The sequence below is a fragment of the Colius striatus genome, chromosome 6 (assembly GCF_028858725.1).
Source record: "Colius striatus isolate bColStr4 chromosome 6, bColStr4.1.hap1, whole genome shotgun sequence".
NCBI lineage: Eukaryota > Metazoa > Chordata > Aves > Coliiformes > Coliidae > Colius > Colius striatus.
Window position 1 is genome coordinate 34,495,681 of NC_084764.1, and position 120,050 is coordinate 34,615,730.

A 120,050-nucleotide genomic window follows, 5' to 3' on the forward strand; every position below is an offset into this window, starting at 1 on the left:
TCCAATGCAAGAAATGCCCCCTGCCAACTCTGGTCTCTGCCCCTTTGAAGAAGCAACAGGCACATGTAATTTCAGGGATTATTTATAAAAACTGTTAGGGAGCTTCTGTGAAGGCCACGAGCAGCTGAGCTGCTGGTGGTCACAGTGCCTGGAAGCTGCAGGATTCAGCTGCCTGCCACGTGAGCCGGCACTTCAGTGAGCTGAAATGATATGTTTCACTCTGATGCTGTAAACACAGGGAAGAAGCCAACAGGAGGCAGTCCCCGAGTATTGGAGAAGGCACTTACAAATTAAGTATCAGCATATCAATGGAAGAGCGAAAACACATGGCTTTAGCATGGATGAGCTGCCTGGAACAGAAAATCAGTTCGCTTTGGAATGTTCTTCCTGCTTTCAAAAATAAAGAGTGAATCTTGCTGGTTCCTGTGCATTGAACAAAGCTGGATGGCCATCGATTTTCCCTGACCGCTGCAGTCCATGCTGCAGAAATGAGCAGCACTGTCCCAAAATCTCCTCTTGCACACAGAGTCTGGGACTCAGTTCCCTCATCCTTTCAGATTTTGGCCCTCTGGTGACTGCCATATTTCCAGCTTCTCAAGTGCCATTTGGCTTTTGGCTTCTCAAGTGCCATGCCATGCTTCTTTCAAGGTGCAGCACAGGGCTGTGACTTCAGACAGCAGCTTCTTGGCATCAAAAGTATGGATAAGCATTAGCGTGGCACACTGAGGATGCATGTGGTCTGCTGAGGGAAATGCCCGAGCTCTGTGACTCACATTGCAAAGGGCTTCAATGCTTTTCCTGGATTTGCACAATAAACACGGGCCTTGGAAGCTGCAGGATGGCAAAGAAAAAGAAATCAGAAGGGGATCCCTGCATCCCATCAGGAGGGATGTTTGGGCTGAGGTTGCAAGGCGCCCCTCAGGGCAGCCAGGGTCAGCATTGCTGCTCTCCTGCTGAAGTTCTGCACCTGGGTGTTCTCTCTTGACAAAGCACTGAATCAATCAAGAGGGTAATTGCTTGCTGGTAGAGGGAAATCTGGAGGGGAGGTGCATGTTATTGATAACACTGCAGATAATTTCCCCAGGGGTGCCCGAGCTCTGGTCCTTGAGCTGCATCTACAACATACAGTGTTTATCTCCTGCTGCCCATGGATGCTGCCAACACAGGCAGAATCGGGCATGCAGAAGCTGGCTGACCTTACCCCAGGGCAGGATCCCGCCAGTGATTTCTCAGCCTACATGTGCTTGCATGCTCACCACCTGCTCTGGGAAGTGTTTGAGTTCTCTGTGTGCATGAGCTGTGGTGCACGGCTCTGCTTTGGGGCCCTGTGTCTCACCTGGGTGCTCTTTGAGTATGAGTCGTCCCAGATAGGTTGGTGTTTTGTGTGTGAGTCCCATCCAGGAAGATATATGCGTGCATGAACCCCAAGCGCACCTCATGGTGGGCAGGCTGAGTGGAGAGCTGTGTGCCCAGTGCTTCCTCACACGTGGGGCCTGTTGGGGTGCCTAGTGCCCCAGGTGGGAATGCCTCCAGGGTGTGGGTGAGCTTGGTGCTCCCCAGGTGGAGATGCCCCTCATGTTGTTACCTCCATAAGCCCAGAGCCCTAGTAGGAATATCCGCACCCCGGCTGTGCCGGGTCTCCCAGGCATGCCCCCCCGTAGGCGTGCCTGTAGGGATGCCGGGTGCCCTGGATGTAGGGGGCACCCCTGGGGGCGGGTACATCGTGAAACGGGTGCCCCTGGATTTGCCCGTGCCTGACCCGCGGATATCAACGCCTGAAACCCCACGCATGGACGCCCGTGGGCGGGTGCGGCGTGGGCGGGTGTCCCCGGGGGCGGCGGGCCGCCGTGCCGTGCCACGCCGTAGCGGCGGGCGGGGATGCTGCTGCCGGCTCCTCCGCCCGCCCCGCGCCACCGCGGCAGCCGCGCCAGACGCAGCGCGGCTCGGAGCGCGCACGGAGCTTCTCCCGCAGCCGCCGCGGCCCGGGCAGCCCCCGCCGCCCCGCCATGGCCCGGAACCGCCGGGAGAGGAGCAGCTGGGGTAGGCGGCGGGGGGCGGCTGGCGAGGCGATCACGGGCGGGGCGGGCGCGGCCGCGAACAATGCCGGGCCTGCGGCGGCCCGCTCCCCAACGGGGCGGGGGGCGCGCCCGGCCCCGCCTGGGCCTGGGCCGGCGGGGCGGGGCGGTGGCGCTGCCGGCGGCCGCGGGGCCTGCGGGGGGCGGCCGCGGGGGGGCTCTGGCCGCCGCGGGAGGGGGCTGAGGGGCCTGTGGGGGGGCGGAGAGCCGTCATCTTCCCCCGAGGGGCCACACCGGCATCTTTTACTCCCGCCCCCTCCTTTCTGGGGTGTGGAGCCAGTGGCGCTGGGGCGTCCAGCGGCCCCTCCTCTCCGCGCTGGCTGCCCGCTTGCAGCATGGCCGGGGAGGTGGGTTCGGGCTGGTGGTGCTCCCGCCTCGGCAGTGTCCTCGGCCTGGCGTGCGCGGGGCTCTGCGCCCGTCACTGGGCCGCCTCCCCCGGACACCCACCTCTGTGCGGAGCCCCGGCTCTCCTCCGGCCTGCCCTGGCGTCCCTTGGGCCCGGAGCGGGTGGGGGCTGTCACCGGAGAGCACGAGTCCCGCGCACCCCACCTTCTACTTCAGACGAAGGTGCTCGCCTGCCCCGGAAAGTAGCTCGACAGAGGGATTTTCACGTTTCGGGAGGCTGTAGGGCTTTATCAGACCCTCCTTAGGGGCACCATTTAAAATCCTTCCCAAACCTCGCCTGAGCCCGGGGGAGCTGGTAGCAGCATCTGCGGGGTGTGGAGCGGGGTCACGGGGAGGAAGAAGTTCTGCGGCGTCTTCCTGCAAGGCTTCCGTTCTCCCTCGGAGCAGCCGCGGCTTCCCCAAGGGAGCCAGAGCTGGTCTCACAGGTGGGCTGCACTGAGCAGGCAAAGGGGCTCCAGGTGTCTTTTGCCCTTCGTATAGCCAGGGCTGCGGCCAAGCCTTCTGCATCCAGCTCTCAGCGATGTGTCACTGTACCAACTTACACTGACGTGTTGCTTGTTTTGTAGAAAATCATGTTTCATACAGCCATTTGCCATTATTTGAGGCCGACTAAGAGCATAATTTGTCATTTCCCCCAAGTCATAATCCATGTAAAATGGCTTATCGGTGCTTACTGTATCGTGTCTGGGCAGGCAGAGCAGGTGAGCTGAGCTGTGATGTTTAGATACACAAATTACATCCTAATTTGTGTAGATGAGTGGAGTATTTCCCATGGTAATGATTAACAGTTGAGGGACATGTTTGCGGAAGTGTTCGGATAACGGAGTGTGTGATGTGAGCAAACAGAGTGGGTGGCAGCCTGCGAGAGAGCGTGGAGGAAATGAGCAGTGCTCATTTGATCAGTGCCATTTTTAACTGTGACTCTTAACGAAGGTCGTTAGACCCTTGGGTAAACTGGAGGGAAATCTTCCCAGTGAACGTGCAGACGTTCTCAGCTTTGTCTCACAGAGCTGTCAGACCCATCTCTGCGTGTGTTGAGTATTGCACACACGTACACTCGACAGTGCTTTCCCGTCAGATCTTGTCAGCATAAGGAGAAAATGCAAATGATGCCGAAACAGATATAAACGGAGAAAACATCATCTTGGAAAGTGAAGCCTTGGTCCAGCAAGAGAATCATACAATTCTATTAGGCACATCCCTCAGTCTAAACATGCTGCTAAGCTGTGCTCCAGTGAAATGGGGTGTGTCTCCTATTTGCTGAACTCTTCTGTAGATACTCTGAGTTTTGCAAGAATCTGGAAACATCTGTGGGTCCAAGTAGATCTCTGTGGGATCAGCCACCTGCTGCTGCAAGCCACTCACAAGTCAAAGTCGCACCCCATCTTCCACAGAGGTTTACGTATTCCTTTGCCTGACTGGTTGACATTGCAGGTAATAAATTAGAGAGCAAAATGCCAGTAGTTTTTACCAGAAACAAAGAAAAATCCTCCTTTAATGAAAATGTCTGTTTGTACAAGAGAACCCCGTTGCCCTGAAAGGCGTGTTTACAGCCAGTGACTGCAGCATTGTCTGGTGACATCAGTCCGTGGGGTGACTCTTCCACTGCCACGTTTTTCAGCCTAGCTGGTGAAGGAGGAGTCTCAGGCTTTTGTTCAAACTGAGGCAGAAAGTCCTCGCTGCGTTCTAGAAATGGGCTTATGGGTCATTAAAAATATGATGCTATTTTGAAATGGATCAAACTTTGTCCTACTTACTGTCTAGTTAGTCAGGCCTGACGTGGGCAGCTGCTTAGTGCAACCCTTCTCCTTTGTTTCATGAATATAATTGGCTTTTTTAAAGATCACAGAGCAAATTAGGGTGAGTATATGGCACCCAGAAGAAATTGCTTCTGGCCAGCTATCAAAGCTGGGTCACTGTCACACACATACATCCTCAGGAGCGCGTGTGGCAGGGTGGAGAGCATCACGCGTAGGATTTAGCCCTGGGCAGAAGGTCAGCATAAGGCTAGGCATCAGTTGAGGCTCTCTCACTGAATGTGCTAAGTGGTGCATAGACCTCATGACTGCTGCTAGTTGCTGGGGGAATGACCGAGGGAGCTGCAGATGTCTCATTTTTCTGTGTAGTTTTTTGGTCAGAGTAAGGGACTCTGCTTTTTCCAAAGTAAGGATCGTTTGTCTAAATCCTGGTGGACACAGTGAAATCCAGCCAGCTCCATGAAGGCTTTGGAGTAGGTTACACTACTGTGTTCCTCAAATTCTTTCTGCTTGGCAGTTGCAGATGCTCATGTGCCTGCTCCCCCGTTACAGTAAAGCCATTAGAGATCTCTGCTCCCAGCTACTTGTTTAAACAGCACAGACTGGAACAAATTGTGTGAAATCTCTCATGTTTCCCATCGTGACCCATGTTGTAATTGGAATGACCCACTCGTCAAGAATTCAGTTTCAAAACCATAAAAGGGATTACAGAGGTTATATATACTTCTTGGTCAGGATTTTCAAACTGGATGTGAGATTTGTGAGAGGCCTTAAAGGGGCCCGATTGCCAGCAGGGGCTGAGCAACTCTTCTGGGGAGAAGGACTTCTCTCCAGCACAGGCCAGGTTGAAGTCATCAAGACCATGTTTTCAGACTGCACACCAATGGATTAAACTGGAAAGAAGAGGATGATTTTGGTAGCCCTTTGTTGTTGTTTTTTTTAACTGATAGCAGTAACATCCTTTCTGTTTGTCACTTGTTTTCTGACCTTTTATGGTGGGTTTTCACATTCCACTTACTGGCTTTTCTTTGTGACTCAGAATGCTGGGAACTTCCTGAAAAGTGAAAGCTGAGGTGTTTCAGACAGGCGGCCTTTTACACAGAAAGCCACCAGATATGAGAAGATTCACAACCAAATTACTACTTAGTAAGTGAGAAAAGAAACTGAAGCATGAGGACTTGACAGAAGAGAGAAGACACTGTTGCAGGCTAGACCTAAATCGCTAAACATGATCCTTGGTCTTTGTGCCTTTGGTTTTGAGGCAGCAGCGTTATGCAAAGAATTAGAATGGCATGGTCTCATCTGTTGGAAAATGAGCAGGAGCAGAGCCAGTCTGCCTTGCCCCTTTTGGGGGAAGAACTGAGTGCCCCGAACCTGCCTTGCATGGTGCCCGTGTGCCTCGTGTCGCTTCCATGCTGTGAGAGGCTTTGGCGTTGGCTGCCTGCCTGATTAATGGAAGGGGGAAGCAGCGCATGGAATTGGTTGTATCTTATTGTATTTTTTCTGCTAAGCCCATGGGTGAGAAACAGCATACATAAATGTTGTTTAGGGCTTAGGTGATGTTCCTAGGCAGCAGGCCTTATGTTAACTCCTCTGCTTCACTGTGTGGCACCTTCTCCATCAGGGGAGCGAGTCTGGTGCTGGGTGCTCTGGGAGGCTTGAGGTGTACTGTGGATCACCTCCAAAAGTCACTTCAGTCTAGAGACACCCCAGCTCCTTTGTTTCTGCCAAAAACGTTCATAGTTGCTGTGGGCTGAAGGAAGTTAAGTGTTATGACAGTAAAGTAACAGAACACAGATTTCCTAAATGGGGTAGAGGCTCCAGAGAAGTCGCTGAACTCTGCCAAGCCAATAAAACCTATTTAAAGAGCTCTATGTACGCAAACATTTTCTCCAGAGTGTAATTGCCTCTCATGCTAAATCATAGGATTTCATGGCACGTTTACCAAACTTATTTTTCAGGCAGTTGTAAGGACAAACGGGTAAAAATAATTTCATGTCAGAAATAACTAAATCAAGTACCAGTGTTGGAGGAAGGCTGGTTGCTGCCAGAGTGAATGAAGGACTGTGCAGAAGATGCATACTGGGGATGAAGTGAGAGCTTTGGAGAGGTCTTCTTGCAAGATAGATTTCAGACATCGTGTCACACCTGAGTTTGGCTGGGCTTAATTTGATTTAAGCAAGCAGGCCCAGGATTTGTACCTGACAAATAGGGAACAGCATTCTGGTAGCATTCTCTTACAACAGTCTTTCGACAGACAGCAGTGGCAGTAATGTTTCCTCAGAGTTGCCCACTTTGCCTTTGACTCAACCAGCCCTGGCATATGAACTGGCATGGATATAGCTGTCTAACATGACTTCAAACTTCCTGGAAAGCTTCTAGGAAAACCTCTATCTGATCTGCTTTTTTCCCAGGGTAGTTGTGTGCCTGTGTCTCCAAAGCTTGCTAATAAGGAACTCAGGCTGGGAGTTTCACAGCAGTAGACATTGCTGTTGTTCCAGAGCCAGCTGAGGCACTTCAGCTTTGTGTAAGTCCTAGTAGATGTTGTCATTAAAAAGTTTCACATTGGACTTTGAGATGTGTCTGTTGTGACAGGCAGGTTTGGTGGCCAGTAATCATCCAAGGTCTCATTTCTGTCAGCAGGAAGGTCCCAAACCACTTGTGTTATCAGCATCGTCATTCATCTCCTTGTTTTGTCTGCCAAAGGAAAGAGGGGCTGAATTGGCCAGGCTCTATCTGAAGCGGCTGTGCTGCCAGCTGGATGACTCAGGGCTGGCAGGAAGAAGGTGCACTCTGCATCTTACCACTGCTCCAAAAAAAGCAAAGGATGAGTAGCAAGCCTGGCAGCAGTAGCCACCCTACTCAGCTCCCTGCTGTGAGCATCCTAGGGTGCAGAGAAGCGGGGTGCTCGCCAGGAGCATGTGGGAGTGCAGATTGCCTTGGGCAGAGGTGTTGATGCTGCTGTGCAGCTGGCGTGGAAGGATTCACACCAACTTTGGGGAGGTTAGCTAGGATCTCAAAACAAGACCCCAAATAACTACCAAGAGTGGCCTTTTATTTGCCAGAGGACAGGGCTAATTTTTTGTATGATGGTTTTCTTCACCTCTTTCTAAGCAATGCCCTTCAGCTCTCTGGGTGAAGATCTTCATCATGGGCTGTTATTTACCCATCATTTGCATGGGGATCGAGAGCCTGCCTTGCACCTTAGCTCGTGGCAGAGTTATGATGACATCTGTACATCCAGACTGGGGAGGTGCAACTGATTCCCACTTGGACACAAGAAGGTCTGGCTCTGCCCTTCCCACTTGCTGCTGCATTTCCCAGACCACCAGCCCAAGTGTGAGGAGGCAGAGAGCCAGACTGGGGCCCAAGGTACATGTGTAGATGTGCAGCTTCAGGGGGGGCTCAGTGGCTCTGGTTAGGGTGTGCTACTGGTGAGTAGGGCCTGGTGATTCCCTTCCCTGGGTCCGGGAATCCTCTGATGCCATGAGGTGGCATCACAGCAGAGGTGTGAGCTGCTTGGCCATGTGGCCAGCCGTGCCCTGGACAGAGGAGATGCAGGTGAGATATAGAAAGGGGAGATGAATATCTGTGTGTATTGTTAAACCCAGCTCAGGAGGCTTTCTGACCTGCTGTCTAGGGATCCTGTGAGAGTGGCACAGGTGAGATTGCAGAGCAGTGTTGGGTGTAAGAGAGAGCCTTACGCAGCCAGGCTTCCCTGCTTCATCCTCTGAAAGACATGGTCTCCCAGGAGAACTTCAGTCTAGACACCTTATGGCAACCCCATGCTGAGGGAATTTGCTAGCTCATAGCTGCCCAGACCAGGCTCCTGCAGCAGCCTCAGGATGCAGCTGTGTCCTGCTGTGCATCCTTTGTGTGTAGGATCCATACAGGTTACTGCTCTACAACACCCCCTCTGCTTTGCTTCGATGCTTTGTCTCTCATTCTTCCCTCATTAGCTGGGTAAGATGCAGAGCTCTGTGCAAGCCTGTCTTAGAGAGAAGGAGGGGATATGTGATGCATGCTCAAAGCAATGCTGCCTTTCCCAGCTTCCTCAGAGCTTTGCTGATGATTGTTGGCTGGTTGTCGTGCGTCGGAGGTAGTTCAGCATGAATAGAGCGAGCAGAGCTCATGCCACAGTGGCAGCCTCACTGAATGTGATAAATACAAGGGAGACTGCAGCTCAGAGAGAGATGTCTTTCTTTTCCAGTGCCATTTGCAGAAAGCAGATAAGCTTTCTGGAAGCTGAAGCTCTCTGGAGAACGTGCAGAGGGATCAAGCCTGACTGCAAGGTCTGTTCAGTGCTTGGCTCATGGTATCATCGGGGGCACTGTGATATGTTTGTAATGTAAACAGCTGGGGTGAACACGGCTTCAAAAAGGGTCTGCACAGTGATCACTGCTGATCAAATTAATCCCTGGAGGGCTGTTGGTAAGCATCTTAGCCCCTTCCATTCCAGGGAAAAGGGAAAGCTTTCCATCAAACTTCTATTTTCCCTCCTTGTTAGTTTGTTTTTCCATGCAGTAAAGTAACCGGGTTCAAATACACTCAGGTCAGCAGCGCTGCATGCCACCTGTGTATTTCAGAGGGCGTGTCAGGGGCACAGGCTGCAGCCTCTGCTTTTCATGGCCAGTGCTTGGATAGGTAAGGCTTCTAGGATCCACGAGAGCACAAGAGCAGGGCTGGCAAATTGGCTTTCTCAGGATCTGGTTAGGCAGCCCGTGTTTGCACAGACAGGGGGTCACGGCTGCATTTCATTCTCTGGAGTGAAATGTTACTTATTGTGCAAACTCCTTTAAGGAAGGAGCTGGCTTTATTAGTTGGAAAGCAGTCAGCGCTTCTGTGACCTGTTCTTCTGTAGCTAAGGAAGAACAGGTTTAAGCAAGCACTCACCAAAGGTATGTTGCATAATTAGTGGTATGTAATTTATCTAAATTGTTCTTCCATAGGAGCTTAAATACGTTAGACAGTGGCTGTCAGTCTGTACACAAGCACAATGTGAAGATGTTGATTGAATTTACTTAACTTTAACAAAAAAAAAAAGCCCTAGAGCAGTTGAAGAATGCTTTATTTTTAACTTAGACCCTAATAAAGTGATCAGTATGTGCTGTGTTACGGGGCTGTCTGTGTGAGCTGGGCCATTTCCTTGCTGCTGTCTGACAGCCTGGTGTGTATGAATGCAAATTCCCATCTCCTTCACCTTTCCTCTTTGAATCACCGTGTAGAAGAGAGACTGTGGATTCCTCCCTGCTTTAGAGTCATGGAAATGAGCTGTTATGAAATGGGGAAAAGGCACCGTATCCTGGCGGTTTCTGAATGAGCAGCTTGAGAATTGACGTAATTGCAAGGCGCCGGGAGAGAGCAGACAGAAAGGAGGAGTCAAGTTAGAAAATGAGTGAAAACAATAGTGTGTTTAGGAAACCTGAGCTCTCCTTCCTTTCTTTTTTTTTTGCCAAATGATATTTTGCCATTACCAGGTACAGCTTCCTTCAAAGCAGGTAATTTATGCTGGAAAGAGCAGTTGAAATGATTATTTGCCAGTAATGCTCAGCCATTTTATCAAATAATCTCTGGCTCTGTGACACAGCAAATAACATAATAAACAGAACATGGAAGTTTCGTCACACAGAAACAAATATAAAGGATAGTTTTGTCTGCAGATGGCATATATGAAAAGAAGCAGAGATAACAGGGCTGCAGTTAATTCAAAGACCTGCTTAATGTAATGTTTTTTCTCTTGATACCTCCATTGAACTGGGAGGTGAAGATATCCTGCTTGTTATACTTTGTATTTTATCCCTGTATGCTGCAAACAGCCTGGCTTTCCTGGTGTTTAGGGAATGGAAGCAAGAATGTCTCCTAGGAGACCACGGCTGCTTTGGACTGTTACCAGAATTCTCCCCAGTCTGTCAATACCTGCTAAACAAAGTGTGCTCCTTACAGCTTCTGATGTCACCAAGGGACAGCACATTCTCTTCCCCTCTGCACTGGTTGTTGCTCTTTTCAGCAGCTGCACCGAAGGGAGAGGAATATTGGGAGATCCTGTCCAGGCACCAGCAGCAGCAGGAGGAGGGTCTGGCACCACCTGTCCCTCTGGTAGCAGGATGAGAGGGACTCTCCTCAATCCCTCTCAAGGTGCTTGGATCCTTGACTAGAACTGTCAGTCCATTCAGCTGTCTGAGCTGGAGCCATCCATGCTGCCTTTCCCAGTGCTTGAAGCCTGCAGACAGCAGCGTCTGTACTCATCTTGGTACCCAGCTGGGCTCTCTGGCCCTTAGTGCTAGTATGGGGTGACTAAAATGCTGATACTTCTCACCCTCTGTCTTTGTGCCCAGAGGTGGGATTTGTCTGCTCTGGGGAGGTGGCACAGCTATTTCACCCACACCCTTGGTGGCTTGTCTAGAGTCAGAAATGTTTAGATTTGCTTCAGCTTACAGATTTTTTCCTACCTCTGCCACGAGTCACATCCTATACAAGGATCTCTCCACTGTCCTTTCTGGGCAGCCATAAAAAGGAAAAAGAATTGGTCTGAGTTGACTGAGCAGGGCGTTGGGAAACACCACAGGAGAGGAGGCATTTCCACTCATAGCCTTTATATGGCACTTGCAACATGGCAGGGCTTAAAAAAAGAGCCTGTGTGAGCTCACAGGTGAGCCTGTGGCCCTCTGGCACCTGTCCATATTTTGGTGTTGGGAAGATCTTAATGCTGGAAACAGTGTTTGGTGTGTGCAGCAAGAGGACTGACTGCTGTCAGAGCCTTCATTTCTCAAGCCATGGGGCTATATGTGCCGGGGTCCTGGGTCTGTGGATTTGGAATGGGAAGGACGTCGGGTTGGGTTTTTTTTCCTGGAGGCCCCTGAGCTGGTGTTTGAAGGGAATTTGGTGTTACTAGTCCCTGGCTGCTGCAGTCTGGTGGAGAATCTAGCCTTGCAGAGGGTTTGGGACTTTGTTTTGCTAAAAAACCTCCAAGCATTGGGAAGAAAAGATCTTTGTCTTTCAACTGTGAGCAAAGAAAGCTCATAGTATATGTCTGAGAGTCACCAGAAATCCCCTAGCAACCAGGCTTAATGATCCTGATATTTTGTGGCAGGATCATAGGAAATCAGAAACTCGTACAAAAGTGCTGCTGTTACTTAAAATATGAAGCTGCTGCTGGAAGCTTCTTTATAAAGAGGCCCAGAATGGGCAAACCCTGTTCCTCTTGGTATTTATAGCTTGGCTTCTAGCATATGCACGCATAGTCCTTGTGCTTTGAAACAGCTAGGATTGGCTGAAAACTGGCTCCCCGAGATCAGGGTCTGAAACAGAGACCAAGGAGGTTGAACTTGAGGCTACTGTGTTTGGAAAGTTGTGGCCTGAACCAACGAATCAGGAAGTTCTTGTCAAAATACGGGGGAACTTTCCATCACACACTTCCCTCCCCTCTGGCGAGGCGATTTCACATGACTGTAGGTGAGCTGCCTGGCATCATTAATCTCCTTCAGCATCCCTTTCCTGTGCTTGGAAGTTTGGAGCCAACAAAGGGAAAAATTCCTGAAGCTGCACTGCTCATTGCAAACCCCAAGGCTGCAGTGTCTGTGGATGGCAGGTCTGAAAATGCATCTGCCTCCCATCTTGAGACAGGTACACAAAGCAGCCTGCATGGATCATGAGGACCTTCAATGCTGTCACCTCAGTCACCTCAGCTGCTTGAATCCGTGGAGGAGCACGAGTCTGCCTGGCATACTGCCATTGCTGAGTGACCCAACACTGGGGTCCTGCCTATCCACTCCAAAGGCTCCTGCTATAGTGTTGTGTGGGACCCTCTTGTAAACCAGAGCAGCACTGGCCTCCTGCTGGGGAGCATCTCTGTGGGGAGCATTGCCATTTTGGAATGGGAAAGTGAGCAGTGCCCGTGCCTTGCTTTTGTTTTCCACTTGGGAGAAGTGGTTTTTATCAGGATGGGCATGTGTCTTTGTGGCCTGGCTCCTGCTGGGGCTGTCTTGGGGGAGGCTGGCGATGAGGTTGATGGCAGAAGCAGCAGGTTACACTCTGAGCATTAATGCAGACTGCAGATGGAGTAGGACTCTGCTGTTGCTACAGAAACAGCAGTTGCACAGGATGCATCAAGGCAATGTCCTTTGGTAGAGACATGTGGTACTTAGACACCTCAGCTTCAGTGCTGCATCCATATTTGTGATAGCCTTCAGGAGGGACCTGATGGGGAGTGTCCAGAAGAGAGCAGTCAAATGCCTAGACAATGGGGTAGCAAGGGATGATTAAGGGGCTTGGGTTTCTATTTTCCAGCAGACAAAAAGATAAAGGAGATGCTATAGAATCATAGAATCACAGAATGGTTTGGGTTGCAAGGGACCTCATCTTGTTCCAGCCCCCTGCCAAGGGCAGGGACACCTTCCACCAGACCAGGTTGCTGCAAGCCCCATCCAACCAGCCCTTGAACACTTCCAGGGATGGGGCAGCCACAGCCTCTGTGGGCAACCTGTGCCAGGGCCTCACCACCCCCACAGGGAAGAACATCCTCCTTACATCTCATCTCAATCTCCTCTCAGTTTGAAACCATTATCCCTCGTCCTGTCACTCCATGCCCATGTAAAAAGTCCCTCTCCAGCTCTCTTGTCAGCCCCTTTAGGGACTGGAAGGCTGCTGGAAGGTTTCCCCAGAGCCTTCTCCAGGCTAAACAACCTCAGTTCTCTCAGCCTGTCTTCACGTTAAGGCACTCTTAGTTGTTGCAGATGAGAAGAGAGTGATCTGTTCTCCATGTCAGCTCTTGTAGAACAAAAAATAATGGGTGTGTTTTGTCAAGGGAGATTCCATCAGGGACCATACAGACAGATGGCCCCAAAGCAGTGTGGGGTCTTTGCTGAGGTGTCTGAGGGCAGTTTTGACAGACATCTGCTCTGAGTGATGCTGTTTTGGGTTGGATAGTCGGGCTAGCTGGCCTCTTACCACCCTGTCCAGCCCTGCTGCCTGTGACCCTGTAGTTTGCAGAAGGAGGAACCTAACAGCTCTCGTTTTACTTGTATATGCAGGTAGTTTTGCAGAGAAGACTTATGAGTGGAGCTCAGAGGAGGAGGAGTCTGTGAGGAAGGCAGGACCAGTGCAAGTCCTCATTGTTAAAGATGACCATTCCTTTGAACTGGATGAAGCTGCCCTGAACCGCATCCTCCTCTCAGAGGCTGTGAGAGATAAAGAGGTTGTGGCCGTGTCTGTTGCTGGAGCTTTTAGAAAAGGAAAGTCCTTCCTGATGGACTTCATGCTGCGGTACATGTACAATAAGGTATGGCTGCAGCTCATGTGGCTCTTCCCAGGTGTATGGTGCTCATCCCTCCCGCGTCCTGCCTATGGATGAGCTGGATGGAACACTGGCTTGGAGCTCTAGGAATGCTCAAGCCTCTCATGGGCTCAAGCCCATAGCATGGGCTTCACAAAATAAAAAATACAGCCCTTTGCACCAGAGGGTCTCTAAGTGGATGCTTGACTTTGGAGCAGAGACATTCACATTAGCTGCTCTGTGGAGAATCAGGGGCTGCCACCCTCCAGCACTGGGTGGAGGCAGCACAAATGATGGGAACTTCAGCAACTTCTTCTGTTCCTGGCTGCAGGAAGCAGTGGACTGGGTTGGAGATTACAACGAGCCTCTGACTGGTTTCTCCTGGAGGGGAGGGTCTGAGCGAGAGACGACCGGCATTCAGATCTGGAGCGAGGTTTTCCTGGTGGACAAGCCCGATGGTAAAAAGGTGTGTGCTTCTTTCTTGCATAGCTGTCTGTTGCTGGTCAGCTCAGTTTCCTCTTCCAGCTTTTGGAAGACTCCCCTGTCTTAAGTGACTCCAGTGCCTGTGCAAGTTTAGAGGTCTTCAGTGCCATGTCTCTAGTTTAGCGTGAGTGGGTTTAATGCAATGGGTAGGTATGATGTCTGGGTTTCCCTGTGATGCTCACTGGGTGTCCTTCTAGCTCTGAGCATCCCAGAGTTTGTTTCTCTGCTATTCCTAAAGATCCTGAATCTGACGTTCTTGCAAACTACTCCCCATTCCTAGAGCACTAGCTGTAAAATGGAGTGTCTTCATTCAGGATAGTCAAATACAACACAAGCTGGATTTTGGGACATCCTTCAAATTCAGCTTCAAGCCAGGAACATTTGTATTGTTCTACTCTATGACAAAGAGCCCAGCACCAAAGTAACACTGGTGTGATTTCTGATCCTGGCTGAATGTGGTCTGGGTTAAGAAGGTGTGATACACTGCCCTGTTTGGCTTGTATGACATGAAGCTAATGCAGATTTGGGGAAAGACCTATCTCTCCTGACAGCAGGAATTTGGGGAGCAAAGCACTTCCCCCCTTTGTGCTGCATTCATTTTGCTGCTGACTGGAGTCATTGCACTGTCAGGAGTTACTGGGGCTGCTCGTTTCCTTTGTCCCCCAGCAGTGCTAAGTCTGAGGCAGAAGCAGTGAGATTCCCAGCACAGTAATGTACTTATGAGTACTTATGAAAGCACTTATGAGTGCTTTCTCTTGGGTGCAGATGCTGGGTGGGTGCATCCGAGCTGACGGGGATCTCTTTGCCTCTCAGGTTGCAGTGCTGCTGATGGACACACAGGGGACCTTTGACAGCCAGTCCACCCTGCGGGATTCAGCGACCGTCTTTGCCCTTAGCACAATGATCAGCTCCATACAGGTAAGAAAAGGGATGTCTCCAGGAACCGTTTCCTAAAAGGTAATGACACAAACCCAGGAGCCTAACACAGCAGCTGGCCAGGGCCTTTGGTGGGAGAGAGAAAGGCCAGCAGGCTGGCTGCACTGACTGCAGGATTAATACTGAACTCCATCATCACAGGAAACAGTCTCGTCTTGTCATCTGCCCCCAAGGGCAGGGCCAGCAGCAGATGCACCCCTGTGCTTCCAGCTACCAAAGAGGAAAACACCTTGGTCTGAGGAACTGAGAATGCAGTCATCTCAGTGCTGCTGGAGAAACCTCTGGGCTGGAGACATTCACACACCAGTAACCACTTAGCCTGTTAAGGCTTCCCTTCCTACCATTGCCCTTTGCTCTTGGAGCACAGCATGAATGGTATGGAATCTGTGTCTTGGTACAGTGCCAAGCACATCATAAAAATGGAGGAGAAGGAACAGTATTTGCAACTGACAGGCTTCCAGGCTGGGGCATGGCAGCCTCTGGTGTGCCCATGCTGCAGCGTTTTGCTGCACAGGGAGCAGCAATATCTGTCTGTGGGAGTCTATCCAGCAATACAGCTCTGTTTGGTTTGGGTTTAAAATGTTTTTAAATGTTTTTAAATGCAGGTTTACAACTTGTCTCAGAACGTGCAGGAGGATGATTTGCAGCACCTGCAGGTAAGACCCACATCCCTGCTGCTTCACATCCCTGGGGGCCTGGATCATGCTCTGCACTTGCAAGCCATGTTCTCTGGAAAGCTGCTTTCACACTGGTAGCCACAAAATGTTTTCCAGCTTCCCAGCTCTTATTTTGGTCCATGGGCAGGGAGGAACAGTTGCTTAGATTGAAACCTGTCTTCCTTACGCTCTGATAGTGTGTCTCCTTGGGGGCCTGGGCAGTCAGTGGGATACTTCCCAGGAGGGACTGTTCCTGTCTCTGGGCCACACGTCTTCCTGGAGGCTGATGGCCTGTGGAGCTGGAAAGGGCCTGGGCTGTTCTTTCTGCTGCAGTGGATGGCTAGAGGGCACAGAGAGGCTGAAAGAACTAAGACTCTTGAGTCAGAGACAAAAGTGACTGAGGAGAGAAGGCGGTGATGTTCTTCAGCTGTGTTTGAGGCCATTGCAAAGGGAAGGACATTATCTTTTCCTGTGTCCACAGTGCACAGCACCAGTTGTCCTTGTGCAGCAGCCAGAAAGGGTTAAGTTGACTTTCTAATGGCAGGGTCAGAGGAGCATCAAGCGGACTGTGTATAGGGCAGGTGAAGAGTACTCATCATGGTGTGGAGCACCCATCACACATCTGCCAGGAACAGACACAGCTCACTCTGGCTTGTGTTTCCTTACATGGGATTATGGTGGGGTTCTGAGAGAGCAGAGACCCATCAGAGGTCAGGACTGACCCATGAGGCTGGAAACATGCAGTGACTTGCAGTAAAGGGCTAAAGTGACTGGTAACAGGGAGGGATGCAGGGTAGTTAACCATGTCCTGGCTGTTCTCCAGCCAGGAGTAAAAGTGCTGGTTTTACCAAGGTGATGGGGAAGCTGGAGGTGGAAGTTGCACTGTTTACACTGTAGGACATGATCTGTGCATTGTTAGGAGAAGCCCAAAGAAACTGGGAACTGGTTTCTAAGCCTGGATATCGACATCTGGTACTGGCTCAAGACAGATGACCCTTAAAGGTAATTTCTGTTGGAGACAAGCAGCTAATGGGATTTTTGTGGCACAGGTGTCCTGCTCATTTCCTGGTATTACCTCTGGCTTTCTCTTCTGTTTAGATGATTAGTTGGTTAGGTAGGTTTTTCCAGGAGCTTAAGAAAAAAGAAAGAAAAGCAAAAGTCCAGCAGGAAAAATCAGCATTTGAAGGCTTCTGCATCATTTCAGTCATTAAATCTTTTTAACAATAATGCCTTTTTAACAGTGACCTTACCCAATGCAACTCTGATCTTTTGCTCTGGATTTTAAGCTGGTTGTGGTTTAACACGTTGACCCATTTCTAGGCATCTGTGAAATATGTTATTGTGCTTTCAGTTAGAAATTGCAGTCCAGGGAGACTGGAGAGCCCTCAAATCTTGCTGGTAGGCTGATCTTACAGTCTTTGCACGGTGGGGGTTTGCAGAGAAAGCTCTTATTTCTGAATTCATTTCCGCTTCTTCTTGGAGTGTTTGGAGAGAACGGGTCTCCAGCAGTCCCCTGGAGCACGTGAAGTTTCTGGTTGGTGCAAAAGCAACAGCAGATTTGAGCCATTTTTCACAGATTTAGCAGCCAAAAATTCTGGTCTGAGGTCTTTCACACGAGGCCTCAGCATGGCAGCTGTCTGTAAGAGCTCGGTGGGCTGGGACCTGAAAGCACAACAGCTGCCTGCTTTCTGTTCCAGCCCCACAAAGCCCCTGCCCCTTACCACTGGTGCCTGTGGGAGCAGACTGCTCAGCTCACAGTCCTGTTGTTCTCTGCTCTCTTTCCAGCTTTTCACCGAGTATGGCCGGCTGGCCATGGAGGAGACGTTCCTGAAGCCTTTCCAGGTGAGCCCGAGGGCCCTGGCCAGCACAGGTTCCTGCCTGGAGGTGGCTTGTCCTGGAGCCAGGGGCTTCCCGGTGCACTGGTGGCCTGGCCCCGAGCCGGTGGCTTCACCACGAGGTGTCACTGCAGTTTGCAGGATGGGAGCAAATGGGGATGCTGAGGGACAGGCTCAGCTGCACTACAGCAAGGTTTTGTGCTTCCTTGCCCCCAAAGAGGCTTCCAGATACATGCAACGCCCCTCTTTCTTTCCTCTCTGAACCCTTACCATCCCCAGAGCTCTGCTCTCTCCTGCCAGATGTCCTGCTGGGCTTGGAAGGCCATAAAGTTTTGCAGCAGGTTGGTCACATGGCCTACCTGGGGTCTCTGAGAGGTTTGAACCCTCCTGCCCTGAGAATCCCTGCTCCTGGCAACAGGAAAAGGAGGATTAGCTCAGAGCTCTCACTCTCAGGCTCGGTTTAAGTGGGGTTTTAACTTCAAATAAGGGACATCTGTTCACCCTGCTGCTTCCCAACCTGTGAAAAGCTGGCATTCAGAAAAGGGAGAGTGTTGGGCAGCCCCCAGCTTGCTCTTGACACCAGAGCTGTGAGCTGCTTCAGGGGTAGGAGGATGGTTGTTTGTGACAGCTTCTTTCAGGAGAATAAACATGAGTGAAAAGAGAGAAAGCAGCAGGCAATGGGGCAGAAGGTAGCCATGGCGTGGCTATGGCAGCTCACCAAAGCTCCAGTCCCTTAATAGATTGAGTCATTATTTTGTAATCCCGAGTGTCTGGAGGCTGAGGAGGTGGTTGAACAGGTTTTGAGGTCACTGGGGCCAGGTGTGAGGCAGGGAGCAGGGCCTGAGGGGCTGGAGGAGTGATGCTGTAAGGTCCCCAGCACCCTCAGGCTGCACTTGGAGCTGCAGGGCTCCTTGCATGATTGGGGTGGTAAACAGAAAGAAAACGCTTTCTGTGGGGCTCTGGCCTTATCCAATACAAGTTATTCCTTTAACCAGATGCCCTTTGTCAGTCCCAATGGCTTGGTCCCACTTCCACCTGGCATCTCTCCTAGGTTAGGGGGTAGCTGGATAGGGGTTGTGGGCTTCCCAAAGTGGAAAACAGCAGAGAGCAAAGTGTGCTGTAAAAATGCAAATGGAAATGGGGAACAGGTTAGAGCTGTTTGCCTTTTGCCTTCCAACGTAAAAAGAGGATTGCCCTCCTCATCATCATCCTGAAAGACACAAGGGGTTTATAAGGTATCTGATCAGGAAACAGAAATAAAATGGTTAAAAAATTTAACAAATGGGCAAATGATGAGCCCACTGGGGAGCTTTGAAGATGTATCAGATGCTGGCATGGGCAGCATCCCATAAAGGGTGTTAGAAAGCTACCAGTAGAAACATACTACTTGTAGTAGCCGGAGCTAGGAGAACATTGTAATGTGGTACAGAAACAAAGCAGACATTAAAGAAATCTTTCTGCTTGTTATTTAAAACCTATCAGGGTAGTGTAGCCAAATGTTTCAGGGAAAGTGAAATACGTCCTGCTCTATCAGGAAGGAGGAGGCTGTAAGGGGAAGCTCTTAAATATGCTTAAGTCATTAGGGCTGGATAACAGGCTCTGATTTTACCAAAGACCATAATTGCTGTCAGGTCACACAGTTCTGTGGATAGCAAAGCCTTGTCAAACAATCCCATTATCCATTTTTAAAACACCATGAGTTGGGTTGATAGAGGTAACTATCACCAGGATGCTTTGCCTCCTGTAGGCCTTATCTCCCCACCATAATGATTAAAAGCGAGTGAACAACACACCAAGTCAGCATTGTCTGTTTTAATCCGTGGTAAATGGATTAAAAACTCATTAACTGATAGATGACAGAGCGTGCTGAGCTCATTTTATAGGGAATCATCATCCTTCAGAAGTGTTTCCTCAGGGCTCCCTCAGGGTCTCTCTGATTCACTGTCATTTGCATTAATGATCAGGAGGAAATATCAAAGGGCTGGTGGTAACCCTTGCAGGAAGGATTCCGTCAGGAGGGCTAATGGTGATGTGGCCAGGTGAGCAGTGGAAGTGTGTCCACCTCACAAAACATGTTTCTGAAGACAGCTGAACATGTTGATTAGGAAGCAGGAGGTAGGTGATGGCAAATAACCTGCTTGTCCAGGATGGGGCAGTGAGCTGCTCAGTGTCTGCAGCTGAAGCTGGACAAAGCCAGACTAGCAATGAGGAGCACACTGTTAATGAGGGAGCAAGTTACTGCTCAGAGTGGCTTAATAAGAGATGCAGGGGCTGCTTTGGTAACTGCAAGCTTTAAACTAACAGCTCCCTTTGCAGAAGAGAGTTAATAGCTTGGGTTCCTCAGGTGAGGTTCCAGGCCTGTAAGTCAAAAGTTTGCTGGGCTGGAGGGGCTGAGGATGACTGTGAGGCATGGGGAAGACAGCATGTCTGCAACAATTTTACTGAAGACTGAAAAAGAAGATAACTGCCGAGTCAAACAGTGCAAGGCATGTGTAATGTGTCTGGGGAAAAGTCCTGAACGTGGACATGGCTCCTCAGCACCTCATGGCCTTAGAAAGAACAGCATGTCCTTGAGCAGCTGAATGCAGTTGCAGTGGCTGTTACGCAGTTAGAAATGGCCAACACACTGTTCTTTCTTTCTTTTTTAACCTTTCCTGATGTTTTATGGAAGAGAAATCAGGAGGGGAAATATTTTCCCTCCTTCCACTAAATCTTTGTTTTAAACATAGACAATTCTTAGGGAGATTCCAATGAAATGGATTCCTGTCCTGCTTATTCATGTGCACGAGAGGAACCCTTGGCACCCCTGCCAGGCCTTCCTGGGCTTCACTGCTCAGGGCTTTCCCCTCCAGACTGTGTATCCTTTATGGAGGACATGGGTCCCTTGCACAGCTGAGGCACTGGAGACAGGATCTTTTCTGAAAATACTGCAGGTTTTTTTAAAGATTAAAAGTTGACCATCCTGGTATTTATTTATTTATTGCACAGGAACTTTGAATGCCTCAATAAAAATTACAAAAGCCAGTGATTTCTTATTCAGCCTCGTTATCCTGCATCTGCTTCTCATTAAAAGTCTGGCTGGAAAGCTGCCCAGTGAGAAAGACTGAAAAAATGAGCCTGTAAAATTCCCATAGGATGGAGCTAAATGTGGCTGGAATTAGGGAGCTCGTTGCCTTTTGTCCTGGTTAGCAAAATTCTCTTTCTTGTTTTGCAGTTGAAATGATTGAGGCTATTCTTCATGCTTGGGAATCAAAGTGCCCCCCAGTGAACCCATCCCACAGACTGAGGTTTGCCCCCACCTTCCACTGCCAGCACATGGCCACACGTGCCACAAGCCCCTGAGGTCTCAGAGGGGGTTTTCACAGAGGAGCATTGCCCCCAGGGAAGGCATGAGGTGCTGCTGGAGCTGGGCATGGGCTCAGGGCTGTGCCTTGTGGTGGCGTGAAGGTGGGGATGAGGGTGCTGGGGAGTTCTGCCACCGCTGTGGGCTCCGGTGGCTGCTGCTGCGGTGGTGGTGGCAGGGAAGGAGGCTCTGAAAAACCCTCACAAACTCCCTTTTGATAGCCTACAGCAGAACTGAGCACCTCATATAGCCAGTCACAGAATCCCAGAATGGTGTGGATCCAGAGCTCCTCCAGCCCAACCCCCTGCTAAAGCAGGTTCCCCTCCATCAGGGGGCACAGGAACGTGTCCAGGTGGGTTTGGAAACCTCCCGAGAAGGAGCCTCCACACCCTCCCTGGGCAGCCTGGGCCAGGGCTCCCTCACCTCAACAACAAAGAAGCTTTTCCTTGTGTTTAAGTGGAGCTTTCTGTCTTCCAGCTTTTGTCCACTACCCCTTGTCCTGTCACTTGAGACAACAGAAACAAGTACTGCCCCATCCTCTTGCCAAACACCTTTTAAATACTTATAAGTGTTAATGAGGTCTCCCCCCAGTCTTCTCCAGGCTGAACAGCCCCAGGTCTCAGCCTTTCCTCACAGAGATGTTCAGTCCATTTATCATCTTGGTAGCCCTGTGCTGGCCTCTCTCCAGCAGTTCCCTGTCTTTCTTGAGCTGGAGAGCCCAGAACTGGACACAGCACCAGGACAGGCTGGGAGTGACCTGCTGGAGAGCAGCTCCAGGAGAGAGAGACCTGGGAGTGCTGGAGGGCAGCAAATAACCATGAGCCAGCAATGTGCCCTCGTGGGCAAGAAGGCCAATGGCATCCTGGGATACATCAAGAAGGCAGGTCAAAGGAGCAGGTCAAGGGAGGTTCTGCTCCCCCTCAACTCTGGCCTGGTGAGGCCTCATCCTGTTCCTATCGTTAGCAGAAAACAAGAGAGCTTTGCCCTTGAAAGATGAGGTTTTTGGACCTGGCTCTGGAGCAGCTGGTAACTGACTCGGTGGGTGCTGCATGGCCCTGACACTGTTGTGTTTCTGTCTCTCTTTTCCAGTCCCTGATTTTCCTTGTTCGTGACTGGAGCTTCCCGTATGAATTTTCCTACGGCTCTGATGGCGGTGCAAGGTTCCTGGAGAAGCGGCTCAAGGTGTGTTCTGTCTGATATGGGATCATATAAGGAGCAGTGCCAGCCTGGGGGTACCTTCCTGGGTGATGAGGAGTGAAGAGGCAAATGTAGGATGTGACCCAGGGATGATACAGTGCCATCAGTCAGCTGAGTGAGGAGCGCACAGAGCATGAGGGGGAGGCCTTGGTCTGGGAGACCTGTAGTCTCCAGAGCCCCAGCAGCAGTGAGGGTTCAGCTGAACAGCCCCAGCACTAGCTCTTGGGCGTGAACTGCAGTGTGCAGTGATGCTGGCTACAGTCACACTTAGCCAGTGCCTTAAAATCACAGAACAGGTATTTCAAGAGGCTGAATTCCCTCTCCACTTTCAGTGGAGAGCTAAGCCTGTGCTGGGCGGCACTCTGGGGCTCTCTTGCTGGCCTTGGAGATGGGGATCAGCAGAGTCCCTGGAGACCAGTAACCAGGGTACCTATCACTGCCTTAGTGGTGGGTAGTTGTGCAGTAAAACTGGTGGGTATGCGTTCTGCTGGGCCTCATCAGGAAATGCATGGGTGACATGGTTGTGGAGAGACTTGATCAAAGGGGAGACAAGAAAGGCCCAATGGGACATCCCAAATATTTCTGTATTCCAGTCATATATGAACAGGCACATTTTCCAAACTATAATAACATGCCCCAGGGCATGTCACAGAATCACAGGATCATGGAGTCCAACCCCTCCCCTCACCCTGCCCAGCCCACCACTAACCCATGGCCCTCAGCACCTCAGCTCCAGGGCTTTGCAATAGCTCCAGGGATGGGGACTCCCCCACCTCCCTGGGCAGCCTGACACAGGGGCTGACAACCCTCTCAGGGAAAAAGTTCTTCCTCGGCTCCAATCTAAACCTCCCTGGGGCAACTTGAGCCCATTTCCTCTTGTCCGGTCACTTGTAGCTCAGGAGCAGACTGACCCCTGCATTACTACAGCCCCCTTTCACGTAGTTGCAGAGAGTCCTCCTGTCTCCCCTCAGCCTCCTCTTCTCCAGGCTGAACACCCCCATTCCCTCAGCTGCTCCCCATCACACGTGTGCTCCAGCCCCTTCCCCAGCTCCGCTGCCCGGCTCTGGACACGCTGCAGCCCCTCAGTGTCCCTCTGGCAGTGAGGGGCCCAACACTGAACACAGCACTCGAGGTGTGGGGGAGGTGTACTCTGTGGTGGTACCAGTGGCCCTGTCAGGAGGAAACCTCCTGACCCACCCCAAACTGGTCTCTCATAGGTCTCAGGAAATCAGCACGAAGAGCTGCAGAACGTCAGAAAGCACATCCATTCCTGCTTCACCAAAATCTCCTGCTTCCTCCTACCTCACCCAGGCCTGAAAGTTGCCACCAACCCCAATTTTGATGGAAAACTGAAAGGTATGAAGACAAAGGTCTGTTTTTTAAGTGAATGCCTTAGATGCCCTGTCAGACTGTCCCGATGGTTCCTGAAACCTCTGTAAGTATTTTCCATGAAAAATACTCGTGGAAGAGAACTTGGATCCTCCTCCCAGTGACATACATATGTTTGGCTTGTTCTTCCAAGTCCAGCAGCTGCCTGCTCATTGACAGATCCTTTTGACTTAGGCCAGAGGTGAGGGCCAAAAACGTCTGAGAGGCTGAAAAGGCTTCTGGCCACTGGCAATAAGCACAGGTAGCTGAGGGAAGGGCAAGGCTGAGATGGGAAGGTGATGGACAGAGTGTTAAGCCTGCAGTTACCTCTTGTGCCTCACTTGCAGTGAGTTAACTCTTTAACTTGCAGTGCAGTTAACTCCTGTGCTTCACTTGCAATCAGCACAGACACAAAGCAGTGCAGACTGGCTGCCGCAGGGCAGGCTGATGCTTGGACAGGGTGGAAGGCCTGTTACATGTGCTCTCTAGAGACTCCACTTTGAAAAGCTTCCCAAGGAATATTTAATCTTCCTGACTTATCTAATCAGTGGTTTCCCTATGGGTCACACTTGGTTCAACAGGTGAAAAAAAAAAAGGTGGAAAGGGAAAAGAGCTGTGGTAATATTCTCCACCCTGAAAGGAGCCACGTGCTGTGGATCTGTTTGGTTGTGAACCAGCTGCTTCCCAGCAGTGCTGGTTACAGGCTGCTTGCAATCCTAGCAATAGAGAAAGCGGCCCATTAGTCACTTAAAATCAATCAGCAGACAGAAAGAAGTTACTTTTTCTCTTGTTCTTTGTTTCCTAACTAGTGGTCAGACTTGTTCTTCTGGCAAACTCTGTGGTAAGCAGCAGGTGGTGAGGGGCAGGTGTGCTGGTGGAAACTGAGCTGATCTCTGTTAGTTACCCCCTTAATTTCAGAGGTAATGAACTAAGTGAAGTGTGCAGAACTGGCTCAGGAGTTGTCAGCAGCTCCTTGGCACCATTTCTGTGTTCCCTTAGAGCTATATGTGGCTTTTCTGTGCTCTGATGGGAGACATTTGGGGAAACATCCCTCACTCTCCTCACCTTCCAGATGCCTGGATGTTGCGCTGTTTTTTCTCTCTTTTCAGTCTCGTACAGTTTAATTGAAATGACAATAAATGGATGTCACACACCATGAAGCCATAAGAATGACTGTTAGGAGCTGAGACTGCCTCTGCTGCAGTCACAAGGGAAATCCTGCACCCCTCAGGCTTTGGCAGAGAGGACAGGCTGATGGGAGCAGAGACTGTGCCCCTTCCTGGGACCTGCACCAAGGGCTGTCTGATGGTGCAAAGTGAATGCAAGTCACTGGCAGGAGCTCTGTGTATCTGTGCCAAGCACCTAGTACACAGGTGGTTGCAAAGGCTTTCAAATGCTTTGTGATCAGAATAGTGTCCAGTTCTGGGCTCCCCAGCTCAAGAGAGACAGGGAACTGCTGGAGAGAGGCCAGCACAGGGCCACCAAGATGCTGAGGGAACTGGAGCATCTCTGTGAGGAGGAAAGGCTGCAGGAACTGGGGCTGTTCAGCCTGGAGAAGAGAAGGCTGAGGGGGATCTCATCAACACTTAAAAGTACAAGAAGGATGTGGCAACACTTTTTTCTGTGGTCCCCAGTGACAGGACAAGGGGTAATGGGCACAAGCTGGAACACAAAAAGTTCCACTTAAAGAAAAAACTCCTTTGGTGCTGAGGTGAGGGAGCCCTGGCCCCGGCTGCCAGGAGGAGCCTTCTCAGGAGGTTTCCAAACCCACCTGGACACATTCCTGTGCCCCCTGATGGAGGGGAACCTGCTTTAGCAGGCGGTTGGGCTGGAGGAGCTCTGCAGGGCCCTTCCCACCCCCATCATGCTGGGATGCCTGGATTCTGTGAATTTCACATAAGGATTCATAGAGGACCAAGCACGGAAAACCTCACCTGCTGGCAGAGGGGATGCCAGAAACCCTAAAACTGGCAGAAGGATTCCACTGCAGAAGATGTGGAGCAGAGCAAAGGGAAGGCACAGCACATGTCCATGCCCTGTACCCCCAGGGTCAGGATTTGTGTCAGCCCGAAGACGCTGCTCGCTCTCTGTCAGCACTGCATCAAGCATCAGCAAAAGCATTTTCTTATTCCCATGCAGTCACATTTGTGTCTGCATAAGTACTTTTGAGCTCATGAAGCTGATTTGTGGACATAGCACTGCTGTATATTCTGTCCATCGGTTAAGAAACAACTTAGCTGGGTCCACAGTCATTTCTGAGTGCTCCCATCACTAAATGCCAAGATGTGCCTCCGCTTGAGCCTCCTGCTGCTGTTTCATGTGCATGCCCACTGAAACACAGGTCTGAGGGCACATGGGGCTGAGTACTGACACCACTGGGGTTTGTTTGCAGAAATAGACGACGAGTTCATCAAGAACTTGAAGATTTTGATTCCTTGGCTTCTTAGTCCCGAGAGCCTGGACGTTAAGGAGATCAATGGAAACCATATCACCTGTCGAGGCCTTGTGGAGTATTTTAAGGTATTGGCTTATTTAAGGGAAGTTGGGTTTATCAATCTTTGGCACATTCACTCTTATGCTGTAATTAAAGGGGAAAGAAGCAGCAGGGTGGCCAGCTGGAGGAAACATTTTTGGTCTAGCTAATAGTCCTGGCTCCTGTTGCTGCAGGGGGGCAGAGCTGCTCCCCCCTCCGGAAGGAACAGAGGGGCAGGGGGGTGGGCTGAGGGCTGGCCTTTGGAAAAAGCTTTGTTTTGTTGTCATGGTGTGTGGGACATTTTAATGCAAGCCATCAGTGAGTGAGTCTCACTACCAGCTCTCCAGATATACCTGACTGTCTCCATCCCCTTCACTGAGGGATGGAGGCAGGTACAAATCCAATGGTACGGATACTCTGTGTAATGGGTGGAATGAGCTGTGAGCAACTGCCCCAGGCCACCCAAGGAGTCCATCTGCAGCCACACCAGGTCCAGGGCATCCCCTGCCAAAGCTGTCTTGTACAGATCCTCCTCCTCTACTCTGCCCTAATGAGGCCTCATCTGGAGTCGTGTGTCCCGTTCTGGGCTCCCAGCTCAAAGGGGGCAGGGAACTGCTGGAGAGAGGCCAGCACAGGGCCACCAAGATGATCAGGGGACTGGAGCTTATGAGGAAAGGCTGTGGGACCTGGGGCTGTTCAGGCTGGAGAAGAGAAGGCTGAGGGGGACCTCAGCAATGCCTTTAAGTACCTAAAGGATAGATGCCAGGAGAATGACACAAGGGAAAACTCCTTTGTTGTTGAGGTGAGGGAGCCCTGGCCCAGGCTGCCCAGGGAGGGTGTGGAGGCTTCTTCTCAGGAGGTTTCCAAACCCACCTGGACACGTTCCTGTGCCCCCTGATGGAGGGGAACCTGCTTTAGCAGGTGGTTGGGCTGGATGAGTCCTGCAGGGTCCTTCCCACCCCCAGCATGCTGGGATTCTGGGATTCTATGACCGTCCTCTCCTGTGCTTTACCCCCTGTTGAAGCCATGTCTGGAGCCAGGTGATTGTGTTTGTGTTGCTCTGCATGCAGCATTCAATGTGGTTCTCTCTCTCTGCACTGTTGCAGGCCTACATAAAGATTTACCAAGGAGAAGAGCTGCCTCACCCAAAGTCGATGCTGCAGGTATGTGAGTGTGAGCTGTGAGCTGGTGGCCTTTCACTCACTGACTGCCAGGCATTTCCAGCTCATTGTCAGAGGTGGCCAGCCATGCAGTATGCTGGGTCTTCTGTGGTTTTATTTCAGCTGCCTCAGTAGCAGCCCTTCTGGAAGTATCTGTCAGTCAGGAGCCTGGCAGGGCTTAGCAGCCCTGACCACGTGGCTCCTGCAGCTCTGTGGTGCCTCGTGCTCTGTGCCCACAGCATGGGTCAGCTCAGTTAGTGCCTGCAGGTCAGCAGCTCGTGGTGAGGCCACACATGGGGTGAGATGGCTGCACACAGGGCGGTGGGACCACACACGGGGTGATGGGACTACACACAGGATGATGTGGCTGCCCACGAGGTGATGTGGCCACGTGTGGGATGACAAGGCTGCACATGGGGTGATGTGGCTGCATGTGGGGTGATGGGGCCACACACAGGGGTGCTGTGGCTGCAGACGGGGTGACAAGGCTGCACACAGCGTGATGGGGTCACATGTGGGGTGACATGGCCACACACGAAGTGCTGTGGCCCCATGCTCAGGCAGTGGCTGCTGGGCTGCAGCTCTGCTCCTTGAGCCTTGCAGGAGGCTGCAGCTGTTTACACATGACTGAGGCTTTTATCTGTCTTCTGGCTGTTTCCCACAGCTGAAGCCAAAGCTTTCCTTGCTCTGGCTTGGAGGTGAGAAATCTTCTCTCCATGTAGGCTTTGGCCTGGGGTGGGCCTGAGGAAACTGGTCAGAGGCTGGGGAGAGCACAGTTGCCTAAGAAAGGCAGCTGTTTGATTCTGTGTGTGTGCACCCATCCTGGCCATAGACACCCGTGGGCTGTGGCTCCCCAGGCAGCCAGTAGCTGCTGCTCTCTGCTGTTACATTTCTTAACCCTGCCTTTCTTCACCTAAACTTTGTAACCCTTTTGCACCTAAACTTTGTAAGCCTTTTACTCCTCTTGCAGGCCACAGCAGAAGCCAACAATTTAGCAGCAGTTGCCACAGCCAAAGACACCTACAGCAGGAGGATGGAAGAGGTAGGTGGTGCTGAGCACCTCGTTTTGCAGTCTCGTGGCTTCTGGCTCTCCTGTCCTTGGGGGCAAACCTCCCTGCCTGGGTTCCTGGTAGAAAATGTCCTGCATGGAGTTGGCCAGGACTGGTTACAGTTCAGGGTCCCAGGGAGGGTTTCTGTGGTGTTCTTGGTGTGGAAGGGGTTTTCTCACAGCCTGGAGGAGAGCAATATCTAGTGAGGGTGCTGTGGCAGGACAGGAGTGACAGTCACTCTTGCTTTTGGCAGATCATGTGGCCTCTGCTGAATTTGTCTCCTATTCCCAGGGTTCCCCAGTGTGGGTACCTGCAGCCCAAAACTGGGATGTAGTGAAGTGGCAGTGCTGGGTGTCTGTGCAGCCCATGCTATGGCAGGTGCTAACTAAGGGACAAAGTCATTATAATTGGCTTTTCACCTGTACCCTGCCCTGTCAGCCCATCTCCCAGCTCTGGTGAGGGAATGGGTGTGATGTTTTAAGGTGAAGCTCAGACCCAGGCCTTTCTCCAGCCCGTGCCCCCGTTGTGTTCACTGCTCCATTTTACCCTGCATCTGGCAGAGCTGTCCCAGGCAGCTCAGTCTTAGAATTAGGGAATCCTTTTGGTTGGAAAAGCACTTTAAACTCATGAAGTCCAAGCCCTCCCCTCACCCTGCCCAGCCCACCACCATGGCCCTCAGCACCTCAGCTCCACGGCTTTGCAATAGCTGCAGGGATGGGGACTCCCCCACCTCCCTGGGCAGCCTGGCACAGGGGCTGACAACCCTCTCAGGGAAAAAGCTCTTCCTCAGCTCCAATCTAAACCTCCCCTGGGGCAACTTGAGCCCGTTTCTTCTTCCCCTATCACTTGTAACTTGTGAGAAGAGACTGACCCCCACCTCAGGGAATTGCAGAGAGTGCTCATATTCCCCCTCAGCCTCCTCTCTCCAGGCTGAACACCCCCATTCCCTCAGCTGCTCCCCAGCACACTTGTGCTCCAGCCCCTTCCCCAGCTCCGCTGCCCGGCTCTGGACACGCTGCAGCCCCTCAGTGTCCCTCTGGCAGTGAGGGGCCCAACACTGAACACAGCACTTGAGCTGCAGCCTCACCAGGGCCCAGCACAGGGGGACAATCCCTACCCTGGGCCTGCTGCCACACCAGTGCTGATACAGGCCACGATGCCCTTGGCCTTCTTGGCCACCTGGGCATGCTGCTGGCTCATGTTCAGCTGCTGTTGATCAGCCCCTCCAGGTCCTTTCCCTCTGGGCAGCTTTGTAGCCACACATCCCCAAGCCTGTAAGGGGATGAGTTTTTCCTGAGGGCTGCAGTGGTCCATGCCCCACGGGAGCCTGTGCAGCCCTAATTCCCCTGGTTTCCACAGCAGAGCGCAGCACTGTGGGTGCCGAGGCTTCCGGAGTGACTGGACCGTGTTTCCCTCACAGGTCTGTGGTGGGGACAAGCCCTTCCTCGCACCTAGTGACCTCCAGACCAAGCACATGGAGCTGAGGGAGGAGGCTGTGAAGCTGTTTCGCGGGGTGAAGAAGATGGGTGGGGAGGAGTTCAGCCGCCGCTACCTCCAGCAGCTGGAGAACGAGATCGATGAGCTCTACATCCAGTACATCAAGCACAACGACAGCAAGAACATCTTCCACGCCGCACGCACCCCCGCCACGCTCTTCGTGGTCATCTTCATCACTTATGTCATAGCTGGAGTGACCGGCTTCATTGGCCTGGACATCATTGCCAGTCTGTGCAACATGATCATGGGCTTGACACTTATCACCCTCTGTACCTGGGCATATATCAGATACTCTGGGGAGTACAGAGAACTGGGCGCAGTAATAGACCAAGTGGCCGCAGCGTTGTGGGACCAGGTAGGATAAAGAGCTTTTGATTTCAAACAAACAACCCCCCACACCACCAGGTTCTGAAGGGTTGAGTTTCCTGGGGCTTTTCATCTCTTCTAGATGGTTTGTGTGCTGAGGGCTGGTGGGAGCTGGGGCTGGGCTGGCCTGGGGGGGGATCCAGCTCCTGGGCTGGGGAGGGACGAGCTGTGCCCTGTCTTCTTCAGGCAGCAGGACAAGCTTCAAGCCATTCCTTAGGCTTTCTAGGGACAGAGGAAACGTTTTGGGAGTTGATTTTAAGGGGGAGCTGTCTGAGGAACCAACTGGGCCCGGCTGCCCTGCGGCTGAGGCTTTGAGTGGGCAGTACCAGATGGGTCAGGGAGCTGGAGTGAGTGAACAGCCAGGCCTGAACCATGCCCCAGCCCCCTCCACTGCTTGGGCTTGGGCTTCTGAACCCTGCCTGGTGAGAAAGACACGCCATGGGGATGAGGAAACTCCCAGCAAGCTGTTCCCTGCTGCCTTCTCTTCTTGTCTCACCCATCGCCAAGTGCTGTTTTGTGGAGCCTCTGCTCAGGCAGCTTTGCCCAGGGTCCTGCTGGGGCCGTGTTCTCATGGCCAGGGTGTCTGCTTCTTGTCTGTGTGTCAGAAAGACAGACCCAGGCCTCTCCCCTGGTTCAGGGCGGGGACTTTGGCTCTTGGCTCTGCCTGTCCTGGCACTGAGCCTGGCTTTGCTGTCACAGCCACAGCTCTCCTGGTTGGTCTCACTCCTTTTCAATGTCTTTTTTTTTTCTCCCAAACGACAGGGAAGTGTCTTGGTTGGGCCCCAGTGTCAAACAGGAACACCTCTAAAATCTTACAAAGGGTCCCAGGGAGAAGTCACCCTCCCTGTGCTCTCCTGTCTTGCTCTGTCCCTCTCCAAGAAGTGCCAGGCAGGTTACCCAGCAGCCCACAGCCTCTTTACTAGTCACATTCAGCTTCTCCTCTCTCCCTTCCTGCAGCAGCCCCTTCCCTCTCCTCATTGCAGAGCTGCCAGGGACAGCCTGGGCCACACAGACTCCTGTTCCCCCCAGCCAGGGAGCAGCCCACCCCATCATTGCAGGCCCAGTGCCCAAACAACATGGGCCTCCTGCTCCTCCCAGGGCAGAGCAGGGGGAGCTCAGTGTTTGCTCAGCACTCAGCAGCTGTAGGTTTTATTTCCATAGTGCTCCAAGTCAGAAAGAGCCCTCCTCAACAGTTTCTCCTGCCCTTGCCTTGCCTTTTACCCACCAGCGAGGTTTGGCTGTGACAGTGAGCACATCTGGCTGTTGATTGGTTGTTTCATTCCAGAGCCAGGTACTGGGGGTGCTCAGCTGCCTTTAAAAGGGAGAGGCAGCCCCTCACCTGTGGTTTTGGTGGGCTCCTGCTTGCCCTGGCAGGAGGTTCTGCTTGGGGACACTTCCTGGGGGCTATGGAGACATGATGGTGTGTTGAAGCCCAACATTTGCCCATCCCTGTGCAGGAACTGCTGTGTGGTTTAAGCACACAGGCAGCAGCAGGCTGGAGCTGCTGCTCACTTCCAGCTTGCCCAGCTGGGGGCAAAGAAAGAGGCTCAAGCGCCCAGAGCTGCTCCCTCAGCCCTGTGGGCTGAAGACACAGGTTCCTGACCAGAGAGCTGCTCTGAGCAGGAGCTATGTAGGGGCGGGGGGGGAAGGGGCACTACTGGCCCTGCTTGGGCATGGGCCTTGCAGCCCAGCAGCCTGAATGCCCTGGGCGAGTTCAAAGCCCCCGTGGCTCTGTCCCGTGGGGGCAGTCAGCGGCCCGTGGCAGCAGAAACAGAGCCATGAGGGGTCCGGCAGGAGGGGCAGCCCCCCTCCCCGGGAACACACGGCCACAGAGGCCCCAGCGCGTGGCTGCAGGCACCGGGGCTCTCACGGTGTGCCTGATACACAGAGATGCTTTGTCTTTCTCTTTCTTCCCCTTTTCCTTCCCAATGCCTGTCCCCAGGGGAGCACCAATGAGGTAAGTGGCTCTTGTTGCCCGCATGTGCTGCCGCTCGGCTCCCGCGGGCTCCGGCCGCGTCGCTGCCCGGGGCTGGGGGCTGGGGGGGCAGCAGTGGCCTCCCTGGGCTCTGCCTGTGCCCTGGGAGCCAGGTGCCCAGGGAGGGGGGTTACAGGTGGGCACCGCACCCCAGGCTGTGCTGGGAGCCAGCTGGGGCAGAGATTTGGGTGGGGAGTGGGTTTGCCACAACGGGGATTTTCATCTTCTCCAACCAGTTCTTTTTTTGGGGGTTTCCTGTTGTGTGAGGGGTCAAAGCAAAGCACCAGTTGGTTGTGTGCAGGCATTGCATAGGCAGAGCTCCCTCCCAGGAGCCCCCATACTGGGCAAGGCCTCTCTGTGCTGCTGGAGGCATCACGTGTTGGTGTTTGGGCAAAACCACCCCACACCAGATGGAGTTAAGCTGCCAGCCAAGCCTGGGAGGCAGTTTATCTCCCTCAGCCCCTTCCTGGGGCAGCATGGCACCTTCAGCCCTGCTCAACCTGCCTGCCACGGGCACTGTTACTGCCCTGCTCCTCCTGACAGCGAGGGGCACTGCTCCAGGGGCATCTGGTCCTGTGTCATGCCCCCAGGGAAAGCTGTGGTCACCATCCTCGTATGAGCTGCTGGCCCCGCTGTGCCAAGGGCAGCAGGAACCTTGCTTCAGCAAAGCATCCAGTTAAACCACAAAGGGCAGCCATGCCAGGCCGTAATACACATGTGTGTTCCTCTTGCATTGTAGCCAGGTGCCACCTGGACTAGGACAGTGACAAAAGATGGCCCCATCACATCCCGTGTCACCAAAGCCTGACAGCTCCGTCTGTCACTGCCAGCACACCCTGCAAGCACTGGGTTACATGGCAGTTCCTTGTAAATGACAGTTGGAGCAGCTCTCCCAGGTCCAAAAGGCCATTTAAAAACCCAAAGTAGTTAAATATCAACTTGCTCCTTCCCCCTTCCTGGGCTGGCCACTTCAGTCCCTGGCTGTGCCCCAACTGCTGAGCAGCTGACAGCTCACAGAGTGCTGCCTCGGGGCACTTGGCACTTGTGCAGCACCCAGAGGCAGAACAGAGTCTTTGGTGTTGATGAGCTCTTGAACAAATGCTGCCAAGTCATTGCGCCCACGCGCGCACACACAGACACACACAGACACAGACAGACAGACACACAGAGACACAGACACACAGACAGACACAGACACAGAGACAGACACAGGGACAGATACAGACACACACACAGACACACCCCACCCCCCCCCACCCACCCCGTGTTCCCTGTGGCCTGTTCAGGATGCAGTGGCAGTGCCTTAAACACCCCAGAGTTCTCTCAGCATCTCCCCAACCTTCTCCTCACTGTGGCCTCAGCCTGACCTGTGTCATTCTACACCCCTCACACAGGGGAAACACCTCCTCCTGATCTGCTGCTCACCAGCCCCAGCCTGAGCTGATCTTGACTCCCCGTCTCAAGCTTCAGCAGGAGCTGCTGGGGGCTGGGGTAGGTTTGGGTTGGTTCCCGCCCCCCCCCCCCCCCAAAGTGCCGGGCAGTGGAGCTGGGGAAGGGGCTGGAGGGCAAGTGTGACGGGGAGCAGCTGAGGGAGCTGGGGGTGTTCAGCCTGGAGGAGGTCAAGGGGAGACATGAGCACTGTCTGCAACTCCCTGTCGGAGGCTGTGGTGAGGTGAGGGTCTGTCTTTTCTTCCCAGTGATGAATGACAGAAGAGGAAACGGCCTCAAGTTGTACCAGGGCATGTTTAGATTGGCTCCTCCTGGTGCCGAGCAGCCCAACCTTTGGTCTCCTCCCTGCTGGATGTGGTGCTCTCAGGAGCTGCTGCAATGGGATGCTGCTAGGGGCCAGGGAAGCAGGGCTGGCACGTGTCCCAGGCAGGGGCAGGGCCCTCACAGCCTGTGTGTGTCTGTCTCTCTCCTTTTGCAGGCTCTGTACAAGCTGTACAGCGCGGCAGCGACCCACAGACACCTGTACCACCATGCCTTCCCCGCGCCGCAGGCCGAGCCCGCTGACCCCGCCGACAGGAAGAAGGTTTAGGGGAGGGGAGGTGCAGGAGGGAGCAGCAGCAAGGCGCCCATGGCTCCTCCTGGGCTCAGTGCCCTCCTCCTCATGCCCCCCAGCTCCTGCCCCGTGCCGGGGAGGGCGCAGAACCAGGGCCCGGGCGGGCGGGTCGAGGTGTCGGTGCGACGCCATGGGGCTGGAGGGGAGGATGTGGGCATCTGTCAGTCTGTTAATATGTACATACAGCTGCCAACCACAAAGTGCTTCTCATCTGTTACAGCCGGCGTGCTTCCCAGCTCATTCATGCAGCCTTCTGTTTCCCTTCTTCATTAGTTACCATGTCACTGAAGAACGCGTAACTGACATGATACCGCAACTCAAACTCTTCCAGCCCGTAGCTTAGTCACCAGCCACCTGCTGTTCACAGACCTGAAGGAGTTCTAACGTGTAACCAAGTTTTTTCTTCATTAACTAATTACATAAACACAATTAAAACTGTGTTACCGTGCTTTCTGAGAAGCTCTAAGGGCACTTCTGCTGTGGTGTGGGAGCCCCCTGCTATGGCCAGGGGCCTTTGGCGCTGTGAGCCACGCCAAGGCAGCTGCTGGAGGGGTGTGTGGTGCTGCATTCCTGGACAGACCACCCCACAACCTCTGTTCAGCAGCTCTGTTCTTGGATCCTCTGCACCATTACAGTTTGCTTTGGGTTCCTAAGGTGGTCATGCAGGAGGCACTCACTGCCTGAGGAAGGGAGAGCTGCTGGGGAGCTGCTCCTCCGGCTTTCCCAGCTCCTTGGCTTCCTTTTGGGGTTTGAGGCCAGGTTGGTGCTTTTGGCAGAGTAGAGCTCAGCCCCACCGGGCTTCAGGGGACCAGAGCTACTGCTTTCCACCACCCCCAGCAGATCTTTTCAGTGGGAACAGCAACATCCATCTTCTAAAAGGCAAACCAACAAAAAAATAAAAATCAGTGGGGCAACCCTTCGTTCATTAAACAAAATGATTTTTATTGACTTAAGATTTACAAGAAATGTATTTTGTTTTGTCTGCAACCATGTTTATTGCACTAAAGGAATCCATAAATAACAGCTCAGGACACTCAATGAACCAAGTGAAAATATCCGTGAGGGTAACTGTACAATTCACTGTTTTCCCCAAGTAAGGAAGCTTCATACAAGAAAAACAAAAGGGACAAAAGGCTCCTGTGGGGCGAGTGGCCAGTTACTGGGGATTAGAAAAACCCGTGGAAAGTTGGCTTAGACATCCTGGACTTTACAAAGGTCCAAGTATCTTCCCCCTCTGATTAAACCGCTGTGAAAACTAGTAGCAAATCTATAGTAACACATTACAAGTGAAAAAATAAGGCAACTCGGACTTTGCTGTAGCGGCGGGTGAGATCTGCGTCCCCGGGGCCCGGCGCTGGGGGCCGCTGCGTTACCGCTGCCAGCGGAGCGCCGGCGCCCGCGACACGGACCCGACCCCGCCGCAAACGCGGCCGCGCCGGGTGCGCTCGCACCCGAGCCCGGGGCCAGGCCCTTTCAGCCACCTGCAGCTCTTTCTCTTTGTGATCGGCTCGTCGTAATACAAAGTGACTGCTAGAAAAGGATACAGAGTGCAGCCTCCCGACTCCGTGCTGGTTTTCTGGATAACAAACTAGTTCTTGTATGAAAACGAGAGATTAACAAACAGTTTCCGTTTTTATAAACAATACATGTAGAAAAATATTCAAGAGGATAATAACAAAGGTGCAACGTCAACAAAAATAAGCTGCCTTTTCAACAAAAGCACTTCTTTTCAAGTGTGAAAAAAAACCCCTTTTAAAGCTCTGAAGTGTCCTCAGCAAAGTCTGATGACAAGGAGTTGTTAGCTTAGAAATTCTTGCTGTGCTGCTGTGCGTACCACTGCTGGCGCTGCTTGCGGTGCTCCAGCTCCGTGAGCAGCGCCTGCCGGTACGCCTCGTACAGCTTCACGATACGTTCCAGTTCCTTCATGAACAGCAGCTTCAGCATCCCTTGGTAGGTGTCCAGGTCAGCCAGCTGGAAGAGCTCCCACTTCAGGATGTGATCGTACCTGTGCCAGGAGGGAGAGAGGCTGAGCCCCGCAGGTTCTGAGCAACGCGCCTCACGGGAGCGCGGCTGCCCAGTGGGTACCCAAGTCTGTGTTGGTGGGTCTGATGGGAAGAGGTAAAGTGATGGGCACCAAAAGACACTGAGCTGTGCTTGGAGTTGGAGAAACATCCCTCAAAGCTGAGATGCAAAATCACTCATGGAATCAGAATTGTTTTGGTTGGAAAAGCCCTTTAAGCTCAATGAATCCAAGCCCTCCCCTCACCCTGCCCAGCCCACCACTAACCCATGGCCCTCAGCACCTCAGCTGTGCAATAGCTCCAGGGATGGGGACTCCCCCACCCAGCTCCCTGGGCAGCCTGGCACAGGGGCTGACAACCCTCTCAGGGAAAAAGTTCTTCCTCAGCTCCAATCTAAACCTCCCCTGGGGCAAGCTGAGCCCATTTCCTCTTGTCCTATCACTCATTACTTGGGAGAAGAGACTGACCCAACCCTGGCCACAAACCCCTTTCATGTAGTTACAGAGAGTGCTCATGTCTCCCCTCAGCCTCCTCTTCTCCAGGCTGAGCACCCCCATTCCCTCAGCTGCTCCCCATCACACTTGTGCTCCAGCCCCTTCCCCAGCTCCGCTGCCCGGCTCTGGACACGCTGCAGCCCCTCAGTGTCCCCCTGGCAGTGAGGGGCCCAACACTGAACACAGCACTCGAGCTGCAGCGTCACCAGGGCCCAGCACAGGGGGACAATCCCTGTCCTGAGCCTGCTGCCACCCCAGTGCTGATACAGGCCACAATGCCTGTGGCCTGCTTGGGCACCTGGGCACACTGCTCTCAGACCTGCAAGGGGCCCTGGGATCTGCAGAATGGCAGCCCCATTTCATAATAGACTTGAAGATCCCAGTAGGAAAACGGTATTTCTAACAAAGCTTTCAACAAAACCATGGCAGTGCCACAGGGATAAGATTAAAGGGCTCTGACTCATGGTCTGGTGCCCTGTGCCACCACCACGCCTCGCAGGGACAGCGATGGGCTGACACCAAGCAGGAGATGCTGGCATTCAGGATGCTCCTCGGGGAGCTGGTAACTGAAATAATTCAGGAAAACCTGAAAGACACTGGGCCAGCAGCAAGATGAGTGCCCTGGTGAGCAGCACACAGTACATGGGCTCAGGCTCCAACAATCCCCACTGGGACTTCCTGAACTGAGAAACAGGCAGCTGACTACTGAAGTTACTACAAGACTAGAAGAAACTCATGGAAAAATCAGGGTTATTCAGTCCAGGTGAATTCCATGAGAAAACGGATTCACTTGAGACTGAAGCCAAGACACCAGTACATGGGAATAAACTGCATTAGGAATTGGAGGGATGGAAGCAGAAGGCTGCAGGCTTCAGAGAAGCACCAAGGCCTGCAGATGGCAAAGGTTCTTCTGGGGAGTTCTAAGAGCTTAAAGAAGCACAGCTCCTAGAAACTCCTTACATAACAGCTTATATATTAAAGCTGCCCCGAGTCCTGATGGGGTTGCACTGTTAAAAAACAAGTGGCATCTGTTTGTCACTCTGGATCTGGAGCTCTGAGGAGAGGCAGCCAGTGAGCTGCTGAGTCCAAGGCTCTGGGAGCACCCCTCCAGCTCTGCTCCTTTCCCACCCGGCACCAAGGGAGCCCTCAGAGCCCACAGTCCAGCTGCAGCTGGTCCTTGCACAGGGCATCTCTTAGGGCATGTGCCCCCTCTCCCTGGCAGGACTGTTTCCAGTGGCAATACCAGCAGGAGAGACACCACCACCCCATCCCATGCAATCATTTCTGGGGGCATACAGCTTAGGGTTTTTTAAACAGCTCACTAAAACCTTGGTGGTTCTTTGGCCCTTTGAAGGCATCACTGCTGACAATTCCTCAGGAAGCAGCAGCACACATCAGGATTACTGTTCCAAGCAACAGTTTCAGTTTGACTGCAAAGAGCAGGGCTGAACAGGAAGAAGTCTTCTTGAAGATGAAGATGGGCTCATTCAAACTCTAAAGGTCACAGGCCCTGAAAGACTTACCACAGATGCCCGGAAGAACAAGGCATGGGGCAGCAGGGCCTGACCCAGACTCCCTGGGCAGCTTTGTCCCAGAGGCAGGAATCAAGGGGAGAAGCACGTTAGTAGGGAATTCCTGCAGTCTTCCCTCCTGGGTGAGAAAGCAGGAGCTGACTAGACAGAATGAGCAGCCAGTCTCATGCTTTTCCCAGTCAATAGCACATAGCTAATGTAAGACAGGACGTGTCCAACACCAGAGACACTGACCTGCCCCAAACAGTTACAGCCAACTGGTTAAGGCTAGAAGAAGAAAGTCCTGGGTTCAGATCCTTGCTCCAAAAGAGGCAGAAGAAGAATCTGAACCTTGATCTCTCGTACAGGGAAGGCATTTTGGATCTCTCCACCTTCAGTTCCCCCCACATGCAGCCTGGCATACTGCAGTAACACCCACCACACTGGTGGGCCTACCTCACAAGGTGGGGAAACATTCCACTGGAGGGTCTGGCAAAGGGTTAAACACAAGGCAGGGGCTTGCCTCCACTCTGCTAAGATCCCCACAGCTGCATTTACACACTCAGAACAAACCTTCAGGGATGCCAGAAGAGGAAGGAAAAGAAGGTTTCAAGGTATTCAAAATACCCTGAGATTGGAAATTGTTACCTCAAGCTGTAACTAAGACATTGAAGCCCAAATTCTTCATTTTTATCCTAATAGTTTGACCATTTCTCACTGAAACAGGGAAGCATTACACTAATGCCTACTAAACCCTCCATTTGACTTTCCCAGTGGCCAGAACACTGATCCCTTAGCAAAACTTGTTGAAACAAAAGGTGATGTTGCCCATTTTTGCTATTGTTATCTACTTTTCTCCACAAAAATGACCGGCCTTTAGTCAGCTAAACCAAGCTACAGCTTCAGGCTGAAGTGACAAATCGTAACAAAATCTGATTTCGGTGCAGAACTGTACTGGGAATCAAGAGATGTTTACAGAAAACTTCCAATAGATCCCCAAAGATCTCTGCTCCTGCTAGGAAAGCATTTTGCCCACTTATTTTCAGTCTTGCCCCAGAATCTCAGAGCATATCCACACAGGTTTTGGATGATGCTACTGAAGCACTTACAAGCATCACTGAGTGTTTTTCTCAAGCTTTAAGCTCGTTGTTTTGGCAACAGAGCTTTGTTATTAAAGTTCCATTGAAAATATAGAAGTGATCTTGATTTTAATCTGTGAAAAGTATCTACCAACTCAAGAAGTCCTTAAGGTGAGGTGACACTAAGGCAGCTCCTACTGCTCTTCCTCATGTTTCAATATAACACCAGCATCAACCAGCACTTACTTCTTCACAGAGGTGTTTGACAACAGTGATAATATTCCCATCACCCCCAGCACTTCTGCACATGATAATATTCCCATCAGCACTACTGCACAGACGCTCACAGGGTACTGGAAAATAGATGAGTTTTGATTCCTCTGAACAATGCCAATTCTATTCAAACAGCTTGAATGAATTAAATGTGTTGGCTGGGGTTTGGGTTTGGTTTCTTTTCTTCCCCCTCCTCCCCATTTTCTTTCAGTCTACTAGATATAAACAAATTCCTGATCATCTTCAGTTCTTTACATTGTCTTCAATGTGTTTCTCCAGAGAAGTACCAACAAGAGCCAACACAGCACAGGCTGGAATATTTAAGGCTACGTGGTCTGGATGTGCCCAAGACCTAAAGAAAGAAATCCAGCTGCAGCCAAAACCAGAAAGTATTTCTAGGAAACGGGTCCTCCCATAGGTTACAGACACTTACTATGTCCCTGATGTGTACTGCTGGATTTTAGGCCAATTTAATTCTGTATGGGCTGCTGGCAAGCCCAGTAGCAACAAGTCATAAAACCCATTTGAATCATAGTTACTAGAGGCAGATAAAAAAGAAAAGGGGAATTTTTAAGAGGAAGTCACTGAACATCTCGCACAGCCTGAATCTGCAAGTGCTGCCTGACTTGCTCACTGCTGTAAAATCCAGTTTCTCCATATTCCTCTTATGAAAAAGTATCTGTTTTCTGAATTAATACAAGGTAGCTGGATTTTTTTATTGCTTTTCTAGTTAGTGTTACTCTTCTGCAGAGCTGTGCCCATTAGAAAATGTCATTTGTTTCACTCTCCTGCCTCAGATCTTTTCTGGGAGGAAACTCCCTGTTCTACTGCATTGTTTCTCTGGAAAAAAAAAGGACTTTTTATTACCACTGAGATTTAAATTCAGTTCTGGGCTAGAAATGCAGATTTTGGTCTGTGTTCAAAAGTCTTACTTGCAAAATTTATAAGGTACACATTAAGAAGTTAATAACCTAAAAATCTCTCTCACACTTTTAAGCACGTGGCACCATACTCACAAACACGCTGCAAGTAAATCACATCCTCAGCTCTCTAATGTATCACTCTGAAAGCCACAGAGCCCCAGAATCTCTGAGGCTGGAAAAGCCCTTTAAGCTCATCAAGTCCAACTGTTCCCCCAGCACTGCCACAGCCACTATTAACCTGTGTCCCTCAGCTACACAGCTTTGGAATCCCTCCAGGGATGGGGACTCCTCCAGGGCCCTGGGCAGCCTGGGACAGGGCTGGACAGTCCTTTCAGGGAAGAAACTGTTCTCAATCTCCAATTTAAACCTTCCCTGCTTACACCTGAGGCCGTTCTGTCTGGTCCTGTCACTGTGAGCTGCAAGAGGTACCGTGATGGTTTAAGTAATGCCTAAGACAGAGCAAACTAACAGGATGAACACCTGGCACAACTTTCTCCCATGCTGTCAGCAACAGTTCTTAGGCAATTAAGAAACAGATACCAGCTAGAGTTCTGCTTCCAGCCAGTGAAATGGATCCTTGGAGGCTATGCCTAGTGTGAAATGCAGAAGGGAAAAAACAACAATAAAATCTCACTTTACAGGAGCCCTGGCATAGACCTGCAGCCAGTCTGGGATCTCTGCAGTGTGGTAGGGGTTGGCAGGCACGAGGAGGGCTTGGCTTCTCTTGGCTTGCTGTGGCTGGTAGGTCACCGGGGGAGGCTGGTCGTAACAGGGAATGCTGTACAGGGGAGACAGAGAAAGCTCATCAGCTCCCAGAGGCAGCGTGGAACTGGCAGCATTAACACACAGGGGAACAAGCAACAGCCCGTGATGCAACCCCACAGGTAGTGTGGCCTCAGCAGGTCTGTGCTGAGAGCAACTTTCTGGTGCTGTTTCTGTGCCTTGTTCCAGTCACCCTGCAAGTGTTGTCACTATCTGTTCAGACAGATTAACTCAGACTGATCACTCAGTGCAGAACAGAAATGCTACCTGTCCTTAAAACATTAAGGCAGCAAGTATTGATTCAGCCAAATAATCCACCATTTCATATGCTAGAACAAGGGAATTCAGGCAGCAGCTGATAAGAGTTATCCCAGTTTTAACAAAGGACTCCTCATATGTTTATATTTCATGTCTCATCTTTAAAGAAATCTTTCTCTTCCTGGGTAACAGCAAAATACACAGAGTAGCAGAAAGTAACTGGTAGATTTAGTGTGTACTAACTTCAGTTTACAAGTAGCTGAAGTACCAATCCTCACTCTAGACGAGACTCCATTCCTGTTTCCAATGGTATGTGCCTTTTGCTCAGACAGTCTCTTGGAACACCAAGTCAAGTTTCTTTTCAGTCTACAATTCAATTCAGTTCTCGGCAACTCTGTTGTTTTACTGACAGTTGAAGAGAACAGCTGCCTTGTTTTCATGAGCTGGGAACAACATCCTGTTTCTAAAGTTAAGACCTTCCAATTGCAAAAACCTTCCAATTGCAGCTTCTTCTAAAAATGTTAGTCACAAACCAGTAAAGCTTCTAAAAATAAAGCTCTGGCACATTGTATACAAGACAAAATCAGTTCCACTTTAACTGGAACAAGACAAAAACCAAGCACAGAAGAGAAGGCAATGTCTTACCTGGGAGCACAGGGATGTTTGTACTGAGCTCTTTTATAGATGTGATCGACATAATAGACTCCAAACGCTGCTGACTCGACTCTCTCCCAGCCCGGCGGCAGCCCCTCGCGCTCGAGTGGGTGGCTCCAGTGAGTCGTGTTGGTGTTATGATCTATGTAGTATTTCCTTCCTCTAAGAGTCCAGTCCACTGACCAGCCCGGAGGAAGAGTTAAATCTTCAGAGCTATGATTTGTTAGGTTTCCTAGAGATGTAGCAGCAACTCTACCGATGCCTAAAAAACCCAGAAAGCAACATTTTTAGCCAGGCAGGTAATCCCAAAAGCCCAACGTACCGCGTCATCTTCCTTCCTCCCCTGACCCTGAGGCTTTCACTCTCTGAACACCCCCACAGCACAGGCACTCACATGTTAGTCAAAAAGGGTGATCAAGTCCAAACAGTCACTCACTTTGAAATCTCACTTGCTCTGCCCCAACTCCAGAGTCACTAGACAGCTTCGCTCTAAGACAGTTAAAGCCCCACTGCTTTTTCAGAGACATATACTGGCATATCTAACAGGGATGAAGCTGTCATTACTGCCCCAATTTGCTAAGCACAGAGCTGATTTGAGATTACAAACGTTAAAGCTTTATATAAATGGCAGTTTCTGTTCATATGCTATTACAGATGCATCAAAACTCTTTATCTGCAGAAACCCCACAGCTATTTCCTTTTCTGGTTAGTCACAAATTACAAATGCCTAGAATAAAGCAACAAAAAATATCACCAAATACCACCAAAGCTTTTCAGGTTTAACCTGTCAAGAACAGTAAGAGAACCCAGTAAACCAAGAGAGGAGGGACAAGCAAGATCTGCACTACCCTGTGCTGACCGTTATTACTGAAGTGTGTGCAATCACAGCCAAAAAGTGTCAGCAGCAACAAAAGCAAACAGAACAGCGGGATCCTCACAGGCTCCTGCACAAGCCCCTTGCTGAACACAGTCATTCTGTGTGTGCTCAAGTTGATGCTGCCACATCTTTTTTGCCAAAACTACCCACGCACCTTAGACTGGGTGGGACAGTTAGGCATTTAGGATGCAACCCAGACAAGACTCAGAGATCTTTTGTTAACAGCAAGTCACAAAATCTCCTCACCTCTGCATCCCCCTCCACCCTCTTCCTCCTTCCCACAGATCTTGGAAGGAAGTTTTGTTGTCTCGTAGGCTGTACATCTGCTCCTCTACATCCTGCTCTTGAAAACTGAACACCTAAGCTTTAGAATGATGAAGAGGCATCTGAAAGGAAGTATTTTCCAGCTTTTCTTGGGGATGTGGGCTGCAGCAGGAGAAGGGCTCCTCCAGCAAGAGAGCAGAAGCCTAGGTTAGGTGTATTGACAGGAGAAGAGCTGACAGGAATCTCTGCCCTTGAACACAGCATCTCCAGGATTTACGACTAGCCATCTGATTTAAGAGACTGTTCACCAGCCTTTTAAATACACAATTTTTACATTTTCAAAATGAGCATGCTGGGCACTGAGGAACTGAAGAAACACCACTGTAATTGCATCCTTTCCTTCCCTCCCCTCTCTGGATACCTGGAAAGCTAGTTGAAATAAAAACCATTATAATAATTACAGAAAACCAAAATCCAACCAAACCAAACCACACTCAAAAATCCCAGCCACAAAGAACAAGTCACACAAGAATTTTGCAGATCTCTCCCTATTCCATGGATGCCCACTATGCACTTGATAAGACAGCCTAAATTCAACTCTTAAAATCCTTTTAAGCAGTTACCTTCAGTTACCCACAGTTCTACCAACTCTGGCTTTAAAGAATATCCAGCTACCTTTCCATTCCCCAAGCACACCCATCTATTCACTTGCAGCATTCAGCAGAGCTCGTGTGTCACTCTTTCCCACTGTAGTGGTTTTGTTTGGGCCAGGGGTGGCTTCTTTAAACAAAGAGCTGGCAGAGGCTTCCCCTGTAGCTAACAGAGCTAAGGCCAGTCAATTCTAGGATGTACCCCACAGCTGACCAAGGCCTGGCCAATTAGTGATTGAGGTAATGCCTCTGTGATTACTGTGTTTGAGGAGGGGAAGAAGTTGCTAAACGCAGGTGCAGGTTTGGTGTCAGGAATTGTGACCCTGTGGGAGCCCCAGGCTGGAGCAGTCGGTACCTGAAGGACTGTTCTCCTGGTGGGTGACTCACGTTGGGGCAGGGTGTGAGGAGCTGCCCCTGTGGCAGGCCCCATGCTGGAGCAGTTTGTGAGGAACTGCAGCCCAGGGGAAGGACCCACACTGGAGAAGTTTGTGAGGGACTCCACAGTGTAGCAGTGTGAGGAGACCTCCCCTGAGAAGAAGCAGCAGCAAAGTCCATCTGTGATGGACTGACCATAACCCCCATCCCCTGTACCTCTGGGGGGAAAGGAAAGAGAATCCCAGGATGAAGGAGGGGTGGGGGGAGATGTTTTAAGATTTGGTTTTATTTCTCATCTCCCTGCTCTGTTTTGATTGTTCATTAATAAATCAAACCTTTTTTCTCCCCAAGACACTAATTGCTGAGTGATCTCCCTGCCCTTATCCCAACTCACAAACCTCTCATTATATTTCTCTCTCCCCTGCCCAGTTTAGGAGGGGTGGGGATAAAATGACTTGGTGGGCACCTGGCACTCAGCCAGGGTTAAACCACCACAGGCACAGCCAGAAGGGATAGGCAGGGGAGCTACTTGGGCAGAAGTCAGTGACTCCATCACAAGCACTGCATTCACTGAGGACTACACCTCTTTTCCTCCCTTTTGCAGAAATAGCATTTCCATGTGATTATTTTTTTGAGAGAGTGGAAGGGAAAGGCAGTGTCTGTCCCACCTTAAGCATACTATTAAAAAGAGGTTTCAGCTGTGATCATCAGCTCAAAAAGACAACAGTAATACTGAAGGAACGGCCAAATCCTTGTGTTTCTCAGGCAATTTCATACTCTTGTTTGCTGCCACAGGCAACTGTCATTTTCAACAATGCAGACATGACACAGCCTGCCAGCCAAAGGATGGCATCTACTTTAAGCATTAGTTTACAAATAAAATGACCCAGGCTGAAAACCAGGCTGTCACTCTAACACAAGATAGCAGTCACCACCAGTAAAGCATTGGGAAGGCTCCAAAGCAACTGAATACATAAAGAAATGTAAAGCATCTCAGAAACTTCCTCCTGAGCACTGTTCTCCAAAACATTTGTGCTCATCTACAATTCTTGTGGCTTTGTCACGTTCTGAGCTCTTTGGCCTTAAAGGATCTCTTACAGTTCTTCCCTCCCTGTGAGCTTTACCAAGGAAAACTGATGGCTGTGCTCATGTGGCAGCGCCCATCTCTCCTTAGGACTGAGCAACCTGGACCTCTGCTGCCCAGAGGCTTCCTGACCTTTGGCAGCATTGGGGCAGGGAAACTATGTCAGACTCTGGCTACGGTTATGTCACTGGATTTGTTTTCATTCCAAGGACAAAACACAAACATTTAAGCTTCTGGGAAATACTGCACTTGGGACAAACAAATGCAGTATTTTCTCCAATTAACGGGATCACTGTGTTGTAATTTCACATATGTATAAACAGCAACTATTAAATCTACACTGCCCAAAGATGTGAATGCAGGGACTTCACTGGGGGAAAGAACTGTCACAAAGGCAGGAATGTATTTTTCTGTTTACTGTTAGAACCAGCACATGTCTGTACTTCTGTTACAGTTTCTGCTACTGAAATTCTAGCACAAGTCCAGCAGCAAATACATAGCTATTTATTTCTTGGGGTAAAGGTTAATGCCTTTCTAACATTTGGAAGTTGCTGTTACAAGCTGTACAAGCTCTGCACCAGAAGTCCTCTTAACACACCACCTTTCTCTCTTCACACAAAAGCCTGAGAAGAGTGAGAGACTGACTTGGACAGTGAGGAAAACCAAACTATGGATTTCACAGAGAAATCACCTAGAAAGCAAGCTAAGAAGCAATGCTGCACTCAATGGGAAGGCAACTGTGGGTCTGCACTATCATTTAAATCTACCTCCATAGTTTCTCCCACTGCTGGCTTTTTTTGTTGTTTTAATTTTCAAGATGCAAAGGACAAAAATAATACCAGGACACAAACACATAATACATGCCTTTTGCTATTTTGACTTAAAACATGAAGAAACAGAGCCATACTGTTCAGATAAACTTGCCCAGCTGTATCAGTGCTGAACTGGTAGCCAAACCTCTCCAACCTGCAAGCTCTACTGATGCTGTTCAAATGATCTGGTTTTTCCAAATGTTAAAGGTCTCTTTTCCTCTGCCTAAGGATAAGCATCACTCTTCATAAACTCTCCTGAGCGGTACCACCAAATCTCAACAATGAACTTTGGTTGGTGCAACTGTAAATCCTTCTTGGGTTGCCTCTTTAGAGCTTGCCTAGCCTCATTTGTTAATTGTTTCATAATGGTATGTGCTCAAAGTATATTTTGGCTCAGCTGTTGCTTTTAAGGAACATCAATATGTTCCATTCTTTGTGGCTTTGCTTTCTCCTTGTCTTATAAAATACAGTATCCTCAGTTTAAGGTCTGGAATTAATTGTCAGCCAGGCCAAGAGGCATTCTGTGCTGTTCCAAGGCAGAAATAATCTTGTTAAGTGCAGTTTGCTTGTTTAAGAATACTTTGAAAAACCAAAGTGCAAAGGAGAAGCATTACCAGCATTAACAAGTTTTAAAACACTGAGTTTTAAGGCCAGGCCCTATATCCAGTCCTATTCTCAATAAGGTATCCCACTATCAGAGCCCAAACTTGACCTTTGAGCACCACATTCTGGTGCATTACAAGGTTATCAGTGCAAAGAGTTCCTTCATTTCATATTCTTCTCTTAAAAATGCATCTTAAGCTAATAACATCACAAATGTGAAAAAGATGTATTATCTTCTTAACTAAGGAAGTTCTGTTTGGTTTGTTCCATTCATATGGAACAAAGGAAACGGTAAGTGTTACCTGTTAATGCCTTCACAGCCCAACAAAGGGCTTTACTGGAAAGGCATTCTGCCTGGAAAGAAGTCCAGGCACTTGGGGGGAAAGGTTTCCAGGTCAGCAAAGGGCAGTTCTTCAGTCTGCCCGGTAGAAAGCACAGGAGAAAAAATCTCCAGAGCAGCAAAAACACTAAAGAGAATGTCTTTCTTTGTTAGACCCAGTGCTGGGAGAGGAGTTTCTGAGCCTCTGAACTCCCCACAGCTAGATTCAACCAAATTTCTAAGTGCTGACAAACAAGAGGCCTTCATATTTGTCTTCAATTAGGTCAACTGTCTCGAGAGCCTTTTTTCAGGATGCCAAAATCCTCTCCCTTCCCCTCATCAAACCAGGATGAGGAGCAGGAAGAGAAGATGAACAAAATGTAAAACTTTAAGGCAGTATAACAACAATAAAATAGCACAAAGAAGTTGCAATAACTATCCTGTTTAGACAGACGTGCAGATTCCAGGCTGGCCTAACCCATCACGATGCATGTGAAGGCACTTCCTGAGCACAAGTGCCTCGTTTGTCAGAGGGAATGGAGTGTTCCAAGTAAGCATGAACTCACAAGTAGGAAACGCCAGGAAGTGCTCAGAAAGCCTCAAAAAGCATGCTATGAAGAAATGACTGCAAAACCAGCGCAGAAGAAAAGGAGAGAAATTGCCATTTGTTTAAAAGTGAGTGTGCACACCTAAAAAGCAAAGCCCTGCTACTTTAGCTCTAAACAGGTTTCATGTAACAATTTGTGTTTCTCTAGTTTGCCCCTACATTACACACAAATGCCAGTTTGCCATTTTCAAGAGGTGCCATTTAACAGGAGATGAACCCGCTTCCACCAAAGCACACTGGATTCTCTGTTCACAGGATTAAGGTTTTTCTCCTGACATCACACTCAACTGCTTCCAATCCACCATCAGAAAGGCCCTTTACAGCACGATTTTAATCTCAGCAATAGACACGTAAGAGTTTTTCAGCTTACCGCTCAAACAGGTACAAATAACTCTGAGGTCTTGGTTACAAGTTAGTTCCAATCTATACTGTAGATATAACTTCAACCACAGACCTCCCCAAACCTTTAACCTAGAAGAGAGGAAAGAGATGTCGAGGAAAGACAGGTAAAGTCTCCGAGAATTTAAGTTTGATATGGACACTACAAAAAAAACCCATTAACGCTTGAGAAATGGCACAGAAGGAGCTAAACATACAAACCCAGGAAATAGCTCAGCTGCAGGCATTGTGCAGGAAAACCAGACTGCCAATTAAAACCAAATCTAATGAAAATATGAAAAGGAGGACACAGTGGAATTGAAACATATTGAGAGAGGAAACGTGACTTCAAGGAGAAATGAAAGAAGACGTCAACGCTGTCAATATGAACTGCTGAAAAGCCATGGGACTTTCTTCAACACTTTGCTGAATGCTTTGAGTAAGAACATCTCAGTAAGAACATGTTTTCAACTTATTTCCTAATGATAAAGAGGAGAATCTTTACTTTGAATGACTACTGAAATTCATGCACCACTTCCGAAGCAGTGCTTCTCAAGTTATGTCGGTTGTTAACCAAGACTGACTGAACCATGGCTCACCACCAGCAGGTAGAGCTTGTGTTCATCAGGCACCATTTCTGTAGCCATCCACCCAAACAGTAAAGGAATCAATGGAGGGGACCTCCCTGAGGGAACTGGGGGAGAGGAGAAGGGTAGAAGGTAGCATTTACAGAATCTAGCTAATAGACTCAGACATTGAAACTGTAGCTATAAAGCAACTTGATCATCAATTATCTCAAGGAAGAACTTGGATTAGGTGAAACATTTAAAAATGACAATGGAGATGTGTAAGGAAAAAAGTAATTTAGCCAGAAACAATGAAAGCAATAAGCCTGCCTCAGCATTCTGGAAATGCAGGAAAAACAGACCCAGAAACTACAGAAAGGTTAGTGTAACTCAGGTAAGACACTGAAGATCATAGATGGTTTAAATAAAAAGCAGCTTAATGATGAGATGAGAGAAATAAGGGAATCTGATGTTTTCTTGTTGTTGGCCATGTAATTCTTTTACTGAGAAAAAGTAACAGCAACGCTTGAAATGATGGACAAAAGTTAAGGACATAGGTCAATACTACTGCAGTGAAACTGAAAAGAATTGAAGAGCTTATATTCCATGCTGAGATGAAAGAAAAAAACTAAAAGGAAAAGGCAAAAGCTTTGGCAGACAAAAAGCTCACCTCTACCTACAAATGCACCAGATTGAATACTCACCCATGACAAAATGTAGAACTTGCTCAAACCATTAAATATAAAACATGGGAGTGAATGACAAAGACCAAACAAACACCAGCAGCTCTTTCACAATTGCCAGTGGCCAAGGGGACATAGAGACAAAAACTATGTCTTCTTCAGATGAAATTCATGATGCTACAGTTGAGGAAAACACAGCTGTAATGCCTTACTTATGGCTTGATTTAAAAAGTTGCTAACTAAACTCTGCTTTCAAACTAACAGCTGCAGCTCCATTTCCACTTCACACCATTTCAGTTCCCCACAGCAACACTACCATTGTCTGAAGTCTCCCTCAGCATACACCATTACTGGAGGAATTTGGAATGGGAAATTGACAAGTTGGTTTATGAATCCTCCTCTCCTGCCTCTCCTCCCTACAACACCCCAGCACATCCTACCAGATGCTCCTTATCTGGTCCAGGTCAATGTTTAATGACTGCCAGCTGAACAACTCCTGACAACCCCCTGCACCAGGACAGGCTGCAGGTGAGCTGCTGGAGAACAGCTCCAGGAGAGGGATTTGGGAGTGCTGGTGGGCAGCAAACAAACATGAGCCAGCAATGTGCCCTGGTGGGCAGGAAAGCCAATGGCATCCTGGGTGGCATCAAGAAGAGCGTGGGAAACAAGTTGAGGGAGGTTTTCTTCTCCTCTGCCCTAGTGAGGCCTCATCTGGAGTCCTATGTCCAGTTCTGGGCTCCCCAGCTCAAGAGAGACAGGGAACTGCTGGAGAGAGGCCAGCACAGGGCCACCAAGATGCTGAGGGGACTGGAGCATCTCTGTGAGGAAAAAAGGCTGCAGGAACTGGGGCTGTCCAGCCTGGAGAAGAGAAGGCTGAGGGGCACTCTCATCAACACATACAAATATTTAAAAGGTATTTGTCAAGAGGATGGGACAGCAGTTTTTTTCTGTTGTCTCAAGTGACAGGACAAGGGGTAATGGACATAAGCTGGAAGTGAGAAGCTCCACTGGAGCAGAAGGGAAAACTTGGTTGTGTTGAGGTGAGGGAGCCCTGGCCCAGGCTGCCCAGGGAGGGTGTGGAGGCTCCTTCTCAGGAGGTTTCCAAACCCACCTGGACACTTTCCTGTGCCCCCTGATGGTGGGGAAACCTGCTTTAGCTGGGGGCGGGGCTGGGCTGGATGAGCTCTGGGGGTAACTTCCAACCCCCACCATTCTGGGATTCTGTGACAGAGCACTTTCATCTAAAATCTGGGTAGATCAAATGGTCAGCAGCCCTAGAAATTATTTACTGTTTTTTTCTACAAGTAATGACAAACTAACAACATATTTATATTGGAGGTGCATTGTTTACAGGTTTGAAATTTGCTACTTCTAAGGGCATCTTTCTATAGCAAATATTGTAAGCCCAGAGTTTTTATTCCATCAACATATTCACAACTGCACACCACATCAAGGGTTTGTTCTTCAGTGTCATCACAGACAATCAAATACTTCAAAAAATGAGTACTTAAGAGATTCTCATGCTGTTCTTCCTTCAGAAAACAAAGACAAGCTCCACTGAAACTGAGGGGGGAAACAGGCATATTTACAAACAATATTACAAGCTAAAAGAAAAAGAGAGTCAAGGACTAGGAAGACAGTTTCAGCATTAAGCATATGCCAATTTGCTAATTACACAAAGCAGTAATTCTTCCCTCAGCCTACTTATATTAAATTATTTTAATGACTGAAGTCAAAATAATGCAAGAGAATTAAATAACAATACAATTATAATACAGTAACATAATAATACAATAAACCAGAAGTGTTATAATTCAGGGCTGTTGGTTATTCTCCACACCATGAATGAATAAAATCCCTTACTAGCCAGCAACTGAGTCAACTTTATGTAGAGGAGCTGTGTATATTCTAGGTATTAAAAAGCCAAACTTGCTTGACCTGATCCCATTTACTTATAAATAAATCCTGGTTTAAGTACATTATGTTTTTATCCTTAATTCTAAGAAATGTGACTACGCAGTGTACTCAGATCACAGAAATGTCATTAGAAAACAACTTTGCCCTACACAGCTTAACTCCTGAAAAGACTACTCTGCTCACTCAGATGTTCCCCTGCACCTAAAGTCTCACCAAAAAATGTCATTTTTTTCTTTTAAAAAGCACCAATTGCTGCTTACCTGAAGTGTGCCTCCCATGACTCTGGGACACCCTCTGGAAAGGGTCACTGTTGCGCTCGTAATACCTGTAGTCCTCATGGAGGCGACTGTTTAACTGACGTCTCCTCTGGGCATCGTAGAAATGATCGTAGTAGTAACTACGGGGACTGGCGTCGCTTTCCAAACCAGAATTAGCTTCTGTTAAAAAGGACTGGGAGGAAGAGCCATATTCTCTAGGGACATCAGCTAAACTCCTTGCAAGATAGGAAGGCGCAGACAGTCTGTTGCTTTCACGTCTCATTATTTCATGAGGTGGCCTCTGAACCGGAGTTCGAAGGAAACTCTGGTTTCTGGAAACAATTCCTTCTCCAGCAGAAGCATATCCAGAAGAAGTTGAGTCAGGAGGACAGATATCAGTTCGTCTTGGAATGGTTGGACCGTGGCGGATAAATGAAGGCATCAGATCTGATATATGGCATGAAAGAGAAGAAAGAACTTTGGCTGAACTTAACACTTGAAGCATTTGGCTAACCACAATGCCGGTTTATACCATGGAACTGAGGGAATTCAAATGCTAGAAGCCCTTTAAGGCACCTTTAATGCTTCTGCAAGTGTAATGGTAATGCTGTAGTTTGTACTGCTGCAACAAAAACCATTACACCTTCCACTAGCAACAAACTATTGCCAAAAGAGTCAAGTTTCGCCCATATAACTACATCTACAATAAACAAAAAACACCACCACATCCAAAACCATGCAACATCTCCCCTCACTGTGCTGTGGCTACAGCAGTCAAGCTTCAAGCCTACCTACTAGAAAGAAGGGTCAAGAAAATCCAAGTGTTCTGGCTACTACTTGTACAACCTCATCAGGACCACTGCCTTTATGAACTCAGAGTAACCGAAGATGTTGCCACCTACGCGCTCGCAGGAATCCACTACACAATCACAATTCATACTTTCCCCACTAATCACAGACAGCAAAATGTCCTTATTCTGCACACATTAAGTTCTCAAATGATCATGATGTTCCACTTTCTCCTTTACCCAATGGTGTTTTGCATGTGAACAGTGACATGACTCAATTTCACTGCCTCCCTCCAGTAAATGACACATTCGTCCTCTTCTTACATGACAGAAGGAAGTAGTTTTCCCTCCATGTGAGCTAACAGAAACTATGACTTCCATTTAGGAGGAGATTAACTCTTATAAATTGGAGTAAAACATCACAGAAGGTGTCATCAGTAAATCTGTAATCGTTACAAAGTAGTAATGTAATAGCTAGTCATTACTTCATGGCAAACAGCAAGTCTAAGAGGTGTTAACCCCTTAGACACGTCTATGGCTTAATACGAAACAAACTTTGTGAGACTGGGGTTGTTTTTCTAAAAAGACTAAGTTAAAAACTAATAAATTATCATGCCTGCTGACTGGAGAAGCAGCTAGTCATGCAGCAAACACTTCCAGCAAAGACGAGTGCCTTCTGTCAGCAAATCAGCTGTTGCTAGTTGAGATCTCCAAACTAATCCTGCAACTACAGCATCACATGTTTCAGTCTCAGGTAGGTTTCTTTGTTAACGCTTGAAAACAAAGTGCACTCTCAATCTGTATTTGTTAAGTGTTTTTGTATACTCCTGCCAGGGCTATTAAAATAAACTCCAGCAACCCAGGACTGTGGCCTTAGCATCAGGTTAACCACGGGAAGATCAGCGCAGCCCAGGTACATCGTGGTGATCTCATCCAGTTGGTTCATGGTTAGGAACTGGAGCACTTGCCTCCGCGGGGATTTTATGCAACTGTCTCGTACAGTTATCTCACTTTCAAAGCACATATCTTTTGGCAGTGCATGCAGCCTAGGTAGGGAAGACAACCACTGACTTCTGGAAAGAGAGAACCGATCCGTTGCGTTCCTCTGAAAGATACCTGTTCGGAGTTTCTCGTAACCCTACCTGTTGACAACTGAGCGGCGGCTGAGAAAAGACAAAACCTACCCGCTTTGTACCGGCGGCACGCAATGCCTACAGATACCCTTTACATTCAGCCTCCCTCTTAAACTCAGCCTCCCTTTCGGGTTTAATCTCCGTCCGCCAGCTCCCCGGTCTCGCCCCTCCTCGCCAGGGGACCCCCATGGCCTCGCTGGGCCTACAGGCCCGCCCGACCCCAGGCGCGGCACACAAAGGACTCGGGGGCCCCCCAGAGGCATCGGGCTCGTCCTCCCAGAGCGGCCCCGGTCCCGCCGAGTCCGTCCCCGACACTCACTGCGAAGCAGAGGGCTGGTCTCCTTCTTCACGTACTTGCCCTGCACCTCGCCCGGCTTGGAGAGCTCCGTCCGCGTCTTCTTCCGCGACAGCATCCCACCTCCCGGTCCGCTACCACCGCCCGCATGCCCGGCGCCCGCTCCGCAGGGCAGGGCCCGGCCGCGCCGGCCCCCTGAGGCGCGGCTGTGCTGGGTCCGCACGGTTATGGCCGCGCTCGGGGCGGGGCGGGGCGGGGCGGGGCGGGGCCCGGCGCGGCGGCCAGGCGGCGCGCGGGGGCTGCTGGGAAGGCGGCCTCCGCCCTGCGGGGCCGGGCGCGCGGCGAGGGCGCCCTCGTGCGGCGGGGAGGGCGCGCGCGCCGGGGCGGGAAGGCGGCGGCCTGAGGGCTGTCCCGCAGCGCCCCCCGGCACGGCACGGCACGGCACGGCGCGGCCGCTCCCGCTCGCACCGGCGCCTTGGCTCCGGCCTCGCCTGCACCGGGGCTGCGGGCACAGCCGCAGGAATGCGGAAGAGAGCACACCGCCTCCACGCGTGGGGAAGCTCGGGCCACGCAGAAACTCAGCAACTGAGGGAAGCTCCTTGGGCTTCCAGCACGTCCCTACCGCCCCTCTTGGCACTAAAGAATCCCGGGACGGAGGGGGTCGGGAGCGCCCTGCAGAGCTCCTCCAGCCCAACCCCCTGCTGGAGCACGTTCCCCTCCATCAGGGGGCACAGGAACGTGTCCAGGCGGGTTTGGAAACCTCCCAAGAAGGAGCCTCCACACCCTCCCTGGGCAGCCTGGGCCAGCGCTCCCTCACCTCAGCAACAAAGGAGTTTAAGTGGAACTTTTTATGTTTCAGCTTATGTCCATTACCCCTTGGCCTGGCACTGGACACTACAGAAAAAAGTGTCACCCATGCTCCTGCCATCTCCCCTTTAGGTACTTGTAAGTGTTGATGAGGTCAACAGTTCAAAAAAACGAGTTTGAGGAGGCTGAGGAAAGGCATGGAACAAGAAATAGTCCATATTTTCCATGTAAACAGAACAAATAAGTGTGCGGCTGGAGGGCAGGGCATGCTTGAAAATAAGCCAAGAGGTTTGTTTAGTACCTGTCAGGTTTTTTTATGCTTTAATCAATTTTATACTTCCACCATATTATTAAAGAGCTACCAAACTGTCCTTTTTATTATGACAGCTTTGTGAATGCATTTGATGAACTGGCAGATATTGCTCAAAGTGCCTACAGCTTCCATGGGAAGGCACTGAAATACACTGGAGAGACTGCAGAGCCATGGAGCTGAGGTGCTGAGGCCATGGGTTAGTGGTGGGCTGGGCAGGGTGAGGGGAGGGCTTGGACTCCAGGAGCTTAAAGGGCTTTTCCAACCAAAATGATTCTCTGATTCTATGACTTTCATGTAGGATAAAAAACAAAAGACACAAGTATGGATCATACAGTAATTGTTTTCTTTACATTCATTATAAATAACATTTAAGTTTCAGTTTTACAGGGTGTTGTAAGGACAATATAATACACCAGAAAAAAAACAAACTCAATAGAAAAAAATACACCATTGTTTTCATTTATACAGAAGTTATTTGCTATGAAATGACAGCATCTGACACCAAACAGGAGACTCTTAGACTTTGAACAGGTAAATGATGGAAAACCTGAGAGATGATGTCATTTGCTGAAAGAAAACAAAAGGACTTTACTCTTGCTAATTCCAGGCTGTCCCCTGCTCTACCTTACTTCATTTTAGCCACATGGTACAATCCTTTTTTCTTTGTTCATTTTTTTCAATCATAATTCAACGAATATAATTTCCCTTGGATTTAAAATAGTAATTGGAGCATGTGTGAAAAAGTGTACTTTTAAATCCTTTTAAATTGACAAGTAGCTCTTCAGCTGTGTGAATTTAGGATGGAGAAATCTAACATGGGGTCTTCTCCTCTTCCAAAACTCCCAATCCAAGGTATCTACATGCCTTGATTTTCATGATGATTCATAAAGCAGGAGCTGAAAACGTTTCGAGCACCTTCTGGTGATAAAGTAGTTGCTATCTTAGTTGGCAAGGCCTGTCTTATGAATGAGACCTAGAAGTTCAGTGACTTTTGACTGGTACGATATCGTTAAATACTTTGGTATCTTTAAAATGCCTATACTGTATAGGAGACACATTCACGCACAAAAGACCACTAATGCTTAATAACTTACATGTTTATATGCTTGTTTTCAGTAGCCTGGACTTTGTAAAACTGCTTATCTTCTGAGCTGACACAATGAACCAAGAAGCAACGTAACACTCATTTGGAAGCAGCTCTACCTTTCTCTGTGTTCCCTTCATTTGGGAAAGGGTTGTCCTCAATTATCCTGTAGCAACAAAGCCAGCACAGTACAGAAAGGCCCTAGAATATGCAATTACAAAAGGCACTTCTGAGAACTAATTCACACAAGTATTCCAGTGAAATTGGTGCTTTGACTAAAAAAATATTTACTAAACACCTTCCTCTTCCTCCTGATTCTTGTGGGTGGGTTAGTTTTTTGAAGGCAAGTGAAAGAAAAGTAGAGCAAGGTAGGATAGGGTGAGAAAGCAAGAAGGTAAAGTCCCTTTTCTCCATTTCTCCCTTCTATTCCAACATCCAGGCTCCCTTTTTGATGCTGTGCTCTAAAAATGTCCAGATGTCGGGTTTATAAAAGCCTCCAACTACCAGGAGATTAAAATAATTAGTTAAGCAGTCTAGCCTTTAAAACTGAGCAATGTGAAGTGACCTGCACAACAGTTTAAGTGAAGTATTCATTCCCTCTGTGCAGTGTTCAGACTTTGGTCACCAACTACAAGTAAACCTAAGCCGAGATACAAAGTAGTGTTAAAATTGTGCTACCTAATAACAGTTTCACAAATACAGTTCTGCTCATCTGAACCTCATTTGCATTGTTTCTGGAAGTAGTTTGAAATTTTGCTCTTTCTTGTAGCGTAGGCATGGGTTTAGGCTGTGCCCAGCTACCCACACAGCCCTGGCACCCACACAAAGAGATTTATTCTAACTGACACCGCTATTGAGGAACAGTAAAAGAAACGAGACCTCACTACTACAAAGGTTTAAAAGCTCGGAGTTATGTCAATGTGATTTGTCCAGTAGAGGCATTTCAGATTTGTGGAAGCATTTCTGCAGCCTTTAAAAAACGGGATGTGGAAATCCCTGCATTTGAGATTTCTTAGATCCCCAGCTTAGGCATCTAGAATGGCATAGCAGTGGCATAATTTAAGGACTTTGTGATACTCCCAAAGTGCTCTCACATGATTTTATTTCCCTTTCTGCCATACTGCCTGCACAAAGCAAAGGAGGAGGAGGAAGAGTCAGACCCTGTACGTGTAAGTTCAGTCCCTCAACCCTCCAAAGTCAGCAAGTAACCTGGCAGACACAGATAGCATCCCCCATGGCCACATGCTGATCTGTACCAAGTGGAAGTCATTCTCTATACATTACCCCACAGCTCATAAGCAGAGTTATCCCAGTTTGCGGGGGACTTTCAGCTCATTACAAATGCTGCAAGAATGAGCAGCTTGCTAACAGTCTCAGAGACAAAACATCTCATCTTCTTCCTCTGTATTCTCAATTCACACATATTTGAAGAGGTCCAGCTTCAAGTATTGCCAGTATGGACCCTGTCACCAGTTTTATCTGCCTTGTTCCAGTGTGCCTCACTGGTCTGGGGCAGGCGAGGCAGTGGTAGGGTATTGAGACTGTTTGCAGCAATAGGTTATACACAAGTTGTTTGAGCATGCAGGCTCTTCTTCAGCTGTTTCTGTGTCAGACCCCTCTCAGTTGTGAAGGTGTTCCAGAAAACTCGCCTTATCCCAGTCTCATCACTGGGTTCAACGGGCTGTATTATCAGTCATTGCAAACCTTCGACCTGCGTGACTACAATGCTTCTGCTCCTTGGCCTGGGAGTACTAAGGTAACATCTAAATACAGTTTGGTTTACCCTACTTTTTTGGACACATTTATCTTCATCTACTGACATTAATATCCACATATATAACACTGAAGGATGAAGCTGATTTAGGCTGTTATTCCCTGAGTTCCTCATACTCCACACTGAATATGTTTCCTGGTAATTCATTACTTCCAATCCCTACCATTCTGGGATGACAACTTAGATTCTGTCCTAGGATCTACTACAAAAGACAAGCCTTTCCAAAGGATCACTCGGGTCAAAATGAATGCTGCATCAGTGGCAAAGATCCCTCTTGGTGAGGTCTAATAACAGCATTTCACTGATGAAATCATTCTTCTGCCAGTTGCTTAATAAACACACTCTGCTGCTTTACTGAATTTACAAAGTATATAAACAAACCTCCCATCTTCACTTGTGTGGAGTGGCTCTTCCTTTGTTTAGTATAACTTATATATACAAAAGGATTAAGGCCTCTACAATTCTTAAGACATCTGGCAGCACAACTTCAAAAAAAAGTAGTCTTCTTTATTTGCCAGCTGGGAAAATTCTTCAGATGAAACAGCCACACTTAGTTGGAGGCAGTAATCTACATACTTTACAGAAAACTATTTTTTTTCTGAGCTCTGCAGAGAAACAGCCATGAAGAATAACTCAGAAGCCTAATGCATAAGGAGCATATTGCTTTAAAGAAGCCAGGACCAGCATGCAGGAGAGATCCTATCAGGAAAGGCTTGCTTTCAACAGCAGCTGTACTGACAGCATTGAAGACTGACCTATCAATGTCACTAGGTTTGGACCATGAAGTATTCTAGAAAGCCAAAAACGTTTTCAGCTTTGAATTCAGGTAAGTTTGCATTAGACTTTGACTTCAAGCTAGACAGGAGTTATCTATTTATTACAGTAAATTCTGAATTTATCTTTTAAATTAAAACCAAAATATCAAAATAAGTTACCCTAGAAAAACAAATGTCTTCTGTTTACACAGTGAAGATTACTTTTAGGCAAAACTTACAGGAAAAACAGTTTGGGATTAAACAAAAGTTCTCTTCTGGCAACGTCTGGTTTGGGATTTAGCTCTGTCCTCTCCTTGGAGGCATCTGTCAACTAAAATTCATCAATACAAAAAGGCAGCACAGTGAAAAGCTGAAACATTAACATTTCAGTAAAGTGCATGGGACTGGTGCATATACTTCATGGCTTTGCTATGACCTTATCTCAGATGCTGAATTAAACGACGGGGATGCCAGGTTCTTTACTATTCTAGTGAGGTTGGCAATTTTTTCTTCTAGTAAATAGTTTTTCCTTTCAGCAGTTTTCTGCCGCTGTTCTGTCTTCTCCAGAGCCTTCAGCAGTTGTGCATTCTCAACGTAGAGGTCCTTGACCATTGCATCTGCTTTAGTGTTCTTGGAGAGCTGAATTGGGAGTAGAACATAAATACTCAGTAAATTAAAAGCAAAACAAAAAGGAAAAACAATAAAAGAGCAGTGCTGGGAAAGCAGGTGAATGTGTTTATGGTAATTCAAACATCAAAAGAAGACAACCCACCCATTCCTCTTACTTTCCTTTGTTTGAAACATATGTCTGTGGAGTCTTTCTGGATACTATGAATATCTTGAAACTAGAAAGACTTTGCAAGATCAGGCAGATGTTACAGGGCTTCGAATGGATCTTGTCAGGTGAGTACTGCTTTATAACTTTTGTCCTCTTATAAGATGATCCACAAGCCCAGTGATCCCCCAGGGATCCTCCCTCTGAGGTTTGGACCACCAGCTCCTCCTAAAAAATTGGGGAGAGCAGCCTCACACTTGTCTCCATGCTTTTAGGAAAAGCCCTTTTGGAGGAGACCCTGTCAGCATAGCACCTCCTTGACATGGAAGAGGAGACTGTACCTCCGTACGAAACAGGCATTTTTATCTATCTAACTCTTCAGAAGACATCCTTTCACACACTACCGAGTGCTTCTGAAGAAGGCAGACCAGGTCAAGAACAAAATCCCCAAAACTGTGTCAAGAAACATGTGTGTTGGGGCAAGGGGCATTGAGAAATCAGTAACTGAACAGTAATCCTGTCTGGAGTCTTCAGGAAAGTCCTTTTCTTCCTTTCCTAGGCAACTTTTCCAGTCAGGATATTTGACTGGGTTTTGATGTTTGTTTCTCACCTTTAAGTATATCAACATACCAAACAATCTTAGCTTTTAGGAATTGAAGGGTCAGTAGATTCAGTCACTAGTTTGGAGTTTTAGGAAGTTCTGGGCAACTGTGCTGTACTTTAACTCAGAAACATTAAAAGAGAAAGGAAAGCACCTTTAGCTCTACTCTAAACAAGAAGTACTCTAAGCAAGCTTTTGCCCCCATAGATGTTTCCAGAAGGAACAGGGATGATTTGAGAAAATATGCTTACTTGTTCTTTCAGCTGATTCACTTTATCTTGGAGAAGCCTCTTCACAAGCCTTAGTTTCTGCTCAACATCCATCATACGTTCTTCCATCATTTTAAGAAGCTGCTCCTGACCCCCCTGCAAAGCAAGATTTTATGTGAGAATGAGAAAAAAACCCAGTTCAGATTCACCAGTATTTTTTTTCCATTTTATACTGAAGAAAGTAGACTCAAATGTGGAGTGGCAGCTATTTTAAAGGGTTGCCTAAATTAATAAACCATTAATGGAAGCAAAATATTATGGCAACACTTAAAGGACGCTCACAGCATTCAACTAGCATTTCAAGTCCGAGTTTCCCTGGAGATTACCAGAAAAACTGATCTAAAATTCTAAGTTCTGCCTTGACTGTGATAGCTCTGGGTAGTTTCCTTTCCTTGTTCTTAGGTGCTGCCATTTTCCTGTTGAAGGTGGGAAACATAATAGCATAGAAAAAAAACCTCAGGTGAAGTCATGTAAACATGTTAGTTCAACAGCATCACTCCCCCATACCCAAGCCCCCTGTAAGTTGAGTAGTATCTTAAACCTGTAAGATGATATCCCAGACTTAATTTACTAACCTTTGATTAGTTGTTAAAGTTGTTTGCTTTTTCAAATAGTCACACTGAAATACTGTTGCCTTTTCTTCAGTGAGGTAACAGTCTAACTACAAGCATGGTAACTCAGTATCACGAGAGTGCCCCTTACAACAATGGTCAAGGGAAATTTTCCCAGAAACACCAGGGAGTACCAGAAAGCTTGTTTGCATCGGGCAGCTTCAGCCACTGGCTGCAAGGAAAGGGATTCTTTAATACTATCTTCTGACTCTAATCTTAGGAAGCCATCTGAAGAGATTTTGTGAAAGCACTAACCTTCTCTCCAAAACAAAATACCTTCAGCACCAGAGTACCTTCAGATGTGGGGAGTGGATAAATGAAAAACAGACAGAGGAGTGTTTCAGGTAGTTAGTTGCTCATCTAAACCACTGCAGAAAAATCCCCTTAGAGGACTGACTGCAGTTTCCAGTTCTCCACTCAACGTTGTATTTAACACCAGCAACTCCTTCAGTCTATGTATGGGCTTATATGATCACTTAGCTTGTGAAAAAGGTGACAGAAAAGTTACACAGAAGGCAGTTTTACAGTGTTGCTGGACTGGGTATTTTTCTGGATTATAAAAGTGCTACAAAACAGAACTTGTAAGAGACTTTCTAGCCAAATTACCTTGAGCTATCTTTCGTATTTGGATCAGAATTCAGAAACATGGCCAACTATTACACATCATATTGGTTGCAGGAGCTTTGGGTGAGTAGCTAAGTGGAAACTAAGAATTACAGTCATCTCAATACCTGTATTTTTGCCCTAAGGTTGATTTGAGAATGTTCTAACTTCATACTATGTCACATTTAACGGGAGAAGCCAGCTCAAGTGTTAGCTTTAAGATCATTAGAAGGATAGCAGCAAAAAGGTCTTTGAAAGCAAACATCTCAAATGGCTCATGGCTCCCAAGCAGAAAAATCTCAGGCCTTCAAGCAGTTTTTGGCTGACCTCAAAGTATGAAGAATCTAGTTTAAGCTAGTAATTTGATAGGAAAAAAAACCCACTAAGAAATGTTATCCAAGAAAGAAGTGTTAATAATTTTCCCTTCTCTGGCAGTGCCTTTGGACTTTATGGCCAAAGCAGTAGAATATGCCCAATTCTTTTCTTAGATGTGCAGGTACACCTGCTACAGAGAAGCTGAATATCTATACACAAGTACATCCCCTATTATAAATCCTTCCCAGGAGACCTGGGAGGTCAGTATCAAAGACAAATGTTTTGTCTAAGATTTGTTACCTCTTGCTCATAAAGCCAAAACTATTGGTACTATTTAAGACAAGAGACATTATGTTTAAAAAAAAAGATTTATTTTTGCATTTACATCAAAAAGTGTCATCTTTCCCTGTTAAAAACTTCATACAACTTATACAAAAAATGCAGTATAAATACCCCAGCTTTCTTCAAGTCCCATATAAAATTAGTAGCATTTGAGAAAAAATAGTCTTCTTTCCCCACTGAACAACTCCACATTTTAAATAACATAAATAAAAAGGTATTTGTAACAAGTAAAAAAGAAAACAGCTTATGGACTTCCAACAAAATGCTTGTAGACAAATAAATAGGAAACAACTCTGTGGAGGTTTCTCTCTTTTTTTCTTTGTTTTTTTTAGGAAAAAAGTACAAAATAATTTGATCCTCAAGTTTCTCAGCTTATGCCAGTTTGTGTGTTTGTGTGTGTTTATCATGGTAAGGCATGAGATCATAAGCAGCCAAGCTGTCAGAGGTGCCCGATCCTCCGGTAGGAATCTGCATGCACTGCTCGCTGCTCCGGTAGCAAGGCCTAGAGAAAGAAGGCAAGTGGGATACTTCACCCTGATATCCAGAGATTTTTCTCTTCAATACGTATTGTATAACTTAAAGCAAACCACCGACACAAACAAAGCAAGCAACACAAGACACACACAAAAACATGCAGGGTATCATATGTAGTATTTCTCTAACCACTAGTATTAACACTACACATAGGCAATCGAGCAGATACTCAGGATGCATTTTCTGGATGCATGGATTCTTCAGATGGCTCAATCCATGATTTTGAGGGATTTTTTTAAAAGATCAGTGGCAGTGATTAATGGCAATTAGCAAAGCAGTTCAATTTCTTAGAGGAGAGAGGGTGTGAAATCTCCTTCCTTGGAGGTCTTCAAGACCCTCCTGGACATGTTCCTATGCAACCTGATCTAGTTTGACCTGCTTCTGCAGGGGGGTTGGACAAAATGATCTCTAAAGGTCCCTTCTAACCCTACCATTCTATGATTCCATGAAATTATCTCCACTCTCTATATATAATCTCACGGATTGCCAAAAAACATTTGTGAAACATGGACTACATCTGACCTCCCGTGAAACTTCCTTGCCTTTCTCCTTTAAACCTAGCTGTAAGTCTTTTCCCGAGACAAGTGAATAAGCTGTTGCTCAGAAGTTATTTGAATTTTGAAATAAAGAGCTGAAGAAAGGAGAAGCTGAGTAACTTTGTGGAGCCTTCTTTTCTGAAGGCTTTCAATACCCACCTGGATGTGTTCCTGTGTGATCTGACTTAGGTGAACCTGCTTCTGCAGGGGAGTCAGACTAGACAATCACTAGACATCCCTTCCAACCCCTACCCTTCTATGATTCTATGAACTCTATGTGTACTGTGAACAAAAAATATTAGTTAGCAGAGGTTCTAAGAGAATTTAGGAAAAGGTTGAGTCATTAACAGTCTCCCAAATCTGGTGATTGAGCAAGGAATGAGAACAAATGTAGCAGGTAAGAATCACACAGCACTAGACACAGCAAAACCAGTCAGTTGGAATCCAAAAGAGTCCAGACAGATTAAGACAGTAGAAATGGCTCAGGAGTTTTAATTTAATAGAATTTGCAAGTAAGACTGTAGCCTTTGGAGGACAATAGCTCAGGACTGACTGTAAAATGAAGAAGAACACAGACCACCATAGCCATGACCAAAAACCACTGAAAATTGGGAAGCATGAACAACGAAACAATCCCCAAAAGGAGAGGGATAACTTTGGATACTTTATTGGACATAAGGACTCGGGAGCAAAGAAAACTGCAAAGTGCAAAGCAGCAGCAAAACAAGGCAATTAAATTTACAAGGAAAGCATGGGGATAACCTGATGTTGTACTCACTGGTGAAAAGATGAAGAGGGATTAGGATGCAGGTTTTCAAGGTGCTAGAGGGGATATTAAAATGGACATAAGCTCAACTAAGTGTTAACCCTAGAAATCAGGGTGATGAAAAAAGTCAGAGAGTAAAAGCAAGATGCACTTACAGATAGGTCAAAGTTGAGACAAGCTAAAGCAAGTTTAGCCTTGTTTCTAGCTGTAGAATGCATGTGTGTGATAACAATATTAGGAAAGTTATCTAGTAAAGCTGTAGGAAATGTTATAAACCAGAATATCCATTCACTTTAGGCAAAAAACAAATCAATAGGAAAAAAATGTAAGAAGCTCCAAGTGCATTAGTGCATTGACAGCAAATATTTGCAAAGCCTCTCAGAGTATTTTTAAACTGATGAAGCTTTCCAGAATAAAAGCTCTTACAGGAAACATAAAAGTGATTTATCTGTAGAACTACAAGTTCCAGGATGTGACTAGTTTGAAAAATTGTTTCTTGGGCTTTCACGGGCAAAATTACAAAGTCATCACTCCTAATGCAACATACAGCACATTCATTTGCAGCTGCTACTGCTGTAATGTGGCTTGTATTGATTTCAAAATTAAAGTGCACGCTCCACTTTCCATTGTACGTGACCAAGTACATCAGCCTGCAGGAACACACTTCTCTTGGGACTCAGCTGAAAGGGAGGGAACCTTACCATTGATTTCTTTTCACTTATCCTACATTATCTGCCACTGAGTTCTTTTGGGGGAACTTGCTGATTTTATGCCCTAAAGAACTCCTGCTCCAAGTTTTGGAAACCTTAGTAACTGTTCCTGCAGGTACTCTCTTCTCCAGAAGGCCTTTTTTTCAGAATACCCTCTTAACAGAGATCTGTGAGCTTTGAAGCCTTGCTCTTACTATCTTTTCTCTTTTTTTTGAAGTGTAACTGCAAGCTGAGTTTAAAATGTAAAGGGTTCCTCCCCCCCCAGATTAAAAACAATCATTTAAAAATAAAATACTAACACTTTTATTAATCTGTTCTTTTGAGCTTTATCTTTTCAAGATAAAATTGTACTATCATTTTAAGACCTATGGCCTGAGCCAAAGCTTTAGAGGTTCAGCTACTTTTTGAAGAAAAGAGGCATTTGGGAAGCCCAGACCCCAAGCTTCACTTTCCTATGGGAGATGCAAATTTTTCTGCCTGTTGCCTATAATTCAGTTTTATGTGCTAAAAACCCCAAAACAACATGAAAAGCGACTGCCCAATATAGGCAGCAGATGTAATCTTCCTTGGAATTAGAAGGTTCTTCCTCAAATGCCAATGCTGAAGTTTGTGTAACAGTCAAGATGTTCTCCAAACAATATCTTGTTCTATTGGCCCAATCATGAAGATGGGCTGACCTCATAAAAAGGATTCACTTGTTTGTGTTCTGCTGTACTACAGCCACAGCCCAAAGCAGTATTTTGTGTGATGGGCACGTGCTTGTGCAATATAGGGTGTAGAGAATTTTTTTTAAACACAATGCTTCCAAGACATGGACAATAGGTAAAGAAAGCAAAACAAAAAGATCTCTAAAGCCACTACTGCACATTGAGCAGCAGCAGAAAAGCCAGTTGAATGTGCATGAGAGTGGTTTTTATTTCAACAAAGATTCAGAGGGCTTAAGAACTTTAAGAACTCTAAAAGCTCACCTAATGCTCAAGCTAAATAACAAAGGTTTGGGTTATATGTATCTTTGAAAGAATTTTAATTTTTGAACTGGCATAAACAGAGAAGGGATCTCATTAGACTTTAAAAACAAGGAAACTAGGCAGATATCCTTTTAAAGTTGTAACCTGGAGAATAACAAGAGACTTACCTGTTGCATGTTTGTTTCAGAGGGTCTGCTTTCCAGTTCTTCCTGAAGACGTTGACTCCTCCTCTCTGCTTGCAGTAGCTGATGTTGGAGCTGCAGGAACTGTTCCTTGGGCACCATAGCACAGCCTTGCTGCTGGAGCTCCCGGGAGTGCGGTGTTTGGCTAAGCATCACACTGCTGCTCGAGTGGAGCATCTGAGGAGTGAAGTGCATCAGCCATCAGGAGAAAGCGGCACAGCACAAGGTATCTTTCAGCATCAGGTTACTCTTGAACAAAAGCTAAATTGGCAACTTTTCTCCTTCCAATGAAAAAAAACAACAATGTATCTTTGCATGCAGTTCTGAAGCTTAAAGGAATCCGAACTTTGGTTCATAACTTCAAACCTGAATTATAAATTCACTACATTTCTGATGAAATCCTATTAAATTGAATGGGCCTGCCTGAGCTTTAATAGTCCTTTTTAATTTTAACCTTGATCTCAGCAGCTCTTCCAAAAATAGTACCCACTTACAAGCATGAGCCCTAGCATGAGCCCAGCTGAAGAAGTTTTGCACCAGTGCTGATTATTTCCAGTCTTTAATCTAGGATGGACAGATAACATTCCCAAAAATAAAACCAATCATTTCATGCCAGCTGCTCTGTTACATTCAGATATCAGTATTTAGAATCCAACATCTCTCTCCTCATGCTCACTACTAACTGTAGAAATTTTAACACTTTCTATGATTTTCGCTTTGGGACATGCCACAAGCTGAGTTTGACAGCAGGTCTGGAGACCTTCTGAGTGTCTGTGCTGCATAAGCAAAAGTATACTCAGAGAGGCCCTTGAGCTATGAATGCGTGAGGTAATCTTAAGTAGTTTAATTCAAAATTTAAGTCTTGCCTTCATTTTAAAGTTACCAAATGCATTAGCAAGTCTAAGTAATGTAAAGGTAGTATATACTGACAAATAGCTTGGGCATAATGGTTGTCCTTTGGGAAGTTACACTGCCAGGGAGGTCTTTCAGTTGACAAAATTTGGCATCTTGTGGGACAACAGGATTGCATATCTAACAGTCCTCGCTACAGTAAAAAGAGCAGCTCAGAGCAGAGCAAAAGTCTGATGGAGAGCAGCTGAAAGCCCTGGTGATGTACAGCCTGGACAAGAGGAGGCTGAAGGGAGACATAAGCACTCTCCAACTCCCTGACAGGAGGTTGTTGCCAAGGTGGGTCAGTCTCTGCTCCCAAGTCACAAGTGACAGGTCAAGAGGAAATGGCCTCAGGTTGCACTAGGGGATCCTGTGTCTTGTCCTAAATGGCTTAGCTTCCCCACATTATTAAGTGCTGCTCCCAAGCAATGCTGTGACAGTTACTAAAGATTTGGGCACTGCCTTACTACAGTAGCACTGCAACCACCAGAGCCTGAGTTAAACCGACTCAGCATCAAACTTTCAGACAGTATTAAGAGCTAAGACAATCACATGAAACAATTTAGCATTTTTCTAAAGTAAAATCCAAGTAAGACAACCTGACGATTGCAATAGTTTATAATACTAACTAAAAGACCAGAACTGCATAGTAAACCCCCTGATGTTTCAGACATGCTGATTTGCAGCTTGAATTTGGGTAAGATTATTACTTTCTTCCGATAAAATTCAGTTGTCCACATCATAACATTCTCACCTGGTATCTGCAAACCATTACTCTTGTTCCCTTAGGAAAAAGTGGTCTTATCTTATTAAAGTCTTATCTCAGTGGTTTTAATTTTCCTTTCACAAGTGGCAAAATTAAGGCTTCAATAGATATTCAGTTGTTAGGTTCTTCTGTAACTTAACTAAACACACTTTTCACAATGGTGCAGCTCTTCTGGCCATGTTAGCACCTGTACATCTCTGTAAACAGGCCCGGGTAAACAGAAAATAGGTTTGTAAGTACTTGAAAGTAAAACTATCTCTATTTTTTTAAGCTATCAAGAGGTTCTCTTGAATCCACTTGTCTCTTAAGAAGCTATTCTTTTACTGACAAGTTAAGCAGTGAAAATAATGAGCTTTTGATGGAATTTGTTTAGGTATTCCTGCAATGTTGTGAAACACAAGCAATAAAAGAGCTGAAGAAACAGTTAACATCATCTTAAAAATAAATACCAGTTGCATGGCTAATGAAGCAATACAGTTGCTGTGGGGGAAAGAGGAGCAACAATGAACTGCTAAACTGTTAGGGTGAGTGTGGTGACATCAGCTGATAAGGAAACATCTAACAGTCTGGTGAAAAAGCATGCAGCTATCAGAGGTAAATATACAAACACTATCAAGCCTCAGTCAATGGGGTAGAAGGAAGCAGTTGAGCCACTTTTCATTTTCTCCCAATGAATTTAATTCTTTTGAATGCAATTGGTCATTTCTCTCCATTTTCATGGCAATGCCTTAGAAGTACCCAACTTCTTGGTGTACAGAATCAAACTGCACAATGTACAAAACCACCAAGAAGTTCCCGCAGCTGCCAAAGCAAAAGTTTTTTTACATGGAAATGAATAGTGGCTCCTTTACTTAAAAGATACATGGAATTACATTTTAAAAAAAAACATAAAAGAAAGGAAATGTTTTCTCCATGCCACGGTAGTACGTTGAAAAAAATTGCTCTACCTTCGCATACTATTTCAGAAAGAGAACTGCACCCTTCTCTGCTACTTCCAACCACTGAGTTCTAGCCAGGTTAGCCACAGACAAAAGGAGAACAGGCACAAAAGAGAAAGTTAGAAGTCATAAAGTGCTAAGTGACAGTTATACACACCTGCTGGGAAAGCATTATCAAGAGTAACAAGAGTCCTGCGTGTCTGCAATACAGATTCCAGGAGGAGACAATTCCATGCTTAGTGCTTACACTAAAGGCTTTAACAGTGTTTGGAATTTTCCCAAAGCTGAAGTAAGAGTATATCAACAAAAGCACAGGATACATAACCTGTCTTCTCAGTAACTTGTCAAAATCTCATCTTTCCTAATCAAGTTCTTACAATTTGATAGCTAATTACATAGTATATTCAGGGTAACGTGCTTCCCATTCTGTCTCTATGAAAAACAAAGTCTTTTCATAAAAGCCTCATCTAGAAGATGCTTTGATATATGGAACAAGTCAAAATTGGAGGTTTTTTATTTAATAGTAAATTTTAAACTCAAATTCAGGACACCAAATTTAGACAAGATTGCTGAGAGACAACTTGCAGGGATTGACCAACTTGACACAGTCAAGCTTGCCCATTCCTGTATGGGAGGACACCCCGGAATTACATTTGTAACACACAACATGATCTGTCTCCAGCAGTACTGAACAAACATCCATCTTTACTGCAGGCTTTGGAAGAATCTTAATTGAAGTTCTCACTCATGCCTTTAGATTAACAGCAAGCTGGGAAAATCGTTGTTCTGTCATGATCTAGGTGAGATAGCCAGGCTGAAATTCAGCAAGTCATTTTCATACTAAGTAAGCACAGGTTTCTACATTGACAGCACCACTATGCAAGTATTAGTGATGAAACTTGAGATCACATGTTATAGAAAGGAAGAGGGAAGCCTTATCCTTGCTCAAGTACAGAAACAAATCTCTTTGCTACTTGGTTCTATATCCAAAGCCTCGCATGAATGATGATGAATCACAGCATGCTTCAGAGAAGTGTGTTTGTCACACTGACATCTTGATCGTGAAAAATGAGATTAGGCATTAAGGGAGATCAGTTCTTCTAGTTTCAATTAGTTTCCTCACTTCCTACATGTCTACAAGTTGTTTTTAAATAAATTCATAAGTCCAGTGAGATAACAATAAAGCCCCACACTATCCAGAACAGTCAACACCGATGGACAAGTACCTCCATTAACTGATCATCCAGTTTGACTTGCTTTTTTCTTAGCCTTTCATTTTCTGAGCTGGTGTCCAGTTCACGTTCAAGAGAATTCATCTGACTGATCTATTAAAGACAAGAAGTTTCCTTAGAAAGGGAACAGTTTTATTTTATCCATTTGGAGTTTTTTTCCCCCCAGTATGCAAGGCACAAAACACTCCACATCAAGACAATTCAAGACCAAATGACAGAAATATTTGGACAAGTGTAATGCTCTGCTGAAAGTGATGTCTAATACAACGTTGTACTATGTCTGACAAGTTTAAAAGACTAGGCAGCGTAACTGATTTTTAATCTAGAAGTGGCAAAGCCAGCATACAACCACAGTGCATTGCAGAGCACAAGAGGGCTGTATCTCTTTATGGTTCCCGTGTCCTACCACTGAACTCTTTACAGGAGTCCTGCAGCACATTGGCACAGACCTGCCCCTGCGTGCTATGCAGAAGCCCAGAAGACAGTCACCTCCTCAGGACAAGGAGTGGTGAGAGACAAAGAACACAGAGTAAAAGAAGAAAATTCCAGCTCACCACTATTAGCTCTCAGAGATGGACAGTACTGCACTGAGTCACATATTTACCATCTAAAACTAACCTTCCTGTTGGCAGATGCCAACTCCTTCTGAAGGCGTTCACACTCCCTCTTCAAGCTTAATTTCTCTTGCTCTATGGCTTTGATGATACCTGACTGGCTTTGGTGCTTTTGATGCTTTAAGGAGAGGACAGTAGATTCCAGCTGTCGGATCTAAAGAGATCAGAGAGGAAGAAATGTGCAAAAACATTCCAGGCCATTAAAAAAAAAAATCAAATTGCGTCTACCCAATCTAAAATACCAAGGACCAACTGATTGCATATTCATAGCAGATCCTAGTGTATTTTTTACATTTTAACTTTGAGCATCAAAAGATCTTTCCCTCTTTCCACACCCCCCCATAATCTGCCTAATCCTATGAGCCAAGAACACTTGGAAGATTAAGAAATTGTTATGAAAGAAAAAAAATTGAAAGTAAGTCAGACTGACTGAGTCTTAGACAAGAGTTCCCAGGATTTTCTTTTTCAGAAGAGCAGTTTGAAACATAAGAGGGCATACTCAGGGCAGACAGAAGGGAAAACTATTCTGTTATGCTCAGGTTACCTTCTCCCTGTAGTGAGTCAGGTCTGTTTTAGTGTTCTGAACTTCTCTCTGCAGCCTCTCATTCTCCTGCCTGAGCAGCTGCTGCTCCTCTTTCATCAGCTGGTCCAGCTGATCCCAGTGTAGCTGCCTTGGTTGGTCCTGCAGCCCTGAGGAAGGCACAGCCCCTTCTAGAACCCGGTTCTTAAGACAGACAGAATTGCAGGGTTAGGCCTTAAACAAAGAAGCAGATATTTTTGCTATTCAGGTGGGTTTTAACTAGGCTTTTTAGTAACTACAGACTCAAAAGTCACAGGATTCCCATCTTCCTCCCAGCCTATACACTGTTTTCCAGTGAAAAACCCAACATGCTAATCACAGTGCAAACCCAAAATGCTTCCCTTTGCTAACACCACAGAGAATTGCTGTGCACCAGAACAGTTGGTAGGAGCCCACGGAGTTCCACACCACAAAAGCAATTTGGGCTCCATTTCTCAGCCTCATCAAGCAAATAATACAACTTGGTATTATATATTATTCAGTAATAGCTGTAATTGAGTTCCTGTCATACAATTCTGAAACAGACTCTTTTCCACGTGGACATTAAATATTCCTTAATTACACGGCAAACAAGCCAAATTAGTAACTGAATTCATAATACCAATCCCAAGACTGCTGTCTACAGCCTCCCAGATACAGTTCATCAATTAAGAGAGGCTGATTTATATAATACTGTGCCTTTCAAAACCAAATTTGAGTGACAATTAGATCCCCTATCAATTACTAGTTTGGCTGTTAACATATTTAGAGATTTGCTAGATGTAAATTCATTTTCCACAGATTTTTAGGGTGGTTTTTTTTTTTACCCCAAAGGTTTCTTTCAGGGGAGAATGGACACTCAGGAGAAGGACTGATACTTTCCTGTCCTTGCATTCAAAACTTAAAGTAATTTTCTTACAGGCGAGTTTCATTTGCACATCACACACAAATCTGACAGGACTAAGTGTAGCTCACTGTTTTAAAATGGGAAACTACTAAATACAAATAGCATCATTAAAAGAGGATGCTTTTCTGCACCCAGCTTCCTTTGGCTTTTTTGAATGATTAGCTTTATATAGCTCGTTGAAAAAAATCTAAAATCCATTGCTGCAGAACTCAGAGTTGAGTTGCTCAAGGCTGCAGCACCATTTGTGTCCTTCCAGTGGACAAGCCAACCTAAAGCCATCAGTTGGCTACAGTGACAGGCTACAGAAGAGCAGCAAGGAGTGTGCAAGGCACCTGAGGTCCATTACCTTCTCATTGGCATTCTGGAGTTGCTTGTGTAAAGACACCACTTCTTGTTTAAGAGCTTCCTTCTCCTGTTGCGTCACCCGCAAGTCAGATTTCAGTCGGGACACTTGCAGGTTGGTATTTTGCAGCGTTTCATCGAGACTCTGAACCTGTAACGAGAGCAGGAATAAAGCTTTGGTGTTTCCTGGATCAAGGTTTCTTGGTCTACTGGGATGGGTATGCACCACATCACACATTCAGAGTCTCTGATGGAAGGAGTGAAGAAGTTACAACACTCATAAGCCCACTATAAAAACACTACAAGATTTTCTTTTTGCTCCACATCAGTAGCCATCCACTTTGAATATAGCCACAACTCTGCATTCAACAAGGACAGGTCTTCCAGCCTCAAATATTTACTGTGATATGCTGGGAAGAGAAGATTTGAACTATTTATTCTTCCTGGCAGCAGCCCACAGCCAACAAGAAACCCGAAGCATAATCAGCCAAGCAGATGAGCCATCACCAGAAGAGCAGAGAGTGACCGCAGAGAGGCTCTGCAGTATTCTAGGAAGAGCTGGGCAGAATGAATTGGCAAAAGGAACTTGGCTGTGGATGCAAAACATGGCTTACTCTCAGGGGAAAAAAAAGAAAAAAGTCCCTCACTGCATTTAACAAGTTTCCTCTTGTCTTTTAAGAACGTCACTTTGAAAGCCCATCAAAGCAGCCATTCTCAGCAGCATGACATCTTTGCACACATTACAAGAGGGCTGGTTTTTATTAAAAAAGCACCACAAGAGACAATAAGAATGCTTTTGATCCAGGGCTCTAACAAACTCCACTATTATACCTTGTCTTGTGAAACGGTGAGCTGCGTTTTCAGTGTCTGACTCTGCTGTTCCCAGGACTTTTGTTCCTGCTTCAAGCTGCCAATTGCCTTCTCCAAGCAGCTTACTTTAGCTACCTGAAATGAGATTACATCAGTAAGCCTGACTCGTTCTGGATTTCCTTTACCTCAATTTGACTTTGAGAGTTAAGCTAGAGGGAGTTACAGCTACGCAAAGCAAATAACAGGAGAGTAAATAAAACAACCCCTCAGCTCCCAGCCCGAATTCTCCACACAATGGCATTATTATTTAGAGCGTGTGTAGCAGTGACACTGCTGAGTTCAGAGTTACAGTATGTTAGAGTTGCAATAGAAGTGCAAGAACACTGCCTTCCTTGTCCTGCTGCAATGTTTCTATCCAGGCCTCTGTTCCTTGCAATGTCTGCAATTTTCTACATAATCAAATTACAATAAAGCTGTGCTCCAGGGTTTAAGCTTTCTCTTTAAGACCAGATAGGAAGAAGAGGGCAGTGACAATGAAGTCTTTGTCTGGCTTGAAGGTACCAAAAAAGCCCATACAAATCCAAAGCAGTTTTACAGGTTAGGGTGGTAAAGATAATGATGTAAGAACAGCCCATTACAGCATGTAGGTAGGGATTTACCTTATCAATACATCTGTTTAATTCCTCACTCAGGGCTTCTTTTTCTTTCTGCAGCTTCTCATTTTTAGTAATTAAGCTTGAAACTTCATTTTGAAGGTCAGAGAGGTCAGGACATCTGGGCAGCTGTGGAAAACAAACCCCTCCCAGTTACATTTCTGTACCATTTCAGAATTGTGCATTGAGTGTTACACAAAGCTTTCCCTTCTCCTGGCCAAGCATCCCACTTCTGACAGAGCAGAAGAGAGGAGCATACTGCAATTTGGTAGGAGTGACCATACTGTTCATGGGCTGCAGGCCATCCTTCCTGCAGCAGCAGTATGAAGGGTTCCTAACTGCCTGTGATCTCTTAGACTTGCTTTAGGGCTGGTCTTTTTCTACCTCTTTTGTGAAAGGGGAGAAAAAAAAAACCCAAAACACTGCACTGCTGATTTCTGATCCTTTTCCCATTTCACACAGTACTTTAGCTTCACACCCTGCATTCTCCTGTGCTGTTCTTTGCCCACTCAATCTTCTGTCTTCAATTACACTCAAGCTACAATCCACTCTTTACTGAATAGGCCTCATCTGCTTTTGCTTTTTAAGACCATTATCTATCCTAAGCATTGGCTGTATCAAATGAGTGCTTTACACTAAGGAAAATTACTGGGTGGAGCCCTAATCAGGAGAACTAACTCATTTGTAGCCTTTCATTATCCGTGTTTATTAGCATATATTTACAGCCAATTGAGCTGTGCTTACACAGGTGATAAGCAAGCCCTCCAGGAAGTTATCTTCAAAAGTTCTGAGATGGGTCTCCAGATGGGTTTAGCAATAGGAATTCTCTCTGAGAGGACATACAGGAAAATACTAGCCCTTAGATAAAGCTATATGGGCATCACCTGTTACACAGGAAAATGTTGCCCTGCCTATCCCACCTTCACAGTCTAGAAAAGCCTTGTCTAGTCCTTGACTAGAGCTTTAAATCTTTGTGCTCATTGTCAAAGCCTGGCTTTGTAGATCATCTTCTCTGGAAGACCTTTTGGCAAAGGCTCAGTGAAACTGACCTTATTTGAACAATTGTTCCTCATGTCTGGTGACTCTTTCAAGAGGATTTATATTCTTCTACTGTTACAACCTTTCCTTATAGAAATTAACTATTTCCTACTTGGGTAAGAGTGGGATAGTCAGTGTTATCCGATGGTGCTCAAATAGGATGCCATACCTGTTTTGTCTTATCCAGTTCCTGCTTGAGGATGTGGTTCTCTTGCTCCAATATATGAGCTTGAACTTTCATTTTTGACAGTTCCATCTCCAAGGAAGCCACCATGTTGGATGACTGCAAAAAAAGTAAAAAGCTCAGATTTCAACTTGAGAGATTCAAAGATTAACCAGAGGATGCTGCAAGGCAGTGACAGGGGTTAGAGCTGGGATGGCACTGGACTGAACAGGAGTGCTAGAAAACAATCCTGCACACTTCTACCACCCTGCTTTTGGCTGCAGCCACACTTTCTTTCCCCACTCCTGCTGCATGGATGTATGTTTGCAGGTAGTACTTGGGAAAGTTCAGCTTTGAAAGGCCACATGCAGCTGGAGAGAGGGATGCCAATTCCACAGCACCTGTGCATTCCTAAAAGATCAACTGTTTCATACCATTAGAAACAGTATAATCCTGTACCTTTACTTTGGAGTTTTCCAGTTCCTCTTTCAGCACCAGTCTCTCCTTCTCCCATTCTTCCAGAGTACACTTCCCTGCCTCCCTCTCCTTTTGCTTGAGCACTCTCGCCAGCTGCTGATTAAGATCCTGCACATCAGCTTGATTTTTGGAGTTCCTCTGGCTCAGTTCTGTATTTTCAGAGTCCAGCTGCTGGTTCCTGGTCTTCAGATCTGCTACCTGAATTGGGACAGCAGTGTCAGTTGTGACTGCTTTTATGCTGGGGATGAGATTTTCAAAACACTTCCTTTCTATTAAGACGAGTAAAAACCTGACAAGTGTCACTCCCGTTCAACAGCACAGCAAAGACAAGAGAATCCCAGTGAGCAGAAGGGCATAGGGGTTAAACTATCCTCTATATAACAGCCATGACCCCAGTAGCACTGCTCCCTTTGTTTCCCTATAGGTGTTTAAGTTATCTCCATGCCCTAATTTTAGGCCAAGTCAAGCAGAACCATGTTTAGGAGCAGGAACACTCCTGATGGCCTGTTGCATGCATGGTCAGCCTCACAAACTGCTCATTTCTCATATAATTGGTTTCAATTACAGCACAATATCAGTCATCTGGTACCCCACTTTCTTCCTCCATTCCCTTGCTGTATGATATGTGTTTTGAAGGTTATGCTGATGAGCTGGTAGATTATTCCAAGTAGACTTTTACTATGCAATACTAAGAGGGCCAATGAATTTAAGAGCTACTTTTACCTTCTACACTGGCTAGAAGAAAAAAACACCCTTAAAATAAAAGTAGCAGTCTCATGGACACAAGCAAAGGGTCATGACTGGCAGCACTCCTAGACTCAGCTAGCTGGGAAATAAGTAGAGGCTGAGTCACATAACCTCTCTTTCCCATGGGCTGCTGCAGAGCATTACCCACAAAGACTACAGAAGAAAGATTTTAGCTTTATGTTTCCATTAAGTAAACTTTCAGAGTTGGCCATGGAAAGTGCTTTCAAGTCTGTAAGGCTGATAATTACAGTAGCATTGCACTTGTCTTCCAATCAAATAAACATCATAAGAGTTAGCAGAAAGTTTAAATGTATGTGATGGTCATTTTCTACTGCCTTTGTGACCACCTAAGCAACAGCTTTTATACAGTGATGACTTCTACAGAGTAGCATGTGGACTCAGTCCATATACCTGCTTTTTTAGGTTGTCAACCATCTTCTGTACAGCCACTTTCTCCTTTCTCACAGCCTCTATCTTTTGCCTAAGGGGATAAAAAGAAAAAAGCAAGCTCATTAACATGTGGATCACCTGTTAACATACACACCTACACGAATGGTCTGGGGTTTGACATCTCCAGAAATAGTAATTCTAGATGAGTATTTATTGCTTAGTATCACTGTTCTGCATAGACTTGGCAAGAGCTCAGTTCCTCAAGCTACCCTGTGTAGTTTTCTTCTAGAAGGGAAGTCAGGACCACATATGGTTATCTACTTGCAAAAGACCAAATCACTGAAATACTGTCAACACTGTACCTCTTCCTGCCTTTTCAGAGGTTACATCATCTCAAGCTCTGCCTTTGCTGAAGCAAGGAGGACTGCATCAGGTGAGCTCATAAGTGTGTCCTGCATTTATACGTATTACTGGGTCATCTGAACTCCTACAGTTAAGCCTTGGCTTTGGCTCTAGGAGCTGAGGCAGGGGAAAAAGATGAGGAATAGACTGGATTTCCAATGGCACCATGCAGTAAGCCCAATTTGAATTTTGCAGGCTGACACTTGAAGGAGCTTTGAGAGAAGGGATATAAATGTTGTGCCTGCATTGCAGCGAGAGCCTGAAGACGTTGATCTCTTACCTCATTTCCTCTCGGGATCCATTCAGCTCCCTCAGCTTCAGGCTGGATGCACTGCCTTCCTCATTTAGCAAAGTCACTTTGTTTTTTAGAATAGCATTTTCTTCTCTGAGCTTCTCAGCTTCACATCTGTGGCAGAGAGATGAGACAAGTGAAAATTGTTTCTGTGTATCACCCAGGCCCACGAGGAGAAAAAGTTACTAAGAGCCTGATCTACCTGTGATATTTAAATACAAAGCCACAACTGATTTGTTTTACACATGAACATTATATGGACTTTACCTTTCATTTAGTAAGAGGGATCCCCAGATTGCTGAAAAGGGGCTCTTTGTGCATGTTTTTGTACAGCTTGAAGTTAGCCAAAATCTGAGACACCTAGTAAGAGTTTCTCACTGATATTATAGTATATCTTTCTGTCCTTTAGTTATAACCACCATAGCTACCAACAGCTTAACACCAGGATATGCAGACTCATAGGAGAACAAGCCATTTCCCCAGCTCTTTCTAGAGTCCAGCATGCTGGGAACAGCAGCAGTGTTGGAAAGTGCCTTTTCTGTCCAGAGGCAACTGTAAAGAAATAACTTCTCTATGGTGTAATAACTGAAAGAACCATTTCCTGCAGGAGGCTGATGCTGAACAATAATTAAGTCATTTGTAGCCACTTTATAGCCTTAAAAAAATATCCTTGCTGAAATACAGCAGTTAAAAACAAGCAGGTAAAACCTGTTATATTCTCCATGTTCTTATGGTATAATCACACACCTCATGGATCCCTAATGCTTAGTGTTCCTGCTGGGAGAAAAACATTACCATAATTCTCTAGTGTTAAATATTGAGAGAGAGAGAGACATACTTTTAGCATTCCAAGTAACATTCAGTACTAGAAGGGAGCAAACTGAGGGAAGAAGTGATATTAGTAGAAGCAAAAAAGCAGTCTCAAAGTGTTACCACAGTATTTTGGACACAAAAAACCCACAGAGGGTCCTGATGGACCATCAGCTACATACTGCAAAGGTGACTACAGCCACAGACAAACCAGTGGGCAGGTTGCTCCCGTTTTACCATTCATGCTAGGTCACGGTCAGAGAGGAGCAAGTCACACACACGTATTTCAGTCGTCGTTATCCAGGATTAATCAGCCTGCTTGCTAGCAGTTAAGAGTCCAGGGCACTGTTTTCTAATCAAAGTTAAACTACAGTGGTTAATGCAGCAGCTGCACGCAGGCAGGCGAGTGGGACACACTAGGTTAGTTTCTAAGCAGCACGTTGGATTATTGTGGGGCCAGCACCGGTGCCCACAAAGTTTGGCAAGTGTACGTTACCTCAGAAGGTCAACTTTTTGCTGCAGCTCAGAGCACGTGCTGTGTAAGGTGTGTGTCACTGCACTCCTCTCCCCTCTCTCTTTGTGGAAACGTGTGCTGTTTGGGTTCAGCACAGCAGCAGCTTCCTCCTGCGGCTTCCTCTCTTTTGTCAACATTTCTCTGGCGCTGCTGTCACTTTGGGCAGGCTCCTCTTGCTGACCTGTACATGTGGCTGCATGTTCTTCCAGCTTCCCAAGCCGGCATTGCAGTCTTAACTGGTTGCTGTGTGCATCTACCTTTCCTTGTGTGTCTTGGACATCTTCCCATTCTTTAACCTTTTGGAGGAGCTGTGTGTTTTCCTTTCTGAGCTTAGTGCTTTCCAGTTTACTTTCTTCTAGCTGGCAGTGAAGGCTTCTCAGCTTACACAGGTTGTCTTCTAGCACTTCATTTCTTTCAACCAACTTCATTATTTCAGACTTCAGATCCTCATTTTCTACCTGAATTTCTTCTTGCAGGGACAGAAGTTTAGCCTGTGCCCTTGATCTCTCTTCTAACTCCTCCACCCTTTTCCAAAGCTGAGCTATTACGCTTTTCAGGTCACCATTTGTTGACCCAGAAGCATGATCAAGCTGGAATGAGGCTTCACTCAGTTCTTCAGCCTTCTCAAGCCCAATCTGCAGCTTCAAAGCATCAGAAACAACCCCTTTATTTCTGTGAGCAATTCTGTGATTTAGCAGATGAGCCTTCTGCTGTTTTACATCGTTGTGTAGCAGTTTTGGCCTTGGAATTCTCTCAAGAGTTTTCTCTACATCTCTCTTTTGCAGCAGGTGCACCCGAGAAAGCAGCTCTTGATTCTTGTCACAAGCCTGACTGCCATCAGCTTCCAGGGCTGCCTGACTTTCTTGTATGTGGCACACCTGCAGCTCAAGTGCACTGCTGTCTGCTCTGGCTTTAACATGTGCTTTCTCCAAATCTGAGTTGCTCTCACTCATTTCTTCCAGGTCTGTAGTATCAGCCTCCACCAGCGGAAGGGCATTCAGATCTGTCCCCTTGTCTGCATCTTCACAATCCCTGGGCAACCCTTCAAAAATGGAAGCTATTTCATCTGGCAGCTGAGATTGCTCCGAGTTGGAGTGGGAACAGCCAGGACTGGGAGGTTGCAACCTGTGCTGCAGCCTGACAATCTCAGCAGCCATTCTGACATTTTCCTTCACAGCTTGCTCATGCACTCTCTGCAGGCCGAGGAGGACATCTGCGTCATCTCCCAGAGGTGCCATACCAGAGAAAGAAGCAATCTTGCTCTTTGCTTTGGCATACTCATTTTCCAGGACCCTGTAATGATTTTGTAGTGCAGAAAAACTATGGGTCTCCCACTGCAACTTCTGTATTTTCCCTTGAAGGTTTGAGATTTCCAAACTCATCTCTGCCTTTTCTGATTCTGCTCTTACACAGATGTCTTTGTTTAAACTCTCCAAAGCCACAAGTTTGGAATTGAGGTCTTCTTTCTCCTGCTTATATTCACTGTCAAGCCTCTCCAGCTTTTGCCTGACCAGCTTCCCATCTTCCTCCACCACAGATATACGCTCCTCTCTGCTCCTCAGCTCTTTTTCATGCTCACTTTGGAGTTGTGTTATTGTATCATTCAGCTTTTTCTCCTGCTTCTCAGCAGCATTCCGCAGGTCTCGCAGCTCCTTCTGAAGCTGCTCTCTCTCGCACACAAGCTTGTTCACCTCTTCCTTGAAGTTCTTCTCCAGGAGATCTTTCTCCTGGGTCAGGGCAGAAGAAACAGCTTTTTCGTTCGCCAGGCTTTCCTTCAGTTGCTCATGGGCTTCAGCAACCTCCTGTGCTATTTCATCCTTTTCAAACTCCCACTGAGATTTCTCCTCTCTTTGCTGCTCGGCAAGCTCCTGCAACTCTCGCTGGTAACGTCCTTCCAGCTTTTGGATTGTTTCTTCATATTTGTTCACAAGTGTTTGTGTGTCGACAGAAAACTGACTTTCTGCACAAGATGCTCTTCTGTTATAGTCACTTTCCATTTTTTTCCTAAACATGGTTAACATAAGATATTACTAAACTCTAGGCTAGCTGAGAGATTCAAATGGCTTTTTAGGCTGAATAAAATAAGCTGAAAAAATAGCTTCTCAATGAGTTATGGCTGAAGTGCTATTGAAGAGGTGTTTGAGAGCCAGAGTTAAATCTGAGGCAATTTGTTGAAACTTCAAAGGACCCCCAAACCTTGGGAAAGTATAACTTCTGAAATGTCCTCAGGAAGGGTTTCGTGTACAATATATGCCCTTCTATACTTGTCATCAGATTTGTGGGGGCAGACTCTTACCCTCATCTCTCCCTGTCACACCAGGATGGTTTCTTTTGTCACTTGATCCTTGCTAAAGGCATTTACCAGCCATCTCTTTACTCCTTCAGAAAAAGAACCTCTGAAAAACCAAATGCTTTAAAAGGACAAAGCAGGGATTTGTCAAGCCCAGGGATCCTGAACAGGCTCAAGTTAATCATCTCTGGTTATGCTTTAACACTACTTTTGCCTCTGGGTGAGCTAAAAATCAATACAAATGCTTGAGAAGGGTCAGAAGAAAAACAGAAAAGCCACCCTGGATAGCAGCTTGGTGTTTTGGGATAGAGTAGGTAACAACACTGTGCAGTTAATACACTTAAACTAAGCAACAGGAATCATTTCTACAGCAGGTTCACACCTTGGGGACCACACCAAGCCATCATGCTCAGCACATACACCACTACCAACCCTGCCAGCACTGACACTCACCTTTCTTCCTCCAGGTCCTGCTCATGCCTCCTCAGCAGCTCTTGTTGGAGCTCCTCCTTCTCCAGGGCGTGCACCTCCACCATCCTTTTCAGCTCCTCGTGAAAGCCTCGTTCCAGCTCTCCCTTCTCTTCCTGCAGTGTCTGCACTAACACTCTCATCTTTTCTTCCACCCAGACACCATTTTGAATCAGTTCTTCTCGTTCTTGACTAAACTTCTCATTTACCTGCTCCAGCCTGGCTCTAACGTCTTCTTCATGCTCCTGCCTCAGTAGTTCTTGCAGATTGGCTTTTTCCTCATCAAAATGCATTTGTAATTCGTTTTTCTCATCACTGTATTTACAGTCAAGCTTTTCTTGCTGTTCCCTGAGTGCTGCTGCCTCCGCTTGCAGTTCTGCAATTTGACTTTTAAGGCCAGTTATTTGCTTTTCCATGACATGCATCTCCTCGGTGTGCTTCTTCCTCATGTCCTCCTGTTCCTTTTCACAGTGGATTTTTGTCTCATCTAGCTGCTTTTCATAATGGCTCACCTACAAGAAGGAAATCAGATTGGATCAGTTCATTTTCTATCCAATATTCTACAGAGGCATTTTCTCAACACTTCAGTATCACATGTTTACCTATTTGCTACAGAATATTTTGATTTAGCACTTTATTTTGATTTCCCATGCAAAGAACACTAAAGTGCTCAGCTTAGTTTGTTACTGGGGTAAGGATTATCACATAGAAGCAAGTGAAATTCACGTCTTTCCATTTAGTGAATTTGTGAAAAGCATCCACTAACACCTTTTAAATCTTAAGTCAGCTTTGCAAATGGCAAGTGGACTCTTTAATGTCACTGATTATGTGCTCAAAACCTTTCTAACGGTAAGGCAGATGAGGCCTTTCCTTTTAAAATGGTCTATTTTAGCATTTTGTTTGTGTGTTTTTGTTTGTTTTTTGGGTTTTTTCTTGGTTGGTTGGTTTAGGTTTTTTTTGTCAAGTGACATAAGACAAACCCTTAAGGAAAAATAATGATTTTGGGGTGATATTTTATCAGTCCCTTTTTCCCACTCCCATCCCAACTTTGTCACAGAGTTCCAGTGTACCTGTGTTATGCCATATGCGAAATGGAGATTAGAGATCTATATAATCATCTGTCATCTGGACATAGGCACTTGTCTGACAGATGCCATGGAAGCCTGATGAGGACTCCCAACTTCTAATCCTGAACTGACTGCTGCAGAAGAGGCCTGGCCATTTCCACATCTCACCTCCAGAGAAAGGTAGAAACACATCATAGAATCGTGGAACAATTTGGGTTGGAAGGGACCTTAAAGCTCATCTCATTCCAACACCCTGCCATGGGCAGGGACACCTTCCACCAGACCAGGTTGCTCTAAGCCCCATTCAACCTGCCCTTGAACACTTCCACGGATGGGGCAGCCACAGCCTCTGTGGGCAACCTGTGCCAGGGCCTCACCACTCTCACAGGGAAAAGCTTCTTCCTTACCTCTCATCTGAGTGTCCTTTCTTCCAGTTTAAAGCCCTTACCCCTTGTCCTGTCATTCCATGCCCTTGTAAAAAGTCGCTCTCTCCAGCTTTCTTGCAGGTCCCTTCAAGGACTGGAAGGCTGCTATCTACCCAAGGTAGGTCTTGCTCACTTAAAAACACTGTGACCCTGACACAGCTGCTAGTGTAGGCCTGTGGTAGGTGTTGCGCTGTGCCCAGAGCTGTGCCAGCTCACCCTCACACCATAGACAGGCAATAGGGTGGAGCTGCCCTGCCTTAAAAGGCCATCCAGATCCAGGATTTCTCCATGGAAAGGGAGATATTTCTGCACATGTGGCAAGATTAATCTGCAGATGGACACCCAGAAAATGCAGTGCTATTTTCCATAGCACAACTACCATGACAGCAGTTTCCATACTCCCACAGCACAGATCACATTTCAACACCAGCAGACTGCAAAAGCACAGCATTTAGCAGTTCAGACTCCTGCCTGCAGCCTTTCTAACCCACAATTACCCTGTGCCAGTGGGAATGAAGGGGCTAATTCAGATGCAGTAGGCTTTCAAGACAGGAATTAAAGTGCTGTCTCAAAGGCTCACCGCTCTCTCATTAGCTGGTAGATGGACACGCAACACGCAGAAGGAGCAGGGAGAGTAGAGGCTCAGACTCATAAAAGTGTTATAATTTGAGCAGGAATTAAAAGTTCTTCTCCAAGACCATCTCAGTCATTTGAAGAGGCTGGAAAAGTTGTGAAGTTTAAGTTAAAATAAGCTTACTGTGTCTTCAAGCTCCTGTTTGAGGTGATGCAGATCCCTGTGGTGTTGCTCCTTCATTTGCTCAATTGCCATTTCTGCCTCTATGCTCATATTTAATGGGTTGCAGTCTTCTGAACCAAGTCCTTTAAAAATAGTAATTCCATATATATTCTTGAAGCCCAAAGAGACACACTCTCAACAGAATTAGTTCATCCATTTAAATTTGTTTAGGCAGCTGCTTGCAGCTCTCAAATTCCCATCACACACACGCAGACAAGAAGCTGCCAACATTAATTTCAGCTTTGACTATAGCAGTTGTATTCCACTTAACATTAAACAGCAAAAGAGGGGCTTTTGAGTCTCCCTCTGAAGGCCTGGGAAAGTTTTTATGTAATTGCCTCTGAGATGTTACCATAAACACCTCCAGCACAGAAACTGATCATTTAGGAGATGTGTTTTACCTTGGTCAGGCTCAATACCACTGTTGCTATGACTTTTCATATCCATGTCAAACTCTTCTGACAGTGAGTTTTTCAGCGAGGGCCTGAGCACTTTGCCTTGGGCACGATATTCCTCCAGCTCTGACTGCAGCTCATCGATCTGGTCTTGCAGCTCCTGACACCAGGGGAAAAAAAGAAGCCTGAGTGAAAGCAGCCAAGAGCATCTGTACAGCCATACACCCCTATGATGAGACAGTTAAGAGGGAATTACGGTAAAGACTTATCAATAATCCTGCCAGCATTCCACAGTTAGTCATTCTCCCATCAGCAAAATAACACCCTTCTCCAGGTTCCAACCTGTGCAAGTAACAGATGTGTTCCTTAGTAAGAGAGCAGAACCTTCTTCAGATTGAAAGCCTGTATATCTTCAGCCTCTAAAGTATAACAGGCTGCAGGACCCTTCACTTTATCTCTTCTATGACCTTTTTTTAAACAGCAGATTAGGAACATTTTCAGACAGTCAAGAAATACCACTTCAAAATCAAATCAGAAGCAAAAGACCAAATTAGGAAGGAGATACTCTCATTACTGCATTTACCATCTGGTGCTTTTGCCCACTTGCCAGCAGAATATCCCAAGTGTTTGTGCCAAATGCTGTGCACTCAGCTCAATGAACAGTGTTTATTGAGGAAAATGAACCTCTGGATGTGGAAACACACAAGGATGCAGATTTGAAAGGTTCAGAAAGTGAACCTTGATTAACAATTCATATCCACCAGTACTCAGGAAGTCAATTGCATATTCAAGCAGTATCAAGAAGTATCAGTTTCGCAAATATTTTATGATAATCTTTGCATTTAAACTGTAAATTCCTAAGAGATATTGTGCTGTTTCAGATGTGACAGCTTTTAGCCAAGATAGTCCAGTACTGGACAAAGAAGATTGTGCAGGACAGATGAGCTAAATGCTGGTAATGATTGCAGTAATCAGAAAGGAGATCTGTAAATAGCCTTAAAGAAGTATGTCAGCCATGCAAGGCTTGGGGAGAAGAAGACAAGCTTCCCATTTTCAATTTTATTTCAAGGAAGAAGGCAGCAAAACTCAGGTCCTTATTTCTGCTGTAAGTTCCTGCAACTCTGAATTTAAATTAGAGCAAAGTTTATTTCATACACAGTGCACAACTGTGCAAGGAGCTGGGCTTGATGGAGAGCTGGGGAATGGAGGGAGACTCCACAGACCACAGCTCCAGCCCACCCATGGGGCACTTCTTAGCTCAGCCAGTTGCCTCTGTGACAAGAGGTTTTCACCCCTCCAAGAGCTTGGATTAGTGTAAAAAAAGAAGGCATTCCATAGGGAAAGCTCCTAAACAGCAGCATTGTATTGCTGCTCTGAGCTGTTGTTTGCAGTAAGCATGTCTTTGGTGAACATGGGCACAGAGGTACCAGGTCTCCAGCCCTGGGGGCTCCACTTACTCTGCACTGCTGCTCGTACTCGCTCCTCATCTGTGCCAACCTCTCCTCCTGCAAGAAGAACTCGGCGCTGCTGGGATCCAGGTCACCAAACTGAAATGGCATTAATGGGATCCAGTTACTCCTCCACCATACCTCTCTGCTCAGAGCAGCCTGGGTGCTGTTCACAAGCAGTTCTCCAGCCTGGGCTCACTCCCTTCCCTTTTTTTATTCTAAGGATTTTAAAAACAGAAGCTCTGCCTCTCAGCTGGTAGAGGACAATGAGCAACCTCCCTAACAAATACTAGCTGTTGTCTCACCATAATTCTCATGCTGACTTTGATTGCAGACCACAGCTTTCTACCTTAGCATATGCACATCTCAGTTTGAGAATTAATCCCAGCTTTAAAGAAGTCTGGAAAAGAGATGCTGGGTGAGAATCCCAGTAGGTGAACTCTTGTCTCTAGATGCACAGATACTGAAATGCCTCTGGAGAAGCCAATAGTCTGACGAGTTTCTCATAATACAACCATCATCTGCTGTTTACCTCCATTTTCAGTGAAGTTCAGCAGAGGTGTCACATAACACCTAACACCTCATCCCTAGAAAGGATCTACATGTCAAGTCTATCCAAAACTACTCCTTCAGGATGACTGTTTCACTGGAAGGCTCCTTGCTGTTAAGCAGTATAAAACTACAGCTAAGGTGTCTGCGATTTCCTTAAGTGGGAGGCAGGCAGACAGTCCATGCCACGAGGTGGGCTGTGCTTGGTTGCATCTGGCTAGGGACCCCCAGAGCCTCTGGCTGCTAGTCCAATTGGCAGGGTAGCAAATGGAAAGCCACTTAATTCTGGAGGCGTACTGGAAAGAGGATTTACCTTCTCTGTCAGGACATTTTCCAAGTTCCTCTGCAGTTTGCTTGCCAAACTTTCATACTCAGCCAGTTTTTCTCCCGTCTCCAAGAGCTCACTTTCCAGGCGGCTGTTTTCCTGGTCCAAACAAATCCCCCCCCAACAAGAGCCTCAGCATTTGGAGGAAGAAAACATTAGCACGTGGTAACCCATTAGGAAAAGATTAATCTCTCAGTCAAGGCAGAGCACCACACTGTAACAAGCTTCAGCTGAAGTCTGGAACTGTGAATCCACCACACACACGCACTATCCCTTTCTGCAGCAGCAAGGAGCAAGGGTGGGTTAGCTCCCTCTGTCAGCACTTGTAGTAGGTTTAAGATAACACCATTACCTTTTAACTTTTACTCAGTCTAAAAAAAGGCAAATTCTGTGGTAAGGCAGCAGTCAGATAAAAAGGATCATAATTTCATTGCTTTATACAAAAACAAATCTATGAAAAGGCTGTGAATCTAGGAGGTCATGGATGAGCAATCCTGTTGCATTAGGCAGCAGATGAATTATGTCTTTAGGTAACAGCAAGCTTGCTCTAGAGCTTTTGTTTGTTTTTACAGACATAGCTTAAAACTTCATCAATATTATCTCCTGTCTGGACAGCCTAACAGCCAGTAAGGCAGACAGCCCACCCTACAGCAACACACACACACACTCTGCACTTGATGGCCACAGAGATTTGAACTGAAGCCTTATCAATCCAAAGAGTAACCTAGTGAGGCGACCCAAAAAGCAATTCTCATGGATACAACTCCATCATGCTACAGGAATTACTTTTGGCTGTTTTGACATGCACTGTAACACAACCTCCCAACAAAGATGCAAGCCCTGCTTCCCACTTGTAGGCATCCTCGCCTTTTGTAGGGAAGACACGGGCTGCATTTAGTCCCTGTTACCTTCAGGGAAAGGGCCAGGCGGTCCCGGATGTAGTTCTCATCAGTTTTCAGCTTCTCTATCTCCTGCTCCAGCTCCAGCCGCTGTTTATTAGCCTGCTGCAGGATTTGCTCCCGCTCTCTCCTGAGCTCGTTCTTTAGAGCTGCAATTCTTTCCTTGTACTCCTCATCCAGCTTCCTACAAAGGCGTCAAAGGCAAGAAGAGCTCATGTAGAGAAGCCAGTGGCAAACACTGCTGTGAGTGAAGCTTGGTGGCTATCAGCAGGCACGAAGCCACCAACAGCACTGCTGGGAGTTGATGATGGAGAAGAGGGGTGAACTGGGACACTGTACCTGAGGTTGTACTCGTTGCGGCGCTCGATGGCAGCGTGGTGGTCGTCCACCTCGGAGGCCATCAGGGATTTCAGCTTCTCGGCTTTTTCCAAGTCCGACCGCAGCTTCTCCTTCTCTCTGGCCACTTGGTCAAACCGCTCCCTAGAGCAAGCACAGCTAGCCTGGATGATGCTACCCATCCCATCTGTCCCCCAGGAGGCACGTGCAAGAGACTTGTCAAGAACAGCTCAGAAAATTCTCCAAAGGTCTCACCAGCCGCATTGGGTATGTCACTGGGTATAAACTTGCACACGTCTTGCACAGGTCCCGAGACCTCAACTCCTCAGCTATGGTTTAGTCTCCAAAATTGCAGCACTATGCTCTTTTGCCAGTCCCTTTTCTGCCTCATTTACTTGTTCTTGTAATTTTATTACCATTATTGCTTCATCCTGATACTACATGCAGTCTGGTTTTAATCACAAGTTAGTAAGATCTGCTACACTGAGCAGCTTTCTTGACAGGAGCTTGAAAACCACTCCATAAATGTAAGAATGTATTTAGACATGCAGGTGCAAACAAACAGCAGGAAGCCTCACCTGCTGAGGTTTCACACAAGCTAAGCAGGCAGCTTGCAAGCACAAGCAGTCAGCCAACAGCAAACAGGACACGTGCAGTCCTAATGACCAATGTCATCTATGGTGTTGCAGGGAGGTGGATGTGTGGACTGATAAATAACTATTCAAAGATTTAGAGCACAAACAGAACACCCCTGACAATGGGAATTTGTGCATGTGGCAAATGGATGAAGCAGTTACACAATGGGAATGAACCTGAGAGTGCAATGCTTAGAATCATAGAATCATTTCAGTTGGAGGAGATGTTAAATATCGAGTCCAGCCTTTGTCCCAGCCCTATCAACCACTGGACCATTTCCTTAAGTGCAACATCCACCCCTCTATTAAACACCTGCAGTGACAGTGACTCCAGCATCTCCCTGGGCAGCCCCTTCCACTGCCTGACAACCCCTTCAGGAAAGAAATTCCTCTTCATATCCAGCGTGAACCTCGCCTGGCACAACTTTAGGCTGTTTCCTCTTGTTCTATTGCTTGTTACTAGGGAGAACAGACCTATCTCCATCTCATTACAATTTCCTTTCAGGTTGTTGTAGAGAGCATTGGACTAAGTGACCCACTGGTGTATATGTAGAAATATTTGAGCTTCAGTAGTACATGCATATAATTTATAAATTAATAAATATACAGAGAGGGAAATGTTTCCCACCTCCCACACATTCAACAGAGGAGGCTGTACAGCAAATCCAGTGCAAAGTCAAACTGTGTTGACTTTCAAATGAAAAAAGTGTGAGTACATGGTGGTTTTGTACCTCACCCACACCTCTATCCCACAGCAAAGTCTAGTGGAATGCTACTGCCAGAAGTCAGTACCGTTTATCAAACTGCACCAGCCTCGGAGTTTTGCACTCCTTGGCTATCAGTGACCACTGCAGATGGCTGTGACCATTTCCAGACTGCAGAGCAGGTCTGGGAACAGACATCCTTCCAAGTGAAACAGCAGCACCATGCTGACGCCCCTCAGAGAAGGGCCACAAACCACCATTAATCAGCTGCTACTTCAGCTCCCACTTGACCAAAGGGAGAGGGCAGCAAGGAAGCAGCAGCGCCAGGGGTCCTGGTGACTTACAGCAAGTGTCTGATCTCCGTTTTGAAGCTTGCCAAGGCTGCCTGGTGGACTCCATTCTTGGTTATTAACAGCTCATTTTCCAGTGCCAGTGTCAGCTCTGTCAAGTTCACCTTCCCATCCAAGCTGAAATCCAAAGCCTGCAAAACAACCCAGCGTTAGAGCAGAAGGAGCTTCTTGCCCTGCAGGAGCCTGGAGATGTTTTAGTCTGTCACTTCACGTACAAACAAGGAGGCTCAGAAAAGATTCTTGCTTGCTAATTAATCTGTCACAAATGCCTTTGGGGCAATAAACCAGACATCTCTGCCACCTCCCCACATTAAAGAGCTGCTGCCAGCTGCAGGGATAGAAAGTGTCTAGGTGTGCTGCAGATAAACAGGAAATTAAGCCCACACCTGATTAAAAGTACTAATTCTCTAGAGGACCTAAGCACACTGGCCTTTTTACACATTCAAATGCTGCAAGAAAGGGCTTGAAGATCCCTATGTTAAACAAAACCAGCTCTTGCAACACAGGAGATATTTGGCAGTGAGGATCCCACCACTTAGGAAATAAGTTCTCATCAGCAACTGTTTGTAGTGTCCTTCAAACTTACTCTGCAGTAGCACAGAACAGAGCACAGAAGGGCTAGTGGTGGGGCTGAAAGTGGAGAAACCACTCCAGTGACACCGGTAACAAAGCAAGTTAGCTGTGGAAAGCAGCAAGCGGAGGAGAAGGTAAAGGTGGACCACTCAAGCCTGGTGACAACAGTACCATGTTATAGAGCTGGCCTGCACCAGCCCAGGCTACAGGTGGGTTTTAAAGCCTGAGCAATGGCTAAGTTTATTACAACCTGGATGTTCAATATCCAACACAGACATTAAATGCCAAGAGAAATCTGCCATCAACACTGCTGGGAAGCCAGCAACAATCTCAGAGCAAACACATGAGATTATCTTCCCCCATCCATGGCTTCTGGCAAGATGGACAGCGATGGGGGTTTACTTCAGGTCTCTGATTTGCAACCCCCATTAGCCTTTTATTCTGTGCAACAAAACACCAATTACTGGGCAGGGTTTCAAGTGCTGTCTTCCACCTCAGCACAAGCAGTAATTCAGGTCATTCCAGTGCTAAAAGGTTGGCAGGTGCAGCTGTTGAGTGAGGAAGAGGAATTAAATTGCTTTCTACAAAAGTAGGTGACCTCTTTGAGCTAAACTAGAAGTCATGTTACAGTTCTAGTCTCTAACTTGTAGCTCTCTGGGATGCACCATCATTTCAATGAAGGAAGTTATCAGAAGTTTCCCAGAACAGTTAGACTCTTGTCACTAGCACTAGGAATTTTAAAGGGGGAAAAAAAACAGTCAAGCTACAGCCCAGCATCCCACACTGCGGGAGCAAGGAGGGAAGGCAAATAAAAGGAGTGAGAGGGAGCTGCTGGTTACCTTCAGGATCTCCTGGCTGTTCTCAATGCCCTCCTGGTGCCAGCAGTCAAGGACACCCTCCACGCAGCCGTAGCCCATCCCATCATCCAGGCTGGAGAAGAGGCAGAAGCCGATGGTGCTGGACATGGCTGAGGGAGTGGTCGTGCGCCTGCCGCTCTCATCGAAGGACTGTGGGGAGAAGATGCGAAGAGGTGTGGGCAGAGCCAAGCATCTGGCCACCCGGCCACCACAAAGGCTTACACATGTCATTTCACCAGCAGTACCCTAGAGATTAAGGATTAAGGTCTGCTTCTCCTCACTGCCAAGCAAATAGCTGCCAGCAGCACTGCTGCTGACCTCACGGCCCCACAGCGCAACCACGCGCTTCGGATTGAAAATAAATCCCAGGAGGAGTCATTTCAGAGCTGTCCTCAAGGCTCCTGAAGTGTTTCCCAATGTCTGGTTTTGGTTTCAAGTATCACCTCCCCTAAAAAGGTCAGCCATGAAGAAGTGCCAGAGAAATTTCGTTAGGTAAAATGGAGAAATATGGGTGCTGTTCACACAGACTGAGTATCTCTGCAGGAATGCTCTCCTTGAGCAGTCCCAGAGGAAGGTGTGGAGCTCCGTGTGTGTGTGTGTGTGTGTGTGTGTGTGTGCAAGTGAATATTCACTGTTTAACAAGAAGAAATGACCTCAGGTTGCCCCAGGGGAGGTTTAGATTGGAGCTGAGGAAGAGCTTTTTCCCTGAGAGAGTTGTCAGCCCCTGTGCCAGGCTGCCCAGGGAGGTGGGGGAGTCCCCATCCCTGGAGCTATTGCAAAGCCATGGAGCTGAGGTGCTGAGGGCCATGGGTTAGTGGTGTGCTGGGCAGGGTGAGGGGAGGGGTTGCACTCAACCTTAAAGGGCTTTTCCAACCAAAACAATTCTATGATTCTATGAAAAAGGCTGCAGGTAGCATATACATGGCTGCTTTTCTATAGTCCTCAGCTTCCAGGCACAGATAGGCAGATTCCTAACTCCCTCTCTCTCACAAGAAACAAGAATTTCAGCTGTGGGACCTGCATGCCCACAGCCTCCAGCCCATCCCACCCCCTGCATCCACCTTATACCATTTACTTACTGTACTTTGCAGCTTGAAAGAGCTGCCTCTGAGCCACACTACTGCAAAGAGCAGCCATCTCCCCTTTACTACAAGGGTGTTTTCTGCTTTATGCCCCTCAACGCTCCCTGAGGAAACCTGCAGCACCCATAACTCCAACTCAGAGCAGAGGCCATCACTGCTGCATTCCCCAGGGCATCCCAGGCTCTGCCCTACTCCCTGCCAGCACCTCCTACCCTGATGGGGCAGGGCACTGTCACAGCTGCCCCACCACAGGGACAAACAGGGAGGAAAGAGGAAGAGACACGCTACAGGGGAGTTGGTCAGGATTTCTCCTCCTCCTCAACTTGCTTTTAGCACAGGATTCACCTCAGGTCCTCACCTGCATGGAGAGGTGTCGTTTCAGCTGTCTGTAGGGAGTAGACGCCGACGGTGTCAGTGACTTTCCATTTTTAAACAGGCCATAAAAGAAGTCTTCTATGCTCATGGTGTCATCTTGCTCCAGGTTATGTAGCACCTCTTCAAGCACCTGCAAGTAGCAGGGTATAGAAGTCACATCTGCTAGAGCCAAAAACCTCTGTGGTAACAATTTGGCACAGCAGAAAACAACCTATTCCCAAGAGTTACCTGGTACCTCACATCAGCCTAACACTGACACAAAAGCCTTTGTGCAGAAGATTGCAGAGCCATATACACTACAAAAATCCTGTGTGTAAAAGCTCCTGGTTGTCTTGGAGCCTCCATCTTGTGAGGCAGCATTAAAAAATCCCTTTGTTTCATTCTGCTCTTGAGACAGGGTGACCTCAGGAACTCATTCAAGGTAGAGAGCAGCTTGTGAAGTGACCAGGCTAAAACAAAACCAACAACCCATAGCAAGAGGCTTCAAGGTTACAATAGATCTGTGTTTATGCTTCAGGGCAGTCTGCTTTCTGAAAAGCAAGACCAACCTTATTAGGGCCAGAGATGTCAAAATTAGTCTCTTGATATTTCTTTGTCTACCACTTCCTCCCCCACCCCAATTTTCTGCCTTAATATCCTGAAAACATTTTGTCAATGCTGCAAAGGAATAACCTGCTCAGAAACATGTTTTATGAAGGAAATTATTACAAGCCATGTTATTTTAAGATGCAAAACAGTCTGTGTTTTTAATAAAACTCGATTCTAAATTGACAAGAGACTCTTTTTTGCTAAAGAAGTAATTTTCTCATGGACTCTTCGTCCAGGAAACTGCCCACAGGCCCTCACAAAGTCAAAAGCAACCCTCTGTGAATATTTTAACTCAAATTTACTGTCTAGCTAGAAGATTTTTGGGATTAAAGAGCCATGCTTGGAATCCAAGATATGTTTTTAACTTCCAGTTTCCTCTGCAATTGCATGAGGAGACAGGCACGCCATGGGGTCAGTGAGGCTGGCAGCTGCCTTCTCCCACAGCAGCCTCCCACGTCTGAGGGTTCCACACCAACAAACTCACTGGAAAACCACGAGCTGGAGCTGAAAACTGCCTTCCAAGCAGCAACCTGTCAACCAGCACTTGTGCTTTAGGTTTGTGGTCAACCACAGGACAGATGTTGTGGGGGGCCACATCAAAGCTGAGCAGGGCTGTCGGTGGCCACTCACCTCGCCAGCTGCTGTCCGGAGCCCGTACTGCTCACAAATGGAGATGAGCTTTTTCCGGTTGAGGTGGCCTTCCCTGGTGATTCCCAGGTGCTCACAGACCTCCTGCAGTTTCTCCTCAATCCAGTCTGGGGTGGGCAGTGATGCTCCAGGAGAAGCATTCAGGTCATCTGGGTTCCAGAAGCGTAATTGCCCTGGAAATGGAGGGAACTGCTCTGGTTTCTGCCCATCCACTGCACATGAGTGACATGGGAGCTCTGCACACCACAGGGACCACATGCAGCCTCCCTCCTTGCTCAGACCCCATGGGACCTTTTGCCTTACATCATCCTGCAGAGAGAACACTTGTAATTTCAGGGTATGGCTACTGGCACCAGCATGGCTATCGGACTTTACCAGAAGGAGCAGACCCTGCTGAAATCACATGCCACCACAGGCGAGAACCTCGCATCCAGGCACAGTGTGAGGATCTCTGGGGACATGGATGAGTCTGGAGGCCAACATGGGCTGGTAGCCAGGGGAAGTGCAGCCCTGCCACCTTAGATGCTAGCATTGATGGAGAAGGGACCTCTCTTCTGGGCAGTCAAGGGAAAGGACTGAGTCAGTTGCATATTCAAGTATATCTTAACCACTCTCATGTTACCTGGTCATCTGTCTCCATAAGTGTCATCCCCAAGGTGGAGCTGCCAAAACTCCCATCCCCTTTGCACATAAACTCTAGTGTAAGCTTTAAGTACTTCTAAACACCCCTTCAGGAGAAGAAAAGAAAAAAAACCAATAGCCTTCAGCTGAACACATTTCCTGTACCTCCAGCAAACGCCTGGAGCACAGCCTCATCCAGCTGAAAAATCTCAGAGCAAACCAGCCAGACACAATCAGCCAGAGCCTGCACCTGCTACCTCACCCTGGTCTGCAAAATTGGCTTTTGGAGAAAGAAAATGTGTTCCCTTTTGAAGGGGTAGGGTTAGAGAGCAGCTGAAATACAGAAGAGGTGCTGAAGCAGTTTGAAGTTGTGTGGCTTCAAACTCTGCCTCTCTGCCTGCTGGGGGTTGTGCTGTGGGTTAGTGCCAAAGCTTGGGGGGTCACCCTGCTCTCCCTTACAGGACCATCGGGAAAGGTTTAATGACTGGTCCATGCTGACATCTAGTGCCTCCCATGCTCCACTACAGGAGCAAGGGACCAGGAGCAGCCCCAGCTGCTGCTCTGGTGTTACTGGGGCCAGGGAGACTGGGAGTGCTGGCAACAGGGCAGCCTCTGCACCAGGCAGGAGAGAGAAAAGAGGGCAGAGAGGCTAAGGCATAAGACTGTGCACTCCAAAGAGCCCCACTTTGGCTTTCCTTCCCAGCTTGGGGCTTGCTTGCCCCATGCGATACCTCCCCATGCCAGGCTAGGGCTGCTCAGTGCACTCAGCCTGAGACCCTCTTAGCACAGTCCTCTGACTCATCTTCAAAGCTGAAAAAAGAAGCAGCACATCCAAGTGCTGCTGCTGCTTGATCTTACCCTCAGCCTCATACTCCTCGCTGTCTTGAGTCTTCCAGTGCTGGGGAGAAAACAAAAGGTTCCCGAGTTATTATTATTGCAAGACATCACCCATATGAAAGAGACTCTACAATCAGCATCAAAAGAGCTACAGGGCTCCAGCAATGCTGCCAGGCTTTCATCTCCCCGCTCCCCACAGGCTGGGCTGGCAGCCTATGGCTCTTTGATGCTGCCTTTTTCTGGCACACAAGGTGCTTCAGTGGGGAGAAACCACAGCTGCAGCAAAAAAAAAGCCCAAAGCCCCACAAATGACCCATGAGAGGTGACAGATCAGAGTCCAGCAGGTTGATGGGGAGGGAGGGATTTCCCTTCCAAGCAAACCATGTTGCTTGTCTTAGACGTATCAGTGGTTGAGACAATGAGGATGTATGGAAGATGGTGCACTGTATACAGCCACCACCTGAGTTTGGGTTATCCTTTCCTTCCAGCACCCATTGCAGAACAGGTACCTGCAACCCATAGGCCTCATACACATCCAGCTGGCAAGCTGGGCCACAAGCAGAGCACACTGGGAGCCTCAAGCATTCCCATCACAGGTAGCCCTGGGCACACACCTGCATGGCACAACACCATCCCACAGCCCCACTCCCCTCTTGGGCAATCACACCATGCCAGCCACAGAACTTGGGCATCCACAACCAGCAATGAAGCTGCCATGAATCCATCCATGGATGGGTCCCAGAGCACCTGTGATCTGGGAAATGAAGCTTTTGCTGCCTGATACCTTCCCTTTTGACAAGGGCATCCATCTGCCTGCAGAGCTCCAGGGGCAGCAGCCTGTGCTCTGCCAAGTCCACTAGCCATAGTCCTAGGTCAGGAGACTGAGCCATGCTGCCAACAAGCCCTCTGCTGAGCTAGCCAGAGAAAAAACAAAACTACACTCCTTGCTGTTCTTAAGCCCTGCCACTTCCTCTGTGGCAATACCACATCAGCTCAGATAGCATCAGGAGCAGGGAAGAAGTACGTTGTTCAAAATGATTTCCCCATGTTCTACACGTTGTTTTGTCTCTGCTACCCTTGTACCAGCTGAGGGTATTTACTCACAGGCCATGCTCAGCATTATTAACTTCTGCAGCACAGGCAGATGTTACTTCTCCACCGTTACCAGTGGATACTTCTGCACACACGTGACTGACGGATTTGAAGTCAAAGTCACCCAGGACATAAAGAGGCTCTAAATCATCATATGAAAGTTCAATATGCCTCATTCAGATTACAGCTAAAAGCCATTAATCTACAACATTACCATGGAAACTGGATTAGGTCACTGGACTGTTTTTAGCTTCAGTTTCATCTGCTGGCCCAGGCAGCATCCCAAGGCACCCCTCTGCTTTTGGGGCCAGGCCCAGGGCAGGAATCAGGGAGAGTCTCAGATGCAGAGTGGGGCTTAACCTTTGCTTCAGCCAGAAATCAGCCTGGCAGGAGCAAGGAGGTCACAGGCAGGGCTGGAACCTGCAGGTCTGCTGGGTGTCCTGGCCAAAGTCAAGAACATATAAAATATTGCACTAAAAAGCTGTTGAGTTTGGCCCAGACAAGTGCTGCCCTACATCATGGTGTCCACGTGGAAAATTCCTGGTTTGCCTGATAAACCATCAAGATGACCACACAAAAAACCAGGAGCTGAGGCAACAGGTACCATCAAATTACCAACTGCAAAGGCAGAAAACAGCCCATGTTCCCCCAAATGCATGAGCTGACACCATCCCAGGCCATACACACACATGTGCAACAGCCAACTTTGTGCTGAAGGAAGGTATCTTTAGGGGCCAGACAGAGCTACCACCCTGCAGCTGCTCATGGCTTTCCCCAGAGGCACTGAGGGGAATCTGGGCAGTGATGCTCCGCTGCCTCCAAGTCTTTTTGCATAAGCAACATATATTTTTGTGCAGAATCAGATCTAAACCATTTAGCACCTGACTCTCTCCCTTCAAGGGCTTCCCTCAAAACCAAGAACCCCAAACCACAGCACCCAGTAACCCCATAAAATACCAACAACCAGAAGAGGCTGAGTATGGTGTAGAGGGGTGTGCTGGGGGCTACAAACACACTGGCACCAACCCCAGGGAACTCATGTGTGCTCCCTCCCCCCGCTCCACCCCCCATGCCAGGGCCCCGCGTGGAGGGCTCGGGGTCGGCCACCAGCGGTGGGAGGACAAAGAGAGGCCGACATATCCCCATGGCAGGCCAGCCATTGTCTCCCTGGCCCCGGTGGGCTACAGCTGGCCACAGGTCACAGGAATTCCTCCTGGAATGCATTATTGCTTGGGCAGGCGCGTGCCTGGCCAGGCTTGGGAGCAGATGGCCGCGGCTTTCAATGCTCCAGCGCTCGGGGCCCGGGTGAGCATCTGCAGCCTGTGCTGTTTCGCTCATGGTGGCCTCTCCCCATAATAAGGCAGCAACCTCTTCCCCCCCTGCCATCTGCTTCAGCGAGACAGACCTTTGTTCTCCACCAGAATATATTGCTAATTAAAATGACAGTCAGGAGCCCACGCTGAGCCCGTTCTGCTCCGCACGCGGCAAAGGGAGCCTTCGTCCCCGTGCTGACAGACCCCATTTTACCCACAGATCAGCTCTCTGGTCTGATCAGCCAGAGCAGAGACCTCTGAAAGGCAGCTCCATCTGCAAAGCACCAAAGTCACATCCTTTTTGAAGGGAACCCACTTTATTCTAAGCTATTATCTGCAGATCCTGGTTTTACAGGACAACAGCACTTCAGGACCCTCACACTTCTACACCAAGGACATGAAGATAAAAAGTTTCAAGCCTGACCCTCACTGAAAGTTCTGCTCTGAGAGGCCACGCTGTGCTGGAAACCACTCTATGCAGAAACAAGCAAACAGATGTCTGGGGAGCACTGAAGGGACAGAGGTGGGACGCGACAGCAGTTTCTGCAGCCTGCACGTAGGACAGACCTTTCCCAGGGCAGAGCCAGCAGCTGAGGAAGGGGAGATGACAGATGTCCTATACTGAGGTTTTAAAGTCAGCATGGCCTTAAGGCTGGCCACATCTGGTTGTACACCCAGGGATGTGATGCTGGGATCACATGAGCCAAAGGGTGCTGCTGCCCTACCATCAGTTTGGGTTGGCATCCCATGGCCACCTAATCTGCCCCCCATCCCACCCTGCCACCACCATTGAGCAGACCATCATCAGATGGAACACACCACCAAAAGGAAAGGAAAGCAAGGTCATAGCACTTTCCAAGCCCACCAACACCAATCACTTGTATCAAGACTTTAGGATAAACAAGCTCAAGTAGCATCTGGGGCCAGAGGTGCACAGCTTTAACCCCCACAGTTTTTATGTGGCATTTCTTGGCGCTTCCACAGCTGCAGCTCCATCAGCACAACATCCATAAAGCTGCCAGAGCCACTCCTTTCTCACCCATTAACCTACTAGTATCCCTGGGGACAAACTCATATGGGTCAGAGGGAACTTTAAGATCCTTACAACACTCTCTTCATGTCAGGGTCGATGCTGGATTCAGCCCCAGTTGCTCCTGACTTTTTCCCCCAAGGCACCTGAAAAGCCACTGGGGATGGAGGTCACAGAGCCTCCCTGGGCAGCCGATCCCACGCACAGACCAGCCTTCCAGCCTCTCCTCCTGTTTACAGAAGCCAGAAGGGGAAGGAAGCCTCTCAGACAGAGACCGAGACCTTTTAATTGGCACTGCCTGAAAGAAAGCGCCAATTAAGCCACACTGCCCCAGTTCTCAGGCTAGCAAAACACCCTGGGCTGGAGGCAGAAGCGTGTTTGTACACATAACACAGGAAAACTGGGCAAAGGTTGTTAGTTGGGCCAAGCCTCAAGAAGTGAACACATCAGGAGCCTCCAACAAGGCCTGGTGTTTCAGCCCCAGGACCCTCAGTACCTTCAAGCAACTCATTTCTATGCATACCAAGTGGAACATGTTTTAGACATGAGATAGTAACGTTGACAAAGTTGGAAAGTAAGGATTTTACAAGTTTAGCCTGATTTTTGTTCAAGTTGCAAAAGAATTAACCATCCTATTCACCCCAAAAGGTGCAACAAGAGCTATCACCAGGAGACTGGTTCAGTCAGCAAGGAGCACAGTATGCTTAGGTACCAATCAGTTAATTGACTGACCCTGACAGACTAGTCAAGCCTTTTACACCTCCTTGACAGCTAAAACAGAGGAGGAAGATTAGAGTGGCCTCTTCGATCAAGGGCATCGCTTCCCTGGGGGCTGGGGACAGATTAACACTGATTTCAAGGTCAAAGCAGCTCATGTGGCCAGCACCAGGAGACAAGTGAGCATCCCTGTGGCAGAGTAAAGATTATGAGGAACACTGTGAAGAAGCTTGTTCTGGTGGAAAAGCTTTTCTTTGAGGTTTTGGGGTTTTTTTTACTTATTAAGCTCAGCTGCACAGGAATAACACTAGAAACTGGAAATTCCTCCCTTGCATCCTTATGCAGAGCCCTTCCATCCCTAGGAAAGCACAAGTGAAGCCAGGAGACAGAGGAGGAGAGAAAGCAGCACTGGAAAACTCCCACCACGCACTCCTAAACATGCAACAGTGAATCAACAATACTTGGCAAACTGGGGCAGGCTGGAAGGAGCCCAGCTCTGGGGAATGCTGCTGTGCTGTGTGCCAACACACACCAACAAACCCAACCATGCTTCACTTTTTGCCTTTCTGTTCTGAAAAGCAAGAGGAGATCCTGGGGTTGAAAGCACTAGCACAAAGAGAGAAATCGAATTTGATCACAAAACCAAGGGGAAAAACAAAATCTGGATTTCTTGAGCAAGTAGAGACACAGGTGTACATGGGGCATGGGGGCTGCTGAGAGCTGTGCAGCTGCCGGGCCGGTCGGCCTGTTGCATTTGTGCAAGAGTACACAAGACGTTCGGTGGGAAAATAAAAAGTAGAAGACTGAAAGAAGCTGTTGCTCACCATCCCTGCTAGCAGGGAGGCCAGAGCCATGGACAAGTTTCTGCAGATCACATAATCATTTTGGTTGGAAAAAGACATCAAGTCCAAGCCCTCTCCTCACTCTGCCCAGCCCACCACTAACCCATGGCCTCAGCACCTCAGCTCCACGGCTGTGCAATAGCTCCAGGGATGGGGACTCCCCCACCTCCCTGGGCAGCCTGGCACAGGGGCTGACAACCCTTTCAGGGAAAAGGTTCTTCCTCAGCTCCAATCTAAACCTGCCCTGGGGCAACTTGAGCCCATTTCTTGTCCTATCATTCCTTGCTTGAGAGACCAACCTCCACCTCACCACAACCTCCTGTCAGGGAGGTGCAGAGAGTGCTCATGTCTCCCCTCAGCCTCCCCTTCTCCAGGCTGAACACCCCCATTCCCTCAGCTGCTCCCCATCACACTTGTGCTCCAGCCCCTTCCCCAGCTCCGCTGCCCGGCTCTGGACACGCTGCAGCCCCTCAGTGTCCCTCTGGCAGTGAGGGGCCCAACACTGAACACAGCACTCGAGCTGCAGCCTCACCAGGGCCCAGCACAGGGGGACAATCCCTGCCCTTGGCCTTCTTGGCCTCCTGGACACATTGCTGGCTCATGTTCAGTTTAATAGGCAAGGACATGCTTCTGCTTGCTTTGCTCTCAGCCCACACTTTGTTAGCCACAGAAGCAGTGCTACAGCCCTCACTTAATTGCTGGCTGGCAAGCCCAGCTCCTCTCCAGCTTCCCATGACAGGAATTTGGGGCTGGAGCAAGAGAGTTTGTCCCTGGGGATAGGCCGGGAGGGTGACCATCGCCAGGAAGGCCCTGAGGACACCCAAGCCACATTTGGGACCTTTGAGGGTGACGAGCCCACCCCAGTGTCAGGCCCGTTGCCCCTCACCTCCTCGCGGCTGCTGGAAGCGATGTGGGGCGGCCGTGCTTCCTCGCTCAGCGGCTCAATGACAGTCACCTCGGCAAAGTCCTCCCCCGACTCCTGGAACTCAGGCAGGGAGCGGCGCCCGTAGCGTTTGCCACCTTTGATGTACTTGGGCTGTGCTTCCGGGGAACAATCTGAAATTCAAGAACAAAGCACACGGGTAACATGACTTCTGTGGATCCAGCTCCCAGGTCACAGCACGCAGGGCTGGTTTGGTTGCAGCACTTTGAGCACTGAATCGTCACCACTGTTTCCCCTGGGAAGGTGCCAGGGGCTGCTCCTTTCTAGGACCGCTACCCTCACTGTGGCATTATACTTCACAGGCTGGAACTGGCCCTGCTCTAAACGAGGCAAAGTGGAATCAGAGCTCCATTTTCCTCACCCTTTCCCCATTCTCAGGTCAAGTTTGCTTCGTTAACAGGATGGGGGGAAAACAAACCAACAAACAAACAAGCCCTCAACCTTGCAAATAGCCTTGGATGGAAAATCCATGAGGTCTCTCCTCCTTGCACTCATCTTCATTACCTGCAATGGGCAGGTTTAATTAGAGACAGCATTGCACTTGGGCAGCTCAAGTCTCCAGGTTTCACAGACACCTGAGTGACGGCTGGTGCTCTCAGTGGATTGAAATCACAACTCGATTGAAAGCATGAACACAACTAGGAGACGGGGGGAAGGGGAAAAAAACTGGTAAGTCTCCTGGGGTAGACACCAGCAGCTGATCCAAGCAACGGCAGGGCAGGTCCCAGCCTGTGCCAACTGCAAGATCTAAATAACCCCTTGGAGTCGTCTGCTAATTACAGGGGGCTCCGCTCACATTCCCCAGCTCCAGCCTCCCCCAGCAAGCTCTTGCCTTCAGGGACTGAATTATCCAGGAGCACTTGTGGACAGGGATCAAAACAAAAAATAAACAAGCATGTTTTGGGCTATTTTCAATGAGAATCATCCTATGTCTGGAGCAGGGGGCAAATTAAACAAGAGGACCAAATTAACCAGGGATTCAATTAGGGAAAGGCTGTCTGCCACGCTTTGTTTCAGTGGTTGCTAACCTCACTGTCAAAACCCCCCACAGGACTCCATCATCTTGATTTCCTGCCACTTGCAGTGCACTGAGGCAGCAGCACAAGCAGCAGCTTTTGAAAATTTTATTTGCAGAAGGCTCTGCTACAGAATAAATGCAAGAGTGCAATACTAATAAGGCACAGGGAAGCTGCTCCATCATTGACAAACGGTACACACAAAGCAACGGGTCTCAACTCGCCCCCCCACAAATGCCTCCTTGGATAATATTCCTTTAGATATGGAAGAAGGCTTCAAGCTTGTTAGAGGGAAAATATTCTGCAACTTAGCTATGCAATGAATTATAAAATACACAGGCCTCGGAGTCCTTTGATTCCTCCAGCCTTGCACTCCATCCATCCATATTGCAGCTCTAGGGAACAAACCCGGCGCCCGTGTTTGAACAAGGCCATTTTAACAAGATTTGCTGCAGCTGGGACTCGCACATGAAAGTTGTGTGATGAAGTGTGCAGATAGAAAAATCTGCAACCAGACAGGCTGATTAAGTAAGAGCCCGAGAACAAAAGCAAACCTTATCACTCCTATTAAAGCCTGCCCGGTGGTGAACAATCTCCATCCAGCAGCTCTCTCTGAAATGCTAATATTTGTGGCTACTCATTTCCCCATTTATTTTCTCCCTGGCATCTCCCCCCACCCTTACAGATGAGGGCTGGGAGGGGCTTTGTGGCTTTTTTTTTCCCTGAGAAATAATTGTTCTTCCACTGAGGCAGAAATGCACCTCTACACCCATCCATCTGTCTTTGGAAAGATGTGTGTGGGGGCAAAGCAGATGTAATTTAACAATCATGAAACTATGGCTAAATTTCCTTCTGGATTTCCCAATGCTCAGAGTCCCATTTCCAACCTCCCCTCCCCTGACATTGTGTTTAACCACTGCTGCAGCTGAAAATCCAGCTGTATCACTGCCTTCTCCCCACTGCCAGCCTGCCAGTGTTACAACAGCAGGCAGGGAAATAGGAGCAACCCCCCCACTGGTGTGTTTTAAGCATTTGGAAGCTGTCAGCTGATTTTTCCCCTCTCTCTCTTCTTTGGTCCGAGCATCTGAGTGTGTTTGTTTTGCCTTTGCAATTAAAAAGCTGTGAAGCTTAAGAACAACCCTGGGAGGGAAAGGTGACCCTTGGCAGTTTGAGCAGAAAGCTTGCTCCTGTCTTGCAAAGCTGAGACTTTGAAAAAGGCTGTACCTGAGCCCAGCTACTGAGGGGATCCCAGCATCCCACTTCCAGAGCAAGGTTGCTTTTGTTAACACTGGGTTACAGCTCTTCCCCATAAGCTCCCATGCAGCTTCCTGCCATCAGCCACAGGCCCAGCACTGTCATAAAGGATCACATCCTGCAACCCCCTCCCTAAAGTACAGACCCATCTCCTTTGCAAAAAGCCCCATGCACCATCATCTCTGTCCCAGAGGTGCCCAGACACGTTCCACACGTGCAGCATCCTCTAAGGCCCACTGCCCTCCCGCTTTCCAAACCCAAGCCCTCAGCACAGCAGCCGTTGCCCCCGATGTCTCCATTCCCAACATTTAGGGAAGGCTGAGCACACACACCAGCACAAAGCAACAGCCCATGCTCCCTGAATGCACATTGCAACTGAAATGCATGCACAACATGCAGCTGAAATGAGTTTCTCATCTCCAGCCAAAACTGATGAGGAAGGATGGGAAGAGCCACTCAGTCCACATGTGCTGTCAGAGGCACAAGAGGAAGAAAGGAGGGAGATGTCAAAAATCAATGCTTCACCTGAGGCAGATGCTCATGAAACAGCCCTGTGTGCTATTATCCCAAACACTGGAAAATATACCCCCATAGGGACACTCAGGGGATGCTGCTCTTGCTCGAGTCTGACCTCCTGTACCCACCTCCTCAAACAGCAGCAAGGTGATATGGTGCTGCTCACACCCTGGCTGTTGCATGGCTGACCAGGCACCAAAGAAAGGGAGGGGGGGAAAAAAAAAAAAAAGAGCAAAAGAGCCCTCTGTGCTTCCTACAGCCCTCGGGCTCAGTAAACACACAGTGCAGAGCTGGCACCTAATTAGACACTGGGGTCTGATCTGCCCCTCAAACCACCCCCAGGCTGGAGGCAGGAGCAGGAGCTGCCAAGAGAGCAAACCTCTCACCTCCCTGCCTCACTGCCTATGGAGGATTGTGGAGCTCAACTCCCCCCCAAAAAACCACACAAACACCTCCAATAAATCTGCATTCCACAAGAACCCCCCTGATTGAAGTGCTTCAGACAGAAGCTCTCAATTCCCTGGCTCACTCCCCCCGTCCATCTCTGCAGTCGAACATCTCCATGGTTAGAGATTTACACTCGATTTTCTGCCTTTCTGTGCTACATAAATCATTTCAAAATCCTGCTTTGCCCTCAGATGCTTGGGGAGGGGGAGGCAGGGCTCCTTTTGACAGCAAGCAGCATTTTCCTGGGCCCAGCATCAAAGCCACTGAGCACAGACAAAAGAGGGTTTAGAGGAGGAAGACCCTCGCCCAAGAAGCCCATCATTTAGAGGCAAAATTAATTTCTTTGCTGCTTAAGATTTGGAGGGAGGGATGGTCTTTGCAGCAGCAGCCAGCCTACCACTGGGCAAAGCACAGCACAGACAGGATCTGCTAAATCCTAATCCCCCGAGACACCAGGTATTGGCTGAAGCCTTCCTAGTCTGTTTCACACTTTGGACTCAGCAACCAAGGTGGAGATGAGCAGCAGCTGCTGGGGACCCTGTGCAGGGCATTGTGACCCAAAACTGAGGCATTTTGTCCCAGAGGTACTGCCTGTGCCTAAATCACCTTTATCCTGGTGGTGAGACTGGTTTTATTCCTGTCTCTAGCCAATTCTGTTTGCAAAACCAGAGCCAGACCTTTGCAGCTCCACAAGCAGCATTTCTCCATTTCCCTGGCAGGTGGGATTCCTGCACGGGCATCACCCCCACCAGCTCCTCCTCAGGAGGGCACTTCTGTTGTCTTCATCTGCTGGGAAGACAAAACAACCCTCACTTGTGACCACAGGGAGGATGGAGTGTCAAGCTGCTCTTTAATTTGTCCTGGGTGTTGCCCTAATCCTGCACTCCACCCCAGTAATCCCTCCCTATCCAGGCTCCCAATGCACAGAGATGACTTCTTTTGCCATAACAGGGGGAAAAAAAGGCAAACATGATTCCCCCCCTCCAATCACCAATTTTCCCCCTCCTTAAATCTATTTTATTGTCCCTAGAACCACCCCCCAACACACTGCCACAGTGACCCGTAGACAGAGAGCATGGATGACAGCAGCACCCAGCCTGGATCCCCAGGGCTCAGCCCCTAGTCTCACAGCAGCATCCCTCCAGAGCATCAGACATCACTAATTGGGGCTGGAATTTATCTGCACACACCACACCTTTGTCAGACACCTCTACTGCTGGGCTTGACAGTCACACTCCTGCTTGCAGAAGCTGAAATAACCACTAAAACAGCATTTTAAGACACTTTCAGGCCATTTTCTGCTTTTCCCAAGTCCATTCCTCTGCCCAGTCCCACCACTTCCTGGCACAGATGAGGTTTGCCTGTCTGGCTGATGCTCTGGTTTGCAGCTGGGTCTGTGTCCCCACACCAATGTCCTCAGAGGGATAGAGCTGAAAATTGTCTGCCTTAGTTTTCAGGGCTGCTTTCCCAGCCAAGTGCCTGCAGCAGCCAGGATCATCCTCCTCCCTGCCAGTCTTCCCTTCCAAAAAGGAATTCAGCTTCTTTGCCAAGAAAAAAAAATCACATCAGCTGCTCAGTGCAAGCCTGAGTGCCTCTCCCACCTGCTGCTTGCCTCCCAAAAATGGGAAAACCCCCATCAGCCACTTCTGCAGGAACTGCATACCAGGGCAGTTTGGTTCCTTGTCCCCAACCCACGGGTCCTGTTGTGACCCCAGGGGCTGCCCCAGCCCCCACAGGCTCCTTGTGCCCATCTGGGCTGCGCTGCACCCACAGAGACAGGGACATGGAGCACAGGCTGTCTGGGGGCTGTCAGAGAGCAGCTGCTTTGGAGAGCAAAGACACAGACCCAGGGGACTTGCCTCTTGCCCAAGCTCCCCAGTAGAACCCCAGTATGAAGGCACAAGGCTGCTTCCTTGACCAACAAACTCCCCAGATGCAGCTAACAGCCTTCAAATCTGGGCTCCTCCCCCTCTCTCCCCCAAATTCAATTCTCATTTAAATGATACAATTTGGAACCCTTAATTCAATTTCTCCCTGAGCCTGGGGCAGGCTGTGACACCAGCATTTCCACACTCACTGACAGTTTGACACCAACACCACAAAGCAGCTTGTTCTCCAAATCTCGAGCTTGATCTAAATTAAAAGCAGCAAAGACTTTGGTGTTCACCAACCTGTCAAAATGCATTAAGAAAGAAATGCCTCCCAGGCCTGCCCAGCACAGGCTCCCTACCTGCACTGCACACCCTTTGATTACCTGCCATGCAAAACCCAGCTGACAAACCTGTCCCCAAGGAGAGCTCTCTGGCTGCATTTCTCATTTCCCCTGTGATAAGCCCAAATTTAGCCCTTTCTAGAGGTTTTATTTGTATTTAAACAGAGCTGGAGCTTCTCAGCTGGAGGATTCCCCAATAAACACAGAGGGTTGGATTAGTTCTGGGTTGCTGGGGTGTCCTTGGCAGCTCCTGAGAGGGATTGCAGCAGACTTGACCCCTCACCAGGCCTGGGGAGGTGAGGAAGCTGCATTAAGGGTGCTGAGTACAAGAGCTGTCATCACCTATCTCCCTGTAAGCACAAAGCTTTGGAAATGAGGAGTGGAAAGTAGAGAGAACCTGTTCAATTGCATCTCTCAGGCCCTGAGGTTTTTGCCACGTCTTTAAGGGGGAAGCTGTAAGTTTGCTGACAAGCTGTGCTCTCAAGAGGGGGATGCTCCAAGAAATGAAACCTAGAGTTTTGCTCTCTCCCCTCTTGCTAAGCCATCTTCTCCTTCAGGGATTTTGCATCCCCACTGCTCCCAAGGCAGGATTAGGGATTTACATACAGATGCAACTCCAGACAGACCTCAGCCCCCTCACTCCAGCTGGAGCTCGGTCCTCACCCTGGCCTCACATCTCCCCCATGCTCTCAACCCTCGTTTGTGGGGAGCACACCAAAGCTGTGACCTTCTTTCCTGACGAGGGTCTAAAAAGCCATATTTTCAAGGCATGCTGAAGTAAAGGGAAGGAGAAACCAGGGCAGTGAGGAAACACAGCACCCACTGCTGTCTCTGACCAGTCCCAGCCTGGTTTGTCAGAGGGCTGGACTTGTCCAGGAACACCTTTGGGTCAGGCTGACTGGGAGGAATACAGACACCTCGGAGGAGCTTCCCATGGGACTGGGTTCACCCCATTCATCTCAGACACAAGCAAACAGAATGCACTTTAAACAAAGATGAGAATCAGTGCTCAATGGATATTTGTGTGTCCAGCAGCACACGTCCAGGAGGAGCTCCTGCAGAGCCCCAGAGCACTTAAAGAAGGGGCAAGTGGATGCCCCAGCCAATAAAAGTCATCAGCACCATTAAAGCAGCCATTTGACTGCCTGCCCATAACTCTGCTGCAGCTGGAAAGCTCCTAAAGCTTCCTGCCCACCAGAAGCCTCATGGGACAGAGAGCCCTCAGCCCCTTTAGCAGCCATGGGATATCTTGAGCATCTAAAGTGCTGTTAGCTGTCTGCATGCAGACATCACATGCCTCTCTGGGCAATTAAGATCATGGTAATGGGATATAAATATCTCATAACTCAGAAATGCTTTTGTACAAGGCACCACAACAGACCTTAACTCTCCCTTCTCCCTAGGTCTGAGCATCCAAGCAGAAGAGGCTGTCTCAGCGCCTAAAAAGCACTTTCTCTCCCGAGTTCCTCAACAAGAGCCACCCATGTGTGGCTTTGCCAAAGAAAATGTACCATTTCAGTATTTACCTGGCTCCTGGAAGTGTTCTTCATTTGACAGGGTCCTGGATAAGATGAGGATAAGTGCTTCTTTAAATTGATCAAAGTGGACCTGTGGCAAAAAAAAGGAAGAAAGAAGGAAATCAGCTGGTGCAGAATCATCAGGTTAATAATCCAGCAGGAAGATGGGCAGCAATGCAAATCCCTCAGACCACCACGCTGAAACAAGAGCATGCCTGTGTCTGCTGCCCATCTCAGAAAAGGCCACAAATGAACCTTCAGCTCGTTCAGCTTTGGGGCATGGAGAAATGACATCAGGCAACATGGAGACACAGCCAGCATCTTTGAGCATGTGGAAAAAAAGGATTGCTATCACAGAACAGCTCAAAGCCACTGCTTCAGCCTATTAGTTGGGTTTTTCCACCAAACAAGAAGCCAAAATAACATGTGCAGAGGAGCAGAGAGCATCTCTGTCCCTTGAGATAACCTGGCCAGGGTCTGCAGCTCCTACAGCAAGATACTAGTCCTGACCAGTGATGAGGTAGTTGTGGAAATGCTCTGCTGCCCTAATTAAAGCTTCAGCAAACACCTTCCAAAGCGGATGGCAGAAAGTCGCACCCTTTCCAGGGCAGCCCTGGCTCGCTCCTGCCTGCTGCAGGGGCTGGACTGGAAATACCAGGTCTGCAGCGTGGCTGTGGGAAAACCAAGGAGGATTGAGGGGTTTGGTTTTTTTCCACAGCCCCTCTTTCCATCTGCATCTTCCTGGAAAGCCTCCTGCCTCACGGGCAGTTGCAGAGGGGCCAGAGCATCCTTTGGAGCCGCTCCGGGAATGCCGGCGATTCCAGCCGCGGGGCACGGGATCCCGGGGACAGCTGCTGCAGCTATTTGACACGGGTCAGCAGTGAGGCAGAGCTGGCTGCCACTGTTTCTTTTGGCTAAATAAATCAGCAGAGAATTTTTAGCATTGAAGCAGAGACTTTTAGCAGAGCTGATTGCTGCAGAGCCCACAGGAAGGGCAGGAGCTGCAGCCAGAGGGGATTTGAATGCCATGGCAGGAGGCAGAAGTAGCAAAGCCCAGAGCTGAAGTTCCCAGTTTGTTCTCAGAGTTGAACCACACACATACACACACACAAAAAAGAGCAGCAGGCTTTCAGGCAGGCTGGAGATAACAGTGGAGCTGGGGGCTCAGCCCCAGGACCCCCAGTGCAGGGAAGCACCACACACCAGAGCTCAGGCAGTGCAAATCACCCCTGGGGTTCTAAACACAGGCTCCCCGAGTAATTAAACAGTTAGAAATATGTTCAGCAAAGAAACTTGTCAGGAATGCCTTCATCTGAATACTAATTGCTGCCATTCATTTCCAAACACTGGTGTACTTCAAAAGGGCAGTTTACAGGGACAGGAGAATTTGCCTGATTAAAAAAAAGTGACATTTCAACTAAATGAGGATGAATAAAAGATGAGGGTGTTCGAATAACAGGTCCCCTCCCATGGGATCTTCTCAGGAAGGGAATGGTGACAACAGCCATGGGGACAGAGCCAGTCCCTCACAGAGATGCTGGGGCTGGCTTTGGCAGCACCTGACAGCGGCAAGAAAATATAAACCCCTTCGTATCACTGGTGCAAAGACAGCAAGTGAGAGAGCAGAGTGAAAGGCTTGGGTGGGTGTGGAGAACAGCACTGACACAGAACCTGCTCTGCCCAAGGAGTCCCCAGCTTGTGTTTGCCAAGAAGCCCTAATGAAGAGGAAGGAAGGAGGAAGAGGGGCTGAGCCCTTACTGCTGCAGCTGTGTGTGGGACAGCTGGCCACAGAGCAATTTGACCAGGAGCACATCCAAAGGAGCCCACAGAATATTAGGCTGCAGGGTGGGAGGTGGCCATCCTCCAGCCTCCCTGGGCCAGCACTGAAGTCAGCAGGATTTAGACATTTAAAGTGCAAATCATCAGCACAGACACACAGTGAGGGCTTGCACAGGCTCACAGGGGTCCCACAACCCCTTTGGAGCAGCAGTACCCAATGCTGTTGATGTAGTCTAAGCTGGTAGAGGGGGGGATATTTTTCTTCAGGAAAGCCCTCTGGCCCATCCTAACACCAGATCACTAGGAAAAACAGTATTTGTTTGTGCACCTCTGACCTTGGATGCTGCACATCAGTACACAAAGGGTACTTGAAGAAATATAACTGCAAAGTTAGACCTGTGCTGAAGTCCAAGCCAGGCAAGGCAGCCTGCAGGACAGCAAAGCCACAAACTCTACAGTAACTCTCCTTTTAAAGCAAACAATCCCTTACCACTGCTCCCCAGCACTGTCCTGGCTTCCTACCCACATCCAGTTTAAATGCCAGTGTGGGTGCAGGAGTGATGTGCATCCCTGGGAGGTACAGAGCAGGTGTTGCTGACTCCACAAGGTACTCCACACATGTGTGCTCAGTGTCTGCACACCTCCATCACCCACCTGCTGCCATGGAGGGTCACGCTCCTGCCTGGAGAGCCCATGCCAGGGGGGCTGTGGGCTTCCTGAAAATGTGAGAGGCCCTTCCAGGGATGAGAGAGCCCAGGTGGGTAGGCATGAGTGTGCAGCAACAGCCTTTGGGTTTTTGCTTTGAGAATATTCCCAGCAAAAGGAGAGGCCTGGAGAGCCCTGGGGAGGGGGAACTAGCTGCAGCAGTGCTGCACAAAGCACTGTCCCCTTCTGGAAAACAGGCTCAGACACTCCAGCCAACCCCAAAGCCTTAGAAATGTAAGGCAGATACAGCAGCAAACCATCGTTGGGGTAAAGTTTAACATTCTTTTCAACATGCTTGACTGAACCTGGGGTATTTCAGAACTGCCAGCTCACACATCTGCTCACAGGGCCTTTCAACAGCAATTCAAGGGCTGATCTAAAGCAGCCCGAATGCTGCAGAGTCTGGGAGGCAACACCACAGTGTGCATCTGTTCCTACCCAGGGCATGGATCAGTGACAGGACTCATGTCCCTGCAAATCCACAGCCAGACCAGCACTCTGCACAGTCCTGGAGGCATGTCATGTCCCTGGTCAGGAGGCTTTTCCCAGAGCAAGTAAATCAGAGGCAGACAAGACTAATATGCCCACATAGGCATAACAAACCGAGCCCAATCTCCCCACAGTGATCTGGGACCAACCAAGCTGCCGGCTGCAGAGCAACCCCAGTACCTCTGAGAAATCTTGATGCCTGCTTTAAAGCAAGTTTCCCATGAAGCTGTGACTTATTAGCACTAGAAAGAGAGGGTGCATGTGCCAACTAACTGCTGCTTCTTGCTGTTTACCCTGGGGATTCAAAGCAGCAGTCTGCAACCCCAGTCCCTTTGGGGCAAACCAGAATTAGTGGCTCCTTCCAGTTCCCTTTCCATCTTTGAGCAGAGTCCTTTTCCCCCCAAAAACCCTCTCCCTGCTTGCAAATCCCTTCCAGCAGCAGCAGCCAGAAGGTTGCAGAGGGAAACGTGAGGTGCGGAAGACATAGGAACAGGGTAACCTTGCAACCAAATCTCCTGCCTGGCAAGCAAAAAGCCACCGTCACGGTAGGCTCAGAGGGAGTATATTTGCAAGAGGTCACAAGCCAAAGCAGTGAAAGTTGCTGAGGAGTGAAACCCCACTCTGCAGTGTCCTTGCTGCTGCCACAGGCAGGGTGAAACCCGAACTCCCCATCCCTGCCCAAGGACAGCCACGAAGGACAGGCCTTGCGCAGAGGACAGAGGTGCCCGACTTACCCCTGGCACCTCTCTGTATTACAGGCACTGGCTCCTAGAAGCCAAATGAGAAGGGCACCTCTACACTCGTCCTCTGGGTTCTGCAGTGAGGAACCCAAGGAAAGAGTCTTCCCAAGGAATCCCAGGAACTGCTGCAAGCGTTGCCCTCGCATGCAGTCGCATGAGGAAAGTGGTTCTGGGGAGGTTTGGCTCTGCCACAAGCCAGGGCAGGACTTACATATCCTCACACATCCCAGAGGAAGGATGTCTCTATTAATCCCCAAAGAGACAGGGAGAGGGAGGCAGAGCATGCAGCCCCTTGCTGGGGTGCCAGCTCAGCTCCTGCTCCCACCACACCACATTCATCACCAGAGCAGAGCCCCTGGCACAAAGACAAGCACGTGGCCCTGCTGAGTTGCACCTCAGCAGACAAAAACAGTCATCCCCCTCCACCCCCTTCAGCGGTGCCCTCCCATAAAACCCGGCCCCTGGAAGTGCAGCTGAACAAAGGCTGCTCTCACCGCCCAGAGGGACCATCTGCGGGGCAGGTGCAAGAAGCCTGCTCTCAGGAGCAACGTGTTTGCTGCTATTCTCCTGACAGAAAAGATAGGAAACCCAGAGGATTTGATAGCTATTAAATCAGGCTCATGCTCTGCCATGGGCCACCGCTGCTGCTAATGAGCACAAATGGCAGGGAGACAGGAGGAAATGTAGAAGGCAGATTATCCCAGTGCTCAAGTCACTCAAGTCATGAGGTGTAAGCAAGAACTGTCCCAAAGACCCCTTTGTCTTTGGGAGATGAAATAAAAGCACTCCTCTGGATGCCTCGTGCCCTAGGACACCTTGCAGGGATGAAGCTTCTAATTGGGGTGGGGTGAGCCTGACCTGCACTTGGGATGCTTTAGCAGGAGCTTGTTGATGCTGTTGGGCTGAGAATTTACTGCATTTAACTTCACTCTTCAGCCACTCTAAGCAGGCCACAGGGATGAGCACTGAGCTGTGGCAACCTGCTGTGGCAGCCACATCTTTGCTCTTCCCCACTTCCCTCTCTCTCTCTCCATCCTGCAAGCAGCAAAGCCAGAAAACAGCACCTGAGCTCAAGACAGCCGAGCAGCACAGAAAGCCTCTGGTGCTCAAGCAAATACCATACTGTAGCTCCAAAGGTCAGAAACCTCTGTCTGGCTCTGGATCCATGGGGCTCAGCACCACTCACTGTCAGCAGAAGAGCTGCAGCCCCAGGGCAGATGAGGAAGAGGAGGCTTTGTTCGTTAAAGGAATTATTTTGTTTAGTGAAAGCTTGCAGTTGGATGGGAAATTGGTCAGGATGGCTGCTCAGCTGATGCCTATCGAGAGTCATGGCTGCCCTGCTCGGCCTTTTCTGATTTTAATGAGCAGTGATGGGATTTCAGGGTGACTGGGAGGGAAGCAACCAATGCACCCCGAGGACAGTGGGCTAGGAAGGAGGTAAGGCAGGAGGAATAAGGACAACCATGCTGAACACGGAGGCTCCCCTAAGGGCAAGCAGCTTCTGCTCAACACCCTGGCATTTAACTCTAGAAAGGTACAAACACACCTGAAAAATCACTTAGGAAAGCCTGATGTGCTCACTGGCCACAGCTTCCCTCCACAGGCTGGTATGCAGAAGGAAGGAGCCCCAAAACCTCTCCAAGATGAGTCTGTGATACCACAGCTGTATGTGGGCACCAACACCAGGCAACGTGGACAAAGGCTGCTCAGCCAGTGACTGCTGGAGTCGGACAATATTCTCTGCCACAGGGAAATGTGCATGACTGCATGTGGCCCCACCAGTTTAACCACAGCTTAAGTCAACATAAATCACAGGCTCAAGCCCTGGCTTTAGGTTCCCATTGTATCCCAAGTGCAACAGAGTTTGGGCAAGCACTCAGTGAGCTGATCTGGGACAGAAGTGCCCTAAGCAGTGCCAGGGGAACATGTGTGCCCTGGGAGCCAGCATCTGCTTGACTGAGCACCAGTGCAAGGGCAGCAGGGAGGTGGCATTTGGCCTTGGACACTGGGAAACACCCCCTGTGTCAGTGCAACGCCACCACGCAAGGCTACGAGTAAAGAGGTGGTTTCTGAGAGGTTCAGACTGTCTCCAGTCAGGAAAAACACACCAGTAAGCAGCTTCCTTTTCTGTTATCACTAATCCCTCTCTCAGAAACTGCCCTAAGCCCACTGTGTTGATCAGAACAACAGACACTGCAACTCCAGCAGCCCCAGACCCTCAGGGGTGTTGGACAGCCACAAATTACAGACATTCAGCCTCTTTCCATCACCCTCCCACACGTGCCAGAGCAGCTGCCCAGTGCTGCCATACTCCCAAGCCCCAGAACCCCCCCATCATACCCTCCACCATCACCTCAGCCTTACCCTGCCTAGGAGGTTTCCTTGGAGGAGGGTCTGCTGCAGCGCTGGGGCCACCTCTTCCAGGTGCAGCACGTGGCAGAGGTCTGTGAGCTCCTCCTGCCCCAGGGATCCTGTGCCTGTGCTGTCAAAGCTGTCAAAGAGCTCCTTGAGACGAGCTTCATACTGGTCCTGCTCAGCTTCATCCATCCCATAGCCTTCCACACTCACCTGCAGGGAGAGACAGTGCTGGTGAGCATTGACCACGCACAGTATGCAAAGGTGAAGCCCTCAAGAGCTGCAATAGGAAAAGTCTGTGAGGTCATTTGCTGCAGTTTTTCTGTGCATCAAGGGAACCTAGTGCTCCACCACCTCTCCAGACTCTTCCATCCCACTGGGTGAAGCCAGAAGTCACACAGCAGAAAGATCAAGGGAAAAAAAACTGCAGGAGCAGGTGGGGACAGCCTAAGTGGCTAGAGAAGCCCTGGGTGGCACATCCCTACCTGCTACCTCACACTGGCCCCACAAGTAGGTCATTCAGCTAGAGCAGCTAATTCAGCTCAGCTGGAACAGCTGAGGTGCTGCAGGGGAAAATTGTTCCCTTGAGCTCTACTGGTTCCCAGGTGTTGCAAGTGATGCTTTGCCCTCCCTCCTTAGCAAGAAGATAAACAGGAATGCAGACAGCAACAGCTCAACAGTGGCTGGGAGCACAGCATGGGAGTCTGCCTGCAGTGGGGAGGGCATGAGATCCAAACTTCTGCTTCTCCCCTCACCCTGAATGCTTCAGGCCAGGCAGCCTCCAGGTACACACCACCATCCGGCCCTTCACAAACAAAACACATCCTTGCACCAAATATCCTCCTTTTTATGCTGGCCTAAGTGCAAGGAGCCCCAACACATTGTCAATCCCCTCGATGCCAGGGTGCAGCATCTCTGATTTCCTCCACAAGCCCATCAAAGCCACATGTACCCCCTGGTCACTGCCTGGCCCCACAGCACTCCCTGCACTGCTCACCTTCAGGTACTTCAGGTCACACACTGAAGGCAGAGGAGTGTTTGACAAGGGACACTGCTCAGGTAGCAGCAAACCCAGCCCTGCAGCAGAGCCAACCCTATCATGGAGAGGGCTGAAGTGCTCCTGCACCAGCAGAGATCAGGTGGTTTCCCCACCACTCACCCAAGGGCTTCACCCTCCCCTCCAAGTCAACACTTTTTCATCCCTCTCATGCCATCACTAACCAGAGCATCACAGCCTCAGGAACTGTTCTGGAAGGGAAATTTCCTGTTCAAAATGAAGGATTTTGTTGGCATCCATTTACTGAGCATGGCTGCAGGGCTCCCCTTCAGCTTGGGCAGCAGCATAACCCAGTGCCACAACACAGCTTTGGCACGCATGGCCACTGCAGGGAACATGCCACCTCCCTGGGGCATGACATGCACCGAAGCCATCGTCACCGGGGCATACTGAGTGACAATGGGCAGTGCAGGGCCCCGAGGACACAACCCAGGGTGCTCAGCCAGTCTCAGAACACGGTCCAAGCACGGGCCAGGTCTCCACGTCACTTTTGTTTGGCTGATGTAGGCTGTCTCAGGCTGATTTCCCAATGCAAGGGTCCTATCCACGTCCCCTTGCTGTCCTACTCTGCTACAGAGCAGCCACCTCCCCGTCTCCCTCTCAGCATCACAGCGTTCCTGTGGCTGCCTGTGTCCCAGGCAGTGCTCACAGACATCCCAGAACAAGGGGAGCTGTCCTGACTGCAAGGTTCAGCCTAGTTTCATCCCCCTTGCCCATCACCACAGCCCTGAGGAACATCCTGATCTTCAGGAGCACCATGAGTCACCACACCAGCTCACACAAGTGCCCTGTGGCAAAGGGACAGTCAGCAAAGCCTGTGCCACCAATGTGGATGGGTGACTGGGAAATCTCCAGGGCAGACACTGCAGCAGCTGTGCCCTTGCTTTTGCTGGCCACAGCAGCATCAGGCTGCCAGCCTGCAGAGGGATGCAGGGCTGGTAGCAAGCACCACTCAGGGTCCACAGGACAGAAACAGCCCAGCTTGGCTGTCCTTCCCCTGCACTGACATAGGCAGGGACAGCAGCAACAGAAGACCTTGACAGAGCAGACACAATCCCTCCCCATCCCCACACGGCTCTACCTGACCTCACACCCTCACTGTCCCCTGGTTCCCCCCCACCACCAGCTGCCTCTTGAGCCTCTTCAGCAAAGCACCCAAGTGCTGCAGGGAGGAGAGAGGCTACAGACACGTTTGCATTCAACCCAGGGTGCACCCAAAAATTCAGATACCTACAAGGAGGAGGAAGGCAGTAAACTAGTTGCCATTCTCACACCAGTAACCTCATTTCCCACCCACAGTTCAGCACATGGAGGGGCTCCACAGTGGCTGCTACCACTATGTGTAGCAGTTCCAAGAGAGAGTCTCCCACAGTGTCAAGAGAGCCCTGACTGCTCTGGCCATACAGCCCAGCAGCCCTAAAACTCCCAGCTGAGCCTGCAGCAAAGGTCACTCCAAGCCCTGGAGCTTCCCAGGCAGTTTTGAGCCTCTTACCTTCAGGATCAGCCACCTCTTGCCCCCCAGGGACCTCTCTAACACCGCCAGAACCAGTTCCCCCAGTTACACAGTGCAGAGATCTAAATGTCACCTCCCAACATGTCCCCAAGCACTCACGCTGCTGGAACTCTGGGGTCACTGCCTCTGAGTGCAGTCCCAAAAATTCACCCTGGATGAGTCCAGATGGGCTGAGGATGGAGACACTGTGGAGCTCATAAAACCAGCAAGAAAAATATGATCCCCAAAGGAGAAGAGCATTGGGTTCATGGCCACCATCTGAGGACAGATCTGCCCTGCAGCCTAGGGGAGTTTTTGGCAGGCTCACAGTGGCCTTGGCAGCCTCGTGTGTCCCCACGGTGAGGGAGGGTCGGAGCTCACTGGGCTCAGCGAGATGCAGCCACCCCCAAGCAGCCCAGGGAGGGGATTTCATGCTTCCCAGAATAAAAAGCACTAGAAAGAAATGAAGAATGGCAACAAGGCTCTCTGCCTACCTGCAGTCAGTCAGTCAAGGACAGCGAGCTGCCGGCAGCGAGGCGGTCCCGCACGCATCCTGCACAACCTCCATCTTAGGAAGCCGACTCCGGCACGCAGCCGGCTGTGCAAGGTGACCCAAGATGCCTACTCCCAGCTGAATTATTCAGCAGTGCTTCGAAACGAGAAGAGAAAAAAAAACCACCCAAACCCCATCCCTCCTACCTGATGAGCTCACTCACGAGGCTGCCTGGCATCACCCAGCAGTCAAAATAATGAGGTCAGCAGCATCAGCCCGCCGCACTCGCACGCTGGGGCTGGCTGGTAGGGTCTGGGCTGGGAGGCTGGCAGCAGAGAAAGGGGTGAGAGGGGAGGGGGGGAATACAAGAGGCACACAAAGCCTGAATTAAAGCCCAGCCTTTCATCTCCACTCCAGATGGGCCAGCAGCTGAGATGCAGGAGGGCGGCCGGAGCCGCAGGATAATAGGGGCGGGCAGGCAGCAGCTGAGCGGGGGCTCCCTGGTCCCCTGCAAGGAGGGAGAGGGGCCATTCCCCACACAGGGCATCACTTTGTTCTGATTTATCACTAGCCTTCTGCATTGTATTAAGCCCCACAAAATGACCAGCTTGAGTAGACAGTGCAGAAAGGTGCAGGTTTACAACTAGTTAGAGCCACACCATATTATTCTTCCTCTTCTCCCTGTAACAAGCCCTGGGAAGCACTCAGGTGCGGTCAGAAGAGGAAGTTTTCACCAGTTTCTTTCCTTCCTTTAAATCCACCCCCTCCCGACTGCCAGATAACCTTCACAGCACACAATGTAGAGGCCTGATATGAGTAAACTCTCAGCTAAATTTAACTCAAACAATAGAGGTTTAAACAATGATTATCACATCACATTTTAAGTGCCTGGAATCAACACCAACCCCTGAGCTCTCACCTCTGCAACTAGCAAGGTCACACATTACCTGACCAATCAATAGCACCATCAAGTAAGAAACACTGCAAGTTCTTTGTGCAAAAGGGTGTTAATGCAAATAGCACCGTATCTGCTGTGCAGGGGCACAACACGGAGCATTTGGGGATGCTCTGCCCAGATGCCCCCATGGGCTGCATCACCAGCCAGCCCTCTCCAGGGCTATGGGCTAAGCTGTCTCCTTCCAACTAGCCCTCTACAGAAGGCAATAGTGACCTCAAGCAAGTTACCTGCTTTAAGAGACAGCAAAGAGTTATAACAGCAATGTTATTCTTGGCTGCCTCAACCAAGGGCCTGGCAATTAGTAGCTATTAAGTGCCCAGCAGAGCAGCATCCTGTGGTCACTCCCAAGACATCAGCCTCTGCTCCCCAGGATTTAACCATTTGGTGGCATCCAGCTCATGCTGAAGGGCAAGGCCACATGCAGGCAGGTTAAAAGTAACTTGTCTTCCCCTCTGCCCATGTAAGAACTGGAACAATGTGAACATAGGTGGCAAAAACCACAACGACCCCAGTTTTCAATGGCAGAATTTGGAGATGCCCTGCAGGCACTGAAAGCAGACCCCTGAGCCCTTGCTGGAGTTGCTTTATCTGACACATTATCTCCTTTTCCTAATGAACCATCTCATCCATGGTAGCTGTGGTTAAGCTGCCAGGATTCACCATCTACATTCCCATATCAAGTTGATTTTGGAGCTCAACCCATCCAGCAACACCCCACCTCCTCTTGGGGAGCAGCAGCTCCACAAAGGACCATGCAGAGAAACCCAAGAAAAGGCAGGGGAAAAAAAAGCCCAAAAGGACAATGAGGCACCCAAATATCTGTAAATCACTTGACAGCACACCCAGCTCTTCGAGGGTCTCCACCAAAATCAGCTTTACAGCTGGAGGTTCCTCCTCCCCATTGAGCACAGTCATAATTTTTGCAGCCCAGCACCAGCTGCTTTGCACCCGAATGCCACCTCTCACCGTGCTCCCCAAAACACGGCCAAATCCTCCAAAGTTGGCAGAAAGGGGAAGAAAAAGAGAGATTCTGTTAACCAAGTTCCACTCCAGATTAGCAAAACAGCACCGGCATATAAAGAGCTATCAATTTATGTAAAGAGCTTCAAAAGCAGCACAGCGTTTTGAATATTCACGCCAGGCCGGTATTTGCATTGTAATGGGGTCTTTCACTAAGCAGCCTTCCCCTCAGTAAGGAAAAACAAAGCGCCCATCTGGTTTGATTTTGCAAATCGGGCTGGAGTTGCACTGCACTAACTCGGGGAGCCCCGAGTGCGATAAAACCCAAGGTAGAGGCACAAAGCTGATGATTTCAGAAGTAAACAAAGCGAGGCGGGGGACGGCTCGCATGCCGGGAAATAAGGGATGGATGCGGTAAGTCCCGCGGAGCTCAGCCCGGGCCGTAGCGCATCACGGCGCTACCGCCGCGCATCCATCGCGCTGCCGTCCCCGCGCCCGTGAGCGGACGCGGAAGATGGGCGGGATAAAGGCACCCACCCGCTTGCACGGCAAACCCCCGCTGTCCCCAGCTCCGGGGACTCTCCGGGGCCGCCGATTCCTGCTTTCCCGGCTCCCAGCCTCAGCCCCATCCTTCCCCAGATGCGCCAGAGGTGACGGGCCCGCGGTTTGTGACCAGACAGCAGATGCCGTCTGGTGACAGCGAGGGCTTCGCCATCGACAAAACAACTGCCGCTATTAATTCCTCCGGCCGCGGCCCGCTGCTTCCTCAACTCGGCCCGGGGAGAGCTGGCCCAGGACCCGCTCCCACAACGCTTCGGGGTGCTGGAGCATCCCTCTGGCTCCGGGACAGGGCTGCATCGCAGGACGCGGTGCCCTTGGCCAGAGGGCGAGCAGCGCCCGGTGCCACTCACCCCGCCGGACCAGCGGCCACCAGTGCGAAGGCCACTGCCGGGGTCCGCGGGGGCTTTGGCTTGTCCCCCATCCACCCCCGCCACGCACGTCCCCTCCGCGCCCATCCACGCTTCAAACACACACCACCCTCCCCCCTGCACCCTCTAGCTTACAATACCCTATGCCCACCGCCCCTCTCTTCCAGCACGCCGCATCTCCTTCTAGCGCTCCCCCTGCCCTCTTCCCCGCGCACCCACCTCGCCCGCTGCGCCCCTTCCCCGCCGCCCCGGGACGGTGCCCCGCACATGCGGCTGCCCGCGCCGGGAAGGGCCGGGCCGGGCTCCGGTTCCGCCCACCGCAGCCGCCGGTCCCTCCTCCGCGGGGTCCCTCCCCCACCCCGGCAATGCCCCCTCTGCTCCCGCGGTCCTTCCCCGCACCCCGGCGGCGCGGCCCCGCTCCCCTCCCGGGCTCACCCGGCGCGGCTGCCGGTGCCGGTGCCTCCGGCCGCAGCGGAGCGTTGTGGAGGAGAGCAGAGCCGGGGGAGGTGCCGCGTTCAAATGCGGCGGCGTTTATTGGGCCGAGGCTCGGGGGCGGCCCCGGGGGTGCGGGGCGGCCCCGGGGCGGGGGCAACCGGCGGCCTTTGTGCGGCGGGACCCCGCTGGCACCGCCCGGGCCCGGCCCCCGCTTGCTAACGGCAGTGTCCCGCCCCACGGGGGACGGCTGCGAGGCTGCTCCACGTTGTCCCGCAGCTCCCCTGGCAACACCCTGGTCCCCTCTGTCCTTTCTGCCCCCCTGAGTGGCATCACCTCGTTTCTTGTCATCCCGCACCCCAGGGTGGCATCACCCCGGCTCCCCACTGTCGTGCCCCCCAGATGACATCACCCCAGCTCCCTCCTGTCCTGCACTCCTGCAGGGCATGTCTCTACATCTCCTCGTCCCAAAAATACAATGACATGTCACCTGGGCTGCCCCACACTGTGGTC

The 120,050-nt window shown here is 48.6% G+C and overlaps 3 protein-coding genes across 5 annotated transcripts; 1 reads left to right on the top strand and 2 right to left on the bottom strand.

Moving 5' to 3' along the window:
* The first annotated feature begins 1,900 nt into the window (after positions 1–1,900).
* On the top strand, positions 1,901–34,343 carry ATL1 (atlastin GTPase 1). The gene is made up of 13 exons (XM_061998776.1): positions 1,901–2,040; positions 13,267–13,514; positions 13,840–13,974; positions 14,805–14,909; positions 15,533–15,583; positions 17,369–17,425; positions 21,851–21,943; positions 23,176–23,314; positions 25,719–25,846; positions 26,906–26,962; positions 27,930–28,001; positions 29,429–29,860; positions 33,774–34,343. Exons 1-13 carry the CDS (start codon positions 2,007–2,009, stop codon positions 33,882–33,884), a joined length of 1,662 nt encoding a protein of 553 aa, XP_061854760.1. The 5' UTR covers positions 1,901–2,006; the 3' UTR covers positions 33,885–34,343.
* Positions 33,571–53,729, bottom strand: SAV1 (salvador family WW domain containing protein 1). Of its 3 annotated transcripts, XM_061998779.1 has the most exons (6): positions 53,516–53,729; positions 51,279–51,722; positions 41,875–42,145; positions 40,844–40,987; positions 35,743–35,913; positions 33,571–34,780 (listed from the first exon to the last, which is right to left on the bottom strand). In XM_061998779.1, coding segments are annotated over exons 1-6 (1,125 nt in total). In that variant the 5' UTR covers positions 53,610–53,729; the 3' UTR covers positions 33,571–34,779. The 3 variants fall into 3 exon arrangements, with proteins under 3 accessions (XP_061854763.1, XP_061854764.1, XP_061854761.1); XM_061998780.1 differs by lacking the exons at positions 33,571–34,780; positions 53,516–53,729 and adding an exon at positions 52,680–53,118 and having other exon boundaries at positions 34,827–35,913; XM_061998777.1 differs by lacking the exon at positions 33,571–34,780 and having other exon boundaries at positions 34,832–35,913.
* A 4,129-nt stretch (positions 53,730–57,858) lies between these two features.
* NIN (ninein) lies at positions 57,859–119,592 on the bottom strand. Its single transcript, XM_061997906.1, has 30 exons — positions 119,541–119,592; positions 113,226–113,429; positions 107,158–107,239; positions 100,130–100,299; positions 94,271–94,310; positions 92,774–92,964; positions 91,539–91,685; positions 90,081–90,248; positions 88,663–88,799; positions 86,983–87,123; positions 86,653–86,827; positions 85,733–85,843; positions 84,880–84,969; positions 83,429–83,582; positions 82,989–83,110; positions 80,725–81,251; positions 77,964–79,985; positions 76,646–76,771; positions 75,985–76,054; positions 74,809–75,024; positions 74,356–74,469; positions 73,155–73,277; positions 72,517–72,630; positions 71,690–71,836; positions 70,422–70,601; positions 69,882–70,031; positions 69,258–69,356; positions 65,422–65,613; positions 59,852–59,965; positions 57,859–58,863 (listed from the first exon to the last, which is right to left on the bottom strand). The coding sequence occupies exons 2-30, from the start codon at positions 113,406–113,408 to the stop codon at positions 58,654–58,656; spliced, it is 6,315 nt and encodes a 2,104-aa protein (XP_061853890.1). The 5' UTR covers positions 113,409–113,429; positions 119,541–119,592; the 3' UTR covers positions 57,859–58,653.
* Positions 119,593–120,050: the final 458 nt, after the last annotated feature.

What these genes read in the sequence shown, in the direction of transcription:
- SAV1 (XM_061998777.1), bottom strand. Translation starts at nt 53,609, where the DNA reads ATGCTGTCGCGGAAGAAGACGCGGACGGAGCTCTCCAAGCCGGGCGAG. An exon ending in AAACATCCCTGTGCTCCCAG is followed by an intron (nt 40,988 to 41,874) that starts GTAAGACATTGC and finishes TCCCCTGTACAG; the next exon opens with CATTCCCTGTTACGACCAGC. An exon ending in TATGCCAGGGCTCCTGTAAA is followed by an intron (nt 35,914 to 40,843) that starts GTGAGATTTTAT and finishes CTCCTGGCACAG; the next exon opens with GTACGATCACATCCTGAAGT.
- NIN (XM_061997906.1), bottom strand. Translation starts at nt 113,408, where the DNA reads ATGGATGAAGCTGAGCAGGACCAGTATGAAGCTCGTCTCAAGGAGCTC. An exon ending in AAGGAAACCTCCTAGGCAGG is followed by an intron (nt 107,240 to 113,225) that starts GTAAGGCTGAGG and finishes TTTTTGCCACAG; the next exon opens with GTCCACTTTGATCAATTTAA. An exon ending in GCCTGGCCCTTTCCCTGAAG is followed by an intron (nt 85,844 to 86,652) that starts GTAACAGGGACT and finishes TGTTTGGACCAG; the next exon opens with GAAAACAGCCGCCTGGAAAG.
- ATL1 (XM_061998776.1), top strand. Translation starts at nt 2,007, where the DNA reads ATGGCCCGGAACCGCCGGGAGAGGAGCAGCTGGG. An exon ending in CAATGATCAGCTCCATACAG is followed by an intron (nt 14,910 to 15,532) that starts GTAAGAAAAGGG and finishes TTTTAAATGCAG; the next exon opens with GTTTACAACTTGTCTCAGAA. An exon ending in TCCTGGAGAAGCGGCTCAAG is followed by an intron (nt 21,944 to 23,175) that starts GTGTGTTCTGTC and finishes GGTCTCTCATAG; the next exon opens with GTCTCAGGAAATCAGCACGA.